Genomic DNA, 131,660 nt, shown 5'->3' on the forward strand with positions numbered 1-131,660 from the left:
CTATAGTGCCTACTCTATCATTCATCAACTTTCCATATGAATGCTGGGTCATTAACACTTTTTTTTCCCTTTGATCTGCTTGCTCATCTCTTTGCTAATACTGTGCTGCCCTGAATATTTTCGTTTGAAAATCTTAGAAGTATGTTAGACAAGCCATCACTCTTTTTTTAGATGACTAAAAATCATTAGACATTTGTCATTTTTACTACGTAAGAAAAAGTAGTTTTTCTTGCCTAAAAACAACCTGAGTTGGGAATTTATGTGATTTCATAGGAATAACATCTGGAAGTGGTGATATAAATGTCATTTTAAAAAACATGAGTCACATTTCCTCTTATTCTTTTCTACCTTGATATTGTGCAATGGAAATTTTTAAAATTGTGGCATTAGTATTACCAAATATCAATTATTGGTTTAATTTACTACTCAGTTAAATTTAGTGAGCCTACTCTGTCTTGGTGTAATCACATGGAATGGGCTCAATTCCTCAGTTAACAAGTGACAGCACGTGTAAAATATTGTCTACCAGGGAAACTCATTGAACACTTAGTGTTCAGACTGTGTTTTGGTGTCTGGTTCCCTAAGCACCACTGCAGTGACACAATATAATGGACCTTCAGCAGAAAAAGTTTTAGCAAATATATTGCATAAGCCATTTAGATGCAGTGAGTCATTCTTATGACTTGGGTTGGTGGAATCCCTTTCAAAATGTAAGTTACTAATACAAACAAAGATGAAACTTTGTGAGCAGGAGTTTTTAAGAATAAGTAGTCTCAGGACTGATAATATTAACTCCGTTATGCACATCAGGTAGGACTTTATTATGACAGATACTAGAAATGTACAAAGTGAAGTTAAAAGGTAACTCCTAGCAGCACATCTTACTTCCTGGATTCTCTAATAAGATGGGTGTTTCTACTTTGCTGTTGCCTTTTTGAATAGTTCAATTCTAGCATTAGTACTGCTGTGTGGGAGGGAGTATGTGTGAACAGAGTAAGAGTTGTGACAATCAAGTCACAGAATAAATGCTTGGAAATTTTAGAATCATGTAAACAGCTTATGGATTGACTATAGATTCCCAGTGCTGTCAGTCCCACCCATCCTTCTATCCACATGTGTGGGATGTTCTAGGACTCCGTGGCTTTTGAGGATGTGGCTGTGAACTTTACCCAGGAGGAATGGGCTTTGCTAGATTCTTCTCAGAAGATTCTCTGCAGAGAAGGATGCAGGAAACTTGCAGGAACCTGGTTTCTGTAGGTGAGAATGACAACACATTTCACTTAATTACAGAATTATTTCCCTATCATCAGTGCTATTTGTGATTTGGAATGTGGTAAGGGAATGATTTGGTGAAGAAATCAGGCATGGGCACTATGTACAATGAACATTAAATCTAGTAATGTTTCTATAGTTTGTAATAATTTGTGATAATTTTGTGGGTCTGTATTTTAGGAAGCAAATGGAAAGGCCAGAATATTGAAGATCACTTTGAAAAATCTGGGAAAGAGATAAGATAATTTGCACTGAGAAGAGGAAATAAAGTCCTCTGAAGGAATCTTAGCTTGTCATGAACTTAAAAACAAGCGATCAAAACAAATAAGAGTCACTTGAAATTTATTTCTTTTTAGAAAAATTTCACCCAAAATGTAATGTACTTCAGCGTAGCAGTCAGTGTTTGGAAAACAGTTTACTTGAAAATAGTACTACAAAATTGTGTACATGAATGTTACTAATTTGGTCATAGCCATGCAGGTGGTAGCTGTGTTTTCAGTAGTAACCCATTTACTTTCAAATAATTCAGTCATGGCAACAACAAAAAAAAGCATTTCCCTTGGTATTGGTAGCAGTGTAAGTCAAAGACCTATTAATAAGTAGAAAGTTATTAAACCAAGCAATAATAATGTGCTTGTCATTTTTTTTTTTTGCAGAAATCATATGATACAGAGACTGTGTGAAAGCAAAGACGGTAGTCAGTATGGACAGTTGTCAGCCAAATTCGAAAGCTTGATCTGAATGAGAGCATTTCTCCTGGATTAAAACAAAGTGAATGAAGTATTTGTGGAAAAGTCTTTGTGCGTCATTCCCTCCTTAATAGGCACATCCTAGCTCACTCAGGATACAAACCATATGGAGAGAAGCAATATAAATGTGAACAGTGTGGGAAACTCTTCGTTTCTGTTCCAGGTGTTAGAAGACACATGATAATGCACAGTGGAAATCCAGTTATACATTTGCTATATGTGGGAAAGCTTTTTATGTTCTCAATTCAATCGAAAGACATCAGAGAACTCACACAGGAGAAAAACCCTATAAATGTAAACAATGTGGTAAAACGTTCACTGTTTCCGGTTGTTGTCTAATACATGAACGAACTCACACTAGAGAGAAACCCCACGAATGTAAGGAATGTAGAAGAACATTCAGATTTTCTTGTTCCTTTAAGACGCATGAAAGGACTCACACTGGAGAAAGACCCTATAAATGTACCAAATGTGATAAAGCCTTCAGCTGTTCCACTTCCCTTCGTGACCATGGAAGCATTCATACTGGAGAGAGACCCTATGAATGTAAACAACGTGGCAAAGCCTTTAGTCCTTTGAGTTCCCTTTGTAACCATGGAAGTACTCATACTGGAGAGAAAGCCTATGAATGTAAACCATGTGACCAAGCCTTCAGTCGCCTCAGTTCCCTTCACCTCCATGAAAGAATTCATACTGAAGAAAAACTCTATGAATGTCAGAGATGCGGTAAAGCCTACATTCGTTCCAGTCACCTTACTCGCCATGAAAGAAGTCATGATATAGAGGCTGGGTGTAGTGACTCAGCCTATAATCCCAGCACTTTGGGAGGCCAAGGAGTGTGTATTGCTTGAGCCCAGGAGTTTATAACCAGCTTGGATTAAAACAATGTGAAACAACCTGAGCATCATGGTGAAACCCTGTCTCTACAAAAAATAAAATAATGCCAGGCGCAGTGGCTCACGCCAGCTACTCGAGAGGCTGAGGCAGGAGAATGGCGTGAACCCAGGAGGCGGAGCTTGCAGTGAGCCGAGATCGCACCAGTGCACTCCAGCCTGGGCGACACAGCGAGACTCTGTCTCAAAACAAATAAATAAATAAATAAATAAATAAATAAAAATAATTAGCTGGGCATGGTGGCACATTTCAGTGGTCTTAGTTCTTTTTCAAGGACATAAAAAGCAACAGGGGGTTGGGGGAAAGCCCTGTGCATGCGGATCACCAGGTCAGGAGATCGAGACCATCCTGGCCAACATGGTGAAACCTCGTCTCTACTAAAAATACAAAAAGTAGCTGGGTGTGGTAACATATGGTTGTAATCCCAGCTACTCAGGAGGCTGAGGCAGGAGAATCACTTGAACCCAGGAGGCGGAGGTTTCAGTGAGCCGAGACTGTGCCACTGCACTCCAGCCTGGTGACAGAATGAGACTCCATCTCTAAATAAATAAATCAATAAACAAACAAATAAATAAATAAAGCCCCTTGAATGTAAGAAATGTGGTAAAACATTTACTCTTTCCCATTCTCTCATAAACATGAAAAGGCTCACACTGCAGAGAAACATTAAGAATGTAGGAAATGTGGTCAAGCCTTCAGATTTTCCTGTTTTCGAAGATTTGGGAGGACTCAGAGTGGAGAAAAGCCTTTTGAATTTAAATTTGTGGTAAGGCCTTCAGTTGTGTTAGTTCCATTTGAAGACATCAGCTCATTCCTGAGAAAAACCCTATGAATGTCCAGAATGTGGGAATGTTTCATTTCTCTCATCCCCACTCAAGGACATATGAAAATGCACACTGTAGCTGGCTGGACCTTGTAAATACAAGAACGTACACAGGATTAAAACTCTAATAGTTTAGAAACTGCAAGAATATTTTCAGTTTTCACATTTACTTGAAAAGTCATGTGAAAACTCCCATGGGAAAGAAGCTCTATAAGTGAAGCTTTTCTAATTTGGAAAGCCTGATGTAAATTAATTATCGTGCAGTGTTTGAAAAAAGTGTATGAAATGTTACACAAGTTACAAGTATATTGTTTTTATCAGTGACTCATTCTTAAAGATTCTTGAGTATGCATTTCACGTTGTTTTGCAGGGAAACCTTGAGGTGAGAGTTCTGTAGATGCTCTTTAAGCAGTAGTACTTGAGTTTCATAGATAATGATATTAAGTTTGTTGGTAGAATTTTTGTCTATTCATTTGATAATTTGCTGGATTCATGGTTGAAGTTTGATGGTTTTCTAATATGTAGGTAAGTTCAATTTTTTTATTTCATTATTCTTTTTTTGAGATGGAGTCTCACTCTGTTGCCCAGGCTGGAGTGCAGTGGTACAATCTCGGCTCACTGCAACCTCCACCTCCTAGGTTTAAGCGATTCTCCTGCCTCAGCCTCCTGAGTACTTGAGACTACAAGCGCCCGGCACTACATCCAGCTAATTCTCTGTCTTTTTAGTAGAGACAGGGTTTCGCCATGTTAGCTAGGCTGGTCTTGAACTCCTGACCTCATGATTTGCCTGCCTCGGCCTCCTAATGTGCTGGGATTACAGAATTGAGCCACCGTGCCCGGCCAGGTAAGTTTCATTTGTATGTATTGCCCTGTGATTAATGGACCAGTGAATAATGATTATGAATTGTTGAGATAGTCTTACTAGCCTCATTTGGTAAACTTTGATTATACCTTGTTCATTATACACATTCCACCTTTCTTTATTAAAGGAAAAATTACTCTTGATGTAAAGATGTTTATTTTTTGCTAATACTGAGTTGGTTTTAATTCCTAAGTACATAAAGTTTATCATGGAGTATCATCTCGTGAGTTCTTTGCATCTGTTGCCCTTTATTCTTTATTATTTCTGTCTGTTATTTGAATCGTTCACTTTGAATGAAGGAGAGAGGACTGTCATAGGACGATACGTTGTAACCAATCTGAGGGAGGAAGCATTCAGTCTCTCAGTCACATATGATAGCGTTGGGCTTTTCATCGATGTCTTTGGTATTGTAGTAGATCGTATTACACCATTAAGGTATGATAGTTTATATATTGTATTTTAGAGTATTACAGTCTTACCAGTCAGTGTCACATGATTCAGTTCCCTACCAACCAACAGACAAACCAATCACGTACTCCTGTAGGAACAAAGGAACATCCTCGGCCGGGCACAGTGACTCACGCCTGTAATCCCAGCACTTAGGGAGGTCGAGGCGGGCGGATCACGAGGTCAGGAGATTGAGACCATCCTGGCTAACACGGTGAAACCCCGTCTCTACTAAAACTACAAAAAATCAGCCACGCATGGTGGTGGACACCTGTAGTCCCAGCTTCTAGGGAGGCTGAGGCAGGAGAATGGCATGAACATGGGAGACGGAGCTTGCAGTGAGCCGAGATCACACCACTGCACTCCAGCAAGGGTGATAGAGCGAGATTCTGTCTCAAAAAAAAGGAAAAAAAAAAGGAACATCCTCACTTTTTTAATGTGATACCACTCCCTGCTCCCAAGTTAATCCCTGTTTGGGCCTGTGGGAGCTTATGCCATCTTTCTGTATGTAATTAATAACTGATGTCTGGCTTATCTGTTTAGTAATAGATATTATGTGTTTAACGGTGCCAGTAAACTTAGGGTGTCATTCCTTCCTCACCAGTGGGGTGCATGAGACGCTATTGAAACAATTGGCAATGCAACACGAGTGGAATGGACCAGCCCTCATGCAGGACACCTGCTCAACTTGACCTACCTGCTGTCGGCTGATGGTTGCGTAACACATCAGCAGTCACCTGAGTCAGAACCGTGAGCTGACGATGGGCCTTCCCTTTGTTCTGCACAGTGTTTTGTGGTCTTCAGGTGTTGTCATCTTCTCCCACACTAAAATGCTCTCATCTCCTAGACATGAATGTTTAATTGCACCCCAGCATGACATTTGGCCTGTGCTTAACAGGCAGTTTTGAGGCCCTGGATTATTAATGCAGAGAAGCACAGCACATAAGCCGACACTTCAGTCCTAATTAGTAAAAATCAGGCTGTATCTCTGTAGTCCCTGCATCTACTCTGCTCACCATCTCTGTATGCTGAGGGCAGCCATGTGAACATTATTAACTACTGTACACTCCAAGACAATAGTAATTATGTAGGCAGAAGTAGTGGCCTTGTTTGTTCTTGTGCTGCTGCTCCCCTTGCCGCTGTCCCCTACACCCTCCTGATGAGGTGTACATCCATGGTGCCTCATGGTTCAAGAGAGCTAGTAGATGGCTCACAAGAACACTCTGTCACTACTGTCTGTGCCTCTGTCACAACAAATATCCTGATCCTTCAGTTTGAAGGGTGCAGGGCCATTTTCCTCCCTTTCCTACTGGTAGTTCTCAAGATAACTGTATGATATGCTGGGAATGCAATATCCTGATAATCTGGTGACATTGGTCAGAACAGCCCAGGCTCTGTTAGAGTCCCTGCTCAAAACAGAGTGGCCTTTAACATTTGTGTCCAGCAAACCACATCGTGGGAGAAAACCCAAGGTGGGCTGCTTTCAGGGGTCCCTCAGTTGTAGTGCAAGTGAAACATTTACAGTCAAAACTCCATCCATCTGCTCTGGGTAGCCTTCCTGATCTTGTGGTAGCGGTTCATATTGAATCCTAGGCTTCTGTTGTCTTTTGTTTGCTATTTGTAAGTAATAAATTCACTTTATGGAATTTATGTATGAATGTGTTTGGTCTCATTGTACTCAGAAAAGTTGGTAGCCATTACACAGTGAACTCGCTTCATAATTGGTGAAAACACCTATGGCCCCCCTTGTGCCACAGCAAGGAGGTTAATTCAGCCAAACATAAACTTCATATTCGTAAAACCCTGTAGCACAATTATTACCATGTGGGAGGCCTTTAACAATGGTGATGCTGATTTGAAGAACTCTGAAGGAAGAAATTTACACAAATGGGTTGGGTACAAGGGAGTCCCTCCTAACTTAAAGCAAACCTTACTCCCCTCTGCCTAAAAAGAGTGGAGAGGGCAGGCACGGTGGCTCAGGCCTGTAATCCGAGCACTTTGGGAGGCCGAGGTGGGCAGATCACAAGATCAGGGGTTCAGGACCAGCCTGACCAACATGGGGAAGCCACATCTCTACCAAAAATACAAAAATTAGCCGGGCGTGGTGGTGGGCACCTGTAATCCCAGCTACTTGGGAGGCTGAGGCAGGAGAATTGCTTGAACCTGGGAGGTGGAGGTTGAAGTGAGTCAAGACCATGACACTGCACTCCAGTCTGGGTGAGAGGGCAAGACTCCGTCTCAGGGAAAAAAAAAAAAAGTGGATAAGAACTGAAACAGGTTTAAAATTTCACCTAATTGGAAATGCAAAGTTTACAAAAATAATATTTAAAATAAAATGCTAAATGAGTGCTCATTGAATTTTATGCCTCCACAAAGTAGGTTGTGAATTAACTTCCACATCTCTTGAAAGCCACAAAAGTTGGGAAGCCTGCATGTCTGAAATTCACATGTGGCTCAAATAAGAATTATACCTGGGGATACCCCAAAGTTTAAATATGGTATCCCCTGTGATATTATGAGGAATTATTGTACATAAAACAGGTTGCCTTCCTTTAACTCTGAAAATCATATTATCTTGCCTAAATTCTCCAAAACGCATCGCTCTGCAGTATCCTATAGTGGACATAGGTTTCCTGACCAATGAGCAGTAAAAGTAAGTGTGTGCGACTCACCTATGTTCTTATCAAAATGGAAATCCCCGAATCCCACCAGTTAGAATAACATGACAGAATGTCAGGATTTTGGAATATATAGGTTTTCTGTAAGGTTATTAGGTATTGATTCCATTTTTAAAGTAGATATCAATATTTTCAGATTACCTATTTCTCCTATGTTTTAGTATTAATAGATTGTGCCTTTTAATTCATTCAGTTGGTCTAATTTACCAAGTTTGTGGGTTATGGAGATTTTAATATTCTTTATTATTTTATCATCCATGGGCTCTCTAATATAAAGGCCTCTTTTAATTCTTCTATTATTAGGTTGGTGCCAAAGTAATTGTGGTTTTGGACCGTGAATTTTAAATTTTTATAACTAGGCTGCAACACATGTTTATTAATCAAAATAGAACCCATTACAATGGACTGGGCACAGTGGCTTACACCTGTAATCCCAGCACTTTGGGAGACTGCTTCGGGCGAATCAGGAGGTCAGGAGTTTGAGACCAGCCTGACCAACGTGGTGAAATCCCGTCTCTACTAAAAATACAAAAAGTAGCCAGTGTGGTGGCAAGTGCCTGTAATCCCAGCTACTCAAGAGGCTGAGGCAGGAGAATCTCTTGAACCCAGGAGGCAGAGGTTGCAGTGAGCCAAGATTGCACCTTTGCACTCTGGCCTGGGCGACAGAGTGAGACTAGGTCTTAAAAAAAAAAAAAAGAAACCATTACATTGAACACATTTTTGCCAATGAGAAATAAACTTGTTTATTCCGTGCTTTCAGGGTTCGATGAACTCTTGGAAAGCATTTTCTGCATCCTGCTGGTTGTGTAAGTGTTTTCCCTGCAAAAAGTTTTCAAGATGCTTAAAGAAGTGGTAGTTGGTTGGCGAGAGGTCAGATGAATATCGCAGATGAGACAAAACTTCATAGTCCAGTTTATTCAACTTTTGAAGTCCTGGTTGTATGACATGTGGTCATGCATTGTGGAGATCTGGGCCCTTCATGTTTGACCAGTGCCAGCTCCAGGTGCTGCAGTTTTCCATGCATCTCATCGATTAACTTGGCATACTTCTCAGATGTAATGATTTCACCAGGATTCAAAAAGTGTAGTGGATCAGAAGACCGGCAGCTGACCACCAAACAGTGACCATGACCTTTTTTTGGTACAAGTTTGACTTTGGGAAGTGGTTTGGAGCTTCTTCTCAGTCCAACCAGTGAGCTGGCTGTTGTATGAAATCCACTTTTCGTGGCATGTCACAATCTGATCAAGAAATGGTTCATTGTTGTTTCATAGAATAAGAGAAGATGACACTTCAAAAGGATGATTTTTAAAATATTTGGTCAGCTCGTAGGCACCCACTTATCAAGATATTTCAGCTTTCCAATTGGCTTCAAATGCCAGATGACCATAGAATGGTCTACATTCAGTTCTTTACCAACTTCTCGTGTAACTATAAGAGGATCAAATTCAGTGGTTGCTCTCAATTGGTCGTTATCAAATTCCGGCCCAGAGTCTGGAGCTGAGGCTGCCATGACCACCTGTTCTCTTCCTTCTGGGGTCCCCAGGAAGCTCCCAGGACTGAATGATCCCCACAAAATACAGTGGCCAGGATGGGAGGGCTGGAGGTCAACACCCCCCCGCCCCTACCACCACGACCAAGAGGCCCCCATGGAGGTTGGCCCTGAGCTGTGGGTCCCTGTGGGATGCAGGCTCCCATGGATACTTCAGGGGATGAGCATGGGTCCTCCTGGCTGACAGAGCCTAGTGGGCACTGGGTGTGTGGGGCCTGTGTAGGTAGGTTGGACAGCACTGGGCCTAGCCAGGGAACCGGGGACTGGTGTGGCCAAAGTGGGCAGCAATATGTTGCCAAAACCCAAACTACAGTGCCACCAGCCCAGCTGGTAGGGAGAAGGAGGCCTGCCTAGCAGGACCATCCACCCCTGTCCTGGCCCCAAGCCCAGACTGCCTGCCTGTACTGGACATTGCCTGATCCAGGAGGCCTGGGCATGATGATCAGGTGGTTTGTCCCTGGGTTCCAGGTCTTGGTGGTCCCTTGGGAGCTGAGCATCCTCTGGGCAGGAGGAGGGCCCGAGGTCCACTGTTTGCATCAGCCCCTGGGGGTGTGCTCCTACCCCAGCTTCTCAGCGCACACGGGGACATGACCAGGACTCCTCACCTGCTCTGTGGCTCCAGCTCTGAACAGCTCACTGGGTGACTCTGATAGCTTCCTCCCTAAAACTTGGGTCCTCATCTGTGGGAATGGGGTGTCCCAGGCCCCCTGCAGGCAGGAACCCACCCCCAGCTCCTCTGGTGGGCCCTTCTGGGCTTTTTTACCTACTGGCTTGTGAGACCCGGTTGGCCAAAGTTGGTGTCCTGTTTTTATTTTGGCCTTTTTCTTAGTGTGTGTTTTCTGTAACTACTGCTGTGTAGATCTTCTATATGAGTTTTAGGTAGAGAATCTTGCCCACCCAGAGGTTCCGCACCCCAGAGAGCCTCCACTTCGACCCCCCGGGCTGGTCCTGCCTGTGCTCCGCTTGGTGTGAATGTTGAGTGTGATGGATCCACATGGCTGCTCGATCCTGCATCTCCTTCCTTCTTGTTGCCGAGGCCAGTTCTGTTCTTCCTTTCTCCACCTGAACTGCACTTGAAGCCAAGGTGAAGGATGAGAAGTGGTTGCTAAGAAGGACCCTCCTGCAGTGAATCCGCTGTGAGGAGGCTGCGCTGGCCCAGCCTGTCATTTCCTTCTCTAAGTTCATTCCAGAGGTCGGCCAGGGACAGCCTGTCCCTGCCTGCTCTTGTGGCCCGTGAATCAAGAATGGATTTTACATTTCCAAAAGGTTGAACAAATAAAAAACTAATACTTCATGACACTGAGAAGCTTCTATGTCCATAAGTAAAGTTTGATGGGGCGTGCAGTCATGTCCATCTCTTCACAGGCCACCTGCAGAAGGCTGCTGTCGTGCATCCATGGCAGAGTTGCATCCTTGAGGCAAAGATCAGTTGGCAAAGCTGAAAATACTGACTCCTGGCTCTTTAGGGAAACAGTTTCCAGTCCCTGGTTTAAGGGCTGTGTGGCAGAACCCCAGGATCTTGGTCAGCTTGTTCCTCACTCAGCGCCTGCTGTGGCCTTCGCTAGTATGTCTGCAAAGTTTGCATGCTATGGTGCCTCTCATGGGGCGTTGAGCTCTGTCGTGCTAGATTTCAGGGTATCTGACTCATGGTCATCTGTCTCACCAACAGAGACCCTGTGGCCAGAGTCAAACTAGCAGGAACAGTTGGTCTTTGACAGCAGGGATACCTTCGAGCTCAGCTGCCACCCACCCTGAGGTAGTCCCATGACACCCACTGTCTCAGTCAAGGTTGGGGCAGAACTGGTGTCCTGAAGTGCCCTGCGATTTGGATCATAATAGCCAGGGGGGAGAGGGGGTTGTTATTACTCCCCATATCGCGGGGAGTGTCTCACCCCCTGCGATGTGGATCGTAATAGCCAATTACTCCCCCCTGCAATGTGTGTCTATTATTAGCAGTGTCTTCTGTTCAGGATATTAGGAGCAATTTCCCATGTTGTGTGTAAACAGCCTGCGATCGGAGAACGAATACCATCCTCTGCAGCTCCAGATATTAGGAACCATATCACACAATGGGTGTACACTTTTTGGGACATTTGGGTTAATTTCATCCTGTGTTTCCCTGAATATTCGCAGAAATATCACAGGGTGGCTGTACACCCACTACTGTCTTGGCAGGAACATCATACTTTACCTACTAGAAATTAGGAGCAATATCACAGACTGGGTGCCAAGCCACTGTCATATTGGAAGTAATATCATGCTTTCCCCCACAAGTTACAGGAACAATATCACAGGGGGGTGTGTACCTTCTCCAGTAGTGGGAGTAGTATCATCATCTCTTCCTTTAGATGACAAGAACAATATCACAGGGTGGGTGTACAATCCGTGTGTTTTTGGAAGCAATGTCATTCTCTCTTCTTCTAGGTTTTATGACTCATATCACAGGTGGGACGTACACCCCTTGTTATATTGGATGGAATCTCATCCTCTTTCCACATGTATCTTTAGAACAATATCCCATGGGGGCTGTCCATCCCTTCAATATTGGTACTAATACCATCTTCTCCTTTCCTGGATATAAGAAACAATATCACAGGAGGGGTGTACACCCCTTGCAATATTGGTAGTAATGTCACCTATCCCCTGTGGTTATTAAGGACAAAATCCCAGGGTGGCTGTACGGTTCCTACTTTATTGGGAGTAATATCATCCCCTCATCCCCTGGATAAGAGGAACCATATCACTGAAGAGGTGTCCACCCCCTTCGATATTGTCAGTCATGTCATCTTCTTCCCGCCTGGATATTAGGAATGATACCCTGGGGTTGGGGGCGGTGTACACCCACTGCAATATCGAAAGTAAAATCAGCCTCTTTCCCGCTGGATATTAGGAACTACATCACAGGTGTGTGTGCACCTTCTGGGATATTGGGAGTACTATCAGCCTCCACCCCGCTGCGTATTAGGAGCAATATACAGGGGACAGGATGGTTACACCCCCTGCGATATTGAGAGCAATATTCTTCTCTTTCCCCTGTACATTAGGAACTACATCACAGGGGTCTGTACACCGTCAGAGATACTGGGATTCATGTTATCCTCTCCCCCACTGAATGTCAAAAACAGTATCACAGAAGGTTGTACACCCGCTGCGATATGGCCAGTAACATCATCGTCTCTATCTTTGGATACTAGGAACATCTAAGAGGGTGTGTACACTCCCCTGCAATATTGGGCATAATGTTATCCTCTCTTCCCCTGGATATTAGAAACGATATCCCTGGCGGACAGAGGTGGAGTACATTAAGAACAATATCACTGGGTGAATGTACACCCCCTGTGATATTGGGTGTAGTGTCATCCTCTTTTGCCTAGGATATTAAAAACAATTACACAGGAGGGGTGTACAGCCACAGCCCCTGTGTTATTGGGAGTAATAACATCTTCTCCCCCTCTCGATATAAGGAACAATATCCCAAGGTGGATGTACATCCCCTGCGATATTGGGTGTAATGTCATCGTCTCCCAAAGTGGATATTGAACATAGTGTCACAGGGGGTTATACATCTTCTTCGATATTGGGAGTAATATCATCCTCTCCCCTCAGGATCGTAGGCAAAATATCGAAGGGGTTTTACAACTCGTGCGATATGGGCAGTAATATCATCCTCTCCCCACCTAGATGTTAGGAACTATATTACAGGCGGTAGTACACTTCTTGTGATATTGGGAGTCATATCAACCTCTCCCACTCAGGATATAAGGAACAAAATGACCGAAGGGATGGACACCCACTGTGATAGTTTCAATAATGTCATCCTCTACCCCCTGACTATTAGAAATAATATCATAGAGGGATGTACACTTTCTTCGATATTGGGAGTAATATCATCCTCTCCCCATCGGATATCAGGAACAAGTCTGTTAATTATTAATATTAATAAATATAATAAAAATTGATAGCAATCATCAATATTAATAATCACAATAAAGATAGTATAAATTAATACTGGTAAAAAATGTTAACGATTAGTATAACAATTAATCATAATATCACTATTAATAAAATAATGATATCAGCAATTAATGTTACTTAAATCAATACTAAGTGATGTTGGTAATAAAATAATTATTAATATTAAGAACTAATAATATTGTTAAATGACATTAATATTACTAATTATTTTCAAGAGTACATAATCATATGTTTAAAATAATTATCCATAGCTAATAATGGTATCCTATTAATTGTGTCATTGATAATTATTAAAATCGACCATAGATGTTTAATAATTAATCATATTATTACTCCTAATGCCACAGGGGGTGTACACCTACCTGTGATGTTGTTCCTAATATCCAGGGACGGAGAGCATGATTTTAGTTTTAATATCGCAACAGGTGTGCACTCACCCTGTGCAGTGATGCTAATATCTAGGGGGTAGAGTATGACATGACTCCCAACATAGCAATGAATGGACAGCCACCCAGTGATATTGCTCCTAATATTCACGGAAGAAGCGTATAATATCTCTCCCAATATCGCAGGGAGGGTACAACTCATCTGTGATATGGTTCCTAGTATCCAGAGGGGGAGAGGATGATAATAATTCCAGTATCGCAGGCTGTGTTCACCTGCCCTGTGATATTGTTATTTATATCATAGAAGGGAGAGGATGATATTACTCCCCGTAGAGCAGGAGGCATACACCCAGTCTGGGATATTGTTCCTAATATCCATGGGGGGGAGAGGCTAATGTTACTTCCAATATGACAGGGGGTATACATCCACCCTGTGATACTCTTCTTAATATTCCTAGGCCGAGAGGTTGATATTACTCCCAGTATCACAGACACTGTACATCCCCGTGTGATATTCCTGCTGATATCCGGAACAGGAGAAGATGGTTTTAATCCCCATATTGAAGGAGGTGAACACCCACTCTGTGATATCTTTCCTAATATGCAGGGGGAGAGAGGATAATATTATTCCCAATATTGCAGAAGATGTACACATGCCCCCATGATATTATCCTTAATAATCCAAGGCACAGAAGATAATGTTACTCCCAATATCGCAGAAAATGTACACCCCCACAGTGATGTTGTTTCCATGATCCAGGAGGGAAGAGGATGATATTACTTTCAATATCGCAGGGTTTGTACACGCCCCCGGTTAAACTGTTCCCAATTTCCACCCAAGAGAGGATGACACTACTCCGAATATCGCAGGGATTAAAAACACGGGGGTGTACAGTGTCTGTGATACTAGGAGTAATATCAACCTCTCGGCCTTGGAATATAAAGAATATCACAGGGTGGATGTACACCCCCTGCCACATTGGGAGTAATATCCTCTCCCTTCCAAGATATTAATAACAATGTCACAGGGCCGGTGAACACAGCCTACGACACTGGAATTATTATCATCCTCTCCTCCTCTGGATATTAGAAATCATAACACAGAAGACCTGTACCCTCCCTGTGATATTGGGACTAATATCATACTCATCTTCCGTGAATATAAGGAGCCATATTACCGGCTGGCTGTCTATTCATTGCTATGTTGGGAGTCATGTCATACTCGACCACACTGGATATTAGGATTTGTGTCACAGGGTGAGTGTGCACTTATTGCAATATTAAAACTAAAACCATGCTCTCCCTCCCTGGATATTAGGAATGACATCACAGGTAGGTGTACACACCCTGCGGTATTAGGAGTAATAATATGATTAATTATTAAACACTAATGACCAATTTTAATAATTATCGATGACATTATTAATCTGGGAAGTAAACTCCCAGATTTGGGACGTACTTCAGAGGTAGAATATTCATCCCGTCTTCTTTCCAGATGCCTGAGCGCAGGGCCTTTCCATGCTTCTCCCCCGATCCTAAGAGTAGCTGAGGTCGAGACTCACTGAAAGTTCTAGGTAAAGATATCCCACCATGCACAGGCTATCTCCGTTCTCTGACCTGGGAACAACTCTGACCAGGATTCCACATCTAGGAGGCCTGGGAACTGAGTGGGATTTTCTGAGCAACGCCAAATGGCTGCTCCCTTTCCGCCGCCGTTGAGGGTCGTTACCCTGGTTATCCAGATCACCTAGAAACTATCAGTATCCAGAATCAACAAGATCAACTCTCTGCTCCTCTGACAGCCGAAGGAGCATGACCAAAATGAACCAAAGAGCATGGCAGGAAACGATGTGACCGGAAAGCTCAGAGAACAGCCACAGGGGGATGTAAGCAGGCGTTCCCACCTGTATCATGAATAGTTAATGAAGCACAAATCCAGGGGAAATCGAGTTTCAGCAGGTGCAACTCATCCAACAGGAGATCGCCAGAGGGCCAACAACATTCAGCAACTGAGAGTCAGGTGTAGTGTCAAGTGGGACGCGACTGGTTCCAAAGCTCTAGAAGACCATGGAGTCACTTGGACCAAGTGAGAAAATGCCCCCAGTGTGCTGGTTCACCATTCCGACTCCTGCCTGTCTCTTCCCGTCCAGGGAACTTGGACCCTAACTCGTGCAGGTGCAGATGACGAAGGGCAGAATGAGGGGACGTGGCACCCAAGTTCCCCGACAAGAGAGTTCCACAGAAAGTCCGCTGGATCTTCGAAAATCCAGAGAAATGGCAACGGGACCCAAGGAAATAGAGCCGCACCGGTGTCCTGGAGACTCTTCAGGCATAATGCCTGGAGCCGCAGGACGAGCTGAAAAAGGAGCCAGGCACCGAAGGACAAAGCGGTGTTGACTTTCTTCATCTGGGTTTCCCAGTGCAGTCCAATTCACGGTGGTTTCCAAGGGCCTCCTGGAGGAGAAAACACGTGAGGGAGTGGTCAGGGTTTTCTGCTGACGCACTTACTGTGGGGAAGAAGGAGAAGCTCTGAAGATGGATAACGACCGAGATTGCATGTCAAGGTGTACCTTCTTGATGACACTGAGGCCTACGTTGAAATAGAGTAAATATGGTCCAATTACACTGTGTCTATTTTACCACCTTGTTTAAAAAAAAAAAAAAAAAAAGATGTAAAACCAGACAGGGGTACTTGCACCAGTGCTACATACCTGACGGGAAACATCTATTCTTCAAAGCTTGCAGCTGTACAGGTAGGTTTTAGAATGTCTGTCCATAGTGAACATCGTCTTAGAGTGGGCTGGGCAAATAGACCTTTCCAGGTCATGTAATTGGATTAAGTTGATTAGGTTAGGGTCCGTTTCGCGTCAGGGGTCCAGAGGCAGTATAAAAGGCAACCTGGAAAGCAAAGGTCCCTCTCTGCCCGTTCCTCCGGCTTCCTGAAGGCTGCACCGCTTCCAGCAGGGCTGCTCCAGCACCTGCCCATCTGAGCGCCAGCGCACCTGTCCATCTGAGCGCCAGCCGAGGAAAGAAAGTAGACGTGTAATTTCAGGTTAGTTTCCCTGAACGACTGGTTGTTTCACGTAATCCCTGAGGGGTTGGGGGAAAAGAGACAAAGGAGAGTGAAAGAAACAGATCACACTGGGGCTCGCTGATGCGGTAGGATGTGTTCTCCTTACCCGTAATTCTTGGAACAGAAAGCGAGAAAACATTTCCATCTCCGTGCCTGGGATAAGAGCCAGATGGAAATGCAAAAAGAAATTTATTCCAGCATGCTGAATTGGTGGGTAAATGGAAAAAGAACTTTGGAAAAGGGGTGGTTTGCCCTTTAGCCATGTAAGAAATTCATATGTCACTTGTTCAGCATTTGTTTAGATGAATTCGTATGGCGTGTGTAAAATACCAGAAAAATAAATAAAGAGGGGCTGGAGCTAAAGCCAAAAAGACAGAGCAGGAAAGACCATCACCTGCTAGTGTGGTAGAGAGGGAGATAACTTCTCTCGATGAATTTGTGTTTGGAAGTTGCCTAATGAAACGGCAAGAGTAGCGATTTGAGTTCTGATAGGAAGCATCCCTTATCCCTGACTTCAAGCAGACCTGCCAAGGGGTGACATCGGCCATGCCCTGTAGCTTCTATTCTTTTGTCCCTCAGGGGAGAGAGAATCATTGTGTCTTCTACTGGAGTGAATGGTGATAGACCTAAGTCCAGTCTCCAGAATCAGTTGTTTGGTTGGGATTGAAATCTCAACTCCAACTCCACATACCTAGGCCGTGGGCCATGTGGCAGGCGAAGTTTACTCTTGGACCAGGTAGTCACGGCAGAGGAACACACAATATCTGAGGATGCACACACCACATTGTGATCCACAGATTTGACCGACGGGTGGTGAGGTCTCCTCATGACCACACCGTCATGGAATTAGCTGAGGGTTTCTTGTGGGTGTGTGAATATCCAATGTGCCTAACCATCGCTTTGTGTGTGTTTGTGTGTGATTCAGGTGACCCAACCATCAACCCCTGAAAAAGGCGGCCATAAAACGCCCAGGAGACGAAGAAGATGGCACGTCGTGACCCCAAAAGTGGGGCAAACAGACTCGTGAGAGCCCAGACCCTCCAGAAGCAGCAGAGGGCCCCAGCTGGGCCAAGGGCTCCCCCACCCGATGAAGAAGATCCCAGGGTATGTCTAGCCTTGGAATGTTTTGGGTATCGAGGGGGGAGGAGGGGGCGAGTGTCACACGGTCCTCAGAGACTGGGTTGGATTCCAAAGAGTTCTGCCAGCACCACCCGGGTTGCTTTTCCCATCCAAGGTGGGCCTGGCTTGGGACCTCCTCCCCGGCCCGACAGGTCCCTGGAGAGACTCTTGGGAGCAACCTCCCTTTCCACTCAGAATCCTGTGTAGCCAGGTTGGGCTGTGTTGTGGACATCGGGTTCACGATAGTCCCTGCTAGAACCCTGAGTCCTTCCTTTGAGAGTTCCTCCGTCACATGGGCTTTGGGAGGGAACATCGTAACCGAACCCTCCCGCCACTTAAGGGCCCCCAAGCCGGTGTCCCCGCTTTGGAATCCTCACTCAGTTCTGAATTCACAATCCGTCTCAATGTTGACATTGGATCACTGCCTGTGGCTTCAGCTCATTCACTGACATCACTTCCTTTCCACCCACAGGTCAAGTGCAAAAACTGCGGGGCCTTTGGCCACAGGGCCAGAAGTACCAGGTGCCCCATGAAGTGCTGGAACGGAGCCCTGGTTCCCCAGACCTTTGGGAGAAAGGAAGAGAAGGAAAACCGGAAACCATGGAAGCCCCAGGTTCGAAGGAACCCTGGGCCCTTGAACAAGGAAAAGGGAGAGAAGGAAGCGAGACCAAGGTGAGCAGTGGGAGGGGTTTTCACCACCCTTAGGCTACTGCCACCTAAGGACACAGTGTCTCTGCACCCGCACACCGTGTGCCTTTCCGTCTCTGGGACAGGGAAGGAACGCTGCAGAGAAACAGACCAGAGCTCCGTGTCCTCCCGGGTTCCCCATCCGGGAGCTCCCTTGGCTCTGGGAGATTCAGGGACGGTGGAGAGGCGGGGGCGCTTCGTGCAGGTTCCCCATGACAGGGGGAAAAGCAACGGAATCCAAATGACAGTCCTTACTTGGGAAGCCTAGAGGGCCACCAGCAGGATGGGAAGGTTGGCACATGAGGGAAGGTGCAGAGGCGGAAAGGGCGCAAAAGTTCCATTTATGTATCACAAAACACAGAACGGGACTGGGCCCCAGACAGGGTTCTCCCTGTCTCCTGGGGAGAACCAGGGGGCAGGGCCTGAACTTTTTCTCTTCTGCAGGCAACAAGACCTGCAGAGGAAGGCTCTCCTCCAGATCTTTTCCGGGACACCTCCGGAGAAGCTGCCGCCAAATCGAAAAGAATCCATGGAATCTTGTGATTATCTGAGGGTGAGTGTCACCCTGGGCCCCTGGTCTTTTTCTCCTCTAGGTCACTTTGGTTGATTTCCTTTCAGGTTCCCGTGTGTGTGAGGGGATCGGGGAACCCTTCTTCCTGCCTTCTTGGGGTCAGGGACTCCATGATCCTTCCAGGTCCATTTGATTCCAGATGAAGGCATCTGAAGATGCCGTATTTCCTGTTGCTTTCTCTCTGTGCAATGATGGCAAGCCTGCCAACAACGTCTTCCTAGCGGCGTGAGGAAATTAGTCCCTCAGGGGCCCCAAACATGGAGGCGGCTCACCCCAGGAACATGCATGTTTTCAGAAAAGACATCCTGGGAACCCTTGAGCCACCGACCTGCCTTCAGAAGGGCATTAGTCCGTCCCACTTCATGGAAGGCTGAGTGGAGGCGCTTTGATCCAGTGAATGCCCAAGACACAGTCTTTAGAAAAATGGTATTCTCAGATCATAGCTCGAGAGTGCATTTTTCATGGGTCTTTCCCCGATCAGCACTCACCTTGAGGATCTGTCCCTACTTCTAAGGACCGCCTGTCCTTACCGTATTAAGAATTTCCTGCTGTGTACACCTTGTCTTTGGATGTGGTTGATTTCCATGTTGGCTCGATGCCGAGGAACTTCTAACGTGTGTGGTCTCCTTACTTTCAGGTTGCAAGCAGGCCAATGCCGGTCCAAGCAACTAATAAGAGGCCACGCGTGGACCCTGCCCTCACTGATGGCTCAGCTACCAAAATGTCTGACACGGTATCCATCTTGGCTTCACTGTCTCCCCTCAGAAAAGCCAGTCCGAGCTCCTTGTCAAGTCTCCGACCAAAGGAACGACAGACAGGGGCTGTGGCCGACATCCCTCAGCCTGGAGTCAGGCAGCAGGGCCCGGAGCCTCTCGTCGTGAGGAAGCCGACACACAGCAGGCCTCAGGGTGGCTGTCAAGAAGTTCCCCAGGCTGCCTCCAAGCCCCACGGCCTGATCCGGGTCATCAGCCCCCAGGCACAAGACAAACGTCCTGCGGTGACCTCACAGCCCTGCCCACCAGCCGACACACACAGCTTGGGCCTCGGCTCCAACCTCAGTTTCAGGCCAGGAGCTAAGAGACCTGCCCAGGCTCCGACTTAGGCTTGCCTGAACTTCCCCAAGAAACCGAGAATGGGTTCCTTCCAGATGCCCGAAAATGCCATCCAGGGAGGTGAGCTGGGGGCCTCGGAGACTCTCCAACCTCCGCCAGCTGCAACCGAACTCAGACCAAGTCCGTCTCCCCAGATGAGCAGGAGGACACCCGCCCAGGTGCCCAGCAGCGACCGGCAGCCTCCGCACAGCAGACCTTGCCTGCCTACTGCCCAGGCCTGCACCACGTCCCATCACCCAGCGGCCAGCCACGATGGGGCCCAGCCTCTCAGAATGCTCTTCCGGAGACTGGAAAACAGACGATGGAGCTCCAGCCTCCTGACAGCTCCCTTGTTTCCCTCTCCTGAGAAGCCGGGAGCCTTCCCCGCTCACAGCCGTCATGTCTCAGAGAAGTCTGAGGCTCCCTGTGTTCCTGTCCCCCTGAGTGTCCTCTATGAGGACCTTCAGGTTTCCTCCTCCTCAGAGGACAGCGATTCTGACCTGGAGTGAGATTACAGGTGGCCAGGGCTCCATTGCATCCAGCTCCCGTGATTTGGAGGGGTCTGTGGGACTGAGGAGCACAGAGCAGAGAGCAGACTGTGTGTGGTGACTCCCAAGCTCCCCGGCTGGGGTGCTTCTGGGGATGTTGAAGCCCAGGCCAGGCAGGGACCACATGCAGAGACTCTGCCTCATCGAATTCTGGTGAGGGACATTGTAGTTCGCAGGGCGCTCCGGAAACCCGCCACCAGAAGCTTCTGTGCCAATGATTCCTTGCCTCAGAAACTGGGTGACGGTGACGCGTGGGAGTCAGACTTCCGCTGTGATGTCAGTAGGAAACTGGGGAATGACTGTGCATTTGCTGTCTAGATGACTGAATCAGGGAACAGTTAGGGAACCCTGAGAGATGCAGGCCTTCAGCTGTGCCCCGCCCTGACAGCAGTGTTTTGGACGCTGTGAAGCGTTCTGCACAAAGCGTTCTTGGGGTGTTTCCTCAGCCTCGAAAATTGGGCTCTGGAATGCCATTGGAAATAGGTGTGTTTAATTTGTTTTGAAGTGAATAAAATTCTCAAAAAGATGACGTACTGTCTTTTGACTTTCATTCCGTGTTTGTGTGTAACTGATTTTCCAAGGGCTTGAAAATTTCTTGACTTGTCAGCAATCCAAGTCATTTTGTCTCCGAAACAGAGTTGATTGAGGGGACCGCAGGTCTTCGCAGGACCTGTGACTTCTTAAGCATCCACAGGGGCAAGAGAACCTCAGCCCCACTCTACCAACACGCACCTAGTCAAATTCCGCCAAGTGAATCTCACGCACACTAACACGTGAGGAGTGTTGCTTACACCACGAGTCCCCATTTGACTCACGGCGATGCCACATGTGGGGTTTCACACGTATGTGTTGCACCGCAGTCCATTTCACAGTGGTAGAATAAAGGTGTTGGTTTTTTGTCGGTTTGTTGGAGGCAAAAGCCTGTGATGTTGTTGATTTTTGGTGGGAGAGTTTCACTTTCGAAAAGAAAATACTCTGAAAATGGAGGTTGTCCTAGATCGTATTTCAAGGTGAGTCTACTTGATGCCAGTGAAGCATATTTTGGCATATAATACATATGGTTATATTATATTTTGTCTATATTACCTCATTTTAAAAAACTATTTTGTGAAAAATGTCAGAGTTAGATATACCAATGTTCAATTTCTGATCACGTGTACAGAAGCACTGTAAAATGCAGCCTAGAATGCAAAAACTTCTTTGTTGAATTCTCTGCAGAGCGGCATTGCATTCAGGGGTTTTCAAGGTGCACTAGTGTGGCATGAGCTGGTCTTTGGCTTCCTGCTGAGGTTAGAATCCTGTAGATTGTTTAGGGGTGGTGTCTGCTTGTCCCATCTTTCCAGGTCATCATTAACCCCACGTGGACTCAGAACTTACCTAGAGTCACAGGCAGGTCTGGGAAGCTGGCCTTGAGCATTTGTGCAGTCCATGATGGTTCCATCCTCTGATCCGCTGGGGCACATTCTGCAGAGGGATGGGCTGGCATAAGCTGTCCCTGCCTTTCTGAAAATCACGGAGATTCCTGGTACCTGAAGCCACATAGAAATATCTGTGTAGTTTCAGGCAGAACAAGGATGCCATTCACAGGCTCCTGTTCTTCCACTTAATGGCAGCAAGAGTGATTCCTGGGTTTCCTAATTGACTTCAAAACAATTTTGGTGACTTTGTTGTGTCAATGACCACTCCTGTTTCTGTGGCATCCAGTTCACCTGTAAGGTTTTTGGGGATTATGTGGAAACTCGTGCATTTTTCCAGAGCCTCACTTCATCCTGAATGCTCTCAGGCATGCACAAGCAGATCCCTGCCTTGGTGGCATCTTGGAGCATTGCAGGAGACCCCTTAGGTCTAGGAGACACTAGGAGGTCCATCAGGAATTGGGAGGGCATGTGTCTGCCCATCTGTAGTGTGAACTTCTATTCACCTTCAGAATGCAGATTCTTTCTGAACTAATAAATTATCTTCATCTTGGTGTAAGTAGCCACAAAAGAATAATTCATACTAACTCCATTAATAAAAATAACTGAAAATCAACAATGAAGTTAATAATGACAATGTTAATTATTATAATATTGATAGTAATAATAAAACAAAGGCATTAGAGATTAGAGATTCCCTTAAGTGAAGGACAATGTGAAGATATGGAGATACATGAGTTGTTTGGACTCAGAGTCCAATGAAACGTGTTCCTCAAAGGCAAAGACAAGAAGCATAAGGAAAATACAAAGTTCATGGATGACCATCTGGGCTACCTTGGAACTCATGTGGGAACACTGCAGGCAAAGTGTACCTCGTCCTGGGACTGCCCACCACCCAGCCCCCACTCACCTTCATGAGGTAGGACAGCAGGATAACGGGGAAGGAGTCCATGCAAGGGATGCAAGACTTGTGTCACACCTGACTCAAAGAAGCACTGCTTATGACAGATGTTTATCTCCTAACACTGTGGCACCTCTAACTACCTGGCTGCATGTCTGCCACCTGTTCTTCTTAGGTCACAGGAGGGACAGACATTACTGTCCACCCATCTGCATACAGCACCATTGGAGGACGTTATCCTTGTTGCTTCCTCTTTGGAAAGGGGCAACATACATGGCAGATGCCATTCTCTGTCTCTTTGGAAAACTTTGCCAGCACATTTAAGGTTTTCTTCAGCCACCTGCTTCAAAGTCTTACCCTCCACAAGTGGCAAGCACACAATTATTCATGGAGGCAAGGGATGCATAGACTTTGCCATTTGATTCAATTGGGACAAATAGGGGAGGCCTTCTTAGCTGAACAGCTCTGTCTGTGCGGCCAGTTGACAAAGTCAGGCTGCATTGCCATTAGACTTGTCCCTTTGCACAGAAGGCTTCCCTCCAATCCTTTCTACAGATGTGGATCCTGACATTACTTCCTAATAAACATCCTGCACACTAAACTTCATCTATATCCAGCTCCCTGGGAACCAAACCTGTGACAAAAGTGAAAAGTTTCTAGGGAAAATATGGTTTCCTTATCAGACAGGGATCAAATTCTTCTGAGCTAGAACATAAGGTAAAGTCTGATGCCATCTCATGATTTTTTTTATTAGGACATTACCACTGCCAGCAAAAATTATGTGCATCAATTCATGGGGACAAAAATCATATTGGAGTGGGATGAGGTTGTTGTGAGTTGAGGAGAAATTTTGACGAATGAACTTTACCCTCAGTTGAGTTCAGGAGAGGAGATGAAGATGAAAACAGCTGGAAATAAAAGATGTCCAAAAATATTTTTCTGGTTTTTTAAAAATCAAATTTCAGGTTGGGAGACACTATGTTTAAATTCTAAAAGGATGTAGCATACTGAGAGGAAATAACAATAGATAAATTGTCCTTTTTGTAAATAATACACTTTATGGTACGACAGGAGACCAAGGGACACAACACAAATTTGGACTTAAAGAAACTAAGAGACATTCTCGATACTCAGCTGTTATGGCAGAGATGCCGGAATGATGGATGTCCATGTAGCAGTATTTTTTTTTTTAGACATAATCTTGATCTATAACCAGGCTGGGGTGCAATAGTGTGATCTCAGCTCACTGCAACCTCCGCCTCCTTGGTTCAAGAAATCGTCCTGCCTCAGCCTCCCAAGTAGCTGGGACTACTTGCGCACCACCACACTCAGCTAATTTTTGTATTTTTAGTAGAGACGTGGTTTCACCATGTTGGCTAGGATGGTCTCGATCTCCTGATCTTGTGATCTGCACCCCTTGGCCTCCCAAAGGGTTGGGATTAGAGGTATGAGCCACTATGCCCGGCCCATGTAGCAGTACTTTTGAACTTAATGGCTGAAAGCATCCACCTCCAAACTTATGTATTATATTCGCAAAAGAGTACAAACCAGGTAATGAATTTTAAGGGGAAGACAAGCCTGTGGGAATTCAACAGCCATGGCAACATTTTGAACTTCTTTTTATTAAACATATAAGAAGTAAGTGAAGTTCAAGACCTAATAGAATTGCCAGGAATTATTTGAAGAATTAACAAGATGACTTAGACACTATGAAATCCTTACGATGCCCTCTGGTGGAGTTTCCTCCTGGAGCCAGTGATTTTAAGCCAGAGGCAAATGTCTCTGCAGGCATAAGAATTCGACCCAAATGTACTCTTCAATTTTAAATGAGATGACAATAAAATTGTCTCCTATATAGTAACAACTTTTTTTTTTCTTTCAGACAGAGTCTTTTTCTGTTGCCTAGGCTGGAGTGGAATGGGGCACTCTTGGCTCACTGCAATCTCTGCCTCCTGGGTTCAAGTGATTTTCCCACCTCATCCTCCTAAGTAGCTGGGATTATAAGCATGTGCCACCATGTCTGACTGATTTTTGTATCAGCAAAATTATTTCTGGGGTGGAGAGTTAGGGACCTTTATTCTCCCACATCCAAAAACGTGTTCTCCAAATGATCTGTCAATAGAAATAACTGATACATATATTTGCTAACCTATCTTTTTCTGTCTTTAAATTCAGAACTAGAGTGTGGAAAAGTTATATTAAGAAGGTTTTCTCAATTTTCAACACAAGTGATGGGCTAGGCACTATTCTAGGTGCTACAGATACACATTCACATACCCACAATGGTTTTGCCTTATTACCTCCTACATTCTAATAATGCACCAAAAGAAAAGTATAGATTAGCTTTTTGTTTTTTTGAGATGAAGGTTAATTCTGTCACCCAGGATGGAATGCAGAGGCAGGATCTCAGCTCACTGCAACCTCTGCCTCCTGGGTTCAAGCGATTCTCCTGCCTCAGCCTCCTGAGTAGCTGGGATTACAGGCATGTGCCACCATGCCCAGAAAACTTTTGTATTTTTCAGAAAGACGGCTTTCATTATGTTGGCCAGGCTGGTCTCAAACCCCTGGTCTCAAGTGATCCCTGCACCTCGACCTTCCAAAGTGCTGGGATTATAAGCATGAGCCATTGTGCCCAGCCAAAGAGAATAGCTTTAAATAGAAAGCATGAAAACAAAAGAAACGTATGCCCATCAATTTTATACTGTATTTGGCCAGGTGCAGAAGACCTACTTGTAGTATTGTAAGGGAATAAGGTCAGTTCACATCTAATTGTTTGGACAAGTCACCAGAAACCAAAAGTTGGAGGAGTTGTATCTTTTGAGGTGGGTTGCACAGGCAAGCAGCAAGTTGCTATCTCTCCAAAGTCCTAAACTGTTCTATGTCTCCTACTGTGGAAAAATGCATCTTCTACTTGATTTCAAATTGTATAGGAAAATGCTTAATAAAACTAATAAGGGCTACATTCTTGGGACACAGCTAGACCACACATATACTGAATCTTGATTCTGGAAACACATCTTGTTCAATGTAATTGGATTTTCATGACAACAAAAATGTAACCCTGACACAATATTGGAGAGTCAAAAGGAAAAGACATTTTGGATTGAATTTTTTTTATTTTAAAAAATGTCCTTGGGTTCTATTAACAATAGCTAAAATCTGGGAACAACTCAAATGTCTACTGAGAGGAAATCGATAAACAAATTATACGCATATTATAGAGTAATATTGGGCAATAAAGGGGGATGATCAACTCTATTAATCACCATCTTAGATCAATGTAATCTTTCTCACCCTGAGTGGGGAAAGCTAAGCTAAAAAGTTTCCTATAATATAAATAAATGTGCACAAAATTCTAGAACAGACAAACCTAATATAAGCTAAAAAAAAATCAGAAAAGCCAGGTACAGTGGCTCATGCCTGTTATGCCAGCACTTTGTGAGGTGGGTGGATCACATGAGCTCAGGATTTTGAGACCAGACTGGCCAACATGCTGAAGCTACTCCGTCTTTACCAAATATACAAAAATTAGCCCAGTGTGGTATTGTGTGCAGGAACAGAAAACCAAATACTACATATTCACCATTATAAGTGAGAGCTAAACATTGGGTTATACATTGCTTACCTCTCACTTATATGGAAACAATAGACACCGGAGATTCTTAGAGGGAGGAGGGAGGGTTGGGTACAAGGCCTTAAAAACTGTCTATTGGGTATTATGTTCACTATGTGTGTGATGAGATCATTCATACTCTAAACCTCAGCGTCACACAAGACATCCATGGAACAAACCTGCACATGTATCCTCTGTGTATAAAATTAAAATTAAAAAACTAAAATGAACTAACAGATATGAGTAGGAATTTCTCAAAAGAAGAGATACAAATGGACGACATATATATAAACAATTCTTACCCTCTCTAGTCATCACGGGAATGCAAATGAAAACTACCCTGAAATATCACCTCACACCTGTTAGAATAACTATTATCAAAAAGATGGATGATAACAAGTGTTGGTAAGGATGTGGAGAAAAGGGAGCCTTTGTATACTGGTGGTGGGAATGTAAATTAGTATGGCCATCTTGGAAAATAGTATGGAGGTTTCTCAAAAAATTAACAATAAAAATACCATTTTGTTCCAGCAATCCCACTTATTTTTTATATATATATAACATATAATATATATATGAAGTCATTGAAATCATTATGTGAAAGAGATATCTACACTCATATGTTCCTTTCAGCTCTGCTCACAATAATCAAGATATATGAAGAAGACACACATGTTATCATTCATTCACGGATGGATGAATTAACGTTTTATATATATATGTATGCACAATGGAATATTATTCAGTATTATATAATAATGAAACCCTGTCATTTGTGACAGCATCGGTGGATCTGAAGGGCATGAAGTCATGTGAAATAAACCAAACACAGAATGACAAATATTGTATGATTTCACTTCTATTTGAAATCTCAAATAAACTCAGAAGCAGAGAGTAGACTGGAGGTTGCCAGGAGCTGTGGTGCAGGTAAATGAGTAGGTGTGATTATAGTACAAAGTTTTAGATATACAAACATAAATAAGTTCAGGAGGTCTAATCTACAGCATAGTGCTTATAGTTATGAATGCTGTATTGCATTCTTAAAATATAATAGGAGGGTGAATTTTATGTTAATTGTTCTTACTAATAGAAATAATAATTAGAATGGGAGGGAGAACTTCAGGAGGTGATGATTATGTTTATAATCTTGATGGTAGTGATGCTTTCACAACGTATCCTTATCCTCAAACTCACTGAGATATACACATTAAATAGGTACAGCTTTTTAATGTAATCATATCTCAACAAAGTGTTTTTAAGGGAGGTTGGTTAAAAAATTTAAAAAAGGAAGGGTAGATGTTCCTTTGCCCTTCTCCCACACCTTTTTTCTTCCTGCTGTCTAGAATTCAGAAATAATAGGTGGGAATTTAGCAGCCAATCTAGGGTATTTTCTAAAGTATAGCAGAGCAGATACCTGGAAGGGACCTGCATCCCTAATGATATTAGAAAGTATCTGTACTAGCCCTGAATGGTGTAAATACAGGTTAATTTTAAGTGACAAAGAAATCAACTTCTGTCTTATTTAAGCAACTTCATTCAGGCATTAATTTTATAAACATGTAGAGAATACATACTCCTTATGAGCAGAAACAATGTTTATAAATAAAACAATGGTGATAAATAAAAGAAAATAAAAAGCAGTGAAACAAAGTGGTTTAATAGCTATACATAGTTATTTTGTTGAAAGATTCTGCTGCTAATATTATTCAATATTTTTGTACGCTGGTGCAAGTAAGGAAATTTACATTGTCTAATAAAAATTATTTATCAATTTATAAAACAGTAAACATTTCATATAATGGGGCTAAGAATCTGCATTGCAAAATAACTTTCAGTTGATTTTATGCACAGTAATTATTGAGAATCCCAACAGCTCTGGACCTACATAGGTGCTATCAAGACTTAAGGAAGAAAATTTTCCTGACTCTATCCCTACCTCCAGTTATTAACAGATCTAGAGATTCAGAACTCAAATCCAGACCTCCTGCTTCCATGTGCAGTGGCCTTTCACTGTCCTGTTTCGCTTCACTTGTTGAAGAGGATTTGAGAATAAATGACCACATGATTCAACTCTCTCCTCAGCTCTGAGGAATATAGCCCTGTCCTGGCAAACAAGAAGCTCACACAGTAGTAGAGGAGGCAAATAGACATTCACTAATCTAGCATACAAGCAGTAGGCACTGTACCATAAACAAGGCACTGTGGGGGTTCAGACCAGGAGCAAAGCAGGGATTAGCAGGGCTAGTAAAGTCTGGGAAGTGTTCACTAACAAAATATCTAATCATTAACTAAACCAAATGGTTTCTCAACATGGCCTAATTAATTGTAACTTAATATAAATGGTTGATTGTTCATAAACCTTAACCTTTTGCCAAAATATTTGTAGCTTATGTTCCCATTTAACAAGGTTTTCTGGTCAAAACTGTGCACCCACATCTTTCTAATGAACTTAGTGTCCAATAAAACATGGACTTTCAGTCATCCCATGAAGGTGATTTTGCGTGCATAATACATCTCTGTCTGTGAATATGCCTAATGAGGTATGGAAGGACATTTATTATCCAAACAAAGACACTCCACTGGTGCTAGAGAGCTACAGACGGAAGTTTTTTCTGCCTACTGGAAATAAAGGCAAACTTTCTTCTTCCTTCAGCAGTGAGGATTGCTGTCCTCCTCTTTATCATTCTCTCTCTCTCTTTTTTTTGAATGGGCAAAACTCTACCAAATAACAAGATAAACTTTGTGTAAGCCTTGGTAAGAGCAGAGTGTCTGACACCTTATGGTGCTATAATGCTCAAAGCAAAAGCAAAATCACCTATGACCAGAAAAGGGAGTCACAGGAAATCTAGAAGACTTATTGGCCGAGAGACCTGCAGCCTCATAGTTCATTAGCTCTCCAGAAGAACTCTCACGTGAAATGAAGTCAGTGGTGGTTCAAGTGCTTGAAACCCTCATTACTCTACCTCTAAATGTGAATTAATTAGGCAAGTTTACTAGCAGTTACTAGATCTCAAAAGCAAGAGAATCAGGCATTATTCTACTAAATATTGTTCTCCATAACTCCTCTATTTTCTTTAGGAAAAGCTAGTTAGCCTAAGACATTTGGCATAAGGGCTATGCCAAAGCTATGTTGGGGTCAGCCAGGAAGGATTCATGGGGGTCTCCTTGAAAATATTACAATAATCGAAGAAATCTTCAACCTATTGCCCCTCAGTACTGTTGGTCCCTTGTACTTGATTTTTCCCCTTAAGTTTTATTCCAATTTCTAATATTATCATTCCCTCTTCTTTCTCAGCAACTAGTCCTTCAAAGTAGAACTTAAACAATGAACAGACATGGCCCTGCAACAGAGCGTATCCTTCTACATTTAGCATGCAATCATGAATCACAGGTATAAGACCCCTTGAACAGACATGATTTTGGTGACTACATGTAGGACTTATTGCTTTTACCCAAGAAGAGGATCAGACATCCTAAATAGCTCAGAAATTTTTCTGGAGCTCTTGAATGTATAGAGGCAAGAAAGATTAAGCAACCTGTTGCCTTACATGAGGCATACTATCTTCTTATGTTTTCTTTTGAATTCAGGATTTCAAGGTCGGGGAAGGAGTGGGAAAGTAGCCATGGACATGTGAGAATGTGGATGATCCTTTTACATAGTCAGGAACGGTCAAATTCTATGCTTTATGTTGTTTGCTAAAAGACACTTTCCAAAGCTTTCAACAGAAAATGTAATGGCACACATGCCTATTCTTGGTGAACCCAGACTTTTTGTCTAGTCTGTGATAGTCAATTTTGAAGGACTGCTTAGGGTAATGAATCCTTCAAGTTGTAAAGATGAAGGGCAGTTTTTGGACAATTCCCATTTTGCTGTAGGAAAACTAATCTGGAAGAAGTAAAAGGGAGAGATTGAAGTGGGAGAGAACGGAGGTGGAAAATGAGTTCAGTTGATCAAATATTTGTTAAGCACCCACTGTATGTCGGGCCCTTACAAGGAAGCAAGCAAAGAACAAAAGCATGTGATGGCCTTGCTCCTAAGAAGCTAGAGGCCAGTAACTTGGATTGCTATAGAGCAGAAAAACGTCCACAAGCCCCTACAATACAGCACTGGCATAGGATGAAGAAGAAGTTTCTTTCTATGAGATCAATAGCATACAACCAAATAAGAAAGTCAAAAGTTACACAAAGTTCAAAAACCTAAGGCACCAACCTTTAAGAGATCTGACTGTTGGTGGTGACTTTGGAAGGAAAGTTATTATTAGGATTATTTTAGTACTAAGAGTTTTGAGCTGTCTATCCAATATTTTCATCTGCACCTCTGCTTTGGTAATACTGTGTGTGTGTGTGTGTGTGTGTGTGCGTGCGTGTGTGTGTGTGTGTACGTGTGCCTTTTCATGTGTTTGAAATATATTATCTATCCCACACTCCACATTGGTTTGGGGGTTAATTACATACAGGCTGATCTGAATCTATACTCTTAGGAACGGGGTTAAGCTACTCTACCACATTGTGAAGAGTTGATATGTAGGAGACTCTGAACATCTTATAAATTATCTTTAAAATGTTTCCTTTTTCGTGAAGGGAAGAATAAGTATTTGTAAACAAATGCAAAAATTTCTTTAACTAAATGAAAGAACAGTTAGTTAACCTTGTTGTGATTAGCAGAGAGGATAGCTGCAGACACTATAAAATCACTCAGCAACAAGATTTGACAAAACGTTAAAGATGGCTCTATTTTTCCTGTTTTATACAGGAAAATATTAAGGCCCTGGGAATTGAAGTACTTTTCCCAACAGTGGAGTAAATGTCAGAGTCAAGGCTGTGTTTTACATCTCGGTTTCCCCACACATCCCACCCTATGGTTCTGTTGTGCTGTTCCTTTGTGTGACTCCTCAAAGCCTGGTTAAAGGTGATACCGTATCAAATTGTATTAACTCAGTAGCACAAAACACCAGGGAATTGATTTATAAGAGTATTAACCTTGCGGCATTACTGAAGAGCCATCTGATTAGTAGTTATCGAGTAGTCACCCTGGCTAAATATATGGGTTTGATTTTTAATTTTGAAAATGAAAAATATTTTAAAATCTATGTCTTACATCCATATCCCCAGGAAATTTTAATCAAGTTTTAAAACTTCCAAATTTAGATAAACTCATGTTTTTTGTTGTTTTAATTTTCACTCAATGAAAATAGAAAAAAACTAATTGGATAGAACAGCACAGCAGAAGCATTACTTATCGCCAAAAATGGGATGCAACAAGACTGAAGAAGAAAATGCAGGACAGTGCTTAAAAAAGCAGTCTAATGAAAAGTGGGGTCTCCTCAGGGTGTCCTTAGGTAGACATTGCAGCAGAACTGCAAAGTTTTCTTTAGAAGGCTAGGGAAGAGAGGAGGAAACAGAGAAGGGGCAAGAGTGGAAAATAGAATGAGGCTCAGAATACCAAGCGTTAGTGCTGTCCCTATCACCTTCCTCACTTGATCACTGGGTGATCTTGGGCAAGTTTCTTCCTTTCCCTCAGCTCATTTCCTCATCTGGAAGGTAAGTCACTAGACAAGATAGTCTTTGATGTTCATTGTAACTCTAACTGATCTTCCCCAAGCAAATAGCTGGTAAAGACACTGTGCCCACAATATGCAAGACACAAGGTTTACAAGCAAAGAACAAATCAAAACAAAAGATGTTTTAAAACCCCTAATGTCACTTGAATTCTTACAAATAAGCAATGGTACATCATACTTTTACAAAGTCCTTCTGTGATTTCATTTTTAAAATCATTTCAAGTTTTATTTTACTTCATATTAAGATAATGGGAGATAAAGTGTTACATGGGTTCATGCAGGAATATATGTAAGAGACACAAAAATCTACAATAGGTAATTGTTATGTTAGTAGTTCCCTTTACTGAGGGGGAGCAGACAAAAGAATGTTAGAAAAAGCTTCATAAAGTGGATTATATAGAATGTGCTTTAAAAGAGTTTGGTATTTTATTGAGTGGGAAAGAGAAATATGAGGAGTTATTGTTCAAGGGTTAAAGCTATGCAAAATGAGTCAATTACAGAGATAGGCTCTAAAACATAGTACCTATAGTTATTACTGAGGTATTTTGTATTTAACAATTTGTTAAGAAGGTCGATCTTAGGGGTTCTGACAACAACAACAACAACAACAATAAAGGGACATAGGAAACATTTGGAGGTGATGGATATATTATTACCTGGATATTGGTTGTGGTAACAAGAGTAATATCTATGTGCAAATTTGCCAAACTGTATGCATTAATTACGTACAGTGTTTGTATAACAATTTTACTTCAGTTCCTACTATATTACCTGGCAAACAATACTTTATACTTAAAGTAAGAGCAATGATTATTGCATGTGCATGTTGAAAATAATAAAGAAAGCAGGTGACAGTAAGACATCCTGAGTCTTTTGGAAATAAATAGCATTCACCTGCTTTCTCATCCATTGAGATATCACCACATTTATGTACTTCTGTGTCCCTGGAAGTTTCTTGTGGGAGATTTAGTTATTCTCTTTTCGTTAGGCTCTACTAACCAAGAACAAATCACAGACTCAGACAGCATCATAAAAAGGACCAGACCCACGATGTCCAGAGACTCCAGGCTCAACCCACATTGATGCTGGCCCTTCAGCCATGAGACTCCATTTGCTTCTTCTTATTCTCCTTCTTTTTTCAATTCTTTTATCCCCAGGTAAGTTGGTAGCTGATTACTACAAGGTTCTGCAGATTAGAAGGCTATATCCCTGGCCAGACCAGATCCTAGAATCAGTCCTGTGGGTTCAAGAACCTAATATTTACAGCTTCACTAGGACAATAATAGGGAAAAATAGAAAAGAGACTCATTTAGCAGTAGTTCCTGTTGATAAGATTCCATCCATGTTTTTTGATCTAGTGAGTGGATATAATAATGGATGCTGCTGAAATTCAATCCTGTCAGATCAAACTGCCTACATATAAATTTCCATGTCCCACCAAGGCATCTCAAGATACAAAGTAAGAATACAACAGAATGTGACCTCAATGAGATGTCTTTGTGGGACCTGGAAATTTATATGCAGGCAGTTAGATCTGACAGGATTGAATTTCAGCAGCATTTATTATTATATTTGCAGAGGTTGCAGTGAGACAAGATCGCGCCATTGCACTCCAGCCTAGGCAACAGAGTGAGACTCCAAAGAGAGAGAGAGAGAGAGAGAGAGAGAGAGAGAGAGAGAGAGAGAGAAAGGAAGGAAGGGAGGGAGGGAGGGAGAGAGGAAGGAATGAAGGAAGGAAGGAAGGAAGGAAGGAAGGAAGGAAGGAAGGAAGGAAGGAGAGAGAAAGAAAGAAAGAGAAAGAAAGAAAATAAAGAAAGAAAGAAAGAAAGAAAGAAAGAAAGAAAGAAAGAAAGAAAGAAAGAAAGAAAGAAAGAAAGAAGGAAAGCAAGCAAGCAAGCAAGCAAGCATTAGTGAGGGAGAGTGAGTGAGAGTGAGTGTGTTTGGGCCCCTACTGATGATGCTAAACTATCACAAGCCCACACTCAGCCTTTCAACATTTGCTGGAGATTCACTTGTTTCCTTGTTATCTCCACCAAGGGCAGCTTCCTCCTGCTTCTGCTGCTGCAACTCAGCTAGGCACAAAGCATCTGTGGATCCGTTCTTTTTTCAGCAGGGCTTCATCACTCTGAATTTAAGTTAATTAGCTTTTTTTGAGACCTCAGTTCTGTGTTTTAAAATGAAATCTATGATCTATAGATTATCCAGCTTATTCTCTTTGTCAGGGCAAGAGCATTTTTCTATAACTTTCTAAATTCTAAACAAAAGTAAAAGTTCACTTCTTTTCAGAATCCCCACGTGTCAGAAAGTGTTACTATTATCATCAGTTTAGTGATATTTATGGAATACCAAGTTGACTCTAATATCAGCTTTTGGGTTAAATTCTTGCTTTCTGATATGTAGCCTTTGAAATTTTATTTGCTGCAGATCTCTTGGTAGTGAACAATTTTCATTTTTATCTGTCAATTTCATATTGTGATTTTTGATCTTGAAAGACAGCATTACTGAGTACCCAATTCTGTATTAACAGTTATTTGCTCTCAACATTTGTTGATACTAGTTTACTCATTTTTAGTTTTTGCTTTACTATAATAATCAGATAAATATTATTTCATTATAAATTATCCTTTTTTTCAATGTTTGTATGGTCTGGTGTTTGGTTTTAATGTTTTATAATTTAACTAAAGTGAGTTTATTTTTATATCATCTGTTAGAAATATATTCTTTGGATCAATGGATTTATACCTTTTCTTAATTTCTTTTTGAGAATCTCTTGAAATGGTGAATCCTTTTACACTTCTCTCCCCCCATATTTGAATTAAATAAATGTTAGACCTTGTGTTTCCATGTTACATTCTGGGTATATCATTGAAACATTTTTTTCTTCACTAGTTATCCTCTTACCTGTGTCTAATATATCATTAATAACTTGCATTTATTTTTAAATTTTTTTTTTTGGAGATGGAGTCTCGCTCTGTTGTCCAGGCTGGAGTGCAGTGGTGCGATCTTGGCTCACTGCAACCTCCACCTCCCGGGTTCAAGCGATTCTTCTATCTCAGCCTCCTGAGTAGCTGGGACTACAGGCACCTGCCACCATGCTCGGCTAATTTTTATATATATATTTTTTAGTAGAGACAAGATTTCACCATCTTGGGCATGCTGGTCTTGAACTCCTGACCTCGTGATCCACCCATCTTGGCCTCCCAAAATGCTGGGATTACAGGCATGAGCCACCACGCCCAGCCAGACCTGCCCGTTTTTTCTATCATCTATATTGTTTTACTATTGTTTTTACATCTTTGTAATAGTAGATTGTTTCTTTAAACAATTGATACATACCTGCTTAATTATTTCTCCACATTGACGATTTCAATACATCTAGTTTTAAAGGGTTTAGATATGCTATTCATTTCATTAACTTTTATTCATGGTGTCTTGCTTACCTGATCATTTTTAATACTGAACTCATTGTTCATCCTTAACCTGACATCATTTTATGGTCTGAAATGAGAATGCTATTATCCAGTCTTCCTCTGTGAAGCTGACTCAATGCTTTAACTCAATATAGAAGTTTCAGCATTAACAAACTGGAACTTCTGATGGCCCAAGAGTCAGTAGTACCATCATTAGCATTACTGATCATAGCAGATCTTCCCAGAAGATCTGGGAAACCCTCACCCCCTCCATCAGCTATCCAATACAAAGTGCCCACTGCTCAAGCTCCAGTTCACAGACTATTTTTGTGTTTGAAAGAGGAGATATTTTAAGAACTTGCCTAACCATTTTCAGGGATAGAAATGTTTCAAAGAGATCCTCTACTATATATATGTTCTATAGCAGCAGTCACTTGAGAGCAGCTCACTTGCAGTCATGGCCAAAAGCCTAAATCTTTCTTTCATTCTAGTCACACCTATTTTGTATATTTTGGGGATATCTCAGATTCAGATGCATTCATAGTATTCTATGATTTGCGACACTACTATAGATTCTTCAAAATGTTACAACATTCCAATGGTATGTTGGGAGGTATAGAAGGAGAGGAAAAACAATGGGCTCAAATCTCCTCTGACTTCTCTTCTTACAATATGTTTCATTGTTCAAAACTTTTACAACTATATTAATACAGCATTGACAGTGGGCATTCTTCTTTTCCTTCTGACTTTAATAGGATTGAAGGAAGTGTTTTGCTATGAAATTGCTATATGGGTTGTATTCAGATAAATTTTGACTTTATAAAGCCAATATTCTCCTCATTATTTTTAAATGCTTACCAGGATTCACAGTATTATTTTCAGTTTTCCCTGTTTAAAGGCATATTTAAATAACTTGATGACTTGGGTATAGTATATATGTTACTGTGCTACAGAAACAGAAAAACCACCACCATATTATATTCTAAGATACTTGGTACACCAATTGAATTAGCATCATTTACTACTCGTAGCTTTCACTACAGACTTTCAGACTTATGGTGCCTAAAAGAAATAGAATACTTCTAGCTGGGTTTAAAAGCTACAAATAAACATAGAAAATATACACTATTTTGAAAGTATCACTTGAGTGTTATGCATGTATTTCAATATTATATTGCTAATTTTAATTGTTCAAAGTTAAAGAGCTTAAACCTCCCCCTCATGCATTCCTGAATCACCCATTATTCCCACACATACATTGTTCGATACAGCATAAACCTAAGTAAATAAAGATGTGGCAAAATGAAAAAAATAAAATAACATTATACCATTCTCATCTGTGAATGGCATCAGTAGACAAATGTGAATAAAAGTAATGTGATTATAATTTTAAAAATCATATTTAAAAGGATCCATTTATTATTAAATGAACATTAGGCTACTTAATGAATAATAAATCTTTGACACAATGAAAACTCTTAATGCAGAGTGAGACCAAAATGAAAGTAATAACTGTTTTTCTCCTAACCCTTGCTTTAGTTGGTCTTTCCACCAGACTGTCACTTTAAGGATATTATAATAGCACAAAGCCACCAGCTTTACCATTAGAGAGATCTTCATTAAATTATCTTTGTTGTAATAAAGGTTATCTGGAGGAAATACTGGTCTGGACACAGTAATAAATGTCAAGCTTTCTAATATTTTCCACTTTTAGACACAAATTGAAAGGATCATTTATAATGTCAAAAATATACTTTTTTCTAACTAATCTATCCTATGACTAAGACGCTATTAGCAATTAAAGTAGATAGAGCAAATCTAAATGTGGAGAGAAAAAGTAATTTCCACTTGTTTGAACAGATGAAAGCACGAATAAATTGAAAGCCTGAAATATTAGCTTGGGGGAATAAAATCACTCGGGGGAGCAAAAGCAGGATATACCAGCCTTTAACTCTACACTTCCCCCAAGAAAAAATTTATAAATAGCTATGTACAAACCAAAATAGTGCTGGGAGGGTTCAAGGGGCCACTTAAGAAACTATAGCAACACAGTGAAGCCAAAAAAAAATAAATAAATAAAAAAAGAGAGAGAGAGTGAAAGAAAACAACAACAACAACAAAAAAAAAAACAAAAACGAATAGCCATATAGAAAAAACAACTCCTGAAATCAGCATACCTGAGACAGCAGAAACATCTTTTTTGGCTAGGAACGAAAAAAGCAGAAAGGGATATCAGTATCAGCCACAAGGTAGAACCACTATGGCCCTCAGTAACCCTCTCTGGCAGAAGACACTGGCATTTTTGCCCTGCAGTAAGCAACAGCAATTTCTGGGAGAAAATCCAGAGGAAAAGATGAAGATGTACCATCCGCTCCTACATCCCTTTTCCCCCACCAAAAATACCGTGACTGTTGTGCCAAACCAGGATCGGAACTACTACCTTTCTTAATCTGCATGTGTCTCTGACATATGAGCAGCAACCATTTCAAAAGCTCCCACATAGAAATGCTCATACTAAATTTATTCTGTTACTTAAGAGTGTTTATGGATTTACATTCCATTTGTGGACTGTCTCACTGGATCTTCTTTCCTGCAGTAAGAGGTGGTTTGGGTGCTGCTGAAGGTCATTGTCTCAATTTGTCTGGTGTTTGCAGAAGAGATGTCTGCAAAGTAGTAGAAGATCAAATTGGTGCCTGCCGAAGAAGGATGAAGTGCTGTAGAGCATGGTGGATTCTAATGCCAATTCCAACACCACTTATCATGTCAGATTATCAAGAACCCCTTAAACCTAAGTTGAAATGAAACTGATGTAAAATAAAAATACATCAAAAGTGAAGTTATTTGCATCTAAGAATATTGAAATATACATATTAAGTACTTCCATCTTGATAACCATCTTGTGTTTTCACTTATCAACATAAATGAATAAATACTAATTTCAAATATACCCAATACTCTTCCTTTGTGAGTCATTAACAGATCTTAACAAAACCTTTAAAAATGAGAAAACTGTTACTTTTGTTTTCCAAGATGGTGGATTGAAGGCATTGTTAGCCTGCCTCTTGCACTTGGAAAGACAAAATGGTGTGTAGAGATTCACACTGAACTTTCTTTCAAGAAGCAACACAGGAACTTAACAGGAAAATTGAAATAAGCCACAGACCATTTGAAAGAAGCAGCAGGATGCAGCTTACACCATAAGCTAGGCAGAAAATTTTGAGTTTCCAGGGTGTGAGATGGGGATAAACTGACTGTAAGATATACACTTCCATTGGGAAACCTATCAATCTAGGCCATGGGGGAAGGCCTTAATCGTACTCAGGGCTGGAGTTGATTCAGTGAAGAGTGACGAGTATATGAGGAGTGGCATTGGGATGTGCTTTGAGTCTCCAGCACGTTCCCAGTTTCTGGCAGTATGGAGGGAAGCCATTTCTGATTCTACCTCAGAAAGGACCTCCCAGAAGTCTGCCAGCTAACTCAAATGGTGGTCACAGGTTGAGAGAACCTCCCAACTGAAATGTTTGATATAATTTTCTGTGGGGACAAACTCCCCAGGCCAGAACTGAGAGGTGAGTGGGACGTGTGATGCAGCAGCAAGCACAGGAGCTGGATGCCCCTGCTCTGCAGGTGGATCAGGAGGGGTTTGGCCTGAAGGCTGCAGTTACTGTCTCAATGGAGAGGCTTATGGTATGGGTCAGTTTTGAGCTCTGAGTTTAGACTTCTTGAAACTTAGCTAACTACTCCCAGTGGAACACTGTGGGTGTGAGACCTGCCTCGCCAAGGATGTGGGAGCTGGATGGGGCTTACTGCCAAGCTGCTACTCCCCATTCTTCATACGGACTCTCCTTGTACAGAGGCAGAGGCAGCTTCACTTCTCTCTGGAAAATTACCCCAGTGGCCTAAGAACTGCCTTCCAATTCCCACTGGAGCCACTGCTTGTCCCACACGTAGAGAGCCAGAGCATCACTTTACCTGACCTAGTTCCCACTTGGTTTTGCTCAACCACCTACCCTGGTAGATTAACACAAATAACAGAAGAAACTTTTAGAAGCCCTTTGGCTCTACCCGTTCCCTGAGACACCAGAGTACCTCCCATGTGTAACATAAGGCAAGTCCAAATCTCACCACTACCACCACAGCTGGCAGTCTTTTGCAAGCACCACCTCCTGGCTAAAGGCCAACTGACACAGTCCATTAGAGCATCTTGAATTCAGAACATACAATGTCATGACAGGCCGGGGAGACTCCTCTGCCCTAATTTGGCTCTCTATCACACATTCTCACACACACACACACACACACACACACACACACACGTCACACACACACATCAACCTACTGGCAAACCGAGGTAAAAACACACACACACACACACACCTGCTCAGTTCAGGCCATTATCCCTGATGAACATCGATGCAAAAATTCTCAATGAAATACTGGCAAACCGAATCCAGCAGCACATCAAAAAGCTTATCCACCACGATCAAGTGGGCTGCATCTTTGGGGTGAAAGGCTGATTCAACATACACAAATCAATAAATGTAATTGATCACATAAACAGAACCAAAGGCAAACACCAGACAATTATTTTGATACACGCAAAAATGCCTCTGATAAAATTCAACATCCCTTCCTGTTAAAAACTCTCAATAAACTACGTATTGATGGAACATACCTTAAAACAATAAGAGCTATTTCATACAGCCAATATCATAAAGAATAGGCAAAAGCTGGAAGCATTCCATTTGAAAACCGGTACAAGACAAGGAATCCCTCTGTAACCACTTCTATTCAACATAGTATTGGAAGTTCTTGCCAGGGCAATCAGGCAATAGAAAGAAATAAAGGATATTCCAATAGGAAGAGAGAAAGTCAACTTGTCTCTGTTTGCAGATGACATGACTTCCTATTTAAAAAACCCCATCATCTCAACTGAAAAACTTCTTGAACTGATAAGCAACTTCACCAAGGTCTCAAGATACAAAATCATTGTGCAAAAATCACAAGCATTCCATTACACCAACAATAGTCAAGCAGAGAGCCAAAGCAACAATGAACTCCCATTCACAATTGCTACAAAGAGTAAAATACCTAGGAATACAATTAGGAGTACAACGGATGTGAAAGACCTCTTCAAGGACAACTGCAAACCACTGCTCAAGGTAATAAGAGAGGACACAGACGAATGGAAAAACATTCCATCCTCATGAATAGGAAGAATCAATATTGTGAAAATGGCCATACTGCCCAAACATTATAGATTCAATGCTATACCCATCAAAATACCGTTGACATTTTTCACAGAATTAGAAAGAACTATTTGAAATGTCATATGGAATCAAAGAATACCCCATATAGCCAAGACAATCATAAACAAAAATCACAAAGCTGGAGGCATTACGCTAACTTCAAACTGTACTAGAAGGCTACGGTACCAAAACAGCAGGCTACTGTTGCCAAAACAGACATATAGACCAATGGAGCAGAGCAAAGACCTCAGAAATAACACCACACATCTATGACCACCTGATCTTTGACAAACCTGACAAAAACAAGCAAGGGAGAAAGGATCTCCTATTCAGTAAATGATGCTGGGAAAACTGGCTTGCCATATACAGAAAACCAAAACTTGACCCCTTCCTTACACCTTATACAATAATTAACTCAAGCTGGATTAAAGATTTAAATGTAAAATCCAAAACCATAAAAACCCTAGAAGAAAACCTAGGCAATATCATTCAGGACACAGGCAAGGACAAAGATTTCATGACAAAAATGTCAAAAGCAATTGCAACAAAAGCCAAAATTGGCAAATCGGATCTAATTAAACTAAAGACCTTCTGCACAGCAAAGAAACTATCATCAGCAAGAGCAATCAACCTACAGGATGGGAGAAAATTATTGCAACCTACCCATCTGACAAAGGTCTAATAACAAAAATTGACAAGGAACTTAAACATATTTACAAGCAAAAAAAACAAACAACCCCATCAAAAGTGAGCAAAGGATATGAACAGAAACTTATCAAAAGAAGACATTTATCTAACCAACAAATATATTTTTTAACAGCTCAACAATACTGATCATCAGAGAAGTGAAAATCAAAACTACAATGAGATACCATCTCACACCCATCAGAATGGTGATTATTAAAAAGTTAAGAAACAATAGATGCTGGTGAGGCTGAGAAGAAAGAGGAACGCTTTTACACTGTTGGGGAAACTGTAAATTAGTTCAACCATTGTGGAAGACAGTATGGTGATTCCTCAAGGATCTAGAACCAGAAACACCATTTGACCCAGTAATCCCATTAGTGGCTATATACCCAAAGGAATATAAATCATTCCACTATAAAGACACATGCACATGTAAGTTTATTGCAGCACTATATACAATAGCAAAGACATGAAACCAACCCAAATGCGCTTCAGTGCTAGACTGGATAAAGAAAATGTGGTACCTATACACCATAAAATACTATACAGTCATAAAAAGGAATGAGATCATGTCTTTTGCAGGCACATGGATGAAGCCATCATACTGAGCAAACTAACACAGTGACAAAAAAATCAAACACCGCATGTTCTCACTAATAAGTGAAAGTTGAACATTAAGAAAACAAGGACACACTGAGGGGAACAACACACAACACGGCCCGCTGGGGACTGGGGGTGAGGGAAGAGAACTTAGAGGATGAGTCAATAGGTGCAACAAACCATCATGGCAAAGGATACCTATATAACAAACCTGTACGTTCTGCACATGTATCCCGTATTTTTTAAATTTAAAAACAGGAAATACTTATGTACATACATACATACATACATACACACACACTTTCTTCCCGGATCTTCATTCCTGGTAAGCCAAGGAACCTGGAGAAACACCAGAATTCTGTCCCTCTGAAAATGCAGGACAGGTCTACCTTCATCAGCATAAAATTTTGGACCAAATGTGGTAACTGCAGGTCCACCCCACAATGAGTAACTGAAAATTGAGGCAGTATTTCAGATCCAAAAAAACTGATGAAGCAATTCGTGACACATTTGGGTTGTTTTTGCCTTTTCCTACTATGAAGAATGCTAGTAGGAAGAAGGAAGAACGGTGTACAAATATCTGTTTCATTCTCTGCTTTCAGAATCCTTTGCTTGTTTGTGTGTTTGTTTGTTCTTTCTTGAGACAGGACATCACTCCAGTCAGCCAGGCTTTTCCAGTCTGTAATTTTTGTTCTTTCCTTTTGTCAAGTTTTAGAAGATTTTATTTAATTTCTATTGAATTTTAAGGCATTTTTAGATGTGTATTAAAACATTATCTCACATGCTGTGTGTTACATTTCATTTATTTTCATCGTCCCTTTTTTATTTTATTATTTTATTTTATTATAGTTTATATTCTAGGGAATATATGCACAAAGTACAGGTTTGTTACATATATATACATGTGCCATGTTGGTGTGCTGCACCCATTAACTCGTCATATACATTAGGCGTATCTCCTAATGCTATCCTTCCCTCCTCCCCGCACCCCACAACAGGCCCTGGTGTGTGATATTCCCCTTCCTGTGTCCAGGTGTTCTCATTGTTCAATTCCCATCCATGAGTGAGAACATGTGGTGTTTGGTTTTCTGTTCTTGCAGTAGTTTGCTGAGAATGATGGTTTCCAGCTGCATCCATGTCCCTACAAAGGACATGAACTCATCCTCTTTTATGGCTGCATAGTACTCCCTGGTGTATATGCGCCACATTTTCTTAATCCAGTCTATCATTGATGAACATTTGGGTTGGTTCCAAGTCTTTACTGTTGTGAATAGTGACGCAACAAACATATGTGTGCATGTCTTTATAGCAGCATGATTTATAATCCTTTGGGGATATAGCCAGTAATGGGATGTCTGGGTCAAATGGTATTTCTAGTTCTAGATCCTTAAGGAATCGCCATGCTGTTTTCCACAATGGTTGAACTAGTTGATAGCTGACAGTTCCACCAACAGTGTAAAAGTGTTCCTATTTCTCCACATCCTCTCCAGCACCTGTTGTTTCCTGACTTTTTAATGATCACCATTCTAACTGGTGTGAGACGGTATCTCATTGTGGTCTTGATTTGCATTTCTTTGATGGCTAGTGATGATGAGCATTTTTTCATGTGTCTGTTGACTGCATAAATGTCTTCTTTTGAGAAGTGTCTGTTCATATCCTTTGCCCACTTTTTGATGGGATTGTTTTTGTTTTTGTTTTTTCTTGTAAATTTCTTTGAGTTCTTTGTAGGTTCTGGATATTAGCCCTTTGTCAGATGAGTAGATTGCAAAAATTTTCTCCCATTCTGTAGGTTGCCTGTTTATACTGATGGTAGTTTCTTCTGCTGTGCAGAAGCTCTTTAGTTTAATTAGATCCCATTTGTCAATTTTGGCTTTTGTTGCCATTGCTTTTGTTGTTTTAGACATGAAGTCCTTGCCCATGCTTGTGTCCTGAATGGTATCGCCTAGGTTTTCTTCTAGGGTTTTTATGGTTTTAGGTCTAACATTTAAGTCTGTAATGCATCTTGAATTAATTTTTGTATAAGGTGTAAGGAAAGGATACAGTTTCAGCTTTCTACTTATGGCTAGCCACTTTTCCCAGCAGTATTTATTAAATAGGGAATCCTTTCTCCATTTCTTGTTTTTGTCAGGTTTGTCAAAGATCAGATAGCTGTAGAAGTGTGGTATTATTTCTGAGGGCTCTGTTCTGTTCCATTGGTCTATAGCTCTGTTTTGGTACCAGTACCATGCTGTTTTGGTTACTGTAGCCTTGTTGTATAGTTTGAAGTCAGGTAGTGTGATGACTCCAGCTTTGTTCTTTTGACTTAGGATTGTTTTGGCAATGCGGGCTCTTTTTTGGTTCCATATGAACTTTAAAGTAGTTTTTTCCAATTCTGTGAAGAAAGTCACTGGTAGCTTAATGGGGATGACATTGAATCTATAAATTACCTTGCACAGTATGGCCATTTTCACTATATTGATTCTTGATTCTTCCTATCCATGAGCATGGAATGTATGGAATGTTCTCCCATTTGTTTCTGTCCTCTTTTATTTCATTGAGCAGTGGTTTGTAGTTCTCCTTGAAGAGGTCCTTCACATCCCTTGTAAGTTAGATTCCTAGATATTTTATTCTCTTTGAAGCAATTGTGAATGGGAGTTCACTTATGATTTGATTCTCTGTTTGTCTGTCATTGGTGTATAAGAAAGCTTGTGATTTTTACAAATTGATTTTGTATCCTGAGACTTTGCTGAAGTTGCTTATCAGCTTAAGGAGATTTTGGGCTGAGAGGATGAGGTTTTCTAAATATACAATCATGTCATCTGCAAACAGGGACAATTTGACTTCCTCTTTTCCTAATTGAATACCCTTTATTTCTTTCTCTTGCCTGGTTGCCCTGGCCAGAAGTTCAACACTATGTTGAATAGGAGTGGTGAAAGAGGGCATCCCTGTCTTGTGCTAGCTTTCAAGGGGAATGCTTCCAGTTTTTGCCGATTCAATATGATATAGGCTGTGGGTTTGTCATAAATAGCTCTTATTATTTTGAGATATGTTCCATCAATTCTGAATTTATTAAGTTTTTAGCATGAAGAGCTGTTGAATTTTGTCAAAGGCCTTTTCTGCATCTATTGAGATAATCATGTGGTTTTTGTCTTTGGTTCTGTTTATATGCTGGATTACGTTTATTGATTTGTGTATGTTGAACCAGTCTTGCATCCCAGGGATGAAGCCCACTTGATCATGGTGGATAAGCTTTTTGAAGTGCTGTGGATTTGGTTTACCAGTATTTTATTGAGGATTTTTGCATGGATGTTCATCAGGGATATTGGTCTAAAATTCTCTTTTTTTGTGTGTGTCTCTGCCAGGCTTTGGTATCAGGATGGTGTTGGCCTTATAAAATGAGTTAGGGAGGATTCCCTCTTTTTCTATTGATTAGAATAGTTTCAGAAGGAATGGTACCAGCTCCTCTTTGCACCTCTGGTAGAATTCGGCTATGAATCTTTCTGGTCCTGGACTTTTTTGTTGGTAGGCTATTAATTATTGCCTCAATTTCAGAGCCTGTTATTGGTCTACTCAGGGATTCAACTTCTTCCTGGTTTAGTCATGGGAGAATATATGTGTCCAGGAATTTATCCATTTACTCTAGGTTTTCTAGCTTATTTATGTAGAGGTGTTTTTAATATTTTCTGATGGTACTTTGTATTTCTGTGGGGTCGGTGGTGATATCCCCTTTATCATTTTTTATTGCATCTATTTGATTCTTCTCTCTTTTCTTCTTTATTAGTCTTGCTAGCTGCCTATCAATTTTGTTAATCTTTTCAAAAAATCAGCTTCTGGATTCATTGACTTTTTGAAGGGTTTTTTGTGTCTCTGTCTCCTTCAGTTCTGCTCTGATCTTAGTTATTTCTTACCTTCTGCAAGCTTTTGAATGTGTTTGCTCTTGCTTCTCTAGTTCTTTTAGTTGTGATATTAGGATGTCAATTTTAGATCTTTCCTGCTTTCTCTTGTGAAAATTTAGTGCTATAAATTTCCCTCTACATACTGCTTTAAATGTGTCCAGAGATTCTGGTATGATGTATCCTTCTTCTCATTGGTTTCAAAGAACATCTTTATTTCTGCCTTCATTTCGTTATGTAACCAGTAGTCATTCAGGAGCAGGTTGTTTAGTTTCCATTTAGTTGAGCAGTTTTGATTGAGTTTCTTAATCCTGAGTTCTTGTTTGATTGCACTGTGGTCTGAGAGACAGTTTGTTATAGTTTCTGTTCTTTTATATTTCCTGAGGAGTGCTTTACTTCCAACTATGTGGTCAATTTTGGAATAAGTGCAATATGGTGTTGAGAAGAATGTATATTCTGTTGGTGTGGGGTGGAGAGTTCTGTAGATGTCTATTAGGTCCGCTTGGTGCAGAGTTGGGTTCAATTCCTGTATATCCTTAACTTTCTGTCTCGTTGATCTGTCTAATGTTGACAGTGGGGTATTAAAGTCTCCCATTATCATTGTGTGGGAGTCTAAGTCTCTTTGTAAGTCTCTAAGGACTTGCTTTATGAATCTGGGTGCTCCTGAATTGGGTGTATATATATTTTGGATAGTTAGCTCTTCCTGTTGAATGGATCCCTTTACGATTGTGTAATGGCCTTCTTTGTCTCTTTTGATCTTTCTTGGTTTAAACTCTGTTTTATCAGCGACTAGGATTGCAACCCCTGCCATTTTTTGTTTTCCATTTGCTTGATAGATCTTCCTCCATCCCTTTATTTTGAGCCTATGTGTGTCTCTGCACGTGAGATGGGTCTCCTGAATACAGCAAACTGGTGGGTCTTGTCACCACCAAGCCTGCCCTATAAGAGCTCCTGACTCTTTATCCAACTTGCCAGTCTGTGTCTTTTAATTGGACCATTTAGCCCATTTACATTTAGGTTAATATTGTTACATGTGAACTTGATCCTGTCATTATGATGTTGGCTGGTTATTTTGCTCATTAGTTGATGCAGTTTCTTCCTAGCATCGATGGTCTTTACATTTTGGCATGTTTTTGCAATGGCTGGTATGGGTTGTTCATTTCCATGTTTAGTGCTTCCTTCAGGAGCTCTTGTAGGGCAGGCCTGGTGGTGACAAAATCTCTCAGTGTTTGCTTGTCTGTAAGGATTTTATTTCTCCCTCACTTATGAAACTTAATTTGGCTGGATATGAAATTCTGGGTTGAAAATTCTTTTCTTTAAGAATGTTGAATATTGCCCGACCCCTCCCTTCTGGCTTGTAGAGTTTCTGCCGAGAAATCCACTGTTAGTCTAATGGGCTTCCCTTTGTGGGTAACGCAACCTTTCTTTCTGGCTGCCCTTAACATTTTTTCCTTCATTTCAACTTTGATGAATCTGACAATTATGTGTCTTGGAGTTGCTCTTCTAGAGGAGTATCTTTGTGGCGTTCTCTGTATTTCCTGAATTTGAATGTCAGCCTGCCTTGCTAGGTTGGGGGAGTTCTCCTGGATGATATCCTGCAGAATGTTTTCCAACTTGGTTCCATTCTCCCCCTCACTTTCAGGTACACAAATCAGACGTCGATTTTGCCTTTTCCCATATTCCCATATTTCTTGGAGGCTTTGTTCATTTCTTTTTACTCTTTTTTCTCTAAACTTCTCTTCTCACTTCATTTTATTCATTTGATCTTCAATCACTGACGCCCTTTCTTCCAGTTGACCGAGTCGGTTACTGAAGCTTGCGCATTTGTCATGTAGTTCTTGTGTCATGGTTTTCAGCTCTCTCAGGTCATTTAAGGACTTCTTTACATTGGTTATTCTAGTTAGCCATTCAGGAAATCTTTTTCCAAGGTTTTTAGCTTCTTTGCTATGGGTTCGAACTTCCTCCTTTAGCTCGGAGAAGTTTGATCGTCTGAAGCCTTCTTCTCTCAACTCGTCAAAGTCATTCTCTGTTCAGCTTTGTTCCATTGCTGGAGAGGAGCTGCATTCCTTTGGAGGGGGAGTGTTGCTCAGATTTTTAGAATTTTCAGTTTTTCTGCACTTCTTTTTCCCCACCTTTGTGGTTTTATCTACCTTTGGTCTTTGATGATGTTGATGTACAGATGGGGTTTTGGTGTGGATGTCCTTTCTGTTTGTTTGTTAGCTTTCTTTCTAATAGTCATGACCCTCAGCTACAGGTCTGTTGGAGTTTGCTCAAGGTCCACTCCAGACCCTGTTTGCCTAGGTGGCAGCAGTGGAGGCTGCAGAAGAGTGAATATTGCTGAACAGCAAATGTTTCTGCCTGATTATTCCTCTGGAAGCTTCGTCTCAGAGGGGTACCCAGTTGTGTGAGATGTGAGGTGTCAATCTTACCCTAGTGAGGGTGTCTCCCAGTTAGGCTACTCCAGGGTCAGGGACCCACTTGAGCAGGCAGTCTCTCTGTTCTCAGATCTCAAACACCATGCTGGGAGAACCACTACTCTCTTCAAAGCTGTCAGACAGGGACATTTAAATCTGCAGAGGTTTCTGTTGCCTTTTGTTTGGCTATGCCCTCTCCCCAGAGGTGGAGTCTACAGAGACAGGCAGGCCTCTTTGAGCTGTGGTGGGCTCCACCCAGTTTGAGCTTCCCCACCACTTTGTTTACCTACTCAAGCCTCAGCAATGGCAAGCACCCCTCCTCCAGCCATGCAGCCTCCTTGCAGTTAGATCTTGGACTACTGTGCTAGCAATGAGGGAGGCTCTGTGGGCGTGGGACTCTCCAAGCCAGATGCGGGATATAATCTCCTGGTGTGACATTTGCTGAGACCCTTGATAAAGGACAGTGTTAGCGTGGGAGTAACCCAATTTTCCAGGTGCTGCGTATCACGGTTTCCCTTGGCTAGGAAAGGGAATTCCCTTCCCCCTTGCACTTCCTGGGTGAGGTGATTCCTCTCCCTGCTTCGGTTGTTGCTCTGTGTGCTGCATTCACTGTCCTGCCCCCACTGTCCAACAAGCCCCAGTGAGATGAACCCGGTACCTCAGTTGGAAATGCAGAAATCACCTGTCTCCTGTGTTGCTCACGCTGGGAGCTGGAGGCTGGATCTGTTCCTATTCGGCCATCTCGGAACTGTCTCTCATCGCTCCTTTAATGAACAAAAGGTTTTAGCTTAGAAATCTTCCTGTTTGTCAAGTTTTTCTGATTTTGACTTTTCCAAATATGCTGTCATATACAAGAAACCCTTGGATATAAAATTCCATGAATATTTCTCTTTTCTTGCAGTCATCACTTCGGTGGATGTCATCAATTAATCTCTGGGTTATAGCATGTTTTCTTGAAAGTGTTCTGCAGTCTATTTTGGACATTGAGAATTTCATCAAACTTAAGTGAATATTTCTACAAATTGAACGCATAGTCCCTTTTGATGCTTTATTATTTGCATATATTGCTTCCACAAGACCATTTCATGCAAAGACTTGTCTTGTCCCCACAGCCAGATCATTGCAACATGATATAGAATCAATTGGTCAAAAATGGGAAGGTTATCTCTGGAATGTCTATTTGACTCCATTGATCTCTCCATTTTAATTAAGACACAATATGCTGTGTTAATTACATAACATCGCTGCACATTCTCAAATCAAAAAGTGTAGTTCCAACTTCTTGTCGTTCAATCGCGGAAAGAATGATCTTATCTCCCAGATGCACATGCTTGGAAGTACTTCTCAACACACACACACTCTCACATCCAGACACAAAGATACAAATACACACATAGACACAAACTGTTTAATACATACACAATTGTAACTGGCATTGTTTTACATGAAATAAGGCAAATGTGTAGCCACTGTCCTAACTCAGTTCCACTCCTATCATATTTGCCCATAACACTGATTAGTAAATCTGATTCAACTGTTCTATAATCACAATTTAAGCTGTGTCCATTAAATTCCCTGAGGAATGCAAAAGGATACAACCTAAGACACAAAACTTAATGGACTGCTGATATTTCATTGTTAAATTGGGTAATTGATGAGTAAATGTAGTGGAACCGGTGGGTGGGCATTAGTTATATAAGGGGTGAAGCAGCAAGATACTTCATTATTAAAAGGTGTTTGAAAGAAATTGAAACACAGAAGTGTGTGTATTCAGCTGAAATAATATTAGAAAACCCGGAAATAAATCTCACTTGGGGTGTTAAAAAATTGCATTAGGGGAGATTCTGGGTCAATCGTCCAACTGTGCAAACTGGATCTTGGAAGCAGGATCCCTTTCCTGCAATGAGACTCGTTTATTGGTGGTGGTGTTTCAGTGGAAACGATTTTAGAGAATGGCCCCTTCCTTTTGTGTATCTGCTGATTAGATTTCATGGCTGATTAGATTTCATGGGAAATCTGGGGTTTTAAACTCTATTTAAATGTTAACATAATTCATTCAAATGACAAAAAATCAACAGGTTCTTTGATGTGGAATCATCACAGATCCCTTTCTTCTTAGGTACAGTTATTAAAGTTGACCTACCAGAGTGAAACAATTATGGAGAATGGCCCCTTCCTTTAGTGTATTTGCTGATTAGATTTAATGGTACATTTATCATTAGGTATAGTGATCAAAGTTGACCTACCCAAGAGTAGAGATGTCCAGGACAGAACTCAGGACTCTGTAGAATCACAGAATCTTGGATGCAACACTGTTCAAGCACATAAATATGCTCATTCAGAGTGTTTCGGTGTGACATGTGTGTGAATTGCAGTATAATGAGCATGACACGCAGACAGGTTATCAAGTGGACTCACCTCAAAATCAGTTATGGGCATTACAGAACACTGATGCCAAGTTCCCGGATCCAGAGGAAAGAAACTCCAGCATCCTGTGTAAAGCCACGGCGTCTGGATTTCTCATGCTTCTGGGGATCATGCCCCTGAAAATAGTGACTCCTTCCTCCTTGTGGAGCATCTTTCTCAGCAGCGCTCATTTCTTCTTCCAGGACTCTGTCCAACAGAAAGGGGAAGCCTTCTGATAGAGCACACCTGACCCATGAAAAGAAAAGGGAAAGAAAGGAAGCCAAAGGTCACACTCTCCCCATTCCACCATCCTCCCTAAAATCATCCTGATTTCATGGGCCCTGAGACCGGGGATGCTTCTGTACACCTCGAGACCTTGCCACCTGGCCTAAATTCTATTCTCTTTCTCATTTTCTGAAAATTTTAAAGAAAATCCCTAGAGCCAGGATCTTTATTCCTAGTAAACCAAAAGTCCCAAAGAAACACCCAAATTCTGTCCCTCTTAGTTTGGGAAACAAGTCTACCTTCATCAGCATGACATTTTCCACCAAATGTGGTAACTGCAAGTCCACCACACAATGCTTAACTGGAATTGGAAGCAACATCTCAGACGATGAAAAATACATGCAACAATCCCTAAGACAAATGGTTTATTGTTCCCTTTCTTACTAAAACAACCGCCAGTTTTAACAATGGTATGCAAATCTCTTTTAGACGCCCTGCTTTTAAATCTCTATGTTTCCTCCTGAGACGCGGACTCACTCCCATCACCCAGGCATTTACACTGTTTAATTCTGGTTATATGCTATTCTCAAATTTACAACTATTTATTTCATCTCTCTCAAATGTTGATGCATTATCACATACGTATTAAAATATTATCTCCCATGCTGTGTGATATGTTGTTTTTATATTCAGCCTTTCTTAAATGAACCAAAGGTTTTAGTTGGATTAAATTGTGATTAGTCAAGTTTTCTGATTTCATGATTTCTTAAATTGCGGTCGTATGACCTCAATCACTGGAAATAGAATGTCATGACTATTTCTCTTTACTTGCAATCATAAATACGGGGAATGTCATCAATTGGTATGTCGGTGATTGCATGATTTCCTGAAAGTCTTTCACAGTCTAATTTGGGCACTGAGTATTTCGTCTAAGTTCAGTGCATGTTTCCAACACTTGATGCTTTATGATTTCGGTATATAGCTTCCACAAGAGCATTTTCTGCAAAGACATGCCTTGGTCCCCACTAGTAAGTCATTTCACTCGAACACAGAATCAATAGGCTGAACACGGAAAGGTTATCGCTAGAATACTTATTAGACTGCACGGATTTCTTCTTTGATATTAAGGAAACAAATACACTATGTTATTAACTGTACTTCATTGATGATTCTCAAGTCAGAAAGTACAGGTCTGACTTCCTGTCCTTCAATGCCTGAAAGGATGATCGTAACTGCCAAAAGCACATAGTTAGAAGCACATCGCAGCTCAAACACACACACACCCAGACATATAAACAAAAACAAAGAAACACTCACATGGGCATGATTCCGCATGCCCACAAGTTCACGCAAGCAAACACATACACACAAACACACACATTGTTTTGTAAGGACAGAATTCTTCCCTACCACTGTTTTAAGTAAACTAACGCATTCCCCAGGAGTTTTAAGTGAACTCCCTGGGGAATACAAGGGGACATACACTATGACTCATTCTTTAACTGAGCGCTGATATTGGATTGGTGCACCGCGTACCTGATGGGTGGGTGGGGTGTTCGCGGTAGGCGGGGGTGAGTTATATAAGGGCTGATGCAGCCAGATGGCGCGTCATTTGAAGACTCTCTCGGAAGAGATAGCGTCTTTCTGCAACGTGTGGTCCCAGCAGAAAAAGCTTGTGATCCTTGCTCCTGGCGACATGGAGGCCGATTCACTCCACTTGGGAGGTGAGTGGCAGTTCAACCACTTTTCAAAACTCATATCTTCTCGGCCAGATGCAGCTTTTGCTGAAATTCAGCGGACTTCTCTACCTGAGAAGTCATCACTGTCATCTGAGACCCAAGTCAACCTCTGTGATGATTTGGCTCCCGTGGCAAGACAGCCTGCCCCCAGAAAGAAGCTTCCTCTCAGTAGCAGGAGACCTGCTGCGGTGGGGGCTGGGCTCCAGAATATGGGAAATACTTGCTACTTGAATGCTTCCCTGCAGTGCCTGACATACACACCGCCCCTTGCCAACTACATGCTGTCCCAGGAGCACTTTCAACTTTGTCAGCGTCACAAGTGCTGCATGCTGTGTACGATGGAAGCTCACATTACATGGGCCCTCCACTGTCCTGGCCACGTCACCCAGCCCTCACAGGCATTGACTGCTGGCTTCCATCGAGGCAAGCAGGAAGATGCCCATGAGTTTCTGATGTTCATTGTGGATGCCATGAAAAAGGCATGCCTTCCCGGGCACAAGCAGGTAGATCATGACTCTGAGGACACCACCCTCATCCACCAGATATTTGGAGGCTGCTGGAGATCTCAAATCAAGTGTCTCCACTGCCAGGGCGTTTCGGACACCTTTGACCCTTACCTGGACATCGCCCTGGATATCCAGGCAGCTCAGAGTGTGAAGCAAGCTTTGGAACAGGTGGTGAAGCCCGAAGAACTCAATGGAGAGAATGCCTATCATTGTGGTCTTTGTCTCCAGAAGGCGCCTGCCTCCAAGACCTTCACTCTACACACTTCTGCCAAGGTCCTCATCCTTGTATTGAGGAGATTCTCCGATGTCACAGGCAACAAACTTGCCAAGAATGTGCAATACCCTGAGTGCCTTGACATGCAGCCATACATGTCTCAGCAGAACACGGGACCTCTAGTCTATGTCCTCTATGCTGTGCTGGTCCACGCTGGGTGGAGTTGTCACAACGGACATTACCTCTCTTATGTCAAAGCTCCAGGAGGCCAGTGGTATAAAATGGATGACGCCGAGGTCACTGCCTGTAGCATCGCTTCTGTCCTGAGTCAACAGGCCTATGTCCTCTTTTACATCCAGAAGAGTGAACTGGAAAGATGCAGTGAGAGTGTGTCAATAGGCAGGGAACCAGGAGCCCTTGGCGCCGAACACAAAGACAGGCGAGCAACGCAAGGAGAGCTCCAGAGAGAACCCTGCCTCCAGGTACCCGACTTGGAGGAGCACTTGGTGGAAAGAGACACTCAGGAAAGCACCTTAGACCATTGGAAGTTCCTCCAAGAGCAAAACAAAACCAAGCCTGACTTCAACATCAGAAAAGTCGAATGTACCCTGCCTCCCAACGTGCTTGTGATTCATCCATCAAAATACAAGGGTGGGATGAACAACCGTCATCCTGAACAGCAAAGCTCCCTGCTGAACCTCTCTTCAAGGAACCTGACACCTTAGGAGTCCATGAACACTGACACACTCACTTCTCTGCAAGGGAGGACCAGGAGATCCAAAGGGAGGAACAAACACAGCAAGAGGGCTCTGTTTGTGTGCCAGTGATCTCAGGAAAAGTCTCCACCCAAACGCAGGAGTGCATGCGCACACACACTGACACACACACACATACACGTACACACACACACACCCACGAGGGGGTTCACGCACGCACACACACACACCATCACATCACATACACAGTCAATCCGACATAAAGTAATGAGGAGCCCAGGTTTCTGTCTACACAAGAGGGACAACTGGATAGTGATGGCTGCGTTTCAGGATGAGCCCAGACATGGCAAACATCGAGTTTTGCAGTCGTGAGTCTTCTGAACCTGTGGAGGCAGTGTCTGTGTGTTTGTGTTCATGGTAGATGACATTCAGTGTGAATTTCTGAATATGACATATTGCGGTGTAGGATTGCGCGTGAGGTTATTGCAGGGGACGGGGTTGACTATTTTCTCTTGGGGTGTGTTTCATTCGTCAGTTGTTGGTGAGCACCAGAAGTTGAAATTTTGCGAACGTGGGACTTCTGTGGATCCTTCTCCCTACCTTGAGTAGTGGAAACTGGGACGCATTTGAAGAGAGGAAGGGTGTTCTTCTTTTGAACCTGCCTCGCCGTTTTTACATTGCTTGTTGAATGGACCTCAGGCGCCCTAGGACTTGTGCCCTTGGTGGAACCCACAGAATGCTGGAGACAGACAGACAGACACACTTGCCTATTGAATGCTGTCCATTTCCAATGAATTGAAGCAGAAAATCATCCCACTGGTATGTGAGTCATTTGGAAGTAAGTCGTATTGATAATAAAGGAAATCAAACACAGGAGCGTGTGTGTATTCAACTAAAATAAAATCAGCAAGTACTGAAATAAATCTCATTTGGTGTGTATCAAAATGGCATTTGGGAGATTCCGGGTCAATCGTCCAGCTGCGAAAGGTGCATCTCTGAAGCACAGTCCCTGAGCTGCAATGAGACTTGTTCATCCGAGGTGGTGTTGCAGTGGAAATGATTGTGGGAAATGGCCCCTTCCTTTTGTGTGTTCGCTGATTGGATTTCAGGCTCCGTTTCTCGTTCGGTACAGTGATCCAAGTTGACCAACCCGAGAGTAAAGATGTCGAGGGCATAACTCAGGGCTCCGTACAACCACAGAATCTTGGGTGCAACCCTGCTCAAGCACACAAATGTGCGTATTAACAGTGTCTCTGTGGGATGTGTGTGCAAAGTACAGTGTGATGAGCATGACTGGCAGACAGTATGTTGTCATCGTATGTCCCCAACCACCGGAAATAGAATGCCATGAGTATTTGTCTCTTCTTGCAATCATAAATTCGGGGAATATCATCAATCAGCCGGTCAGTGATTGCATGATTACCTGAAAGTCTTTCACCGTCTAAACTGTGCATTGAGTATTTCGTCTAACTTCAGTGCATGTTTCCAACACTCGATGCTTTATGATTTGAGTATCTAGCTCCCACCAGAGCGCTTCCTGCAAAGACTTATCTTGTTCCCCACTGGCAAGTCATTTCACTCGGATATAGAATCAAGAGCCTGAACATGGAAAAAATCAAGAGGCTGGAATGTCTATTGGATTCCCCGGATCCCTACACACACACACGCACACAGGTGTACAGTCATTTCTACATAACATAATGTGGTCCTCAGGTTTTTGTCTATGTAAAAGGGACAACTGGATAGTGATGGCCGCATTTCAAGATGATCCCATATCTAATATGTTGTTGTGGAGTTGTGAGTATTCTGATCATGTGAAGGGACTGTCTCTGTGCATGTGTTTTCACAGTAGATGACATCCTGTGTGAATATCTGTAGACTACATTTTGAGGTGTAGGTTTTCCCCTCAGGTTACTGGATGAATTTGAATTTATTGTTCTGTCTTGGTTTGTTTGATTAGTCAATTGGTAGGCGAGAGTAGGTGAAATTTTGCTAAAGTGGGATATAGGTGAATCATTCTCGTGAATGTGAATAATTGAGACTGGGATGCATTCGTAACATTTGAAGGGTGTTCTTACTTTTTATTCCAACTTTTTTTGCATTTGTTTTCAACTGATCTCAGGTGCCCTGGGTAGAACCTAGGTAATTCTTGGAACAGACAAACAGATGCTGCTAATTTTATGGTGTGAGTTTAAGTTTAATTTAAAGGGAAAATTTTCTCACCAGTATGTAATTGATTTTCAAATAAGTTATACTTATCATCAATGGAATAATACACAACACACTGAAGTGTGTGAGTATGAAACTACAGTCAAATTAGAAAGTTCTTAAATAAACTGCATTTCATGAGTAAAGGATGGAATTTTCAGAAATTTGAGATCAACCATCCAGCTGTGAAATCTGTGTCTTTGAAGCAGTATCCCTGTCCTGAGAGTTGTTTTTCTCTGGTGGTATTTCAGTGGAAACTAGTTTGGGGAATAGCCCCTTCACTTTTTATATTTGCTTGTTACTTTTCATTGTAAATCTGCGTTTTTAAGCTGTATTTAAATGTTAATAGAATCCATCCCAATAAAACGTAATCAACAGATCTTCTCATTTCTAATCATCACAGATCAATCTCTTGTTAGTTATGGTGATCAGTTTACTTACCTGAGAGTAAATGACACCTGGGCAGAACACAGGGCTCCATAGAAGTACAGAATCTTGGGTCCAACCCTGTCCAAGCATCAAAATGTGTATATTAACAATGTGTCTGTGTGATTGTGTGTCAAGTAAACTGAGTTTAGTAAAACTTCCAGTAGATTATTAATTTGGCTCACTTAGTAATCAGCGAATGAGCTTTACAGAGTATCAATGACCAGTGCCTACCCCTTAGAGATAAGAACTTCCAATGTCTTGTGTGAAACCATGGCATCTGGATTGCTCATGATTCTGAAGATAATTCTGTCCCCCATGGTTTCAGAATCACTGCAGGAGGTGGAAACAGATAACACATCAGTCCCTTGCTCTCTCTGCTCTCTTCACTCAGGAAAAGTCTCACTGGGACCAAGGAAAATCCTATGGTTTCCTAGGGAGAAGGATTTTTCTCAGGAGAGAAAATGGTGAATCCTTCCTCCCTGTTGAGCCTCTTCCTCAGGATTGCCCCTTTGTCTCTCCAGGACTCTGTTCATCAGACCTGAGATGCCCCCTGGTTGAGCACATCTGGCCTATGAACAAATAAGGGGAAGGAATGGTTCCAAAGACTGTACTATGCTCACTCCACCATCCCCTCTGAAACTATCCTGACTTCATGAGCCCTGGGTCAGAAGCTGTTTCTTTATATCTCTAGGCTTTGCCTCACAGCCTAAATCCTGCCCCATTTCCTACATCTTGTAAATTCTGACAAAACCTGTAGAGTCTAGATCTTTATTCCTGACAGGGCAAAGGGAGACACACCAGAATTCTGTCCCTCTGAGACTGCAGGACATCTCAGCTTCCATCAACATGAAATTTTGCATCAAATATAGTTACTGCAGGTCCACCTCACAATGAGTAATGGAAGCTGAGACAGCATCTCAGACCCTGTACAGTTTTTGACCAAGCTCATTTAGTTTGGCAATGCTTTTACTCTATAAATCAGTTGTGAAAACACTTAGGATTCATGTTATTTAGTCTTTTAATCAGTCTGTTCTTATTTTCAATGTATTTACTACACATTAGCTTAATATTTCTGATAAACTTTGTTGCAAAATTCTCAATATAATAGTGGCAAACCAAATCCAGCAATACATCAAAAAGCTTATCCACCAAGATCAAATTGGCCTCATCCCTTGGGTGCAAGGCTGGTTCAACATATGCAAATCAATAAATGTAATTCACCACATAAACAGAACTAAAGACAAAAACCCCAAGATTATTTCAGTTGACTCAGAAAAGGTCTTTGATAAAATTCAACATTTCTTTATGCTAAAAACTCTCATGAAACTAAGTATTGATGGAGCATGCCTTAAAATAATAAGCGCCATTTATGACAAACCCACAGTCATTATCATATTGAACAGGCAAAAGCTGGAAGTATTCCATTTGAAACTTGGCACAAGGCAAGGATGCCCTCTCACCACTCCTATTCAATATAGTGTTGGAAGTTCTGGCCAAGGCAATCAGGCAAGAGAAAGAATAAAGCATATTCAAACAGGAAGAGAGGAAGTTGGACTTTCTTTTCTTGCAGATGGCATGATCCTATATCTATAAAATCTCATCACCTCAGCCCAAAAGATTCCTAAGCTACAAGCAACTTCAGCAAAGTCTCAAGATACAAAATCAGTATGCAAAAATCTCAAGCATTCTTTTACACCAACAATAGACAAGAAGAGAGCCAAATCACAAATGAATTCACATTTACAATTGCTACAAAGAGTATAAAATACCTACCTAGGAATACAGCTAACAAGGCAAGTGAAGGACCTCTACAAGGAGAACTACAAACCAATACTCAAGGAAATAAGAGAGGACACAAACAGATGGAAAAACATTCCATGCTCATGGGTAAGAAGAATCAATATCATGAAAATGGCCATACTTCCCAAAGTAATTCATAGATTCAGTGCTATTCCCATAAACTACCATGGACATTCTTTACAAAATTAGAAAAAACTACTTCAGAATTCATATGAAATGAAAAAAGAGCCCATATACCCAGGACAATCCTAAGTAAAAATAACAAAGCTGGAGGCATCCTGCTACCTGACTTCAAACCATATTACAAGGCTACAGTAACCAAAACAGCATGGTAGTGGTACAAAACAGATACATACACCAATGGAATGGAATAGAGATATCAGAAATAAGACTGCACATCTACAACCATTTTATTTTGGATGAAAACAAACAATGGGGAAAGGATTCCCTATTTAATAATAAATGGTGCTGGAAAAACTATCTAGACATATGCAGAAAACTAAAACTGGACCCTTCCTTATACCTTATACAAAAATGAACTGAAAATGGATTAAAGATTTAAATGTAAAACCCAAAACTATAAAAATCCAACCCCCTATAAAAGTGGGCAAAAACTGGGTGCAGTAGCTCATGCCTGTAATCCCAGAAGTTTGGGAAGGTGAGGTGGGCAGATAACTTGAGGCCAGGAGTTCAAGATCAGCCTGGCCAACCTGGTGAAACTCAGTCTCTACTCAAAATACAATAAATTAGCCAGATGTGGTGGCAGGTGCCTGTAATCCCAACTACTCAGGAGGCTGAGACAGAAGAACCACCTGAATCTGGGAGGTAGAGGTTGCAGTGACCCGAGATTGTGCCACTGAACTCCACCCTGGGTGACACAGCAAGACTCTGTCTTAAAAAGCAAAAATAAAAATATTTTAAAAAGTGGGCAAAGGATATGAACAGACACTTATGCAGCCAACAAACATATGAAAAAAAAAAGCCCAACGTTACTGATCATTAGAGAAATACAAATCAAAACCACAGTGAGATGCCATCTCATGCCCATCAGAATGGCGATTATTAAAAAGTCAAGAAACAACAGATGCTGGTGAGACTGTGGGGAAACAGGAACACTTTTACACTGTTGGAGCGAATATAAATTCAAATGCTGTGGAAGACAGTGTGGTGATTTTTCAAAGACCTAGAATCAGAAATACCATTTGACCCAGCAATGCCATTACTGGGTATATACCCAAAGGAATATAAATTCTTGTATTATAAAGATACTTGCATGCATATGTTCATTGCCACACTATTCACAATAGCAAAGACATGGAATCAACCCAAATGCCCATCAGTGACAGACTGGATACAGAAAATGTGATACATATACACCATGGAATACTATGCAGCCATAAAAAGGAATGAGATCATGTCCTTTGCAAGGACATGGATGAAGCTGGGAGCCATTATTCTCAGCAAACTAATGCAGGAACAGAAAACCAAATACACATGTTCTCACTTATAAGTGGCAGATGAACAATGAGAAAACATAGACACAGGGAGGGTAACAACATACACTGGAGCCTGTCTGGGGGTGAGTGAGGAGGGAGTGCGTCAGAATAAATAGCTAATCCATGTGGGGCTGAATACCTAGGTTATGGGTTGATAGGTACAGCGAACCACCACGACACACACTTACCTATGTAACAAACCTGCACGTCCTGCACGTGTATCCTGGAACTTAAAATGAAATAAAATAAAATTTTTAGGCCGGGCGCGGTGGCTCAAGCCTGTAATCCCAGCACTTTGGGAGGCCGAGACGGGCGGATCACGAGGTCAGGAGATCGAGACCATCCTGGCGAACACAGTGAAAACCCGTCTCTACTAAAAAATACAAAAAACTAGCCGGGCGAGGTGGTGGGCGCCTGTGGTCCCAGCTACTCGGGAGGCTGAGGCAGGAGAATGGCGTAAGCCCGGGAGGCGGAGCTTGCAGTGAGCCGAGATCGTGCCACTGCACTCCAGCCCAGACGACAGAGCAAGACTCCGTCTCAAAAAAAAAAAAAAAAAAAATTTTAAAAAACTTTATTTTTTCTAAGTCGTGTTTGCAATTTTCAATGTGAACTTTCTAGTAGACATTTATCATATATAGAATTATATAGTTGATTTTTGAACAACTATGGGTCTGCCATTCTTTAAAATGCAAATTCTTTATGAGTGTGTGTATATGTACACGTATGTGTGTATATATATTTGTGTGTGTATATATATATGTACGTGTGTGTGTGTGTAGATAGATAGATAGATAGATTGATAGATAGATAGATAGATAGATAGATAATGCTCCTGGTCTTCTGTTTGATTAGGCTGAGAAGGAGGAGGGGGAGGAGTGATTATTCTTGCAGTCTCAGAGGTAGCTAGGTGGAAGAGAATCTGTACAAATGAACACATGAAGTTCTCATTTGTAAGTGTGATTTAAATAATTGTACACCTGGACATAGAAGTGGAATGATAGACACTAGAGATCTGGAAGGGTGAGAGGGTGGGAGGGTCAAATAATAAACAATGGTTCAGATATCTGGATTCCTTGATCCCAAATGGTGTACAATTATTTCTCTTTAATTTGTGTCCATTTACCAGCAAGTTTGAGAGGAGTGAGCCAAGCTCAGAAAGGCATTCAGCTCTAAAATCAGATGTGCATGGCAATGGGCAGAAGTACCCTCTCTCTTTCTCAAAACAAATCCAAGCTTCCTTTATACCCCTTACGTACAGGAAAGTTATGTTCCAAAATGTATTTCTGCTGGAGGCAAAACATTTTATATTTTATGAAAAAAAAAACTTGTAACTTGGAAAAACTTAGAAATTAATATTGGAAAAACAGTAGGGCACTCTCTTTGGGACTTAATCTTTGAGATACTTCAGCAGCATATACAGCTTGTAATTTGTCCTGAGAAAATCCAGATAGTATAAATTTGAGAATGTTCATGGGGAACGGAAAAGTACACATTTACTCACATATTTTACATTAAAGTTTATCAAGGGTATAAATTCAAAAATCTGTTTTACTATGAATGTTCATATGAAAGTACAGACATTCACCTAAATTTTCCTGAAATTATTTAAAAATTAATTTGTCATTGGTAACAGAAACTTCCAAACATCTCCATTTTACAAGTTTCATTATCCATATTTTCTCTAAAATATTCAGAAGTAGAAAAAAATATATAGATTAAAATAGCTCATATTTTTCAAATTTAAAATAATTGTTCAGTAACTGGGAAGAAAGGTTTACACAAATTGGAAATTCTGTATGTATATAGAAATTAATAAGATGACAAAATTATGGCAAATAATAGGGGGCTTCAATAAGTTCATGCAAAATAACAATTATGACAAAACTATGCATGAACTTTTAGCTTTTGCATCAAAACACACATATGCTAGTTTATTTTAACTTTTTTTTATTTTTGAGACAGGGTTTCACTCCTCTCACCGAGCTTGCAGTGCAGTGGAGCAATCTTGGCTCAAAGTAACCTCTGCTTCCCAAGTTGAAGCGATTCTCCTGCCTCAGCCTTCCAAGTAGTTGGGACCTTGTCTGGTTAATTTTTGTATTTTTTGTAGAGGCTAATTTTTGTATTTTCTGTCGAGGCAGGGTTTTGCCATTTTGGCCAACCTCCCAAAGTGCAGGGATTATAGGCGTGAGCCACCATGCCCGGACCTGTTTTAACATATGTGAACAGGATTTAAAACATCAGTCTGAAAAGAGCCACATGAATTCTGCCGAACTTGAATTCTGCCAAACCTGAAATAAGAACAAACATCAAATTTATGGTGAAGCTGGGGTACAAAAAACGGTGAAATAAATTATTCTTTATGAAAAGTCTATGGGAAAAATGACCTGAAGGATCAGTCGTTTACAAACGGATACCTGATTCTAAGAAGAGGTAAGACAATGTTGAAGATGAAGCCCACAGAGGAGGGGCACCCATTCCAATTTTTGAGAGAAAAAAATTGTTTCTATGCCCTAATTGAGGAGAACTGACAATTAATGAGAGATATTATAGCCAACACCACAGACATCTCAATTGGTTCAGCTTACACAACACTGACTATAAAGTGAAAGTTGAGAAACTTTACATTTGGTGAGTCCCGAATACCCTTGTGCCTAGATCAGCTATGGACAAAAGTAGAGCTATTAGTGACTATTTTGAACAAGCAGAATCAAGATCCTGAAGCATTATTTTGAAGAATTATAACAGGGAGTGAAATTGACTTTATCAATAGGATCCTGAAGGCAAAGCAGAATTAAAACAATGGCTACCAAGAGGTAGAAGTGCTCCAGTCAAAGCAAAAGCAAACTTCTCAAAAGCAAAAGCCATAGAGGTTTTGGGGATGCTCAAGGCATTTTGCTTGTTGACGTTCTGTAGGATCAAAGCACCATAATATTTGCTTAGTAGGAGAGTTCTTAGAGAAAATTAGCAAATACTTTTGCAGAAAAGTGCCCTGTAAAGCTTCACTAGAGAGTCCCTCTGCACCACAACAACACTTCTGTTCCTTCCTCTCGACAAACACCAGTAATTTTGAAAGAGTTTTCATGGGAAATTATTAGGCATCAACATTACAGTCCTGATTTGGTTTCTTCTGACCTTATTTTTCCTAATCTTGAAATAACTGTAAAGGGCACCCATTTTTCTTTAGTTAATAGTAGAAGACTGCATTGACATGGTTAAATTCCCATGACCCTCAGTTCTTTAGCAATGGACTGAATGGTTGGGATCATCCCTTAATGCAGTGTCTTGACCTCAGTAGAGATTATATTGAGAAATAAAGTTGATATTTATATTTTTATTTTTAATTCCATTTTCACTGACATTTTTAAATCCCTTCACAATTCGCGTTTGTCTCAAAGGTATTTAAATTTAGAAATCATATCAAGTGAGGTTGGTGCCACAATGGCCGAATAGGAACAGCTCCAGCCACCAGCTGCCAGCGTGAACAACACAGAAGATGGGTGATTTCTGCATTTCCAATTGAGGTACCGGGTTCATCTCACTAGGGCATGTTGGACAGTTGGTGCAGGACAGTGGGCGCAGCCCAATGAGTCAGAGCTGAAGCAGGGCAAGGCATCACATCACCTAAGAAGTGCAAGGGGGAAGGGAATTCCTTTTCCTAGTGAAGGGAAACTGTGACACAGAACACTGGAAAATTGGTCACACCCACCCAATACTGTGCTTTACCAAGGGTCTTAGCAAACAACACACCAGGAGATTATATCCCATGCCTGGCTCAGAGGGTCCCAAGCCCACAGAGCCTCTGTCATTGCTAGCACAGCAGTCTGAGATCTAACTGCAAGGTGGCAGTGAGGCTGGGGGAGGGGTGCCCACCATTGCTGAGGCTTAAGTAGGTAAACAAAGCAGCCAGGAAGCTCGAACTGGGTGGAGCCCACTGCAGCTCAAGGAGGCCTGCCTGTCTCTGTAGACTCCACCTCTGGGGACAGGGCATAGCTAAACAAAAAGCAGCAGAAACCTCTGCAGATGTAAATGTCCCTGTCTGACAGCTTCGAAGAGAGTAGTGATTCTCCCAGCATGGAGGTTGGGATCTGAGAACTGACAGACTACCTGCTCAAGTGGGTCACTGACCCCCGAGTAGCCTAACTGGAGAGCCTAACTGGGAGTAGCCTACCTGGAGTGGACCTCAAGCAAACTCCAACAGACCTGAAGCTGAGGGTCCTGACTGTTAGAAGGAAAACTAACAAACAGAAAGGACATCCACACCAAAACCTCATCCATACATCAACATCATCAAAGACCAAAGGTAGATAAAACCACAAAGAAGGGGAAAAAGCAGTGCAGAAAAGTTCAAAATTCAAAAAATCAGAGCACCTCTCCCCATCCAAAGGAACGCAGCTCCTCACCAGCAACAGAACAAAGCTGGATGGAGAATGACTTTGACAAGTTGAGAGAGGAAGGCTTCAGTTGATCAAACTTCTCAGAACTAAAGGAGGAACTATGAACCCAGCACAAAGAAACTAAAAACCTTGAAAAAAGATTTGACGAATGGGTAACTAGAATAACCAATGCAGAGAAGTCCATAAACGACGTGATAGAGATGAAAACCATGACACAGGAACTACATGACAAATCCACAAACTTCAGCAACCGACTTGATCAACTGGAAGAAAGAGTATCAGAGATTGAAGATCAAATGAATCAAATGAAGCAAGAAGAGAAATTTAAAGAAGAAAGAGTAAAAAGAAATGAACAAAGCCTCCAAGAAATATGGGATTATGTGAAAAGACCAAATCTACATCTGATTGGTGTACCTGAAAGTGATGGGGAGAATGGAACCAAGTTGGAAAATACTCTGCAGGATATCATCCAGGAGAACTTCCCTAACCCAGCAAGGCAGGCCAACATTCAAATTCGGGAAATACAGAGGATGCCACAAAGATACTCCTCTAGAAGAGCAACTCCAAAACACATAATTGTCAGATTCACCAAAGTTGAAAAGAAGGAAAAAATGTTAAGGGCAGCCAGAGAGAAAGGTTACATTACCCACAAAGGGAAGCCCATCAGACTAACAGGAGATATCTTGGCAGAAACTCTACAAGCCAGAAGAGAGTGGGGGCTGATTGTCAACATTGTTTAAGAATTTTCAAACCAGAATTTCATATCCAGTCAACTAAGTTTCGTAAGTGAAGGAGAAATAAAATCCTTTACAGACAAGCAAATGCTGAGAGATTCTGACACCACCAGGCCTGCCCTACAAGGGTTCCTGAAGGAAGTACTAAACATGGAAAGGAACAAACAGTACTAGCCATTGCAAAAAGATGCCAACATGTAAACACCATCCATGCTAGGAAGAAACTGCATCAGCTAACGAGCAAAATAACCAACTAACATCATAATGACAGGATCAAGTTCACACATAACAATATTAACTTTAAATGTAAATGGGTTAAATGCTCCAATTAAAAGACACAGACTGGCAAGTTGTATAAAGAGTCAAGACCCATCAGTTTGCTGTATTCAGGAGACCCATCTCACGTGCAGAGACACACATAGGCTCAAAATAAAGGGATGGAAGAAGATCTACCAAGCAAATGGAAAACAAAAAAATGGCAGGGGTTACAATCCTAGTCTCTGATAATACAGACATTAAACCAAAAAGATCTAAAGAGACAAAGAAGGTCATTACATAATGATAAAAGGATCAATTCAACAAGAAGAGTTAACTATCCTAAATATATATGCACCCAATACACGAGCATCCAGATTCATAAAACAAGGCCTTAGAGACTTACAAAGAGAGTTAGACTCCCACACAATAATAGTGGGAGAATTTAACACCCCACTGTCAACATTGGACAGATCAACGAGACAGAAAGTTAATAAGGATATCCAGGAATTGAACTCAACTCTGCACCAAGCGGACCTAATAGACTTCTACAGAACTCTCCACCCCAAATCAACAGAATACACATTCTTCTCAGCACCACATTGTACTTATTCCAAAATTGACCACATAGTTCGAAGTAAAGCACCCTTCAGCAGGTGTAAAAGAACAGAAATTATAACAAACTGTCTCTCAGACCACAGTGCAATCAAACAAGAATTCAGGATTAAGAAACTCAATCAAAACCACTCAACTACATGGAAACTGAACAACTTGCTCTTGAATGACTACTGGGTACATAACGAAATGAAGGCAGAAATAAAGATGTTCTTTGAAACCAATGAGAACAAAGATACAACATACCAGAATCTCTGGGACACATTTAAAGCAGTGTGTAGAGGGAAATTTATAGCACTAAATTCTCACAAGAGAAAGCAGGAAAGATCTAAAATTGGCACCCTAACATCACAATTAAAAGAACTAGAGAAGCAGGAGCAAACACATTCAAAAGCTAGCAGAAGGCAAGAAATAACTAGGATCAGAGCAGAACTGAAGGAGACAGAGACACAAAAAACCCTTCAAAAAATCAATGAATCCAGAAGCTAGTTTTTTGAAAAGATCAACAAAATTGATAGACTGCTAGCAAGACTAATAAAGAAGAAAAGAGAGAAGAATCAAATAGATGCAATAAAAAATGATAAAGGGGATATCACCACCGACCCCACAGAAATACAAACTACCATCAGAGAATACTATAAAAACCTCTACGCAAAGAAACTAGAAAACTTAGAAGAAATGGATACATTCCTGGACACATACACTCTGCCAAGACTAAACCAGGAAGAATTTGAATCCCTGAAGAGACCAACAGCAGGCTCTGAAAATGAGGTAATAATTAATAGCCTACTAACCAAAAAAAGTCCAGGACCAGAAAGATTCATAGCTGAATTCTACCAGAGGTACAAAGAGGAGCTGGTACCATTCCTTCTGAAACTATTCCGATCAATAGAAAAAGAGGGAATCCTCTCTAACTCATTTTATGAGGCCAGTATCATCCTGATACCAAAGCCTGGCAGAGACACACCAAAGCAAGAGAATTTTAGACCAATATGCCTGATAAACATTGACACAAAAATCCTCAATAAAATACTGGCTAACCGAATCCAGCAGCACATCAAAAAGCTTATCCACCATGATCAAGTGGGCTTCATCCCTGGGATGCAAGGCTGGTACAACATACTCGAATCAATAAACGTAATCCAACATATAAACAGAACCAAAGACAAAAACCATATGATTATCTCAATAGATGCAGAAAAGGCCTTTGACAAAATTAAACAACCCTTCATGCTAAAAACTCTCAATAAATTCAGTATTGATGGAACGTATCTCAAAATAATAAGAGCTATTCATGACAAACCCACAGCCAGTATCATACTGAATGGGCAGAAACTGGAAGCATTCCCCTTAAAAACTGGCCCAAGACAGGGATGCCCTCTCTCACCACTCCTATTCAACATAGTGTTGGAAGTTCTGGCCATGGCAATCAGGCAAGAGAAAGAAATAAAGGGTATTTGATTAGGAAAAGAAGAAGTCAAACTGTCCCTGTTTGCAGATAACATGCTTGTCTATTTAGAAAACCCCATCGTCTCAGCCCAAAATCTCCTCAAACTGATAAGCAACTTTAGCAAAGTCTCAGGATACAAAATTAATGTGCAAAAATCACAAGCATTCTTATACACCAATAACAGACAAACAGAGAGCCAAATCATGAATGAACTCCCATTAACAATTGCTTCAAAGAGAATAAAATACCCAGGAATCCAACTTACAACAGATGTGAAGGACCTCTTCAAGGAGAACCACAAACCACTGCTCAATGAAATAAAGGAGGACACAAACAAATGGAAGAACATTCCATGCTCATGAACAGGAAGAATCAATATTGTGAAAATGGCCATACTGCCCAAGGTAATTTATAGATTCAATGCCATCCCCATTAAGCTACCAATGACTTCCTTTACAGAATTGGAAAAAAACCACTTTAAAGTTCATATGGAACCAAAAAAGAGCCCGCATTGTCAAGACAATCCTAAGTCAAAAGAACAAAGCTGGAGGCATCACACTACCTGACTTAAAACTATACAGCAAGGCTACAGTAACCAAAACAGCATGGTACTGGTACCAAAACAGAGCTATAGACCAATGGAATAGAACAGAGACCTCAGAAATAATACCACACTTCTACAACCATCTGATCTTTGACAAACCTGACAAAAATAAGAAATGGGGAAAGGATTCCCTATTTAATAAATGCTGCTGGGAAAACTGGCTAGCCATAAATAAAAAGCTGAAACTGGATCCCTTCCTTACTCCTTACACAAAAATTAATTCAAGAGGGATTAGAGACTTAAATGTTAGACCTAAAACCATAAAAACCCTAGAAGAAAACCTAGGCAATACCATTCAGGACATAGGCATGGGCAAGGACTTCATGTCTACAACACCAAAAGCAATGGCAACAAAAGCCAAAATAGACAAATGGGATCTAATTAAACTAAAGAGCTTCTGCACAGCAAAAGAAACTACCATCAGAGTGAACAGGCAACCTACAGAATGGGAGAAAATTGTGGCAATCTACTCGTCTGACAAAGGGCTAATATCCAGAACCTACAAAGAACTCAAACAAATTTACAAGAAAAAACAAACAACCCCATCCAAAAGTGGGCAAAGGATAAGAATGGACACTTCTCAAAAGAAGACATTTATGCAGCCAACAGACATATGAAAAAATGCTCATCATCACTAGCCATCAGAGAAATGCAAATCAAAACCACAATAAGATACCACCTCACACCAGTTAGAATGGCAATCATTAAAAAGTCAGGAAACAACAGGTGCTGGAGAGGATGTGGAGAAATAGGAACACTTTTACACTGTTGGTGGGACTGTAAACTAGTTCAACCACTGTGGAAGACAGTGTGGCGATTCCTCAAGGATGTAGAACGTGAAATACCATTTGACCCAGCCATCCTATTACTGGGTATATCCCCAAAGGATTATAAATCATGCTGCTATAAAGACCCATGTTCATGTATGTTTACTGCAGCACTATGCAGCTATGTTACAATAGTAAAGACTTGGAACCAACCCAAATGTCCATAATGACAGACTGGATTAAGAAAATGTGGCACATATACACCATGGAATACTATGCAGCCATAAAAAAGGATGAATTTGAGTCCTTTGTAGGGACATGGATGTAGCTGGAAACCATCATTCTCAGCAAACTATCACAAGAACAAAAAACCAAACACCGCATGTTCTCACTCATAGGTGGTAACTGAACAATGAGATCACTTGGACACAGTAAGGGGAACATCACACACTGGGGCCTGATGTAGGGTGGGGGGAGGGGGAAGGTATAGCATTAGGAGGTATACCTAATGTAAATGCTGAGTTAATGGGTGCATCACACCAACATGGCACATGTATACATATGTAACAAACCTACACATTGTGCACATGTGCCCTAGAACACAAAGTATAATTTAAAAAAATCATATCAAGTGTGAAATAAAGAAAATTATATAGAGAGAGGGAGAACAGAATCTATAAATATGCATATTTGTGTACATACATCCATATACATACATATGTGTGTGCATGCAGTAATTTCATTCTCCTAAAGCAATGCCTCTGCCTTCCACCCCCACTGTACATGTCCTAGTCCTGTGATGTCCCTAGAACTGAGCACCTGATTTCCTTCTCTGCCTCCCACATGAACAGGGAATAGAAATGGAAACTACACTCTATGGTTACTGTTGTGAAAATCCATGTCCCCCACAGGCTAGTTTTGCATCTTACATTCCAGTTCCCATTGTGAAAAAAGCAAGCAACAAACAAAAACTACAAAAGAAAAAATGAAATATTTGAAAGTCTAGAGCCGCAGAGGTTCCGGACTCACCCACCACCCACAGTGACCTCCGCCGCCCTCCAGACCTGAGGGCAGTTGTGCCTGAACAGCCTGCCTCTTCACCATCCATGAAAAGAGGTGACCTTAAACTTCAATAGATTTTACTCTGTTCAAAAGGAAGCAGGTCAACATTCAAAGTCAGTGGTCTGGCAACTCTAAACTTTGGCCAGAAAGTATTGGAAACATTTAACGTGCAGTGGATGAAGCAGCCTGGCCCCACTGCACACAACACACTCGTGGGGACTCAAAGGAGGATACTCAAGATCCGCTGGGTGGAAGTGAGGACAGACCCAGAAACACAGGGGGTAGGGGGGTCAAACCAGGAAGGGTCAGGCCCTGACCTCCTCCTAGGCCCTGCCCCTCCAGAACTTGCAGTTTTTTCTGACCCAGAAGTGGATTTCACTGATGGAAAAGAAGTTCAGTTTTTCTGGTCCAGCCCAGTAAGCTGCTCCCGTCGCTAAGCCTTCCACACCCCTGCAGACGTCACAATGCCTACTCCCAGTAACCCCACAAGGGAGCTGTGCATCGCCTAGAGACGGTCCTTGGCCTGCAACCCCGCGATGGGGTCCAGGGTCTGTGTCCATTTCTGGTTAAAATTGCTCTAAGGCTGGTCGCTGTCTTGGCCTTCCCTGCTTCCTCTCTGTTTACTTCTCCCCTCCTCACCCCATATGAAGCTTTTCCTCAGGAGATGGATTATCGCCCCTCTTCGAATATCAAGGACACCACCACGACACCGCACTGTCTCCTTGACCCTGGGATTCTGCAGGCCTCAGTCTTCCTCTGAGGTCCCCTCACTCCCTACCTCATTTTTTCCATCCTTCTGGGGCCTGGGTCTGCTATACCTCAGGCTTCCTCTTCACAGTCACAGACGGAAGGAGCCCCCTTCATCCTTGGGCTCTGGCCACAGTTCACCTGCTGCAGGACACTCAGTGGCTTTCAGTAGTTCATCCAGACATCCAGATGGAAGTGGGATTTCCTGGAAGAAAAGCAGGACCCCAGAATTACACTGAATTCTAACACAAGAGCCCAGAGTCCCCTTCTGCATGGGACATTAAGCTGCAAACACTACATAGGCACTTAATGCTCAGCTGCCCTTTTAACATCTGGTCCAGTTGTGTCCCTCCTCCTTGGAATATCTCAGAAAATATATCTCCACATAGAGTTGTTTAAACGCATCATCCTATGTGATTCCAGACCATCGGAGGTACAATGGGCCCTCACCAGAACTTCCACTCTGCTTGGAAGACTTAGAAAATCCTAGGGCTGCTCAGAGGGTCAGATTCCCATTTCTGGGTTTCAGAAAAACTTCAGTCTTCCCCGGACAAGTGAGGAGACAGAAAATGTCTAGTCTCTGGCACATCTTTTGCAAGCAATGGCGGCTCCCAGGAATCAAAACTATCAATGAATATATTTTTGAGACTCTGGTCAAAAGAAGAGTCATTCTGCAATTTCAGGTAGGATGGAATGGTTTTGTGGCTCCTGAGGTGATTGTGAAAAGATCTGGACCCTCACAAGAACCATGGAGGACATTTCTGACATTTCCAGACCAGGAGGAGTGACTGATGGACCTCCAGTGTTACTAGGAAAACTTTTTGTTGGACAGCTTTGCTTTGGCTTTCAGGCCTTCACATAGGTTGCTTAGATCATGGAAGTGCTTCTGCATTTCTGCATAGGCTCAGGATGCCTTCTCAAGTCGTCCCTGCAATTATGAGACAGTTTCTGTCTCCAGAGGTCACTTAGAATAACACAAGAGGCTTCACCTTCAAAGGGACACCAGACAATATAGCCACAGTTCAGCCAAGATTATCTGTGTTTACATACCTGTAAAGTAACACTCCTAGTTACCTCCATTAACGTGGACATCTTTCATGAATAGAGAAACTCTAGTGATTGTTATATAACAGCTGCCACAAAAATTAACCAATAAAAATAAATGATAAATGAAAAATATTTAATAATTATGATAGTGAACGCAATGACCTAAATAGTAAGAATTTTAATACTGGGACAATATGAACATAAGGATACAAAAATCAATGTGGAGATTCTCCTAAATATATGAAAAGTTCACAAATTGGGTCCTCCTTGTGTAATTCGGAGTCAGGGTCAAAGAATTTCACTATGAAATGTGTTCCATGACGGCAAACATGAGAAACAGGTGAAAGGAAAGCAAGCCACAGGAGAGCATGGGCTAATAGGACCACTTGTGTGCAAACCTCTCTAGTCAAGGACTACCAGCCAGAGGTGAAGAGAGTTTGGCTTGTGTCTTGCCTACCACTGGGCACACAAAAGCTTTCAGTAGTGCAACCAGATGGCTGGTTTGGCCTGGCTCCCTGCAAAGAAGACATGTATCTCATCCCCACCAGCCCATCAGTCCTGGAACTCAGAATCCTACATGCATTAAACATGAAGCTCCAACTCCATAGCTGACTTCACCTCCTTACTGTCCTTCTGCCATCTGGTGTTTCAGGTGCTCTCCAGATCTGGACTTCGTGGCTCCCCTACCTTTATCAAGTGAAGTCAGGATGTATCATTCTCAGAGTTCTCCTGCCAGTCCAATTTGAAACTCACCAATACAGGCATACCCTGGATGGACTTCCTTGGAATATTTAGAAAACAATGAGCTTGCTCGGGGGTGGTGTGAGCTCTAGGAGTAGAGTTACAGTTTCCCATGGAAACCTGAGAGGACTTAGAATAGTCCCAGAGGCCTAAGCAGTCCAATCTGCCCTGGAAACATCAGGAATGATATACTTGGTCTTCCTGAGGCTCCAAACTTTTTCTAAATAAACTCAGAGGTTACAGAACCATTTTTCTCTCAGGAACTGAAGTGGAGTTATTTGCCTTCTGCCAGCATCTCACTTTTTTTATTATCTAAGTTAGCTTTTGAACCCAGAAGTAGATATTCCTTGTATTTGATTTACACAGGGAGCTTCCTAGAATGCCCATGCGTCTGGATACTTTCTGCATTCACTCAGGTATTCACAAAATGCTGCAGTTCTGCTGAAAATCTATGAGATGATCATTTGATCACCCGAGCAACTTTAGAATGTGTCTTCTATGGAAGCCCTGGAGCCTCCCTTCTGGTATTTCATCCATTGCTGGTACTGAGTACCCAGGGTGAAACCCTCCATCAGACATTGTCAGTAATTCCAGTATGGAGATGGCACTTACGTGATGGGGCTCAAGAATCAGATGGTAGAAGACCAGCCAGGAGGTGAAGTCTCAGTAGGCTTGGGGGCTTAATGTTCGATTCACACCAGACTTCTGAGACTCAGGAAGCGGGTGTGGATCTGTCTGCCCAGTGCTTCTCATCTACAGCCTGGACCAGCCATTTCTTGGGGCGAACTACTGAAAGTTTTTGTATGACCTGTGTCAGGCAGGACTCTGGCCAGACCCTTTTCCATAGTCCATTTGTAATGTATTTCCACGTGGCACAGGCATCTCCACTTTTGCCCAAGCCCTCGTGTGGCTCAGAATTATTCTCCCTACTGCCACTCTTCTTTGCCATCACAGAAGATATTTCAAGATGCAGCCCCAAGCCTCTCCCTGTAATCAATAACATGAGGGCTCATATGGGAACAATGCCACAGGCTTACAGGAATATGCTCTTAAATATCTGCTTTTTTATTATTCTCTTCATTAAAATGACATTTATATCACACCATTGTGATTGCTATTAATATTATTATGTGGGTACAGTTCTTTATCATGGATAGATTTGTGGTAGTTATTAGGCAATGTTGAATAATTTTGTTTATGTTCTGAAGACTGTTGAATTTGCTGAAGATGATTAAAAGACAACCTGAAAACATACATACCACAGCAACCCCAAGACTCCTACTGTACCAGCTGGTGTCCTGTAGAAGAATGGGCTTCCTGACTTATTCTTTTCTTTTTCGGGCAAGTACCTATTCATACCAGCATAGGAGATGGATGAAGTGCACCCTGGTCTTGCCATGGGCTCAGAAAGAATTCATACATATGCTTTATGTGCTAGGAACTCTATGTGTAGGCCTGTGAGCCCTAGAATGCACTTTCTTTCACCAACTAGTCCACCTAAAAGTTTTCTAAGTCAAATTCTCCCTCCGTGCTTGGATAGGTCATGAATGGCTTTCTGTTACTCACCTAAGATGAAGGGATACCGCTAAATCAGGTTTGTGGCCAAGAAACTTTTACCTGGAGTGGCAGGAGAGGGACTACCTGTTCACCAGAGTCTCTGCAACATTTTCTTTTTCTTCTTCTTCTTTTTTTTTTTTTTTGCGATAGAGTCTCACACTGTTGCCCAGGCTGGAGTCCAGTGGCACAATCTTGGCTCACTGCAACCTCCGACTCCCAGGTTCAAGCGATTCTCCCGCCTCAGCCTCCTGAGTAGCTGGGTTACAGGTGCATGCCACCACGCCTGCCTAATTTTTGAATTTTTAGTAGAGACAGGGTTTCAGGCTGGTCTCAAACTCCTGACCTCGAAATCTGCCCGCCTCGGCCTGCCAAAGTGCTGGTATTACAGGCATGAGCCACCGCGCCCAGCCTCTGCAACATTTTCTAAGTCAGTACAGTAGTTCTTTGAGCCACTTTTTCAGTCAAAGAACTTGTGAAAAAGTCCTCCAAGAACTTGTGACCTTCTGGAAATTGTCAAAATCTCTACAGGTGTCCAGAGTCATCCAGAGCTGTATTGCAAACCACTGACTGGGTTCCACCATTAGTAAAGCAAATGCAAAATATGCCATGCCCACCAAAAAGAACCCAGAAGCCATGGTATTTAGCTCTTTCCATCTTTCTTGCCTCCTGCAGGTGGGAGAGTACTGAGTATGATGCCCTCCTACAGCCTCTGGAGGACATGCCAGTGCCTAGAGGTACCAGTAGAGAGGGACCATGAAAGAGCAGATGACAGTCAGGTGGCTGGGAATGACATTGTCCTGGGGTTTTTTGCTTGTCATGAACTCTGCCGCTGGGCAACATGTACGGGTCTGGACACGTATCTTCTCTGGATCCCTGCCCCATCAGCCAGCTATCTTATCTCCTGAAAGCTGGTAGGTGTTGGTCAGCATGGTGTTGCAGGACCAGGGTTATATTAACATTCCCTCTTAGGCTGAAACAGTAGAAGTTAACACAGGAGTCCCCAGGTGTGCACATGCCAACCTCCAGATTGTTTTTCTTCTCGTTCTAGATGTTCATCCTTGCTTTCTGGGACTTGAAATAACCCTACACCACCAAATAGTTATGCCTATTATCCACTTAGGGAAAACTTTTATGTCCCAAGTCCATAGGGTTAGTATTATTATCAGTATTATAACCACTAGTACTAGTATCATGATGATCATCATTCCTGTTAATATTCATCAATATTTTTATTAGTACCATTGTTAGTATGGATTTTTCATTATTGTACAGCAAGAAATATAGTTTATCCATTCACAAATGGTGTTCAGTTACTAAAGATGACCACAAGGCATGCTCTGCAGACATATACACACACAGCTGTCCTGGAGACCCAGCTTTGCCACCAATTGCTCTTTTATAAGATGAGCTCCCCCAATACCCACCAGTTTTTCAGGACTCGACCTGAGCTGGTTGGGCTAGACCTGGAAAAGTTTCCTATTCTCAGCTGTACCTGGAAAAATTTTAAAGACTCTTCCAAGGCCCAGTAATAGCTTTTGGCAGCTTCCAAGACCAGAGAGGGTTTCTTGGCCATTCAGAGCCATTCAAATATTCTAAGTAAACTCAAGGAACCAGAAACCCCACTTGCAGTCATGAAATACCAGTGAATGGCTTCTGTGAGTCTCTTCAAGTTTTTCAAAGATAACTGCCTGGAAAGGCTGGCCAGGAAGTCACCCAAGCCCATCCCTCTGCAGGATGTTCTATGTCAGCCAGGGACCCATTGAATTGCCATTGAACAGAAGGATGGAACAGAGACAGCATGCCTGAGCTTCTGGAAACATTCTAAGTGCCCTTGTTGGCCCAGAAAAGACTGGTGCTGCCATACGAGGCACAGATATGGCTACCTAGCCACTCTAGGAACCACACAAGATTTAAAGGCTCCCAGGAAGTCCAGGAAGGGAAAACATGGCCTTTTAGAGCCATCAGATTTTATTCTAAGTCTACGTGGGAGACAGTGCACTTGGCTTCATAAAAACACCAGTGGAGGTGATATCGCTTGCCCCAGTATCCGGTCTTTTCCACCTCATCTCAGAGCCAGGCAGCCACCATTTCCCAAAGCTGCTGTGCAATGAAAGGGGAATATTCTAGGTGCTCTCCTGTGCCCACGAAATTCTGTGGCTGCACTAAAGGCAGGGGCTGTCCTCCGGAATGCTCTTCAGGAATCTGACAACACTAGTCAAGATTAGAGAAGTTCAATTCAACGTCATACAAAACCAATCAGAAAAAAAAAAAAAAAAAAAAAAAAAAGCATAGTGAGACAAAATGATGAACACACCTGCTAATAATCATGAATGACAATAACAACAATGATGATCTTAGTGATAATGCCACCAACACTGTTAATGGCAATAACAATAAACCTGAGGTAATGGGTGTTAGGGTCCCGATTCACTGATGTGAAGGATGGCGCCAATTTCTGGCCTTCCAGAAATAAAGGAAAAGTAAACACCTGAAGGAGGAGGATGTGAACCTGGAGCTCCCGCCGGCCTCTGGGCGCTCCTTGGTGGAAGGAGAGGGACTTGGTCCTGAGCCTGCCCAGGATCCACCCGCACCAGAACTCGGGAGTCCCAGTCCCTGGATGGGCTCAGTCCCACCCAGGCCAGACGCCCCGGAGCCCCGGAGCCCGGGTCCTCCAGCCCTCGCTGCCGCCGCTCCTCGCGGAGCCCGGGCCCCCCGCGCCACCTCAACCTCAGCGCGGCTCTGCGAGGGCAGCGCCAAGGATGCTCCGGGCCCAGCGGGGGCATCCTGCCCCAACGGGATACTGACGCCCTGAGGGCGCGGAACAGCGCGGCCTGTGCAGGGCCCGCCATCTTGGGCCTTGCAAAAAGAGCTGCCTCTTCAACGCCCCCACCCGGAACCTCCCCAGAGGCCCCAGCCCCAAAGCCAGGGCGGCGGCGCCTTCCTCACCCTGGGTAAAGAAAACTCAGGTCCTCCCTGGAGACCCGGCTCGCCGCGGCAAGCAGACCGCGCATGCTCCCTGCATGGCCGGACCGATGGGTTTCATTGCCCTTTGCCGGCCATGAGGTGGCAGCACAGGACGTTTGGCCTTTACTGCTTAGCGGTGGACCTGAGTCTGAATCAATGAAATTCAGGTATGGATTATTCAGTACCTTTCTTTTGGAAGATCAAATGGAAATTGAGTACGATATCTTGTGCTTTAATTAAAGAAGATGGGAATAAAGAAACAAATTCGAAAGTTAGTATAGAAAAGTCGATTGATTCCCTCTATGTGAAGGGAAGAAGAGCTTGAATAAGAGAAGCATTCTGTGTTATGCTTTAATGCTGGAGAATTGCCACCATGTATTTGTCAAATCCCGTAGAATTTCACAGCACAAATAGTACATCTTAATGCGGCTCAGGACTACATATAATGTCAGCCACAGTTTGAGGGTAAATTACATATTTAATTAAATAGATTAAACAATAAATAATGTTATGAGCTCTACCTGGACACGATCCTTGCCTCTCCAACCAGTTTGCCAAGGGCTCGAATTTCTTGCTCGTTATCCTCACACTTGACATAAACCCTGGCTGCTGAGTAAAATCAATCACTTGTGGAGATTTTTAAATATAATGATGTGTCAATTTCAACCATGGATAAGGCCATTTAGCCTTAGTAAGGCCTATCGTATTAAGATTGTGCCTGTTTTGCAAGATTTCAAGTCATCATCCCACTTATTATTCAGGAAATGTTTTCTCTTGAGTTTTAGGTTCAGTACTGAGGCTCCTTGATGGACAATACATTTTCCAATTCTGAGGACAAGGCAGAGGAGGCCCCGTCTGTGAGAACTTTCATTTTGCTTCTGGAAAAGTACATTGAATCAAATATAGGAAAGGCTTGCATGGTGGCTGACAGGTTCGGCTGTTTTATCATGCTGGTGTTTTACCTTCTGGACAGAAGTAAAAGGAACACAGCTGTGTCTGTCTCTGTGTAATAACTCAGGACTTACCTGAGTAAACTCTGGGGTGTCATGAGATGAACTGCTACCTCCACTTAGAGAGGCTTCAGGGACAAAATTTCAAGAGATTTCTGAGGGATAGAAGAGCAGGGCTGCCTTATTCTCTGATCCCAGGTAACTACCCAGAGACAGAGGCAAAGGCTGGGGACACCCAAATGCATATACTAGGTGTCTTTGATCCAGCCTCCGTTTCCTTGCTAAATCTATGCAATGACACACTGAGAAATCTGGCAAGTGGGGCTGAAGATCCCTGATGTGTCAGTTCCAGGGTTGGATGGAAACAAGTGGTTTTAGTGGACATGGAAGTAAAGGGAGGTGAGCTGTGAGGAAAGAGCCGTTGAAGACTGGGGAGACTCAGAAGTTGGGGTAGAATCTCGACCCATAATCCGAGGAGTGCAGATGCAAATCAATTTGTTAGGGCTGCATAAATGAAAGAAGGACTTTACCAACACACTAAGTTTTTCCAACAACCGATTGTATTCTTTGAATATTTGTAAGTATTGATATTTTGGAAATGTTTAATGAGATTTCATATATAATTCTGCATTCAATTTATGCCCAGGTCACTTTGCTATTATACGTTTATGTGCTGCATTTTTATGAATAGACATTTTCTCAAATTTCTGAATTATTTTGCCAAACTATGTGTTAAGAGTTTTTTCTAGAGGTCCACCTTCTTGACTCACTTTTCTGATGAGAAACTTATCAGGTTTCTCCATAGTGATTTTCAATTTTAATAGCTCCTCAATGTGAGAAACTTAATGTTAACTAAGAAATGAATTACCCCTAAAGAATCTTCTCCTTTCAAGATACTAACCGTGTTTTGTCCAGTGTGAAATCTCACATGTGCCACAAGCGTTACTCTGTGAAGAAAGGATTTCTCTTGATTTTTCAAGGCATAACTTCTCCAGTAAGAAGTGTTTGGTATTCCAAGAGAATTCATTGCCCTTGGAAAGACTTTCCCTTCTTATTTAGCTTATAAAGGATTTCCTCTCTTATTTTCCATTTTAGCAGCATTTTATCACTGTGTTTTCTTGTGAACATCAAGCCTAGTGCTTGGCTGAATGTTTATTCTCAGAAAATACAAATAAAGGGTTCATCCAAGTTAAGTTTTCTTACGTTATTTGACAACAAATTGCACATAAAAACATTTTCACACTGAACGCAGAGCTAGAGATTCTCTACCTGAAAGTCCCACACGTTTTAAGTTATTAAAACTGTTGCTGAAGACTTTTAGTTTATTATGTTGACAGTTTCAGCTCTCTCGTGTCATTTATGATCAGATCACTAACAAGCCTTTGGTACATATATGTCGTACAATTTCTCTTCCATATGAATTTATTGATGTGAACTGAAGAATAAAGGTAACTGAAGTAACGTCCATGTTGATTATAGTAATTCTTCAAAATGTGAGTCCTTTGGCATGTTTAGATGTTACAACTGCAGCTGAAGTCTCTTCCATATTCCTTACATTCGTCATTCCTAACACCATGTCATCTAAAGTCAGAATATGTTCTGAAGACATTTATCATTTTCTCTCCAGGGTGAATTTTCTGATGTTATTTAAGATTAGTACACTGACTGAAGGCTTTCCCACATAAATGGCATTCATATGGCTTTTTTCCAGTGCGTGTTCTCTCATATCATCTAAGGTCAGAAGATAGAATGAAGGCTTTCCCACATAGAAGACAAGCATGTGGTTTCTCTTCAGTGTGAATTCTTGTGTGTCCTCTAAAGCCAGAGGTTTGACTAAAGACCTTCCCACTTTTATCACATTCATAACGCTTTTATCCAAGGTGAGTTCTCTCATGTCTTCGAAGATTAAAGGTTTGAATAAAGCCTTTCCCACACTGATGACACTTATACGGTCTCTCTCCCCTGTGAGTTTTCTCATGTCTTCTAAGGTGAGAACACTGAGTGAAGGATTTTCCACATAGATGACATGCATATGGCCTCTCTCCAGTGTGAGTCATGTGCCATCTAAGGTGAAAGTAATTAGTATAGGCCTTTTCACATATATTACATTGATATGATTTACCTTTAGTATGAATTTGTTTATGTGGTTTAGGGAACAACTGATTACTAAGGGATTTTCCACACTGTTTGCTGATGTAGGGTTTCTTTCCACTCTGAGTTAACAAACGCTGAGTCATTGTGGAACTGTGAGTGCAATCTTCTCCCAAATCATTACATTCAAAGGGATCCTCCAGAATGAGAGAGTTCTCCTTTAGGGACAAAGATTAAAAGCTCTTAATGATTTACCAACATACATCTATACATTCATTTCACCACCTTTGAATTCTAGACCAACTATTCAGTGGTAGAGCCCAGTTGAAATCTTTCCAATGTTACTTGTGTGAAAGGAAATTAAATTTTGGCACCCCAAACTCATTGAACCAAAGGGAAAACTCGAGCTGGAAACAGGGTCACACAAACCTGCCTCCTCCTTCTGGTTCCTAAATAGTATGGCTACAAGATGAAAAGCTACATGCCTCCCCCATATTTTGCCCACAAGGAAATTCCTCATGAGCTGTTAAAGTTACACCATGGCAATGCAAACTGATAGCTTGTCTTTGTAGGCGCAGTCATCCCAAGTTCACCAGACACAAATGCATATCCGATTGTTTCCCTGCCCCATTTTGCCTATGTTGTCTTATATAAAATGCAGCTCTCCTGCATTATTCCTCTGCCTCATTTGTTTATGTCATCTTATGTAAAAAAAATCCAGATTCACTGAGCCAGAAAAATGCATGAATATTTTTTTCTACGCACCTTTTACATGAAAATTGTGTACTTCTCAATATCCCACCCTTTCCCCCTTTAAATTTAGAGAAAATCATCTTTGGAGAAAGGTATACACCTGTCCCCCAGGTACATGTCCTTAACTCTGGCAAATAAATCTCCTAAAATGATTGGGACTTGTCTCATCACTTTTCTCGATTGACACTTGCGTACACATTGTCTCCTGCAGACACAGATATTTTCTCTTTTGTAAGATCCCAACTGCAGAGTTATTCCATTGATTGTGATGATATCAATATCTTTCAAAGTCTGAACATGAGCAATGTATATGCACTTGTTCTATTTTAAAGATCTCATGTTATGGTTTAGAACACAGGTCACTTTATTCACTGAATTCAAACTATCAAATTTTTTTTTGCTTAGAAAGCACTTAATGCCAGCCTAATTACGCTCAGGTGACTGTGCGTCATTACTAACTTAACCCATTACCAGGTCTTTAACTTAGATGACTGGTGTACACAGCTATAAAACTCACCATTGTCATACCGGTGGATGCGTCTTTTCTGATAGGATGCATGAATATCGTGTGTTTTTTCTTAAGGGCACTTTCCTTGTCTGAAATAATTGAAAAATAAATTGTTACCTTGGTATTATGGTAATAAAATTGTTTGAAAAACCCCAAGGCCCTTTTACTTTTTTTCGAAAATTGACACTTAGATGTGGCAAATGTGTCAAATGAAGAAAATACTTCAATAGAAGAAACAGATTGTACAGCGTCAGCAATTAGAAAAGTGCTTTAAAATTAAAATGTGAAAAGAGATAAAATGGAGATGAGATATCAGGCAGGTAAATAGAGGGATAGTCTTCACAGGGGTATCGGGAAAAGAGTCAGCATGTGACAGTTTAACCCCAACAGGTACATGAATTATCCTTTTCCCGAAAGTAAAAGAAAAGGCAAGAGGACACAAGAGTTGCATCTGACATATGAACAAAATGATAATAACATCTAAGGAATTCTGCTCCAGTAGCTTAACCTACATTTTAGAAATTACCACTCATTTAATAAAACTGCTAATTAATATTTGACTGATATTATTCATTGACAAAGCACTTCCTCCTGTTAGAGCACAGGACCTTGTTCCTTACCCAGATTCTGGCCTTGGAGAAATTCTCTTCCTTCCCACCAGAGCTCTTTTCCTTGCTCCAGCTGCAAAGTTATATAGGATTTGCTTATCTGTACCCTGTTAGTGGAAACAGTACATGTGTTTTGAGTTCACTGTCAATAAATGTGCATTATCACCAACTGTAAGGCAGGCTACTGAGGAAGAATAAAAACAGTGAAGGTCAGCTCAGGCCACAAGACCTAGAACACAGAAAACTCCCCAGGATTTTTCTGACCCAACGTGAGACTAGAAAATAAATCCAAACAAAAGGTCCATCAGGAAAAGGAAATTCAAAACAGTCAGGACCTATGAATGCTGAGTCCATGCCTAAGTTCCAAGACACAATGCATAATACACAGTCTTTTCAGAAAGAGATTAATTAAACCTCTGCACAGTATGTTTATTATTATTCTCATGCAGAACAAAAAAAAACATTCGATTTACAAAAATAATTGGTGTTCTATACAGAAAAGATATTGCTATTGTTTTCACTAATTGGTCTCAGCCTAAGCATAGCGACTGAAGCAGAAGAGTTATTTAGAAAATATTTAATTTAATACATTGAAAATATTCATTAAGTTCCTAGGTCTGTTCTGAGTATTAGAGACTGAGTACCAAGGAAACCATGAAATCCCTGTCAAGATTACATTCTAATTGCGTGACACACTAAATAAAACAAAATAAAATAAAATAAAATAAAATAAAGATATTTCTTTAGACAGATTTAGAGAGCTCAAACTTTTTTCAGATAAGATCTGTGAGAGAATCAGAGAAGAGATTACAGTGAGATATGGGGAAGCTGTTCCAACACTTATCGAATGAATGAGTCAATGTGTGTCTACATACGTATGTGAATGTTGAGGGACTCACCGAGGGACACCAGGTGACACACGTTTTCCAGCATTACATCTCTGTACAGCTTTCTCTTGGATGTGTCCATCATGGCCCACTCTTCCTGGGTGAAGTCAATAGCTACATCTTCAAAAGTCACTTTGTTCTAAAACATCACAGACATTTTAGTTTAGACAGAGAATCCCTTTTAATGTCCAGAGGAGGAAGGCTGAAATGACATAGGTAGGAGCTGGGTATGCAGAACACTCAGTGTTTTAGGTTCCAGCCAGTTCATTCTCAATACTAAGCTGGTATCTGCCTTTCAAATTCACTCACAGAGACATACCCACTCTTACTCCATTAAACTTTCCTATGAAGAAATATAACATGAGATGTGGCATAATATAGCCCAGATATTTTTTAGTAATGTGTTAATCACCTGTACATAACTGATTATAAAATTTTCACTTGAACCTTCATAAATAAAACAAATTTACCATGAATTTCAAGTAAATTACAGATTTGTCACAAGGCAAATAACCATGATTTACTACTTTTTAAACACGACCGTGATTAAATGAATTATTTCTCTAGATAAAACACAGGTTTCTCCCCAATCAAATGGTTAAAAGACCTATTGTGTGTTTTGAATAATCTAAAGAAGTAATAGAAAACATGTTTCCTAGCTAGCAAATATTTATTAAATACAGGTCATTGGTCCCTTATTCATTAAAAAATTAGAAAGTGATGAACCAGACTCCAGCATTCTTCAGAACTGAACAAGTTTTACACAGAATATAGGATTCAATTCATACATATAGTCACTCTAATGTTATGCAATTCAGGTGTTCATGACAAGGCTTAAAGACAGTCCAGCCGCACAAGACAAGACCGCTGAGGCTGCTATACTGAGGAAGTCTTAGTCTGATGATTCCTGTGATATGAAGCCTCCTGTTCTCAACTTTCTCTGGTCAACCCAAACATCAGTTATCACTGCCTCTCTTTTAACTTTACCTTGTCACTTGGCTCGTTCAAGGATAAAAAGGCCTCTTTACTGTTTTGTTTTTTTCTAACCAGCCCTTATAGAGCATTTCCACAGAACTCTAAATTGTACTATATCTACTATATTCCTTCTCCTGAGTGTGCAACCATAATTAAGTAATTGTATTTCTTATATGTTACTTTCAGTTACCAGAAGGCAAAAAGTTAATTATCAAAAGGCATAACGAATGGGGATAAGAATAATAATGACTTCTTTAGTTGTCCTTTTGCAAAGTTTTTAAAAGCATAAATATATTTTATCAAACTCTCCTTTTTCCTCAACACTGTGCAGCTCTTGCCCAAGGCCTATCACACGGGATTTATTGAACTCAGCTGCTCGAACATCAGCCTCATTATTGGGCTGTGATCTTCTGCTCTTCACGCATCTCTATTGCCTGCATTCATCACAATCCTAAGTCTATTTCAGCCAACGGGACAGTTAATGGGTCAATTATTTCCCTATGAGGTTATAGGATGGATAGAAGAAAAAGAAATACATAAATGAGACCTCCATGTCATTTCTTGTAAATAGCCTGCATAGGGGCTGGAATAAAGTAGTGTAATATTAGAAATTATATTGATAATTTAGGAATCATTGACACATGATACCCAACCTAGAGTCCTGAGAAAACTTAATTGGAGGCCAGATACCTGAAAGTCTCCTGATTGCATTTGGAACACCCAGGCTGGGTGGATTTTGCATCATAAAAACAAACAAAAAAAAGAATAAAAATGAAACACCCATGCAAACTGGAGAAAACTGCCCATTTGCCAGCAATATGGGTATAATTTCAGTAGAAAGAGCCATCCTCCACTCACTAGTGAATGCATTGTCAAGAACTCAGTTTCTCTCTGTCTTCTTCTGGATTTCCACTTGCAGACGCTTCAGGCACTAAGAAAAGCTGAGGTTGGAGAAAGAACACGTGAGACACCAGCCTTGTACATAATTTTCAGACCAACCTGTGATGAAAAGCCAGACCTTCACTGAAGGGTGACACCACCTGCACCACAGCCTGACCAACAGACACAAACACACAGAGGCCTCTCCTCTTTCCCCAAGGTCAAAATTAGGAAGCCTATGACTGTGGTTTCTGACAAAGAAGGAACACAGATATCTTATGAATGAGAGCATCAAAAGCACTGGGTTTTGTATGTGAATTGACACAAGTCCAGATATTCAATTCCCTCACTGATTTTAAAACACAGGGATCCCTGACTCCGCCGACATGTGGAATATGATTTCCACCTGTAGATAAACACTGTGGGATTTCTCAGATTTTATTATCCCAGCTTTATGCCCTAGCAATGTTTCTCCAACACCAATCACAGCCTTCTGAAACCTTACTCCACTTTTACTTTCTCTCAATTTTGACTTTTGTATTTCCCTTTGGAACTCAGAAATCAATCAAGTAAGAATCTGTTTTAGGGTCAAGTGCGGTTGCTCTCGCCTGTAATCCCAGCATTTTGGGAGGCCAAGGCAGGTGGATCACCTGAGGTCAGGAGTTCGAGACCAGCCTGGCCAAAATGGTGAAACTCCATTTCTACTAAAAATACACAAATTAGCTGGGCATGGTGGTGTTTGCCTGTAATCCCAGCTACTCAGGAGGCTGAAGCAGGAGAATTGCTTGAACCCAGGAGGCAATTACAGTGAGCCGAGATCCTAACGCTGCACTCCAGCCAGGGCGACAGAGCAAGACTCTGTATCACACACACACACACACACACACACACACACACACACAATCTGTTTTAGGATGGGGATAATCAACTCAGGAATTTATTTCACTTGGAGGGTCAACACTCCCATCCTGCTGATCTAGCCCTTAAAATCCCCCGCATCAGAAATTCGCAGCAGTACCCTGCGTCATGGTGTTTCTGTCCTGTGTATACAGTCACAATCCTCTCGGATGCTCAGAAAATACAAAATGCCTTAGGGCTGAGAGAAATTTAGCAGCTCAATCTGATATTTTACTAAGGTGGTATCTAAAATTCTTGCCATCATGGTTTATATTAGTCTTTGTTAGTTGCAATATCTCTGATTATCATGATACATATTTGCTGAGAAATACTGATGTTCATGTGTATATTCATACATAGATATGTAGGTATATAGATGGATATGTTTATATGAACGCATGTGTTTGAGACGGGGGAAAACATGCATGTATTATTTCCCTGCTAAAAATATAAAAATAATGAAATATATTTTATGTACAAATGATAATTATGTGTCATAAACAAAAAATTAACTGACCTATTTGTACATGAAATCCAGGAAAAATAAAAAGGGTAGCTTTGTATTAATTGTGACATTGTGCTTACAGATATACACAAATTTCCTTATTTAACCCTTATAATAACCCTGCTGATTATAGTTTATTTACCAGTTTAATAAATGATCAACAGAGTTTGACAAATATGACAAAATTACAAAACTAGAAAATGACACAGCAATACTTTAAATTATATTCTGCCTTGTCACTGCCTCTTCTTGCTTTTTTACAAAATTACTCCCCTAACCAAGGTTCTCTATGATTCTGGGGACTCCAGGATTTAGACCCCAGTTCCCAAACTTCACTGTGTCTATTTTTACTGCCACATTTTAATGCACATTTACAGACTTCAACAAGCACTTTTCAATATCAACTTTTTTCTTATTCCTTGGACTATTTCCTACATCTGTTCATCAAGACTCCAGTAACATATGACTCCATCTGCCTGTCCCTTCCATGAATGTACCTGACAGTACATGTATTATGTAGTCTATAATTCAAGCAGAACAGATATTCCTTCAAAACAATAAGGTATTAGAGAATGCCTACAAAGCTTCAGTGAAACCAGCTGTAACCCTTAATACTATTACCATGTAAACTCTTCCTCGAATATCAAAATAAGATTTGGACTTTAGAGAATATCTGTGTGTGATTATAACCCAAACATGAACTAAAAGTAATTTCAATGGTCATATACAGACTGTGCCAGGGACAAAAAAGGACAAATATTATAAGAAAATTAAAGCACACTTATTTCCTAAAGGACTCTTGTGTGGAATCTATAAAAACTATTTCAAAATATAGAGATTAAATATATTTCAAAACACATACATACACAAGCAATCTTTAGGAGAAATTTTTTAAAACTTATGAGTCTAAAATTTTCATTAATTCATGGAAAAAATGTATTGACAAACTTCTCACCAGAGCAGGAATAACAACTTACATATTTGGTGACTTCAAGATAAGAGCCTGCACAGCTTAGTATCTCCCTCCAGATCTCTCTCTCTCTCTCTCTCTCTCTCTCTCTCTCCTTTTTTGTTTTTTTTTTTTCTTTTTTGTTTTTTGACAGAGTTTCGCTTTTGTTGCCCAGGCTGGAGTGCAATGGTGAAATCTCAGCTCACTGCAACCTCCACCTCCCAGGTTCAAGCTATTTTCCTGCCTCAGCCTTCCAAGTAGCTGGGATGACAGGCATGCGCCACCTCGCTTGGATAATTTTGTATTTTCAGTCGAGACGGGGTTTCTCCATTTTGGTCAGGCTGGTCTGGAATTCCTGACCTCAGGTAATCCACCCGCCTCAGCCTCTCAAAGTGCTGGGATTACAGGCATGAGCCACAGCTCCCGGCCCAGATCTCTTAAAAAGTCATGAGGAAGGAGCCATTCTGCATCCTCAATATTCCCTTAATATTTTAAGGACACTCATAACAACTAAGAGGCAGACTTGTGACTTCCTAGCCCTTTCAGGGCTATTTAAGCACACCTTAGTGAAGTATTAGGAATGTAGTATTAGGTCTCAAGTTTCTGGACACCAAAACCATGTTCTTCAACAGATCTTCAGTAAAAATAGCTGATGTCTATATTCTTTTGCCTGTCTTTTCCCTTCCTTTTAATTCAGAACTGCGGTCTTGAAAAGTGCTATTATTTAGTAGGTTCTCTCAATTCTCAACACCAGCACTATACAGTGTTGAGTAACATCTCAGGTGCTAGGGAAACAGCAGCCGATATTCTAGCAATGCACAAATAGAAAAGCAAAGATCACCACAGAGTAAAAGAGAATAGATTTTTTAAAAGTATGAAACCAAAACGAATATATATCAGATTACACTATAAATGGAAAATCCTATTATCTTGACTGGATTGCAAGTCAAAACCTGTCATGGCTTCCAACATCCAATATATTCAAAGCAGTTCAGGAATGGTGAAAGTGGAATGGAATTTAAAATTATTCTAAGGTTGCATGTGTGAAAGCACCATGCCCTGAAACAAAATATTTATTTTTAAAGCGCATAATGACCACTTCATACAAAGTTTGTGTAACAAGAGAGAGAAAAAAATCTCACATTTTTAAAAAAGGAATATGCAACATATTTACATATAATAAAATAAAATTAAACTAAAATAACAACAATGAAAGACACAATCTGACCTCTGAAAATCAAGGGAGAAATCTCTTTTAAATAAACTTGGCACAATTTTTAAAGTAAGTTATGAAAAATAATAATACCTGAATATAGTATGTAAAAGTACCAACACAATAAAGCTAAAACAATATCCGTGGAAAAATTATTTGCTGTAGATTACTTTTAAAAAATGATCTAAGTACTTTCCTGAAGAAGGTAAATGAATGAAATTTAAAAATTGCCTGAGAAAAATCGGTGAAAGGAAATGAATATAGATAAGCAGAATATAATTTAACTATAAAGCACACAAATAGAATTTAAAAATAAGGCCGCGTGCAGTGGCTCATACCTGTAATCCCAGCACTTTGGGAGGTGGAGGCAGGCGGATCACCTGAGGTCAGGAGTTTGAGACCAGCCTGACCAACATGGAGAAACCCCGTCTCTACTAAAAATAGGAAAAAAAAAAAAAAAAAAAAACTGTCGGGCGTGGTGGCACATGCCTGTAATCCCAGCTACTAGGGAAGCTTAGGCAGGAGAATCGCTTGAACCTGGGAGGCGGAGGTTGCAGTGAGCTGAGATCATGCCATTGCACTCCAACCTGGGCAACAAGAGCAAAACTCTGTCTCAAAGAAATAAAAAATAAAAATAAAATAAAAATAAGTGGCAGCCAACATGCCCAACATGATTTTCTGTGATGAAAGGAATTCTCTGTATCTACATTGTCCAATGCAGTAACTACCACACATATGTAGTCACAAAATTTCTACTTTGGCCACAAATTTGGCTATTACTACTAAGGATATGCCATTTAGTTATTTAATTATAATTAATTTACAGTTTATAGCCACATGTGACTAGTAGTTACTCTATTGGTCAATGCAGATCTAGAATCTTGGAGAAGGCAGTTAAAATAATGAGATATGGTCAAAACAAAAATGGAAAAGGTGCACAAATAGTGAACACAGAATATGAGAATGTGAAGTAACAAGTCACACAGTAGAATTTAATAATGAGATGCTGCCTTGATGGGACACATGTCTAATGATATTCAAGGCTTGTCTTGTTACAGGTAGAAGAGCAGGAGCAGGGCAGGAGAGGGCTCTTCCCCTACCCACTAGAAATGTCAGGTGATGGTCTGTTAATGATCACTTTGCCTCTAAAAATGACAATTAGGCAGCACCAGAGAGAGGCCATTTCCTGGTGGTCTACATCTGTTAACATCAAAAATGTTAACTAAATGCAGACCCCAGGAAGAAGCAACTTCTTGGGCATTTATGTTAAGAGACAAAAATGGCAAAGCGTAATCTTCTGGGGACACACTCCACTGGAAAAGGAAAGAAAACTTCAGATGGACATGCACATAACTCCCTAAACGCACCGTGCATGCTCAATTCCAAAGGGTAAGGAAAGCAATGTGCATGCCGGAAACTCTCCCTAAAGGAAGAATCATGGGAAAGGGGCAAGCCCATCCCAGGATCAAGGTTAAAGGCCCTTCTCTTTTCTCTCTTGGACCTTCAGGCATCCACTTGGGTCTCTTCCAAGAGAATTTTCCTTTCCTTTCTGTTCTAAAGCCTTTTTAAATAAACTTCCACTCCTGCTCTGAAACTTAGCCTCTTTTTCCGCTGTATGCCCCTCAGTCGAATACTTTCTTCTGAGGAGGCAAGGACTGAAGTTGCTTATGGACCCATGCAGATATGCTGCCAGTAACTCGAATCTCTTCTACTGGTAACAGTATCATTGTAAGGGAATGAGACCAGTTCACATCTCAGTGCTCAGAGAACTCACTAAAAATAAAAAATTGGAGGATGCTGTGAACTTATCTACCTTCCAAGGCAAGTCCCACAAGCAAGAAGAAAGACTCTCTTCCCCCAAGGTCTTAAACTCTTCTGATGCTCCTTCTCTGGGAAAACGCATCCTCTGATAGGCTTCCCCTTATATAGGAAAAAACAATTAATAAACCTAATCAGCACTACATTCCAAGAGACATGCCCTGATTGCACAGATACTGAACCTCATCAAAACTTCATTCTGGAGACACACCCGGGTCAATTTGATTGGATTTTTGAGACAACTACTAAAAACCCCACATCAACTTGGAAACCAAAGAGTTAAGGCTATTTTGAAGGAAAAATAGGAAGATTCATTCCTTTTTTCATTCATAGGTACTTTTTTATTTTATTTTATTTTTTTTGAGATGCAGTCTTGCTCTGTCGCCCAGGCTAGAGCGCAGTGGTGCGATCTCGGCTCTCTGCAAGCTCCGCCTCCGGGGTTCATGCCGTTCTCCTGCCTCAGCCTCCCGAGTAGCTGGGACTACAGGCGCCCGACACCACGTCCGACTATTTTTTTGCATTTTTTTTAGTAGAGACGGAGTTTCACCCGTGTTAGCCGGGGTGGTCTCGATCTCCTGACCTCGTGATCCGCCCACCTCGGCCTCCCAAAGTGCTGAGATTACAGGCGTGGGCCACCGCATCCGGCCTTATAAGTACTTTTGAGTGTATTATATGTACTAGAAAGCATTCGCATTCATGGGGTACAGCAAGAAACCAGACAAACTCGAGTCTTATGGAGACTCTATATTCTAAAATTATTTGGAAGTAAACTGGACTTGAAAACAAATGGAAAGTGAATAGATCTAAAAAGGTTCAATATTCATGATGATGTAAAAAAATAAAATATATTGCAGAAATGAAGTCAGGAAGTGTTAGGGGGCATATGGTACTTTGAAGGCCGTTGGTATCCTCTGAAATTCAAGCAGGCTGAATACATTTGCATAACTAAAAGGAAAGCAGATGCTAATAGAAGACAATGAAGAAAGAGCCTGAAAGACATTTCAGAGACCTTGGCTGGTGGCAGCCCCTCCCTTCAAAGGTCTGGAGGCCTATAAGGGAAGACTGGTTTTGTGGGCTGGGCCTAGGGCTGCACCATCCAGGGCAAGCGCAAGACAGTGCTCACAGCATTCTACCTCCCAACCACTCCAGCTCCAGCCATGGCTAAAAAGGCCCCAGACACAGTTTGGATCACTGCTTTGAGGGTGCAAGCCATAAGCCTTGGCAATTTCCATGGGATATTAGACCTGCAGTTGCACAAAGTACAGGAGTGCGCTGCTGATAAAGACATATCCGAGACTGGGCAATTTACAAAAGAAAGAAGTTTCATTGGACTTACAGTTCCACATGGCTGGGGGGAGGCAGAAGGCGAAAGGAATTTCTTACATCACAGCAGGGAAGTGAGAGAATGAGAGCCAAGCAAAACTGGTTTCGCCTCATCAAACCATCAGAACTCGTAAGACTTACTCACTACCATGAGAACGATATGGGAGAAACTGCCCCCATGATTCAATTATTTCCCACTGGGAACCCTCACAACACGTGGGAATTGTGGGAGTACAATGTGAGGTGAGATTTGTGGGGGGACACAGAGTCAAACCATATCTGAAGCTTTCACCTGGATTTCAAAAGATGTATGGAAAAGCCTGTATGTCCAGTAGAAGCCTGCTGGGGTGGAGACCTCATGGCAAATGTCTACTATAGTAGTGCAGAGGGAGAATATGGGGTAGGAGTCCCCACAGAGTCCCCACTGGGGCACTACCTAGTGGAGCTCTGAGAAGACGGCCACCATCCTCCAGACCCCAGAATGATAGATCCGCTGACAGCTTGCACCCTGAGCCTGGAAAAGCTGCAGGCACTCAACGCTAGCCCTTGACAGCAGCCATGGGGACTGACCCTTGTATCCAAAAGAAAATAATTGTTCTACCATAAAGACATGTGCACTCATATATTTATTATAGCATTATTTGCAATAGCAAAGACATGAATATTTTCTCTATCATTGGATAGAGAAAATGTAGTATATGTACACCATGGAATACTATGCAACCATTAAAAAATTATGTCCTTTGCACCAACATGGATGCAGCTAGAGACCATTATTCTAAAATAATGCAGGAAGAAAAAACCAAATACCATACGTTCTTAGTTATAAGTAAGAACAAAGCGCTGATTACACATGGATGTAAAGATGGGAACAACGGATACTGGGGACTACAAGAAGGGGAAGGGAAGGTGGGGACCAAGACCTGAAAAACATATACACCATGAAATACTATGTTTTCTACCTGGGTTACAAGATCATTCATACTCCAAGCCTCAGCATCACACAATGTGCCAATGTAAAACCCTGCACATGCATTCACTGAATCTAAAATAAAAGTTGAAATTTTTTTAAATAGGTGAAGATCTGAATAGACGTTTCCCAGAAGAAGAGATACAAATGGCCAACAAATATATGACAAAATTCTTACCATCTCTAATTGTCAGGGGGATGCATACAAAAACCACCATGAAATGTCACCTGACACCTCTTAGAATAGCTGTTATCGAAAAGATGAATAGCAAGTATTAGTGAGGATGTGGACAAAAGATAACCCTTGTATACTTGTGGTGGAAATACAAACTACTATGGCCATTTTGGATAATAGTATGAAGGTTTCTCAAAAAATTTTTAAATAAAACTACCTGCTGATGAGGCTGTTGAGATATAGGAACACTTTTACACTGTTGGTGGAATGTAAATTAGTTCAACCATTGTGGAAGACAGTATGGTGATTCCTGAAAGACCTAGAACCAGAAATATCACTTGACCCAGCAATCTCATTACTGTGTATCAACCCAAAGGAATATAAATCATTCTGTTATAAAGATACATGTACACACATATTCACTGCAGCACTAGTCACAATAGCAAAGACATGAAATCAACCCAAAGGTCCATCAATGATAGACTGGATAAAGAAAATGTGGTACATATACACCATGAAATACTATGCAGCCATAAAAGGGAATGAGATCATGTCCTTTGCAGGGACATAGATGGAGCTGGAAGCCATTATCCTCAGCAAACTACCCCGGGAACAGAAAATCAAACACTGCATGTTCTCACTTACAAGTGGAAGCAGAACAATGAGAACATATGAATACTGAGAGGGGAACAACACACATTGGGGCCTGTTGGGAGGCAGGTGGAGGGAGAGTATCAGGATAAATGGGTAATACATATATGCATTGGACTATTATTCAGTGTTACATAATAATGAAATCATGTCATTTGTGACAACATGGGTGGACTTCGAGGGCATTATGTTATATGAAATAGGCCAGCCACAGAATGACAATTACTATATGATTTCACTTGCATTTGAAATCTAAAATAGACAAACTCACAAAAGCAGAGAGGAGAATAGTGGTTGCCAGGGGCCCTGGTGCAGGGGAAATGGGTAGATGTGGTTAGAGCACAAAGTTTCAGATATACCATAGAAGTAAGTTCTGGAGGTCTCATTTACAGCATAGTGCTTAGAGCTAAGAATACTGTGTTGCACACTTAAAATTTGCTAAAAGGGTGGATTTTGTGTTCTTACCAAAATTTCTTACCAGTAATAATAATAATAATGGGGGGGGGACTTTAGGAGGTGAAGGATATGTCTATAATCTTAAGGGTAGTGGTGTTCATGATGTATACTTACCCCAGACTCACTGAGATGCATACCTTAAACATGTACAGATTTTTAAATGTAATCATAGCTCAACAAATTGGGTTAAAAAAATAAAAAGAGGGGGTTGGTTAAAAAATTTTAAAGGAGGGGTAGATGTTCCCTTGTTTTTCTCTCTTGGCTATTTTCTTTCCTGTTGCCTGGAATTAAAAAATGATAGGTGGGCATTTAGCTGCCAAACTGGAGCCCCTTCTAAAGTACAGCAGAGCAGACAGCTGGATGGGGCCTGCGTCCCTAATGAATTTGGCAAGCATCTGTACCAGCCGTGATAGGTGTAACTATAGATTTAAGCGAGAAAGAAATAAACTTCTGCCTTGTTTAAGCCACTTTGTTCAGACATTAATTTCATATGCATATAGAGAATATATGCTCCTTATGAGTAGGAAAAATGTTTATGCCATATGGTTCGTAATGGGTATTCCGCAATGTAGGATGATGCTGATTATGATGACAATGATGACAAACAGCATGAAATAATAAGTAATGAAAAAAAGTGGCTTAATAGTTGTATATGGTTACTTTATTTAAATATTCTGCTGCTAATATCATTCAATGTATTTGTATGCCGGTGGGAGTTTTATTTGATGTAGACTAAGAAAGTTTACATTATTTAATGAAAAATACTAGATCAATTTTAAAAAACAGTAAAAATATCATGAGATGGAACTAAGCATCTGTATTACAAAGCAACTGTCCCAGTTGATTTTATGCATAATAATGATTGAGAATCCCCTGATCTAGATCCAACATATCTCAACCTTTATAGGTGCTATCAAGGAAGCACCTAAGGAAGACAATTTTCCTGACTATATCCATACCTCCAGTTAGTAATAGATCTAGAGATCTAGAACCCAAATCCAGACCTCCTGCTTCCATATGCAGTGGTCTTTCGCTGTTCTGTTTTGTTCCACTTGGTGAAGAGGATTTGAGAATAAATGGCCACATGATTCAACTCCCTCCTCTGCTCTGAGGAATATAGCCTTGTCCTAGCAAGCAAGAAGCTCATACAGTAGTGGAAGAGGCAAATATACATTCACTAATCTAACATACAAGGCAGTAAGCACTGTAACATCAACAAAGCGCTTTGGGGTTTCAGATCAGGAGCAAGTGGGGTGATTAATTCTTAGCAGGGCTAGAAAAGTCTGGGAAGTGTTCACTAACAAAATGTCTGGTCATTAACCAAAGCAACTGGTTTCTCAACACAGTCTAATTTATTGTAACAATATAAATGGTTGTTTGTTCATAAACTTTCATCTTTTGCCAAAATGTTTGTAGCTTATGTTCCCATTTAACAAGGTTTTCTGGCCAAAATTGTGCATCCACATCAGTCCTCCCATCAAAGCAATTGTGCATGCATAGAACACCTCTATCTATGAATATCCCCAATGAGGTACAGAAAGGCTCTTCTTGTCCAAACAGAGACATTCCACTGGTGCTAGAGAGCCATGGACGAAAGTTTTCTCTGCCTCCTGGAAATGAAGCCAAACTTTCTTCTTTCTTCAGCCATGAGGATTCCTGTCCTCCTCTTCACCATTTTCTTCTTTATGAGCCAAGTTCTACCAGGTAACAAAATAAACTTGGTAAGAATGGAGCGCCTAACACCTTACAGGGATTCAGAGCAATCACTATCATCTATGACCAGATAGGGGATCTCATAGGAAATCTGGAAGACACACCAGTCTCCGGCTCCCTGGTTAGGCCCAATTCTGTCCAACCCACCTGTACAGGCCCCGCACACCCAGTGCCCACCAGGTCCTGTCAGCCAGGAGGACCCGTGCTCATCCCCTGAAGTATCCGTGGGAGCCTGCATCCCACAGGGACCCACATCTCGGGGCCAACCTCCATGGGGGCCTCTTGGTTGTGGTGGAGGGGGGGTGAGGGGTAGTTGACTTCCAGCCCTCCCATCCTGGCCACTGTATTTGTGGGGATCATTCAGGCCTGGGAGCTTCCTGGGGACCCCAGAAGGAAGAGAACAGGGTGGTCATGGCAGCCTCAGCTCCAGGCTCTGGGCCAGAAGTTGATAACGACCAATTGAGAGCAACCACTGAATTCAATCCTCTTACAGATACACGAGAAGTTGGCGAAAAACTGAATGTCGACCATTCTATGGTCATCCAGCATTTGAAACCAATTGGAAAGCTTAAAAAATCTTGATAAGTGGGTGCCTCATGAGCTGACCAAATATTTTAAAAATCATCCTTTTGAAGTGTCATCTTCTCTTATTCTATGAAAAAACAATGAACCATTTCTTGATCAGATTGTGACATGCCACAAAAAGTGGATTTCATACAACAGCCAGCTCACTGGTTGGACTGAGAAGAAGCTCCAAACCACTTCCCAAAGTCAAACTTGTACCATAAAAAGGTCATGGTCACGGTTTGGTGGTCAGCTGCCGGTCTTCTGATCCACTACACTTTTTGAATCCTGGTGAAATCATTACATCTGAGAAGTATGCCAAGTTAATCGATGAGATGCATGGAAAACTGCAGCACCTGGAGCTGGCACTGGTCAATATGAAGGGCCCAGTTCTCCACAATGCGTGACCACCTGTCATACAACCAGGACTTCAAAAGTTGAATAAACTGGGCTATGAAGTTTTGTCTCATCTGCCATATTCACCTGAACCCTCGCCAACCAACTACCACTTCTTTAAGCATCTTGACAACTTTTTGCAGGGAAAACACTTACACAACCAGCAGGGTGAAGAAAATGCTTTCCAAGAGTTCATCGAACCCTGAAAGCACGGAATAAACAAGTTTATTTCTCATTGGCAAAAATGTGTTCAATGTAATGGTTTCTTTTTTTTTTTTTTTTAAGACCTAGTCTCACTCTGTCGCCCAGGCCAGAGTGCAAAGGTGCAATCTTGGCTCACTGCAACCTCTGCCTCCTGGGTTCAAGAGATTCTCCTGCCTCAGCCTCTTGAGTAGCTGGGATTACAGGCACTTGCCACCACACTGGCTACTTTTTGTATTTTTAGTAGAGACGGGATTTCACCACGTTGGTCAGGCTGGTCTCAAACTCCTGACCTCCTGATTCACCCGACGCAGTCTCCCAAAGTGCTGGGATTACAGGTGTAAGCCACTGTGCCCAGTCCATTGTAATGGGTTCTATTTTGATTAATAAACACGTGTTGCAGCCTAGTTATAAAAATTTAAAATTCACGGTCCAAAACCACAATTACTTTGGCACCAACCTAATAATAGAAGAATTAAAAGAGGCCTTTATATTAGAGAGCCCATGGATGATAAAATAATAAAGAATATTACAATCTCCATAACCCACAAACTTGGTAAATTAGACCAACTGGATGAATTAAAAGGCACAATCTATTAATACTAAAACATAGGAGAAATAGGTAATCTAAAAATATTGATATCTACTTTAAAAAGGGAATCAATACCTAATAACCTTACAGAAAACCTATATATTCCAAAATCCTGACATTCTGTCATGTTATTCTAACTGGTGGGATTCGGGGATTTCCATTTTGATAAGAACATAGGTGAGTCGCACACACTTACTTTTACTGCTCATTGGTCAGGAAACCTATGTCCACTATAGGATACTGCAGAGCGATGCGTTTTGGAGAATTTAGGCAAGATAATATGATTTACAGAGTTAAAGGAAGACAACCTGTTTTATGTACAGTAATTCCTCATAATATCACAGGGGATACCATATTTAAACTTTGGGGTATCCCCAGGTATAATTCTTATTTGAGCCACATGTGAATTTCAGACATGCAGGCTTCCCAACTTTTGTGGCTTTCAACAGATGTGGAAGTTAATTCACAACCTACTTTGTGGAGGCATAAAATTCAATGAGCACTCATTTAGCATTTTATTTGAAATATTATTTTTGTAAACTTTGCATTTCCAATTAGGTGAAATTTTAAACCTGTTTCAGTTCTTATCCACTTTGTTTTTTTTTTCCCTGAGACGGAGTCTTGCCCTCTCACCCAGACTGGAGTGCAGTGTCATGGTCTTGACTCACTTCAACCTCCACCTCCCAGGTTCAAGCAATTCTCCTGCCTCAGCCTCCCAAGTAGCTGGGATTACAGGTGCCCACCACCACGCCCGGCTAATTTTTGTATTTTTAGTAGACATGTGGCTTCCCCATGTTGGTCAGGCTGGTCTTGAACCCCTGATCTTGTGATCTGCCCACCTCTGCCTCCCAAAGTGCTCGGATTACAGGCCTGAGCCACCGTGCCTGCCCTCTCCACTCTTTTTAGGCCGAGGGGAGTAAGGTTTGCTTTAAGTTAGGAGGGACTCCGGTGTAACCAACCCATTTGTGTAAATTTCTTCCTTCAGAGTTCTTCAAATCAGCATCACCATTGCTAAAGGCCTCCCACATGGTAATAATTGCGCTACAGGATTTTACGAACATGAAGTTTATGTTTGGCTGAATTAATCTCCTTGCTGAGGCACAAGGGGGCCATAGGTGTTTTCACCAATTATGAAGCGGGTTCACTGTGCAATGGCTACCAACTTTTCTGAGTACAATGAGACCAAACACATTCATACATAAATTCCATAAAGTGAATTTATTACTTACAAATAGCAAACAAAAGACAACAGAAGCCTAGGATTCAATATGAACCGCTACCACAAGATCAGAAAGGCTACCCAGAGCAGATGGATGGAGTTTTGACTGTAAATGCTTCACTTGCACTACAACTGAGGGACCCCAGAAAGCAGCCCACCTTGGGTTTTCTCCCACGATGTGGTTTGCTGGACACAAACGTTAAAGGCCACTCTGTTTCGAGCAGGGACTCTAACAGAGCCTGGGCTGTTCTGACCAATGTCACCAGATTATCAGGATATTGCATTCCCAGCATATCATACAGTTATCTTGAGAACTACCAGTAAGAAAGGGAGGAAAATGGCCCTGCACCCTTCAAACTGAAGGATCAGGATATTTGTTGTGACAGAGGCACAGACAGTAGCGACAGAGTGTTCTTGTGAGCCATCTACTAGCTTTCTTGAACCATGAGGCACCATGGATGTACACCTCATCAGGAGGGTGTAGGGGACAGCGGCAAGGGGAGCAGCAGCACAAGAAACAAAGAAGGCCACTACTTCTGCCTACATAATTACTATTGTCTTGGAGTGTACAGTAGTTAATAATGTTCACATGGCTGCCCTCAGCATACAGAGATGGTGACCAGAGTAGATGCAGGGACTACAGAGATACAGCCTGATTTTTGCTAATTAGGACTTAAGTGTCGGTTTATGTGCTGTGCTTCTGAGCATTAATAATCCAGGGCCTCAAAACTGCCTGTTAAGCACAGGCCAAATGTCATGCTGGGGTGCAATTAAACATTCATGTCTAGGAGATGAGAGCATTTTAGTGTGGGAGAAGATGACAACACCTGAAGACCACAAAACACTGTGCAGAACAAAGGGAAGGCCCATCGTCAGCTCATGGTTCTGACTCAGGTGACTGCTGATGTGTTACGGAACCGTCAGCCGACAGCAGGTAGGTCAAGTTGAGCAGGTGTCCTGCATGAGGGCTGGTCCATTCCACTCGTGTTGCATTGCCAATTGTTTCAATAGCGTCTCATGCATCCCACTGGTGAGGAAGGAATGACACCCTAAGTTTACTGGCACCGTTAAACACATATCTATTACTAAACAGATAAGCCAGACATCAGTTATTAATTACATACAGAAAGATGGCATAAGCTCCCACAGGCCCAAACGGGGATTAACTTGGGAGCAGGGAGTGGTGTCACATTAAAAAAGTGAGGATGTTCCTTTTTTTTTTCCTTTTTTTTGAGACAGAATCTCGCTCTATCACCCTTGCTGGGGTGCAGTGGTGTGATCTCGGCTCACTGCAAGCTCCGTCTCCCATGTTCATGCCATTCTCCTGCCTCAGCCTCCCTAGAAGCTGGGACTACAGGTGCCCACCACCATGCGTGGCTGATTTTTTGTAGTTTTAGTAGAGACGGGGTTTCACCGTGTTAGCCAGGATGGTCTCAATCTCCTGACCTCGTGATCCGCCCGCCTCGACCTCCCTAAGTGCTGGGATTACAGGCGTGAGTCACTGTGCCCGGCCGAGGATGTTCCTTTGTTCCTACAGGAGTACGTGATTGGTTTGTCTGTTGGCTGGTAGGGAACTGAATCATGTGACACTGACTGGTAAGACTGTAATACTCTAAAATACAATATATAAACTATCATACCTTAATGGTGTAATACGATCTACTACAATACCAAAGACATCGATGAAAAGCCCAACGCTATCATATGTGACTGAGAGACTGAATGCTTCCTCCCTCAGATTGGTTACAACGTATCGTCCTATGACAGTCATCTCTCCTTCATTCAAAGTGAACGATCCAAATAACAGACAGAAATAATAAAGAATAAAGGGCAACAGATGCAAAGAACTCACGAGATGATACTCCATGATAAACTTTATGTACTTAGGAATTAATACCAACTCAGTATTAGCAAAAAATAAACATCTTTACATCAAGAGTAATTTTTCCTTTAATAAAGAAAGGTGGAATGTGTATAATGAACAAGGTATAATCAAAGTTTACCAAATGAGGCTAGTAAGACTATCTCAACAATTCATAATCATTATTCACTGGTCCATTAATCACAGGGCAATACATACAAATGAAACTTACCTGGCCGGGCACGGTGGCTCATGTCTGTAATCCCAGCACATTAGGAGGCCGAGGCAGGCAAATCATGAGGTCAGGAGTTCAAGACCAGCCTAGCTAACATGGCGAAACCCTGTCTCTACTAAAAAGACAGAGAATTAGCTGGATGTAGTGGCGGGCGCTTGTAGTCTCAAGTACTCAGGAGGCTGAGGCAGGAGAATCGCTTAAACCCAGGAGGTGGAGGTTGCAGTGAGCCGAGATTGCACCACTGCACTCCAGCCTGGGCAACAGAGTGAGACTCCATCTCAAAAAAAGATAATAATGAAATAAAAAAATTGAACTTACCTACATATTAGAAAAACATCAAACTTCAACCATGAATCCAGCAAATTATCAAATGAATAGACAAAAATTCTACCAACAAACTTAATATCATTATCTATGAAACTCAAGTACTACTGCTTAAAGAGCATCTACAGAACTCTCACCTCAAGGTTTCCCTGCAAAACAACGTGAAATGCATACTCAAGAATCTTTAAGAATGAGTCACTGATAAAAACAATATACTTGTAACTTGTGTAACATTTCATACACTTTTTTCAAACACTGCACGATAATTAATTTGCATCAGGCTTTCCAAATTAGAAAAGCTTCACTTATAGAGCTTCTTTCCCATGGGAGTTTTCACATGACTTTTCAAGTAAATGTGAAAACTGAAAATATTCTTGCAGTTTCTAAACTATTAGAGTTTTAATCCTGTGTACGTTCTTGTATTTACAAGGTCCACCCAGCTACAGTGTGCATTTTCATATGTCCTTGAGTGGGGATGAGAGAAATGAAACATTCCCACATTCTGGACATTCATAGGGTTTTTCTCAGGAATGAGCTGATGTCTTCAAATGGAACTAACACAACTGAAGGCCTTACCACAAATTTAAATTCAAAAGGTTTTTCTCCACTCTGAGTCCTCCCAAATCTTCCAAAACAGGAAAATCTGAAGGCTTGACCACATTTCCTACATTCTTAAGGTTTCTCTGCAGTGTGAGCCTTTTCATGTTTATGAGAGAATGGGAAAGAGTAAATGTTTTACCACATTTCTTACATTCAAGGGGCTTTATTTATTTATTTGTTTGTTTATTGATTTATTTATTTAGAGATGGAGTCTCACTCTGTCACCAGGCTGGAGTGCAGTGTCACAGTCTCGGCTCACTGAAACCTCCGCCTCCTGGGTTCAAGTGATTCTCCTGCCTCAGCCTCCTGAGTAGCTGGGATTACAACCATATGCTACCACACCCAGCTACTTTTTGTATTTTTAGTAGAGACGAGGTTCCACCATGTTGGCCAGGATGGTCTCGATCTCCTGACCTGGTGATCCGCATGCACAGGGCTTTCCCCCAACCCCCTGTTGCTTTTTATGTCCTTGAAAAAGAACTAAGACCACTGAAATGTGCCACCATGCCCAGCTAATTATTTTTATTTATTTATTTATTTATTTGTTTTGAGACAGAGTCTCGCTGTGTCGCCCAGGCTGGAGTGCACTGGTGCGATCTCGGCTCACTGCAAGCTCCGCCTCCTGGGTTTACGCCATTCTCCTGCCTCAGCCTCTCGAGTAGCTGGCGTGAGCCACTGCGCCTGGCATTATTTTATTTTTTGTAGAGACAGGGTTTCACCATGATGCTCAGGTTGTTTCACATTGTTTTAATCCAAGCTGGTTATAAACTCCTGGGCTCAAGCAATACACACTCCTTGGCCTCCCAAAGTGCTGGGATTATAGGCTGAGTCACTACACCCAGCCTCTATATCATGACTTCTTTCATGGCGAGTAAGGTGACTGGAACGAATGTAGGCTTTACCGCATCTCTGACATTCATAGAGTTTTTCTTCAGTATGAATTATTTCATGGAGGTGAAGGGAACTGAGGCGACTGAAGGCTTGGTCACGTGGTTTACATTCATAGACTTTCTCTCCAGTATGAGTACTTCTATGGTTACAAAGGGAACTCAAAGGACTAAAGGCTTTGCCACGTTGTTTACATTCATAGGGTCTCTCTCCAGTATGAATGCTTCCATGGTCACGAAGGGAAGTGGAACAGCTGAAGGCTTTATCACATTTGGTACATGTATAGGGTCTTTCTCCAGTGTGAGTCCTTTCATGCGTCTTAAAGGAACAAGAAAATCTGAATGTTTTTCTACATTCCTTACATTCGTAGGGTTTCTCTCTAGTGTGAGTTCGTTCATGTATTAGACAACAACCGGAAACAGTGAACGCTTTACCACATTGTTTACATTTATAGGGTTTTTCTCCTGTGTGAGTTCTCTGATGTCTTTCAATTGAATTGAGAACATAAAAAGCTTTCCCACATATAGCAAATGTATATCTGGATTTCCACTGTGCATTATCATGTGTCTTCTAACACCTGGAACAGAAACGAAGAGTTTCCCACACTGTTCACATTTATATTGCTTCTCTCCATATGGTTTGTATCCTTAGTGAGCTAGGATGTGCCTATTAAGGAGGGAATGACGCACAAAGACTTTTCCACAAATACTTCATTCACATTGTTTTAATCCAGGAGAAATGCTCTCATTCAGATCAAGCTTTGGAATTTGGCTGACAACTGTCCATACTGACTACCTTCTTTGCTTTCACACAGTCTCTGTATCATATGATTTCTGTAAAAAAAAATGACAAGCACATTATTATTGCTCGGTTTAGTAACTTTCTACTTATTAATAGGTCTTTGACTTACACTGCTACCAATACCAAGGAAAATGCTTTTTTTTTGTTGTTGCCATGACTGAATTATTTGAAAGTAAATGGGTTACTACTGAAAACACAGCTACCACTTGCATGGCTATGACCAAATTAGTAACATTCATGTACACAATTTTGTAGTACTATTTTCAAGTAAACTGTTTTCCAAACACTGACTGCTACGCTGAAGTACATTACATTTTGGGTGAAATTTTTCTAAAAAGAAAAAATTTCAAGTGACTCTTATTTGTTTTGATCGCTTGTTTCTAAGTTCATGACAAGCTAAGATTCCTTCAGAGGACTTTATTTCCTCTTCTCAGTGCAAATTATCTTATCTCTTTCCCAGATTTTTCAAAGTGATCTTCAATATTCTGGCCTTTCCATTTGCTTCCTAAAATACAGACCCACAAAATTATCACAAATTATTACAAACTATAGAAACATTACTAGATTTAATGTTCATTGTACATAGTGCCCATGCCTGATTTCTTCACCAAATCATTCCCTTGCCACATTCCAAATCACAAATAGCACTGATGATAGGGAAATAATTCTGTAATTAAGTGAAATGTGTTGTCATTCTCAGCTACAGAAACCAGGTTCCTGCAAGTTTCCTGCATCACTTCTCTGCAGAGAATCTTCTGAGAAGAATCTAGCAAAGCCCATTCCTCCTGGGTACAGTTCACAGCCACATCCTCAAAAGCCACGGAGTCCTAGAACATCCCACACATGTGGATAGAAGGATGGGTGGGACTGACAGCACTGGGAATCTATAGTCAATCCATAAGCTGTTTACATGATTCTAAAATTTCCAAGCATTTATTCTGTGACTTGATTGTCACAACTCTTACTCTGTTCACACATACTCCCTCCCACACAGCAGTACTAATGCTGGAATTGAACTATTCAAAAAGGCAACAGCAAAGTAGAAACACCCATCTTATTAGAGAATCCAGGGAGTAAGATGTGCTGCTAGGAGTTACCTTTTAACTTCACTTTGTACATTTCTAGTATCTGTCATAATAAAGTCCTACCTGATGTGCATAACGGAGTTAATATTATCAGTCCTGAGACTACTTATTCTTAAAAACGCCTGCTCACAAAGTTTCATCTTTGTTTGTATTAGTAACTTACATTTTGAAAGGGATTCCACCAACCCAAGTAATAAGAATGACTCACTGCATCTAAGTGGCTTATGCAATATATTTGCCAAAACTTTTTCTGCTGAAGGTCCATTATATTGTGTCACTGCAGTGGTGCTTAGGGAACCAGACACCAAAACACAGTCTGAGCACTAAGTGTTCAATGAGTTTCCCTGGTAGACAATATTTTACACGTGCTGTCACTTGTTAACTGAGGAATTGAGCCCATTCCATGTGATTACACCAAGACAGAGTAGGCTCACTAAATTTAACTGAGTAGTAAATTAAACCAATAATTGATATTTGGTAATACTAATGCCACAATTTTAAAAATTTCCATTGCACAATATCAAGGTAGAAAAGAATAAGAGGAAATGTGACACATGTTTTTTAAAATGACATTTATATCACCACTTCCAGATGTTATTCCTATGAAATCACATAAATTCCCAACTCAGGTTGTTTTTAGGCAAGAAAAACTACTTTTTCTTACGTAGTAAAAATGACAATGGTCTAATGATTTTTAGTCACCTAAAAAAAGAGTGATGGCTTGTCTAACATACTTCTAAGATTTTCAAACGAAAATATTCAGGACAGCACAGTATTAGCAGAGAGATGAGCAAGCAGATCAAAGGGAAAAAAAAGTGTTAATGACCCAGCATTCATATGGAAAGTTGAGGAATGATAGAGTAGGCACTATAGAAGAGAAAAAGAAATCACATGCGTTTTAAAATATGAGACAAACCAGGCTGGCATCTACTTGGGAAAATGCATTGCATTCTTCTCTATTCCATGAACCATAATCAACTTATTATATATTCAAATATGAAAGATAAAACCAGAACACTTTCAGAAGTCACAGGAAGATTTTTTTTTTTTTTACGAAGGATTAGGCAGAATTTCTTTTCTGTAAGAAAACAGTAATAAAGGAACAGACAAACTCAAACATATTAAAATTTAGGGAATAAATAGAAAATAGAGTGGGCAGGGCATGGTGGCTCACGCCTGTAATCCCAGCAGCTTGGGAGGCTGAGGAGGGCGATCACCTGCGGTCAGGAGGTTGAGACCAGCCTGACCAACATATCAAAACCATGTCATTTTGTTGTTTGTTCGTTTGTTTGTTTTTTGAGACGGAGTCTCACATTGTCGCTTGGGCTGGGGTGCAGTGGCAACATCTTGGCTCACTGCAACCTCCACCTCCTGGGTTCAAGCAATTCTCTTGCCTCAGCCTCCCGAGTAGCTGGGATTACAGGTGCCTGCCACCAGGTTCAGCTAATTTTTTTGTATTTTTTATAGAGATAGGGTTTCATCATGTTGGTCAGGCTGCTGTGGAACTCCTGACCTCATGATCGGCCCACCTTGGCCTCCCAAAGTGCTGGGATTACAGACCTGAGCCACTGTGCCAGGCCTAATACCCCGTGTTTACTAAAAATACAAAAATTAGCTGGGTGTGGTGGTGGCTGCCTATAATCCCAGTTAATCGGGAGGCTGACACAGGAGAATCACTTGAACCTGGGAGGCGGAGGTTGCAGTAAGCAGAGATGGCGCCGTTGCACTCCAGTTGGGCTACAGAGCAAGACAGTGTCTCCAAAAAAAAAAAAAAAAACAACAACAACAACAAAACAAAACCCTCAGATATCCAGAGAAGAGGATACAGATGTGTCCACTGTCATTAATTCTTCACCATGCTACAAGAGGGAAAGTGACATTTTGGTGAATCTTTGTAAATCATCAATTTATCTATCACACTTTTATTTCACCGGTAGCATTGACAAAGCTAAGTCCTACAATTCCATTTGAAATCACCCTTGAAAAGAACTGACCTTTAAAACTTACTACACTCACTCCGGGGAAGAAATAAATACGAATTTTTAGCAAATAAAATACATCATTTTACTTTGCCTCTTTGGAAATAGTATGTTTATCTTTCAAGCTGTACAGGTAAAATGTATCTTACAGTCAATGAAAAACTGAAACTCAAATCAGCGGACAAGCCTTTTCAAGGTAACAAATTCAGGGAGAGGCAGTGCAGACTCCAACACAGACCTTTGTAAGTGTCACGGCAGGCCATTCTATCCCTCGGGACACCCATCCTGTTCAGTAAAGTACTCAGTGACCACCTAGGAGGCACTGGCACTGCTCTTTGTCCTCCTGTGTGCCTTCAGTGCATTTTCATGTTCAGGTTGTTGCACATCCTCTCTGTTGTGGGTTTTCCTTGTCCTTTGGGACAGTTTTTCTCTCTTCACAAGTCTGAGACAATCTAGAGAGCAGAAATCATTTCTGCCTTTTCCTCTCAATATCAGCATCCCACTGGCAGACCATCAATGTGTCTCCGAGGAATAAAAACTCTGGCTGGAGGAACAGTTTTAATGACCTAGCTTTAATGACATTACGTTGTATTGTTCATTAATTTTAATGTCCTAAAATTTTAATAACCCTAAGGGGTCACCATTTTAGATGAAATTATACCAGGAGATTCCTCTAAGGCCAAGAGCATCCAGCTACTCCCCTGAGAGACTCTACCCCCTACCTCAGGCTGTCCTTGGCGATGAGATGACCCCGGGGCTGATAGTCACTAGACCCTCCAATAGACATGGCCACTGTGGGTATCCTGGGTCATCCCCAGACAGTTCTAAAATTCCAGGACTAGGAAAAGACAGGAGGGTGGCTGAGAACACAGCACCCTGTAAAGTTTTCACGGAGGGACCTCAACCTAAAGACATTTTGGTAATATGTACACTTAGGAAAGATGAAAAGAAGAGAGGCACAAAGATTTTTTTTTTTACAGTAGAGTGTCAGATGATTTATTCTCCGCTTTCCTCTCCTGTAAAGTGCTTGGAAACAGAAAAATATTTTGGCCAAGGTGGTTCGTGCCTGTATTCCCAGCACTTTGTGAGGCCGAGGTGGGAGATAAATTAAAGTCAGGAGTTCGAAACCCACCTAGCCAACATGGCAAAACCCTGTCTCTACTAAAAATACAAAAATTAGTTGGACGTGGTGGTGGAAGCCTATAAGCCCAGCTACTTGGGAAGCTGAGGCAGGAGAATCGCTTGAACCCGGGAGTTAGAGGTTGCAGTGATCTGAGACTGCGTCATTGCACTCCAGCCTGGCTACAGGGCGAGACTCCGTCTCAAAAAAGAAATATATATATATATATATACATAAATATACATTTAAAAGTATTACTTGTAGATAGTATTTGAAGTTATGGGACTGACTGTAGGTAGAAACAAGAGAAGGCAAGGAAAGTTTTTATATTTATATTTATATATAATTATATAAAATTAATATACATAATTATAATATATAAATATATCATATAGGCTGGGCACAGTGGCTTACACCTGTAATCCCAGCAATTTGGGAGGCCGAGGTGGGCAGATCACTTGAGGTCAGGAGTTCGAGACTAGCCTGACCAACATGGAGAAACCCCATCTCTACTAAAGATACAAAAATTACCCAGGCATGGTGGTGCGTGCCTGTAATCCCAGCTACTCAGGAGACTGAGGCAGGAAAATCACTTGAACCCGGAAGGTGGAGGGTGTGGTGAGCCCAGATTGCGTCATTGCACTCCAGCCTGGGTGACAAGGGTTAAACTCCGTCTCAAAATAAATGAATAAATAAAACAAGAAATATACATTTACGTCTAAATATATAATTGTAATACATAAATGTATATATAAATATACATTTATTATAAATTTATTGATATATGAAATATGTGTATTTCTGAGATAGTGTCTGGCTCTGTCACCCAGGCTGGAGTGCAGTGGCACTATCATAGCTCATTGGAGCCTTGAACAGATGGCTCAAGCGATCCTCCCACCTCAGCCTCCTGAGTGGCTAGGATTGCATGCACACACCACCATGCGTAGCTAATTTTAAATTTTTTTGTGGAGACAGGGTCTTCCATTTTTGCCTAAGCTGGTCTTGAACTCCTGAGCTCAAGTGATCTTCCTGCCTCAGGCTTCCAATGTGTTAGATGTGGGCCACTGCATCTGGTCTAATGCATTTTTTAATTTGCGAGTTTATATTATTTGATATTTTGAAGTATTGAATGTGTTGAACAACCAACTTGCAGAATTCTCGAACAATGGATGGTCAGCTCTCATGTCCTGGTTCAAATCGCCCCAGCACACCATGGCTAGAAACCTTTCAGCCAACTTCCACTTATGTGTCCTGGGGCAGGACAATGTCACTTGGCCAATCCCCACTAAGAGGGACTCCAGAAAGGCAAGAAACTATTCTGTTCTCTATAATGGAACCTGACCAGGGAGAAGGCAGCTGGGAGGGTCAGCTGGGTCCTCCAACCAGCAGCGTCCACCATTGACCCACTGCCCTAGAACTACACCGTGCTGGGCATTTGGGGCGCTGTTATGAGCAAGAGTTTCCATTTTTCTTCTCATGGGACCTTCATGCTAGTGGCAAGAGACATTTTTTTTTTTTTTTTGAGAGAGAGTTTTGTTCTTGTCACTCAGGCTGGAGTGCAATGGTGTCATCTCGGCTCGCTGCAACCTCTGCCTTCTGGATTCAAGCAATTCTCCTGCTTCAGCCTTCAGAGTAGCTGGGATTACAGGATTGCACCACCACGTCTAGCTAATTTTTGTATTTTTAGTAGAGATGGGGTTTCACCATGTTGGCCAGGCTGGTCTGGAACTCTTGAGCCACTGCACCCAGTCAAGAGGGAGATTTTAAATCAATAACTATAATTGTGATGAATGCCAGAAAGAAGAATGTGTGTGATGGGGAAGGGACCTAAGTTATTGTCTCATATTTTAACACTTTCACAGGCAATAACTAAAAACTTAGAAGCTTAAAACAACACACACTTTTAAGCCAATTTTGGCAAACTAGGAGTTGAGCACATTTTAGTGGGTCCTGTGCTTGGGATCTCACGCTAAGCAGCTGGGCTGCATCCTCATCTGAGGCTCCACCAGGGCAGAATCCATTTCCTGGGACCCAGTTGGCAAGGGCCCAGCTTTTTGCTTCCTTGCCTACCGGGCCCCTCTAAAGGTCTTTTCTCAGCCCATTTTCTCACTCCGGCAGCGCCTGCAGGCGGAACATTTCTCTCAAGTGTGAGAAGATGACACACTGTGACAGTGACATCCGATTGCTTTTGCCAGGCTCTATGGGTTAGAAGCCAGTCACCGGTTTTGCTCGTACCCAAGGTCAGGAAGACTATACAAGGGCATAGGTTATTGGGGGGTCAGCCACTTTAGGGTGTGGCTGCCACCACAGAACTTGGTGAGAATTTAAGGGTTGGTAGGAGCTGGCCAGGTACAGGGGTGAGGGTGTGTCAGGCAGGAGTGAGGGCATGGAGGGGGATGCAGAGGCCTGCACCCTGGAATGTCCTTTCACTCCCTGAGGTTTTGTTCTCCTGATCCCTGAGTACATCCCAGAACACGGTGGGGCCCTAGCAGGGGAGAGGTAGGGAAGCATGTGTTGTTCATCTGGGGAGCTTGTTAGGCAAATCAGATTAGGGGCCAGGCTTTCAGTGGTGGGTGCGAGCGTGGGAGTGATGAGTGTTCAGGTGTGTGTGGGAAGAGCGATGGGGATAGGGTCAGCCCCAGCCACCATGAAGACCCTAACTGTGCATCCACCCATCCCAGCAGCCTCCCTGAGTGAGTGCCTTCAGGGTGCAGGTCCTGTTTTACACAGGTCCCAGTAGCTGGGACCACAAGTATGCGCCACCACGATCGACTAAGTTTTTGTATTTTTAGCAGAGAAGGGGTTTCATCTTGTTGGCCAGGCTGGTTTCGAACTCCTGGCCTCAAGTGATCCACCTGCCTCGGCCCCACAAAGTACTGGGATTACAGGCGCGAGCCACCGCGCCCGGCCCTACTTCACTCCTAAAGCCCACCATACGTGCTTCCAAATGTTTGCTGAATCACAAAGTGAACGAGTGAATGGGACTACGTGACTTCGGGCAGCAGGCAATCCTATTCCTTAGACCTCAGTTTCCCTTTTTGTAAAGCAAGCCTGTCTCTCGCTCTCTGCCCTAAAAGCCTGAGTTCTGGGCTTGAGATGAGCGCATCCTGTAGAGCAGCCTGCAGGTGGACGTTGAGCTGGGTCTTCTAAGAGGCCAGGATCCGGCCAGCTCTTGGGTCCAGTCCTCCCGCGGAACCCTGTACGCCCAATCGCAGCGCCGCCCCGCCCAGCCTCCATTTGTTCCCCTAGGCCCCGCCCTCTCCGTGCGGCTCGCTCCCCATTGGCCGGGGGGCGGGCCCTGGGCGCCAGGCTCCGCTGGAGGCGGTGCGGCGGGCGGCAGGCGGGGCCCTGTGCCCCAGCGTAGTGTGTGTTCCGGCCGCAGCCTCGCGCCAGCTGCAGCTCCTTGATCCGAGCCGGATCCTGAGCGTGGAACACGGGCTGAACCCGCGGCAGCGGCCCCGCCCCGGCACTCCATTGTTGAGGCTGCCACGGCTCTGTCGGCTGCTCAGCTGCGCTCCAGTCGGCCCAGGCGCCGCGGCGAGGAGCGAGCACTCGGAGGCGGCGGTCTGAGGTGAAAACGGGTAACGAGGTCTCTGGACCGGGCGGGGGTCTCTGCCCCGGGCGTGGCGGCTCCGAGCTGGGCTCCGCAGGGTCCGAGATCGGGATCCGGGGTCCTTGCGCCTGGGCTTTGTCTCGGCCTCGGGTGGCACCAGGGGCTTCGCCCCTGCTACGATACCACGTGGGCCCGCGCGGGGGTCCCGGTCGCCCTGCCGGTAGGGGCCGGTCCCCACTGCTCCCCGGCTCCCCGCGTCTGCCGCGGAGGGGGCTGCATGGACCCGGGTGCTGGCTTCTGAGCCGAGATGACGTCACTGCACTCCAGCGTGGGCGACCGAGTGAAAAAAAAACCTGGTCAAGTGTTTTACCCAGTGTTTTTTTTCTCGGGGAAAAAAAAACCTGGTCAAGTGTTTTACCCAGCCTAGGTACGTGTGGTAGAGCCGAATGAAAGCTTAGAAAACGATGACTTGAGAACTAGCCCAGCAGAGGAATCAGGCGGGATGTGTTGTTACTAAGTGAAATTTGCACCTGTTTTCTCCCAGGCCTTCTTGAGTTGTGTATAACAGAGAGCTCAGGTGTTGGGGGCAGTTGACCGGTTGAAGAATGCATTACCATTATGTGAGAAACATTGGCCTTTGAAAAAGCAGAACTGGATCCACGTTCTTGCCTGGTAACTCTAACTATCATCTAGTTTGTAAAGGGGAATGCAGTTCACTGAAAAATTCTTATGACAGTGGGGAAAGGATTGGGGTGTCTGCATTGGTTTGTGTAATATAGGTCATATGAAAGAGCTTTTAGGCTGGAGAGAGACTTTTCACCTCTCTAACTTTACTTTCACAGGACAATTCCATCATGATTTGAAGATTTTTGGGTGAAAACTACATTGTTCTGCTATGTGTTTCAGAGCAAATTTATACATACAATTTGCTTAAATATTTCAGATGATACAAGAATATATGTGTGGGGTAAAAAGCTGAAATTTGCATTCCCCCTTCTCTAGAAGTAACCATTGTGAATAGTTAAGTCTGTTTTCCAGCTATTTTGTATACTATAAATACACTGTGAACATTTGAGTGTATATAGACATGTATGTTACACACAGTTTTAGAGATGGAATATTTCTCTGTTGCCCATGCTAGTCTCAAACTCCTGGGCTCAAGTGACCCTCTCGCCTCAGCCTCCCAAAGTTTTGGAATAACAGGCATGAGCCACCGCGCCTGGCCTGCATGAGTATATTTAGTAATTACTAAGTTACTTTGTTCAGTACGTGTCTATTGAAGTCCCCCATGTACCAAGCATTATTCTGAATACCTTATATGCACCAACTGACTTAATTTTTAGAGCAGCTCTCTTATTGTGGCCGTTTTACAGTGAGGAAACTGAACCACAGAGAGGCTGGGGACGTCGTCTAACATCACACAGCCGGTGCTGTTGGAATTGAGGTTTGAACCCAGACAGCTGGCTTCAGATCTCTTATCTGTTATCATAGATGGCACACCCAAACCTTAGGGCCGCCTCCCAAGCCTTGCCTGAGCTCTGCCTGAGCTCTGCGAGAGCCGTGTATGTGAGGTTTCTTTCCTCTTTAAGAACACAAGTCTTGGGATTGTCCCAGACCCTGGTAGGACCTCTTGAGGACCAAAAACGGGGATTCTTCAAGCCTGCCCCAAGGGCCAGATCTCTGATTTAGCTACTTGGAAGGTAGATGTAGAAGAGAGTAATTTTACCAGAACAAAAAGTCAGGATGGCTGGGCTGACTCGGCCAGACGCAGTGGCTCATGCCTGTAATCCCAGCACTTTGGGAGGCAGAGACAGGTGGATCACCTGAGGTCGGGAGTTCGACAGCAGCCTGGCCAACAAGTTGAAACTATGTCTCTACTGAAAATATGTAAATTAGCTGGGCGTTTTGGCGGGTGCCTGTAATCCCAGGTACTTGGGAGGCTGAGGCAAGAGAATTGCTTGAACCCGGGATGCAGAGGTGGCAGTGAGCTAAGATTATGCCACTGCACTCCAGCTTGGGTGACAGAGGGAGACTTCGTCTCAAAAAAAACAGAAGGAAGGGGAAGGGGAATGCCTGGGCTGACTCACAGGGAAGAGGCCCTACAGCAGCCGTAGGACCTTGGCCACTTGGGTGGAAAAGAAGGAAGGAAGAGCTTCACCCATGGCGGTGACCTGGACTGCAGAAACCACACTAAACAGTCCACATCCTGGAGCCTGGCCACCCCATTTGCTTCTCTTCTCCTTGGGTAGAGGGCGTGGGGAGCTTTCTACCCTGGAGGCTGAGCAGCGCAGCCTCTAACCAGGGTAGGCGTTTGTCTGTCCCTGGGAATACAGACAGCATTCTCATAAGCAGCCCAAATCCTCCTGAACAGCTTTTTGTAGGGTGGGGCGGGGCAGAGGATCATTTTGACTCCTAGGTACATTTTCCACTTTCACTGCTGATAACTGTGTTACAGATTAAAGTTTTGTTTTTGACACTGAAGAGGGCTTAAGAGAGCGAGCTATTATGGCACATCTAAGTCTCCTAAAATAGAACCACAGGGTAGTGTAGGAAAATCTCTTCTAAATTATGGATCATATATGGTGAACGTTAGAAGCCATGTGTACCTAAGTTGAAAAATCAAACCATGTCTTGTATTTGGGTGACCCCGGTAAGTCTGGATGTCACTGCGCCTTGTGTGAACACAGGATGCTGAGGTGTAGGGATCAGCAGGCTTTTTCTGGACATCTTGCGCTTCTCCCTTGGGGTAAAGTGGGGCGGCAGTAGCAGCGCACAGCTGTTCGGCCCCTGATATTTGTCAGCTGGTTTACATGTGGGATTCCATTTAATGCAATCTTGGAGGTAAAATTATGTTATCGAAGATGAAGATAGAGGCTTAGAGAAGTTAAGAAAATTGTTCAAGGTCACATCATTTGTTTTGTTTCGTTTTGCTTTTGAGATAGTTTTGCTCTTCTTGCCCAGGCTGGAGTGCAATGGTGCGATCTTGGCTCACCACAACCTCTGCTTCCCAGGTTCAAGTGATTCTCCTGCCTCAGCCTCCCGAGTAGCTGGGATGACAGACATGTGCCACCACGCCAGGCTGATTTTGTATTTTTAGTAGGGATGGGGTTTTTCCATGTTGGTTATGCTGGCCTTGAACTCCCAACTTTGGGTGATCCACCCGACTCAGCCTCCCCAAGTGCTGGGATTACAGATGCGAGCCACCACGCCTGGCCAAGGCCATGTAATTTCTTAAGTTGAAAGATGAAGTACTGGATGAACTCAGAAGTTTGACTTCAAGGCCCTCGATCTTTCCATAACACTTGGTTCTTTCCCTGGTTGGTGGGAGTGACTGAAGAACTCCAGGAAGCTGTGTTTTTGGAAAGAGGACCTGAGGGGTGTATGGTCTTTCCAGGCTTGGAATCTGCCATGCTGGGCTTCTGAATTGTATAGCTTGACCATATAGAGAAGCCCCTCATTTAAGACTTATTCTTTGGGGAAAATGAAGGAAAGCCGCCCACATGAGACAGGCAGAGGCGACTTTCTCAGAGCTGCTGTGGCAAGAGAGTCGGCACCGTCACTTGCGTGTGGCAGAGACTGACATGCAAGTGAGTGGCGGATGAGGAGTGGGGAAGCTTCAGGATGGAAAGAACGGCCCCCAGTGGAGGCTGTTGTGGGGGCTGGAGGCGGCTGTACAGAAGTGGGGTGTCCTATGTGATTGGGTAGGGGCATATTTGGCTTTCTCTGAATGATCCTAACTGGAAACACTGGGCCAAAATTAGGGTGTCTGTCAGTTTTAAGTTAAGTCCTGGTCACCTGGGACAGAGTTGTGGTTTAGTCTCTGGGTTGTGGAGAGAGAGCAGTCTGGCTTCCTGTCTGATGTGCTAGCCTGGCTGGCCTCCTGGCTGTTGACTGTAGATAGGGGATTGGGTTCCTGGGTGGGCAGCTACAGGTTGTGATCTGAGTTCTGTCTTTCTACATATGATCAGACATGGTCTGTTTGTATATTCAGTCCCTCATTTTTCTTGTCAGTAAAAATATCAAGTGACAAATTGGATACATTGGGAAGATTTTAGATGTCTGTGTCCCCTGGAGGAAGTTTTCACATTCACATTGAATCAGAATGAATATAAACAATGGGGCCATTTATCTTGAAGATTTAAAAGAGGAAATCTTCAACAATACTACCTCGGCGTCTATCGTTAGGGAATGTGTTTTTATGCACCGCCGGCTCATCGTCCACCAGTTTGTGGTTGATCCAGTTCTCGATACGTCTTACCTTGTGTGTATCTCATTGTTTGCTAGTGTTACCTTTCCCCTTCGTCAGTGTGGTTTATTTGTGTAGCGTCTGTTGGTAGGAAGTTATTAGTGGAATTTGTGAATGGAAGGGACCTTGGAGGTCTGCTAAGTCAACCAAGTGATTTTAGAGATAAAGGGAAATACAGGGAAATGTTCCAGCTTTTTTGGTGGCAAAACCAGGAATAGAAAGCAGTGTTCTTTGTGCCACAATGTCATTGGAAGACAGCTCAATGTGGGCCTAAAATGCAGAGTAACTAGCTTTCATTTATCTCTGCTTCTGACTCTTGTTATCAGACATTTTAAATTGACCTAAATGTGTTAGCAGAAATATGAAAAGTCCCGACTTGTTTACATATAAGGTACTTTGTCGCCTACTCATTTGGTTGTTTTTTTCAACAGGATTGAAAAGACATTGTTATAAACTGAATGTTTATGTCTCCCTCAGATTCTTGTACTGGAGCTCTAACTGCCTGTGTGATGGTATTAGGGAGTAGGACCTTTGGGAGGTGATTAGGGTTAGATGAGGTCATGAGCATGAGCCCTGGTCTGACAGGATTAGTGCCCTTAGAAGAAGAGAAACTAGGCCGGGTGTGGTGGCTCACACCTGTAATCCCAGCACTTTGGGAGTCTGAGGTGGGCAGATCACGAGGTCAGGAGATTGAGACCATCCTGAAATCCTGTTTCTACTAAAAATACAAAAATTAGTTGGGAGTGGTGGCATGTGCCTGTAATCCCAGCTACTCGGGAGGCTGAGGCAGGAGAGTTGCTCGAACCAGGGAGTCGGACGTTGCAGTGAGCTGAGATTGTGCCACTGCACTCCAGCCTGGTGACAGAGTGAGACACTTTCTCAAAAATAAAAAGAGAAAGCAGAGAGCTCGCACTGCCCTGGTGTGAGGAAACAAGAAGAAAGGTGGCTGTCTGCAAGCCAGGAAGAGGTCCCTGTCCTGGAACTGAGTTGGCCGACACTTTGATCTTGGACTTCCAGCCTCCAGAGCTGTGAGAAATAAACTAATGTTTAAACCACACAGCCTATGGTGTTTTTGATGGTATTTGCCTACGGTATTATGGCCATCTGATTTGACTGATACAGAGATGGTTCCAGAATACTGTAGCCTGTATCTGAGTTGGTGATGCCATGAAAATAAATGTGGTAGTTCATTCCTTTATATAAAGATAACGCTGTGAGCCCAGGGCCTTTGCTCATGTCTTAGTTGAGCCTTGTTTTCTTATGATAGCTTCATAATTTCTCTTTTCCCCTTCTAATTTATATTATATATCTGGATTAAATCATATATGGTATGATTTTATACTTTATGTCTATACAAACTTGTAGTGATTTTATTTCATTTTATTTGATTTTTGAGACATGCCCCTGCTCTGTTGCTCAGGCTGGAATGCAGGCGTGCCATGACAGCTCACTGTAACGCTAAATTCCTGGGCTCAAGTGATCCTCCCGCCTCAGCCTCCTGAGTAGCTGGGACTACAGGTGTGTTATCCTGCCTAGCTAATTTTTAAATTTTTTGTAAGGACAGAGTCTTGCCGTGTTGTCCAGAGTGGTTTCAAACTCCTGGCCTGAAGCAGTCCTCTCGCTCAGCCTCTCAAAGCACTGGATTACAGGCTTGAGCTGCCACACCCGGCCCAGTGATTTTTCATTGTTAAGATCAAGGATGGGTTCCCTGGCTTGGCATTCAAGGCTCATGATCAGGGCGTGATATGCAAGTTTGGGTTTCAGTGGTTCCATTCCCGCCATGAGCCTTGCGCTCCAGCTTGTTTCCTAAGCCCTGTTCTGAAGCCCAGCCTGAGAGCTGCACTTAGAATTTGTACCTTCTCATCTCTTCATCGTCTTCGCCTATGTTCTTATCTCCATCTGGGCCATGGTCTTCGCCTATGTTCTTATCTCCATCTGGGATATCGTCTTTGCCTATGTTCTTATCTCCATCTGGGACATCATCTCCACACTTCTGCCTCTTTAAATCTTCTCCATCCTTCAAGACTTGAAATACTCACTTCCTTTACATGATCCCCACTCTGACATCCAAGCTAGAATTAATCTTTCTTCCTTTGAACTCTGATAGTGCCTGTTTTTCATCCTTTAATTATACAGCAGTTCTGTGTGTTAGATATTATTTTCCCAGTTTTTCATAGTTACTTTGAAAATATTTGCTGTAGTCATATATTTTGAATATGTAATATGAGCGACATTCAAAACGTACTGGAGAGTGAAAGGCAGTCCTACTCCCATCACTGCCCTGTGACCACTGTTGCCAGTTTTTGTTTGTTTGTTTGTTTTTCCAAGGCAGAGTCTTGCTCTGTCACCAGGCTGGCGTGATCTCGGCTCACTGCAACCTCCGCCTCCCGGGTTCAAGCGATTCTCCTGCCTCAACCTCCTGAGTAGCTGGGACTACAGGTGTGCGCCACCACGCCCAGATAATTTTTGTATTTTCAATATAGACGAGGTTTCACCATGTTGGCCAGGATGGTTTGGATATCTTGGCCTCGTGAACCACCTGTCTCAGCCTCTCAAAGTGCTGGGATTACACGCATGAGCCACTGTGCCCAGCCTGTGTCTTGTTTTTAAAAACACAGATGTTGGCATAAGATAAACACGGTTCTCCACCAGTTCCCCACTGGTAAGTATTTAGGTTGTTCCCAACCGTTTGGATTAATCAGTGCTGAGTTGTACATAATTCTTGCATATTTGCGTGAATATGTTCATAGGATGCATTGCTAGAAATGGAATTGTGGGATCCAGGATTCTGCGCATTTTAAATCTTGATGGGTGTTGCCGGATTCCCTTCCGTTAGGGCCATACCATTATGTCACTGTCAATGTGTAAGGGCGCCTGTTTCTATTTCCTTGCCAACAGTTTCTTCTCAGCTGTTTTCTTTGACACCACACACACACACACACACACAAATAGCCCGCTTGTTCCAAAAACATGGGTATTTTACATTTCTACTTAAAGTGTGCGCACACTGACTGAAGCTCTGTGTTGCATTGATGGGTGCTGCTAGGATTGTGGCTCTGTTTCGAATTTGCTAGCCAGGCTATGGCTTTCCAGTCAGGTATTTCTTGTTTTGTTCATGCTGTTGCTGTCCTTGGGCTGTGTGAATTTCCCTCCACTGCCCAGCCAGATTTCCTTTCCGGTGGACGGGCTTAGTGTCTCATCCGGCAGCCCTGTTTCCTAGTGACCTGGGCCGAGTGTCTCATCTGGCAGCCCCGTTTCCTGGTGACCTGGGCCGAGTGTCTCATCCAGCAGCCCTGTTTCCTGGTGATCTGGGCCGAGTGTCTCATCTGGCAGCCCTGTTTCCTGATGACCTGGGCCGAGAGTCTCATCCGGCAGCCCTGTTTCCTGGTGATCTGGGCCGAGTGTCTCATCTGGCAGCCCTGTTTCCTGGTGATCTGGGCTGAGTGCCTCCATGAGAACTTGCACCCATCTTCTCCAGTAGGGCATCTTTTCACAGCAAGCAAAACATTTTCATCACTTTTCTAGTGGGAGAGGCACTAGTTCTTTTCTGGGCATCAGAAGACCTGAGTTTGTTCTGGTTCAAGCAACAGCTGATGAGTTACCAAAGAGAAGTCGCATCTGGTCCCTGGTCCTTTGCTTTATAAGTGGAATCACAGTCCGAGTGGACATCACTGCCCTGGTCTCTATGCGGTGCTGAGTGTTGTGGGGATGATGGCTGAGTGTCAGGGTGCATTTCCACCACTAGGGGATTACAGGCCAGCAAAGACACAGGAGGAAAACTAACAGCCCCGGGCAGGTACACAGAACCAGAGGAGTTTGGAAGGGTGGTTCCAAGCTCCGTGGTGTGATGGATGTGATCACAATAAACATTTTATCTCTGAGTCTTGGGCCATTGGATCAAGAGAAGAGAGAGCTGGTGTTGAGTTGTAGTGAGAGGTGCGTGGTTCGTGTGCCTGCTGAGCCTGGCTTGGACTCAATTCCATTGAGTCCCATTCCATTTTACCTTCTGTTTCCAACTTTTTCATGCTTCTGCTTGTTTCTCCAGAAAAAAATGCAATAAATTCCTTTCAAAAACTTTACAAAAGCCATAGATGCTTATTGAAAATAGTTCAAATGATATGGAAGGCAGAAAGATAGTGTTTTTCTGTTGTGTGTTTGGATGAATGTGTCTTTGGGGTAGTCACTATTAACACTGGGTGTATTTCCTTCCAGATCTTTTCCAGTGTACCTACAAATATATATGTACACGTTGTAAAAAACAAAATAGTACCTGATAAACACTGAGTCCCCCTACTCCCACTGCGCAGTCTACATGGACATCCTTTCATGGTGATACGATGAGACCTGATCGACTCCTTTCGTTCGCTGGAGTGCTAGGTACTAATAGCTACAGATAACTCACCTTCAGTGGACGTTTGCCGTGTGACAGGTTCTGTGCTCCAGGCAGACTACATGAAGTGGATCTTAAGGCTTTTTACAACAATGCTATGGGTGAACACAGTAATTGTTAAGATGTTGCAAATGATAGAATTGCAGTAAAGAGAAGCAAAGCTGCTTGCTCAAACTCATGGCACGATTCCCAACAGAGAGAGAGAACACTTTTAAAACAATTGTTATAGTCAGATGATTTATGATCATTTGAAGAAATAGTGCATTCAGTGAATACATTTCAGGGTCTGGTAGAGTCTGGGAGCTGTTCCTGAAAATGCACTGGGCTAGATGTAAGCGAGCGGTCCCTTGGCCCTGGGCCCCTAGTGCAAGGAGGGAGGTCTCAGGAAGAGAGGGCATGGAGAGGAGGTCTCTGAACAAACCTTGCAACGTCCATTTCTGCTGAGTCTGGTTGGAGGTGTGGCTCTTCACATGTACACTTTTCAGAGATACTTGGTTTCAATTTTTATCATGGCTCACCTGAGCAGCCATGGTTTCAAACTGCCTGGAGATGTGGTCTGGAAGGCCAGTGCTATGGCCATCCTTCCCGCTCCTGCAGGAGGGGAGTCATCCTGGGACTAGGGGGCTTTGCCTGTAATCAGCTATCTCATAATAAGTGGATTTGATGCTGGTTTTGCTAGGTCAGGAAATTTCCCATTTGGAAGGAAAACGGATACTTGTTTTTGGGTTTTGCTGAGGATCCACAGGGTTTAGAGCAGGGACTGGAAGTTTGTTGAGACACATGTGAGTGCACTCAAACATCTTCCATGAAACATGGAAATAAAGGCAGTGTTCCAGAGAGGTCCTTGGCTTTGGGATATAAATATTTCTGTAACAGAATGGCACTGGATGTCTGCTGTATTTTTTTCTCTGCTATTTTTGCAAGTTTTATTTGGGTGTGTGTCTCCTGTACAGAAAGTATCGTATCAGTTTTTGCCACCAAGTATTTACAGTCGTTGGTAGCTCCTATGTGGGTCACTTTTGTGCCGTGGTTTCTTTGCGGAAATTGTAGGTCTCCTACCCAAAGCACATTGCCCATTTCAAGGTGCTCCTGGTTTCTGAACACCTGTGGCAGTGCCTTCCACGTGGGTGAAGCCCACCGAGAAAGTACCCCTCCCCAGGAGGTGGGGACTGGTGATTGCCTGAGTGAGGAGGCCGGGGATGAGCCCTGGACTAGAACTTGTGACCGGCTGCTTTTCCTTCCCCTCGTCTCCCTCCTATTTTTCTACCACCCCCACTCTTTAAAAATTTCTTACTAAAAATTAAGCAAGTATTTTGGTTTCCTTTATTGGCTAGTCCTTGCTAATCATATGCAGCATGAGCCTGAGAAAGTGGAAAGGAAAGTTGTACTTAGCTTCAGATGATCCTACCAGCCCCGCATTGAGGGGCTTCCGCCAGGTGGCATTGTCAAGTGGTGTTGTGGAGGTTCTCCTTTCAGTCCTCAGCGTTAACCAGCAGAGGCAGATGGCACTTATCCCTGGTTAATGTTGAGGAAGTTGAGCTCAAAGTGGCTAAGGGAACTTCCCAAAGTCAAATAGGAAGTTGCAGAGTAGAACCAAACAGTTTGTCTCTGAATCAGGCAGGTCGTCAGATTCCAAAATGGGCTCTTAATTTTTGGAGGTCAAAAAGCTGAACAGACAAAGATATTTCTTTCTTCTTCTTTTTTTTTTTTTTTTTTTTTTTTTTTTTTTTTTGAGCTAGGGTTTCGCTATGCTGCCTAGGCTGGTCTAGGCTCAAGCTGTCCTCCTGCCTTAGCGTTCTGAGTGCTGGGCTTACAGGTTTGTGTCACCACACCCAACAGAACAGACATTTCTTTAAAGAAGACATATAAATGGCCAAAAAATATGTGAGAAAAATGCTTAGAATCACTTTTAATCAGAGAAATGCAAATCAAAACCACAGTGAGGTATCATCTCACCTGTCAGGATGAGTATTATCAAAAAGACAAAAAATAACAAGTGCTGGCGAGGATATGGAGACAAGGAAGCTCTTACACACTGTAGGGGAGTGTACACTAGAGCAGCTGGCTGGGCGTGGGGCGCACGCTGACATCCCAGCACTTTGGGAGGCCAAGGCGGGCAGATCACCTGAGGTCAGGAGTTTGAAACCAGTCTGACCAACATAGTGAAACCCCATCTCTACTAAAAACACAAAAAATTAGCTGGGAGCGGTGGATCACACCTGTAATCCCAGCACTGTTGGGCGGCTGAGGTGGGTGGGTCACTTGAGTCCAGGAGTTCAAGACCAGCCTGGCCAACGTGGTGAAACCCCATCTCTACTAAAAAATACAAAAATTTGCCAGGTGCAGTGGTGGGTGCGCATAATCCCAGCTACCCAGGAGGCTGAGGCATGAGAACCACTGGAACCCAGGAGGCGGATGCTACAGTGAGCAAGCCGAGATTACACCACTATACTCCAGCCTGGGCAACAGTGAGACTCTGTCTCGAAGAGAAAAAAGAGAAAGAGTAAGAGTAAGCTAAGGCACCCACTATGGCAAACAGTATGGAGGTTCCTCAGAAAACTGCAAATGAAATTACAGTGTGATCCAGCAGTCCCACTACAGTGTAGATACCCAAAGAAAAGGAAATCAGTGTCGGAGGGGCATCCGCCCCTCTATGTTTCCTACAGCACTGTTCACCATAGCCAAGATATGGAATCAGCCTCGGTGTCCAACAGCAGATGATGGATAGAGAAAATGTGGTCTTCATACACAGTAGCATACTATTCAGCCATAACACAGGATGAAGTCCTGTTATTCTCAGCAATGTGGATGGAACTGGAAGATATTATGAAATAAGCCAGGGACAGATAGTTACACAGCACATGTTCTCTTATGTGGAAGGCAAAAAAGAGTGGATCTCATGGAAGTTGAAAGTAGATAGAGGATCCTAGAGGGTGAGAAGGGTGGGGGAAGAGGGAGATAGGGAGAAATTTGTTAAAGGATACAAAATTATAGCTGGATAGGAATAAGTTCTACTGTTCTATAACATAGGATGACTATAGTTAACAAGAATATATAGTTTCAGACTGGGAGCGGTGGCTCATGCCTGTAATCCTAGCACTTTGGGAGGCTGAGGTGGGTGGATCACCTGAGGTCAGAAGTTTGAGACCAGTCTGGCCAACGTGTTGAAACCCCGTCTCTACTAAAAATACAAAAATTAGCCGGCATAGTGGTGGGTGCCTGTTATCCCAGCTACCAGGGAGGCCGAGGCAGGAGAATAGCTTGAACCTGGGAAGCAGATGTTGCAGTGAGCTGAGATCACACCACTGCCCTCTAGCCTGGGCAACGGAGCAACACTTTGTCTGAAAAAAAAAAAAAAAAGAAAGAAAGAAAAATATAGTTCCAGATAACTGGAGGAAGGGTATTGAACGTTACCAACACAAAGAAATGATAAATGTTTGAGATGGTGGATATGCTAATTATTCTGATCACCTACAATACATGTATTATAACATCACCATGTGTACTCCATACATATGTACAGTACACAATTATGTGTCAATTAAAAAAGAAAAAACTGAACTTAGATTGGAATGGCTATGAAGTAGCTAGCTTTTTCTTTTTTTTTTTTTTTTTTTTTTTTTTTTTTTTTTTTTTTTTGAGACGGAGTCTCACGCTGTTTCCCAGGCTGGAGTGCAGTGGCGCGATCTCGGCTCACTGCAAGCTCCGCCTCCCGGGTTCCCGCCATTCTCCTGCCTCAGCCTCCTGAGTAGCTGGGACTACAGGCGCCCGCCACCGCGCCAGGCTAATTTTTTGTATTTTTAGTAGAGACGGGGTTTCACTGTGGTCTCGATCTCCTGACCTTGTGATCCGCCCGCCTCGGCCTCCCAAAGTGCTGGGATTACAGGCTTGAGCCACCGCGCCCGGCCGCTTTTTCATATTTTTTATATAGACCCTAGGCATTTATTTTAAGTAAACTACCCTTGGCTTCAGGAAATGTGTAGTATTTGAATTTTAGCTTTGCATTTTATAATACAGAGAAGTAAAACTGTAGGCTTGCTTTAGATACAGTCACAGGGATTTGCCGTGATGACCTTTTTATGTAATAAGAGGGAAATATACCTTAATAGGCATACATGCTCATTTTTCTCCCTCGTACACATTTTTAGTTGTTGTCCCGGCATTGTGATACTTATGTAAACAGTATGTGATATCTTAGGAATCAGAATTTTAAGGTAAGAATACTTAAAGTTATGTATTTTTCAAACTTTCAAACTGGATATTTTACATGTCCATTATATAACTGTAATTAAATTATCAAAAAGACAATACCTGTCTTTAATATGGGTGATGCTCTAGCTCTTTTTTTTTTTTTTTTTTTTTTGAGACAGGGTCTCACTTTCTCCCAGGCTGGAGTGTAGTGGTGCGATCATGGCTCACTGCAGCCTCAGTCTCATAGGCTCGAGAGATCCTCCCACCTCAGCCTCCCAAGTAGCTGGGACCACAGGTGTACAACACCATGCCCAGCTAATGTTTAAAATTTTTTGCAGAGACAGAGCCTCCCTCTGTTGCTCAGGCTGGTCTGGAATTCCTGGATTCAAGTGATTCTCCTGCTTCATCCTCCCAAAGTGCTGTGATTACAGGCATGTGCCAGTGCCTGGCCCCATATAAGTGGGATGATGACTTGAGCCTAGGAGTTCCACACCAGCCTGGGTAACATGGCACAAGACCCTGTCTCTACAAAAACTAAAAAAATTAACTGGTCATGGTGGCACCTGCCTGTGGTCCCAGCTACTCCAGGAGGCTGAGGCGGGAGGATAACTTGAGCCCAGGCGTCAAGGCTGCAGTGAGCTCTGATCTTGTCATTGCATTCCAGCCTAGGTGACAGAGTGAGACCTTGTCTCTTAAAAAAAGTTACTGACTGCCTGATTATTCATAGGAAAAAAACCTGAACTCTGCTCTAAACCTCATACCTAGTACAAAAATTAACTCAAAATGGATCATGGACTAAAATGTAAAATGCAAAATAAAGATGAAAAGAGGAGCTAGAGACTGGGAGAAACTATTTGCAAACCACATGTCTGATAAAGGACTCATATCTATAATATATAAAGAACTATCAAAATTCAGCAGTGAAACCGAATCATCTAGTTTGAAAATGAATAAAAGACCTGAAGAGACATTTCAGATAACATATAAGCACATGAAAAGCTGTTCAACATCATGAGCAATCAGAAAAATGCACACTAAAGCCACATCACTATACACCTATCAGAATGCCTAAAATAAAAAGTAGTAACAAGACCAATGCTGGTGAGGACGCAGGTAAACGGGATCACTCACACTTGGCTGGTGGGAATGGAAGATGGTACAGCCATTCTGGAAAACAGCTTGACAGTTTCTTAAAAATCTCAATGTGCAATTGCCATAGGATGCAGCACTCACATTCATGGGCAGTTATCCCAGAGAAATGAAGACTTATGTTCACACAAAAGCCTATATGTATCTGTTCATAGCAGCATTATTTATAAAGGCTAGAAACTGGAAACAACCTGGAGACTGCTCACCAGGTGAATGGTTAAACAAACTGGTGCACCCAGGCCCCAGATACCACTCTGTAGTAGTTAATGACATCCTTGTTCATCAGTCTTTCAAACTAGAAACCACCATTGTGTTTACTCCCCTTGTTTCCATCCTGGGTCTGAGTGGACTTCATTTTGCATTTCTTTCCAATGCATTTTCCCTCTGTCCTTTCTGGTTGCACCTCATGCCTCATTTGAACCGTTGTAAGAGCCACCGAATTGTTTCTCTGCCTCATCATGGAATCCTTTCTACACTTCATGCCCTGCATTGCCATTGAGTAATCTTTCCAAAACATGAACAAACTAACTTAAAAGAAATATCCCAGGTAGCCTTCCAAATAAGTATAAGCTTTCTGTTAGAAGTTTGACTTCTTGTCTATAGGGAACCCCAGGACTGTAGAGAGACGGATTTGCTGTCTGCATTTTCAGATCAGCCAGAAATCCCTGGAGGGGCCCATGTGGAATAGTGGCACAAATACCGGTTCTAGAATCAGAAGCCCTCATATCCTGGTTCTAACACTAGCTGGATGTTCTTGGGAAAGTTTTGATTTCATAACCTCAGAAACTCCATTTCTTAAGAAATGGAGATGGGAAAACATACTCAAGGGATCACACAAGGCTACTGGGAGGAGCAGATGAGGGGCATGGTGAACATGCTGTGTAATCCGTGAAGTACGTCGTATGTGTGAGAAGTGGAACTGTGTGGATAACGGTTCTGGAATCCTTGTATGAAAACGATGGAAAGCACATTCGTAGTTCTGCCTGATGATACCACTGGGCTCCTGTGTTGTACGTGACTGCAACATGGGTGAGGCCCGGGTCAGTACAGCTCACAGTTTGGTTTTCATGCAGTTAGAAAGGCCCGAGAGGACCCTTCCCCCCACTTCCAGCTGTAGGAAGGAGGAGGCTGTCTCCTGCCTCTATTTGGTGGGATTGTCTGTGGCTCCTTAGGGACAGGAATGCAGGGAGTGGGGGAAGAAAGGCGGCCTGACTGCTCACTAGTCACCCTTCCCCCAGGAAGGAGTGGAGGGGTCATTTCGTGGTAACTTGCCAAGTCTTTCTTAACCCATCTGCTCTTTGAAATGACGAGCATGACAAGTAAAAGACCCGTTAGAGACAGATGGGCTGTGTGTCCCGTGCATTTATGGCTTTGTGGCCTCAGAGCTGCCAGAAATCGATAGCTTTCTGGGGAATGCTGGGTCAGCCAAGGGGCTGAAAATAGTGAGAGGAAGAAAATCCACCCTCGCTGCTCTGGTCTGGGAGTGATTACTGAGGAGAGCGGCATGGAGGGCCCAGCCATGGGGTCCCTCTCAAGCACACCCTCACCGCAGTGGGAATGCGGGTCTCAACCTCCCTAGGCCTCCGTGATTTTCTTCTGTCACATACTCACCTCCAGCAGGGACGTCTATGGTGATGAGATGAGGGAGCATCCTAGCACATGTGGCACTTAGTAGGCTTGTGGTGAGTGGACGCTGGCGTCAGTGGGACAGGAGACTGGGAGCTGCATGTGGACGCACTCACGTGCTGGTTGCATGAGTGGACAGAGGAGAGAGGGACGCTCTGCCGTTCTCCTTTTGGTCTGTCACCCCCGCTGTTGTGAACAGAATCCGTGAGTGTATTCTGTTGCCCCAGTCAACTTGGTAGGCTGATTGCTCAATTTTTTGCTTCCACTTTTGATTTCTTAAGAATGGGAAAAGGAATACTTCAGTTACTTTTCTGGTTGATGGCATAGATTCCTTGATATCAACTTAATGCTTTTTAATTTCGATGTATTTTGGATGCTGGAGCTTGTCTGACATCTGTGTTTTTATGCCTCACCCTCATGCATAACTGTTGGCCACACCAGGACCAGAGAGAAGTGACCAGACCGATTGGTAGCAGGGCTAGGACTGGCATTCTCCAGCCTTTTGATGCCCAGAAGGCTCTGTTTTCTGTATTGCACTGCTCTTCCCTATTTTGATCCCTGTTAGTACAGTGGATGTGAAATGTAGCTGGGCGCTTTTGGGGGTGTGCTAGGAGTGTGGCAGATGCCTCAAACTGGCATTTTTCCCTGATTCTGAATTCTCGTGCCTCAGAGTCAGTCTCTAGGCTACTGACCAGGAAGATACAGGAAGTTGTTTTGTATGACAAACTATGCCAGGGCATTTTTTTCACCCGGCAATTTGTTTGGTTTGGACTGGAATAAATCTCTGATGTTGGTTTCTTTGCCAATATTATTAGGGAGTGGAGCCTGACTTGTTAACTTGGTCCGATTCATAGTGCTTAGAATCTCAGTGAGTGTGTGTTGAACTGAACGAAAGTGTGAGAGCATCTTGGACAGTGGTTTGCAAACCTAGCTGCATCTGGGGGGCTGTGAAAAACACATGCATGCTTACTACAGACCAGTTGAAACAGAATCTGCAGGAATGGAGCCTGGGCAGCTCTAGTGCTGTTAAAAACCCCCAGGTGGTTCTGATATACCCTAAAGGTTGAGTAAAGGTTGAGATCCACTGATCCACAGTGAATTGGAGTCCTGGATCATAGACATGCCTTACGCTTTCACCAGCTTAGAATGGTTCTTGTGCTTTAGAACTGTTAAAAATGAAACTAGGCCGCATAAAACTTAGAAACTAGGCCTCATAAAAAAGAACTTAAAAAAATTAACACCAGGTGGCTCTGGATAGGGTCCCACCCTGCCTCGATAGGGTCCCACCCTGATAGGGTCCCACCCTGCCAATTCCGGGAAACAACCTCATGGGGTCCCACCCTGCCAATTCCGGGGGTCCCACCCTGCCTCGAAGTTCCCGGAATCAACAACTCCAGGAAAAAAACCTCATAAGGTCCTGCTCTAACCAATTAGAACAAGACACCTTGCTCAGGCCATAGACAGACCCAATTACCACGCGCCTAAAGCTTTGTTTGAATTTCGCGCCCTAAGCTGTGTTTGAACTTGTGTTTGCCTATATAAACAGCCTGTAACAAGCAGTCGGGGTCCCAGGGCCAACTTAGAGCTTGGGACCCTAGCGCGCTAGTAATAAATAACTCTCTGCTGTGAATCTCGTGTTGGTGATCCTTTGCGGTGACCCCTGCCCAGGAGGGAATCGACAGTTCGGTTCCAACATTTGGTGCGTTGGCCGGGAAGTGGGGTCGTCCGAGGACCCCCGACCCATCCGGCGGAGACCCATCTGGCCCAGGCCACGGACTGCTGACTGAACGGACCTACCAGGTACTTTCGTTTTGTTCTGTCTTGCCGGCTAACTCTGAACTCTGGGGAGTACTCCTTCTGAATTAAGTGGGGAAGGGGGACAGACGTGTCCGGCACCTTCCCACTTACGCCCCGGGGGACGCCCTGGCGGTAGTCTGGGAGAAGGCTGACGACTCAGTCAGCCTCCTTAAATCTGTAGGCAGGTCGCCCCTGCTGTCTGAGTATTTTATGATCTTGTGGCACCACTCTCTGGCCACGCGGCTTCTCCTTACTTGTCTGGTCTTTGTTTTTGTTACTTTCGTTTTGTCCTTGTTATACGTGGACGAAATAAGACAGACGTTGACGACTCCTTTGTCTCTGACCCTGACTCACTTCCCTGACGTTCGGGCTCGAGCCCACAACCTCTCCATAGAAGTCCATAAGGGACGATGGCGAAAATTCTGCTCGTCCGAGTGGCCTACCCTCCATGTTGGGTGGCCCCGGGACGGAACATTTGACCTCCCAATTATCTTACAGGTTAAAGCAACAGTGATGGATCCTGGGCCACATGGACACCCAGACCAGGTGGCCTACATAATTACTTAGGAGGATCTGGTCCGAAACCCTCCCTCTTAGGTGAAACCCTTCCTCCATTCCCCTTCCCCACCCCAGTCTACCCTTCTTGCCTTAGAAGCCCCCCCAAAAAAATCGGAAACCGGACCTGCATAAGCCAGTCCTCCCAGATGAACCCCAGAGGGATCTCCTCCTTCTTGACCCCCTGCCTCCTCCACCTCAAAACCCCCTTCTGAGACCTCCACCTTACGCTTCACCCTTGCCCCCTGTCTTGTCCCCAGCTCTTTCCTCTACTGCCTCGGCCCCTACCCTTTCTCCAACTTCTCCCTCGGCCCCTCCCTCCACCCCGTCTCCTTCTCCAGCCCCGCCCAAACTCACCCCTCGGACGCCGCCACCGACATCTCGTCTCCGCTTGCGGCGGACTGAGGACCCAGATGGCCCTTCCACTTGGCAATCCTCCCTTTTTCCCCTCTGTACCATCAATCGCACGGTCCAGTACTGGCCCTTCTCTGCCTCTGACCTCTACAACTAGAAAACCCATAACCCTTCCTTTTCCCAAGACCCCCAGGCCCTAACCTCGTTAATAAAATCCATTCTCCTCACTCACCAGCCCACTTGGGATGATTGCCAGCAACTCTTGCAGGTCCTCCTAACCACTGAAGAAAGGCAGCAAGTCCTCCTGGAGGCCCGGAAAAATGTGCCAGGACCAGGAGACCTTCCAACCCAACTTCCCAATGAAATAGACGAGGGATTTCCCCTCACCCGCCCAGACTGGGACTATGAAAGGACACCAGGTAAGGAGAGTCTCCAAATCTATCGCCAGGCTCCGTTGGCGGGTCTCAAAGGGGCAGGAAAGCGCCCCACAAATTTGGCCAAGGTAAGGACCATAACTCAGGAAAGGAATGAAAGCCCGGCAGCCTTCATGGAAAGGCTTCTGGAAGGGTTCCAAATGTATACCCCATTAGACCCAGAGGCCCTAGAACATAAGGCTACCGTAGCTATGGCATTCATAGACCAAGCTGCATTAGATATCAAAGGAAAACTCCAAAGACTAGATGGAATCCAAACCTATGGATTACAGGAATTGGTTAAGGAGGCAGAAAAAGTGTATAATAAGAGAGAAACCCCTGAGGAAAGGGAAGCCAGGTTAGTGAAGGAACAGATGGAGCGAAAGGATCGTAAGGACAGAGTGAGGGATAAGCATTTAACAAAAATCCTGGCGGCAGTTGTGAGAGAAAAAGGACCAGGGAGAGAGGGAGAGAAGTGGAGTCGGCCGGCTGGCCCCCGTGTCTTCGCATCATGGCAGCCACCGCTATGCTGGTCAAGGACTCTGCTAAGTTAACCCTTGGGCAGCCACTAACTATTATTACCCCACATGCTCTAGAGGCCATAGTGCGGCAGCCCCCGGACCGGTGGATAACCAACGCACGCCTAACCCACTACCAGGCCCTCCTACTGGACACGGACCGCGTCCAGTTTGGCCCTCCAGTCACCCTAAACCCTGCTACGCTGCTGCCGGTACCAGAAGACCAACCAAGCCCACACGATTGTCGGCAAGTACTGGCTGAGACCCATGGAACACGGGAAGACCTTAAAGACCAAAAACTCCCAGACGCGGATCACACCTGGTACACAGACGGCAGCAGTTACCTTGACTCAGGTACCCGGAGGGCGGGAGCGGCGGTAGTAGATGGCCACAACACCATTTAAGCACAATCACTACCTCCTGGCATGTCTGCACAGAAGGCTGAGTTAATAGCACTAACCAAGGCCCTAGAGCTGTCCAAGGGAAAGAAAGCTAACATTTATACTGATAGCCGGTATGCCTTTGCAACGGCTCATACTCATGGAAGTATCTATGAAAGAAGAGGTCTCCTAACCTCAGAAGGAAAGGAAATCAAGAACAAAGTTGAAATAATTGCCTTATTAAAAGCCCTTTTTCTTCCTCAAGAAGTGGCTATAATTCACTGCCCCGGGCATCAAAAAGGACAAGATCCAGTCGCAGTAAGAAACAGACAGGCCGACCAAGTGGCCAGGCAAGCCGCCATGGCGGAAGTACTAACCCTAGCCACAGAACCTGACGAAACCAGCCACATAACTATTAAACATACTTAAACCCCGGGAGACCAGGAAGAAGCAAAAGCCATAGGGGCTATAGAGAACAAAGACACTAAAAACTGAGAAAAAGGAGGAAAAATAGTCCTTCCCCAAAAGGAGGCCCTGGCAATGATCCAGCAGATGCATGCCTGGACACACTTGAGTAGTCAAAAAGCTAAAATTACTGATTGAAAAAAAACTGACTTTCTAATCCCAAAGGCAAGTACCCTCGTAGAACAAGTGACATCTGCCTGTAAGGTCTGTCAGCAGCTAAACGCTGGGGCTACCCGAGTGCCAGAAAGGAAACGAACTCGTGGTAATCGCCCAGGAGTCTATTGGGAAATAGACTTCACTGAAGTAAAACCTCACTATGCTGGATATAAGTACTTACTAGTGTTTATAGATATCTTTTCAGGATGGGTAGAAGCCTACCCCACCCGGCAAGAAACGGCACACATAGTAGCCAAGAAAATTCTGGAAGAAATCTTTCCTAGATTCAGACTTCCCAAGGTAATTAGGTCAGATAACGGGCCGGCCTCCGTTTCTCAGGTAAGTCAGGGGCTCGCCAGGATATTGGGGATTAATTGGAAATTACATTGTGCCTATAGACCCCAGAGCTCAGGACAGGTAGAAAGAATGAATAGAACAATAAAAGAGACCCTTACTAAATTGACCTTAGAGACTGGTTTAAAAGATTGGAGACGCCTCCTATCCTTAGCTCTGTTAAGGGCCCGAAATACGCCTAACCGTTTTAGGCTCACTCCATATG

At 42.6% G+C, this 131,660-nt stretch overlaps 3 protein-coding genes, 1 long non-coding RNA gene and 1 pseudogene across 7 annotated transcripts; 3 read left to right on the top strand and 2 right to left on the bottom strand.

Annotated features, from left to right (window-relative positions):
• Positions 1–369: 369 nt before the first annotated feature.
• LOC135967337 (uncharacterized) lies at positions 370–77,171 on the bottom strand. 4 transcript variants are annotated; one of them, XR_012425021.1, is made up of 5 exons: positions 77,105–77,171; positions 70,885–71,018; positions 56,902–56,967; positions 50,865–51,098; positions 370–1,251 (listed from the first exon to the last, which is right to left on the bottom strand). It is a non-coding gene; the product is annotated as an uncharacterized lncRNA (long non-coding RNA). The 4 variants fall into 4 exon arrangements; XR_010581357.1 differs by having other exon boundaries at positions 70,845–71,018; XR_010581358.1 differs by lacking the exon at positions 370–1,251 and adding an exon at positions 38,170–38,317 and having other exon boundaries at positions 70,845–71,018.
• Positions 17,693–20,894, top strand: LOC141408718 (protein FAM90A5-like; annotated as a pseudogene).
• Positions 33,314–38,426, top strand: LOC135967336 (beta-defensin 109). The gene is made up of 2 exons (XM_065529913.1): positions 33,314–33,371; positions 38,221–38,426. The coding sequence occupies exons 1-2, from the start codon at positions 33,314–33,316 to the stop codon at positions 38,424–38,426; spliced, it is 264 nt and encodes an 87-aa protein (XP_065385985.1).
• LOC135967537 (ubiquitin carboxyl-terminal hydrolase 17-like) lies at positions 52,774–54,261 on the top strand. The gene has a single exon (XM_065531064.1). The coding sequence runs from the start codon at positions 52,774–52,776 to the stop codon at positions 54,259–54,261; it is 1,488 nt and encodes a 495-aa protein (XP_065387136.1).
• A 2,628-nt stretch (positions 77,172–79,799) lies between the features above and the next one.
• On the bottom strand, positions 79,800–83,001 carry LOC135967538 (zinc finger protein 529-like). Its single transcript, XM_074018077.1, is given in 3 exon segments — positions 79,800–80,381; positions 81,434–81,513; positions 82,932–83,001. Coding segments are annotated over 3 exon segments (732 nt in total).
• Positions 83,002–131,660: the final 48,659 nt, after the last annotated feature.

The sequence above is a fragment of the Macaca fascicularis genome, chromosome 15, assembly GCF_037993035.2.
Source record: "Macaca fascicularis isolate 582-1 chromosome 15, T2T-MFA8v1.1".
NCBI lineage: Eukaryota > Metazoa > Chordata > Mammalia > Primates > Cercopithecidae > Macaca > Macaca fascicularis.

Excerpts from the sequence above, each read along its gene's own strand:
- LOC135967336 (XM_065529913.1), top strand. The coding sequence starts at position 33,314 with ATGAGACTCCATTTGCTTCTTCTTATTCTCCTTCTTTTTTCAATTCTT. Across the intron at positions 33,372-38,220 it reads TTCAATTCTTTTATCCCCAG|TAAGAGGTGGTTTGGGTGCT; the intron begins GTAAGTTGGTAG and ends TCTTTCCTGCAG.
- LOC135967537 (XM_065531064.1), top strand. The coding sequence starts at position 52,774 with ATGGAGGCCGATTCACTCCACTTGGGAGGTGAGTGGCAGTTCAACCAC.